This window comes from Mustela nivalis, assembly GCF_964662115.1.
Source record: "Mustela nivalis genome assembly, chromosome: 5".
Lineage (NCBI taxonomy): Eukaryota > Metazoa > Chordata > Mammalia > Carnivora > Mustelidae > Mustela > Mustela nivalis.
The window spans coordinates 88858162-88999253 of NC_139024.1; the positions used below are offsets into that span (position 1 = coordinate 88858162).

At 47.9% G+C, this 141092-nt stretch overlaps 4 protein-coding genes across 14 annotated transcripts; 2 read left to right on the plus strand and 2 right to left on the minus strand.

Moving 5' to 3' along the window:
- The first annotated feature begins 2983 nt into the window (after positions 1-2983).
- On the plus strand, positions 2984-43614 carry TTBK1 (tau tubulin kinase 1). Of its 7 annotated transcripts, none has more exons than XM_082729678.1 (17): positions 2994-3240; positions 6236-6397; positions 10488-10508; positions 11305-11452; positions 11700-11773; positions 11948-12088; positions 12875-12979; positions 13392-13457; positions 13914-14006; positions 14092-14217; positions 15512-15666; positions 16590-16845; positions 17074-17252; positions 19909-20470; positions 25031-25300; positions 37964-39546; positions 40313-43614. In XM_082729678.1, exons 2-17 carry the CDS (start codon positions 6290-6292, stop codon positions 40701-40703), a joined length of 4278 nt encoding a protein of 1425 aa, XP_082585804.1. In that variant the 5' UTR covers positions 2994-3240; positions 6236-6289; the 3' UTR covers positions 40704-43614. The 7 variants fall into 7 exon arrangements, with proteins under 7 accessions (XP_082585805.1, XP_082585804.1, XP_082585799.1 ...); XM_082729673.1 differs by having other exon boundaries at positions 3156-3240; positions 6240-6397; XM_082729675.1 differs by having other exon boundaries at positions 3158-3240; positions 16590-16821.
- Positions 43615-51222: 7608 nt separating this feature from the next.
- Positions 51223-57609, plus strand: SLC22A7 (solute carrier family 22 member 7). 3 transcript variants are annotated; one of them, XM_082733132.1, is made up of 10 exons: positions 51223-51693; positions 52335-52438; positions 52575-52729; positions 52854-53022; positions 53999-54122; positions 54466-54575; positions 55089-55303; positions 55465-55573; positions 56808-57011; positions 57404-57609. In XM_082733132.1, exons 1-10 carry the CDS (start codon positions 51301-51303, stop codon positions 57456-57458), a joined length of 1638 nt encoding a protein of 545 aa, XP_082589258.1. In that variant the 5' UTR covers positions 51223-51300; the 3' UTR covers positions 57459-57609. The 3 variants fall into 3 exon arrangements, with proteins under 3 accessions (XP_082589258.1, XP_082589260.1, XP_082589259.1); XM_082733134.1 differs by lacking the exon at positions 52335-52438 and having other exon boundaries at positions 53999-54058; XM_082733133.1 differs by lacking the exon at positions 52335-52438 and having other exon boundaries at positions 51231-51693.
- A 568-nt stretch (positions 57610-58177) lies between these two features.
- Positions 58178-61096, minus strand: CRIP3 (cysteine rich protein 3). 2 transcript variants are annotated; one of them, XM_082733135.1, is made up of 8 exons: positions 60964-61093; positions 60618-60712; positions 60155-60212; positions 59927-60058; positions 59101-59172; positions 58883-58977; positions 58726-58783; positions 58178-58560 (listed from the first exon to the last, which is right to left on the minus strand). In XM_082733135.1, the coding sequence occupies exons 1-8, from the start codon at positions 61004-61006 to the stop codon at positions 58499-58501; spliced, it is 615 nt and encodes a 204-aa protein (XP_082589261.1). In that variant the 5' UTR covers positions 61007-61093; the 3' UTR covers positions 58178-58498. The 2 variants fall into 2 exon arrangements, with proteins under 2 accessions (XP_082589261.1, XP_082589262.1); XM_082733136.1 differs by lacking the exon at positions 58726-58783 and having other exon boundaries at positions 60964-61096.
- A 20600-nt stretch (positions 61097-81696) lies between these two features.
- On the minus strand, positions 81697-110482 carry ZNF318 (zinc finger protein 318). Of its 2 annotated transcripts, XM_082733137.1 has the most exons (10): positions 109875-110482; positions 106841-106992; positions 100550-101189; positions 98166-99608; positions 96071-96170; positions 93343-93647; positions 88065-88268; positions 87509-87608; positions 86437-86555; positions 81697-86150 (listed from the first exon to the last, which is right to left on the minus strand). In XM_082733137.1, exons 1-10 carry the CDS (start codon positions 110328-110330, stop codon positions 82821-82823), a joined length of 6849 nt encoding a protein of 2282 aa, XP_082589263.1. In that variant the 5' UTR covers positions 110331-110482; the 3' UTR covers positions 81697-82820. The 2 variants fall into 2 exon arrangements, with proteins under 2 accessions (XP_082589263.1, XP_082589264.1); XM_082733138.1 differs by lacking the exon at positions 81697-86150 and having other exon boundaries at positions 86443-86555; positions 87509-87753; positions 87858-88268; positions 109875-110472.
- Positions 110483-141092: the final 30610 nt, after the last annotated feature.

Below are 141092 nucleotides of genomic sequence, written 5' to 3' on the forward strand. Positions count from 1 at the left end.
GAGCTGTGGAAAACTTCAAGTGGATAATTGGAGTCCTGAAGGAAAGGGAAGGCAGAAAAAATATTTGAGAAAATAATGCCTGAAATTTTTCCAAACTTGATGACATATAATTTCACAGCTACAAGAGCTACAAACCCTAAGCACAAGAAACATGGAAAACAACAATAACAGCAACACTACATTCAGGAGCCTGAGTGTCTCAGTGGGTTAAGCCTCTGCCTTTAGCTTAGGTCATGATCTCAGGATCCTGGGATCAAGCCCCACTTGCTCGCTCGCTCAGGCTCTCTGCTCAGCAGGGAGCCTGCTTCTCCCTCTCTCTCTGCCTGCTGCTCTGCCTACTTGTGATCTCTCTGTGTCAGATAAATAAATAAAATCTTAAAAAAAAACAACAACCCAACAACCAACCAACCAAACAAAAACTATGTCAACTCACATCATACCCAAATAGCTTTAAAACTGGGATAGAGAGAAAATCTTTAAAGTAGCCATAGGAGCAATGGATATTACATACAGAGAAACAAAGGTAAGGATAATTGCTGATTTCTCATCAGAAACAATACAAGCTAGAGTGACAATATTATAGTTCTGGGGACAAAATTGTCAACCTAGTATCCCAACTCAGTAATCAGATTAGACTGTGTTCTCCAGTGATTTCCTGTCTGAAGGTCTAGTTCCCCTGACATTGACTCTGAGATGGAGAGGACCATACAAGAAATTGACCGGGAAGTATTCTGAAGATCAACATCAGTAGAGGAGTGAAGAGAGCAGGACAATAGAAGTCCTGGCTGACCATAGCAGGAGTTTTGAAAATGGATGTCCCTTCAGAAGTATCCCGAGATGGGGTGAGGGGGCCAGACCTTTGTCCTCACAGGCTGATGATCATCGGTTGGATATGGAGCGTGCCAGAAAGGGCTCATGATGTTGAGGGGCAGCATTCTTGGCCAGGGGCAATTTCCAGAGAGGGAGTCAGCTCAGAGCACTCAGACTTTAGCACCCAAGGCAGCTAAAGGAATGAGTATCTCAATTCTGGAGGGGGATCTGGATGGCTCGTGACATTTTCCATTACACTTCCAAAAACCAAGTGTAGAAAATCCAGTCTTCTTAGCATGGCTCACAGGGCCCTATGTAATCTTGAGTATGTCTACCCCCAGCTTACCTCATGCCCTCTTCTCAGCTTGGAAGTCTCTCCCACCCTCTGGCCTGACCCCTCTTGTCTGTTGCAAAACTTCTAATCCTTCAACTTACGGTGGAATTCACCTCCTCTGAGTGGTCTTGCTGACTCAGTGGTCCTTCCTCCCGGCATCGTGGTTAGGAGCGTGGACTGTGAAGCCAGAGTTCGAACCCCAGTTCTGCCACTTGCTAGCTGTGTAACCCAAGGCAAATTACTCAACCTTTCTGTACCTCAGTTTCCTCCTCTATAAATTGGGTGTAATATTAGTACTGCTGCATCCTAAGGTTGTTATGAGGATTAAATGAGTTAATAGGTGTAAAGTTAGAATAGTGTCTGGCAAGAATAAATGGTTGCCATTTGTCATTGCTAATGGAGGCCTCTATGTATTTGTGGAAGGCATAAAGGATGAGAGAGACAAAGTGTAAAGTGCGTTCAGAGAATGTTGAGTAATTAAACTGGTCAAAAGGGTGGTAATAGTCTTTATACGGTATTATTACCATGTTGGGAAGAATTTTTAATGTTATAGTAAACAGTGTGCATTTTGGGCGCCTGGGTAGTTCAGTTGGTTAAGCATCTGCCTTCGGTTCAGGTCATGATCCCAGGGTCCTGGTATGGAGTCCTGCATCAGGCTCCCTGCTCAGTGGGCAGTCTGCATCCCCCTCTCCCTCTGCCCCTCCTCCCCACCCCACCCCGACTTGTACTCTCTGCTTTCTCTCATGTTCTCTCAAATACATAAATAAAATCTTTTTTTAAAAAGAGTGCATCTTGGGACACCTGGGTGGCTCACTTGGTTAGGCATCTGTCTTTGGATCAGGTCATGATCTCCAGATTCTGGGATCAAGCCCCATGTCTCCCTCCCTGCTGAGTGGGCAATCAGCCTGTTCCTCTGCCCCTCCCTCTGCTGCCCCTCCCCCATGCTCCTGAGCGCATGCTCTCTCTCTCTCTCTCGCTCGCTCGCTCTAAAATAAATAAATAAATAAATAACATCTTGTAAAAAATAAAAATAAAAAGAGTAAGTACATCTTACTTGTAATCAGTAAGAAACAATGACAAAATTTGCCAATAAATGGAAAGAAGGGCCAAAGACAGGAACAGGTTGAACCAGGAGGTAAGGCCTATGTGTGGGGAGGTGAGTTCTAGGCAAGGGATGTGTGAGAAGAAATAGGGGACGGAGAGACGCCTGGGTGGTCCAGTCGTTAAGCATCAGTCTTGGCTCAGGACATGAACCCCAGGGTCTTGGGATGGAGCCCCACATTGGGCTCCCTGTACTGTGAGAAGCCTGCTTCTTCCTCTCCCACTCCCCCTGCTTGTGTTCCTTCTCTCGCTGTGTCTCTGTCAACTAAATAAACGAAATCTTCAAAAAGACAAAAACAAACAAACAAACAACAACAACAACAACAACAACAACAACAAAACCCTCCTTTCCCCAGGTGAGGGGAAAGGAGTTTACAGGAAAGTAGTATGAGCACATGGAAGGTGCAGTGGGGCAACCATTTCAGGCTGACAGAGACAGGTAAGGAGTGACAGGGACATGTTGGGAAGGAAGAAGATAAGGGATGATCAAGACAGATGAGGTTTGTGGGGACAGATAAGGAGGGATGGGGTCCTGCCGGAGTGAGAGGTGGCGGTCAAGTGAATGGCGAAACCAGCGAGGAGAACCGAAGAGCTGGAGTGGGACCATCTGAAGGAGAACCCTAAGGCTGCAGGAGTGGGGAGAGGAGCGGAGTGAAATGTGATGTCAGAGAAAGGGCGGTGATGTAAGAGCCAGGCGGTGGGGCGGTGATGTCAGGGTTGGTGCTGATGCTGGCGGCGCAGTGCATTGTGGGCAGCTCCCCGCTCCGCCGCTGCCTCCGCCGTCGCCCGAGGAGAATCGGGGCCGGGCCGGGCCGGGCGGGGATGATCCCGGGCGGGAGGCCGCCGCCGCCGCCGCCACCGCCGCCGGAGGGAGCGGGCAGCCCCGCGCCGCACTGAGCCGCCCCCGCCCCCGCCCCGCCCCGGCCCCGGGGGATGCGCCGCCCCGAGCCGCTGCCTCCGCCGCCGCAGCCGCAGCCGCAGCGGGCACAGAGCAGGTGAGGCGGGGCGGGGCCGACGGCGGGCCGGCGGGGTCGGGGCGGGGGCTTCCCTGCGGGCTCCGCGGGCCTCGGGCCCGGCTCGCCTCCCAGCGCAGCCTTCCCCAGCTCCCCCTCCCTGGGCCGTGTCCGCCGGAGCCGGGACGCCCGCCGCTGGCCTACACAGCCTGGGCCGCATCCCGAGGCCTGGAACGGCTCCCTGCCCCCCGCCCCCCCCCCCAGCCCCAGCACACACACTCGCCCTCGCCAGCCAGCCCCCCACGGCCTCTGCCCCTCGCTTCTCACCGCTGCCCCTGTCCCCACGGCTTCACCCTGCTGTCACCCTGACAAGCCTTCCCAGCTGCCTCCATAACCTCTCTCCCTCGTCCTCACTCCCTCTGTCCCTGAGGCCGGTTGCCTTACCTACTTCCTCACCCCTTGAGCAGTGCCCAGAAGCCCCTCCCGGGGACCTGCCACTCCCTCACCTGTCATCAGGATCGCTGCTCATCGCCTGCTTCCCCCTTACCCAACCCCCTCCACGGATCCTGTCACCACCTCCCCCCCTCAATCCCTTCCCTTCGCCTCTGCCTTCTTCCTCGGCTCTTTTCACCTGTTCCCACTACCCCTCACTGGGTTCCTTCACCTCTCCTTACCTGCGCTCCCAGACACCTGGCTCACACCTTGCATAGTTACACATCAACACCTCTACTCACACACCATGATGAGCTCCCTCCCTCCCTGTGTCTCCCTGTCTCCCCATCCCCCCCCCCCCACAACTGGCCCCACACTGTTTGACAGACACTTATAAAAACCTCTTCCACAAACCCCCTCCCATGGCACACCCATACCTCCACATACTCAAAGGGTCCTGAGGAGGCAGTAATGGGACAGCTAAGTTCCTTGTGGTCTGTCGTCCAGCCTAGTCTAAGCTGAGGGCAGTCCTCTGAGGCAGAGAGTGAGGATGGTGGACAGGAAGAGGCTGGGAACCCAGATTTAGCCTTTGGCCACCATTCTCTTTTCCCACCCCACCTGTTCCTTCTAGGCTTGTCCATCTTGAAACTGGTTGCTACATCCCAAATTTCTACACCAACCTATAGAATCTACCATCACAGGACTGGAAGGCCCACCAGGGGTCACCAGCTGCTCCAGGCTCTCTCCCAACTGGTTCAATGTCTTCTTCGGTCTCGTCCTCAACCTGTTTCCACCTTTAGTCCAGAACCCTGCACCCCCTGCCTCTCCCTTTACCCTGCCATTGCCCTCACTGCCCTCTGGATACCTCATGCCCCACATGCCACTTTGGCAGAAGGTGGGCAGCGGCCCATTTGATTGACATCCCCATGGTTCTTAATCTCTGAAGTTGGGTGGCTTGGAGAAAGAGTCAGCTGAGTCACTTGAAGAAAGATAGGACAAGAGCGACAGTGTCCCTCTGTATAAAGACCTCTTCTCCACATGTCCCTCATGGCCCTCTATGACCTGTTGAAGGTGGTTTTTATGCCTTTACTATCCCATACTGCTCCCTGTATGAGGATGACTAGATACGGGAGCCTGGGGGAGATATCCCCACCCCAAGGAAAGACAGGTTTATGGAGTTTTTGCTCCATCCATCCATGCATACCTTGGTCACTATCTTCCTCCCCATCTCCATTCCACCCCACCTCGTCCCCAGCTAGAGCGACTGCTTTCCCACTGTGACTCTCCAGGGTCACTATGAGGGCAGAGTAGTGTGCTTATCCAAAGTGTAGGGGGAAGGGAGAAGAAAGAGAGGAAATGGCCTTAGTTCAAATCCTGCACGGGGTTGACAGAAATCTCAAAAAGCGGCCTGCTGTCTGTACACATGCACATCACAGACAGATACAACAACATGCAAAAGCACCCATGGACAGATGGACAGGAGCAGACACAAAGATACACGGACACACAAAGACATACACATACTCACGGAAGGACACATGTGCAGATACACACACAGACACATACATGTGCACACACATTTGTTTCCCTGGATAACGCTGGTGGGCTTTCCCAAGCCTCTCACTCAGGATACTCTCTTTGACATCCAACTTCTACCTCTGAGGCCTTCCTGTTCCGGAGCAGACAGAAAGGTGTGGTCAGAGCTCTCAGTGCACGCCCACTTCCTCGGCATTCCTCCGGCCTCTCACACCTATCCCATACCCTGTTGTCCCCAAGACCCCCCAGGTCTGTGGTCCCTCTGAAATCCATGTGCTGAGTACATCACCTCTGTTCATCCCATCTTTGCTTCTGAACCCCATCCCATCTTTGCTTCTGGATCACATCTTTGCTTCTGAACCCCATGGCTGTCAGTGAGTTGGACTCACCCCTGAGAATGGTGTGTGCCTCACACAACAGCAGCATCCTCACTTGGCACCATACCCAAGGGGCTGCTGTGCAACTCCTCTCCTTGCTTATCCCACCCCCTGTGGTGTAGGAGCAGGTCTGCATCACTCGGCGGCTCTCCCACGGGTCACCCCTCGGTCAGCAGGACTCCCTATTTTAGTAAGCTTCAGATGCTCAGCTCCATGGACATTTGGTGTCACCTCTGCATAGGAATGTGTGGGTGCGGGGGGGCGGGGCTCCCATCAAGTCACTCAGATGGATCCTTCTCAGCCCAAGTGTCCCCTACATAAGCATGGGGGGGGGTAGCAAGTGTCCTCCACGTTAGCATCTCTCTCTTTGGGAAATGCTGTCTCCCCCCCACCCTCGCCCCCAGCCTGCTCACACAGCATTTTCCTCTCCTTTTTTCAACATTCCTGTTGCTGCGTTTCCCATCCCCAGTTCCTAGTTTGTGTCTCCCTTCCCATGGATAGTATTTCTGTCTTCTCTTGTGACCTCCACCGGGGCGTTTACACAGTGCTTCCCCCAGTAACCCCTGGAGCATCTGCCCAGCGGGCCCCGGGGAGGATGCCTGCCAGGAGAATGGCGCTCCCCTCCTCCGTATCTGCAGGAGGGTCCCGAGTCCTTTGCCTGCCCCACTCACGGCCCCTCCCCACCCCCCCAGGTAGATGGCCCCCCCAGGGCAGGCCCTGCGGACACCCCTCCCTCCGGCTGGCGGATGCAGTGCCTAGCGGCTGCTCTTAAGGACGAAACCAACATGAGTGGGGGAGGGGAGCAGGCCGACATACTGCCGGCCAACTACGTGGTCAAGGATCGCTGGAAGGTGGTGAGTGACCCGGCGGGGCCAAGGGAGGGGTGGGGAGAGGAGGGGAGGAGAAGAGCAGAGAGGACCAGAGACCTGTTAAAACAGTTGCCCCCAACTCCTCTCCCCTAAGAGGGAGGTGCCCCCAAGTTCATCTGCATACTGCTTGAGGTCACTATTTTGGCGTACACTTGTGGACAATCGCTTTCTCCCAGCGCCCTCTCTCACCCCTTTCCCTGCTGGGTCACGTTGCTCGGGCCCAGCCTGGAACAACTCCTGGTTGGACGTCGGAGCGGGAGCTGCAGAGCTCTGTGGGGGAGGCGGGCAGGGTGGGGGAGGGGGCTCTTTCGTTGCCGGACCTTGGAGAAGGGCAGTGAGTGAGCATGTGTCCCTCCGCTTCCGCAGAGGACGGAAAGGCCTGGCTTCGGGGAAAGAGGCCCTGCGGGCTGTTCCCACCGCAGCCGCATCCATCTTCTCCTTCCACCCTCCTCCCTTCACTGGTTCCTGCGGCAGGTGCAAGACGCCGAGACTCCATGTCCCAGCGTGCCTTGCTCGTCCAGCCCAGGACTTCGGGCTATTCGGCCTGCTGGGAGTTGTAGTCCGAGCCTCCTCGGGGTTCAGACCTGGATGGGAGGGGGACCTGTGAGGGGTTGGGGGAAAGGCAGCGTCTGGGGAGTGGGACCTATCGTAAATCAATCCCTGTCCACCCCCTTTTCCTGTCGTCGCTTAAGAGCTCTCTGTTGTCCTCTTATTATTGTGGGGGCAGGATGGTGTAGGGCGGATTGCAGGGTGATGTTGTGTGAGCTTGTGGGGAGCCTGGAGGAGCGGAGGGAGAAGAGAGGAGGCCTACATTGAGGCTCTGTGTGGGTGTGTGGGAGTTGAGGGGAGAGGCTCAGCTCACCTGGGCTGCAAGGTTGAAGAGAGAGTGGGACCTGGGTGCTAGCTGATATCCATGGCAACAACCACCCCTCCAGCAGGTTCCCTAAAGGCCCAGGGATAGGGGCAAAGGTGGCAGTGTTGTCTGAGATGTCTCAGGGACTGGGAGAGGTGGTGGCACTTGGAGGGCCAGAGAGCTGAGGGAAGGGAGGGAAGGAGCCATTTAAGTCCCAGAGAGGACTTCCTGAGAGGGAGAGTGACAGGACAGAAATTGGGGAGGAAGAGCCAGGGCAGTGATCAAGGGAATGAGGACCTGGCAAAATGAGGAGTGTTCCTTCAAAAACACTCTGGGTCCCCTGATGCGAGAGCTTAGTTTCTGACAGATTGGAGGCAGAAGGACATTTGCCCTGAATAGGTGAGAAAGAGATGGTGTTCACACCATACTGAGTTTGGATTAGAACTTTTCACTGCTTTTTGAGGGAGGGGGTGGAAGATGAGTAGAGAGAGAAATGGCGGTGGGGGAGGGGTTGTTGGGGGAAGGGGAAAGTGTTTAATCTCTGCCAGGCTGACATCTCTTAACCATCACTCTCTCCCTGGCCCCTGGAGAAATAGAGAGGGTGGGGTACCAGATGCCTCCCCTCAGCCATCTCCCTGTGAGGGGTGGGGGACAGAGACAGGAGGCAGAGCTCAGGAATGGAAGAGAAAATGAGCTGACCAGGATGAAGGGAGGGGTGGTGGCACTAGGTGGAGTATTTACAAATAAGCATATTTGACCCTTCTTGAGGGGTGCTTCTCAGAATCAGAATAGCAAACACCACCACCACTAATAAAAACAGCATTCGTTTTGAGCACTTCTTGTTTCTAGACACTATGCAAAATGCCTTACCTGCATTATTTCACAAAACAATGGAATAGATATTATTACCCCCTTTTCACAGGTGTGGAAACAGGTACAGAGACTGACTCACCTCCCACGTTCTCCCGACGCCTGGGTGGAACCAGGTCTATCTGACGGCCGGGTCACCGGCCATTAAGCAGTACTGTTTCCCAAGCATTAGCCCACCCAAGAATCAAGAGCACAGAGATGAAGGAGTCTTTGTGACCAGTTCTAGAATAACTTTTTCATTTTACAGAGGAGGAAACGTGGAGGAAAAAACTTAAACTCACTCCAGGTGACCCAGAGCTGAGCCAAGAAACCAGTTTTCCCTTTTCCTAAGTGAATGATGGTCTTGTTGTATCATATTTGCCCTTCAGTAGCCCTCCTTTGACAGGGGAGGGGATCCTGAAAAAAATTAGGAGGGAAGGAATAGGGTCTGACAAAAAGAGGTTGAGAGAACATTCTGGTTACCTGGCTTGGACAGGGCTGCATTATGACTTTCATGGGTCCTGGGCGCTTTTGCCTTCATGGAACCCTTTCTCTCTAATAAAGTACTAAAAGCTATATTTTATGACTGCATTGGTATAAAGAGGAATGGATTAACATTACATATTAAAATGTTTTAACCCAAGAGGTCATTTGTTTTTCTTGTGATTTAAAAATATTGAAACATTTTTATGGCCCCCTAAAAGTATTATGGGCCACTTTGTCTGCTATCCCCGATGGGTGAGTGGTGTCTGTAGGGTCTGGGGAGGAGGGGTGTTAGGTGAGTGGGTGCATGCAGACCCCCAGCTTGCTGCCTCAGGGAGGTTCGGTAGTGGGTGTGGCAGGGTATGGAGGGGGTTAGGGAAGGAGAAACAGCTTCTGTTTGGAAGTGAAGATGGCAGAGAAATACCATTGGCCACCCTCGGAAATTGGGGAGCGGGTATTGGAAATATCTTGGTGCCCTGAGCCCTCCTTACCACCTCTTAGGAGGGTTTCGGAGCTTGGCAGATTCGGACTTGAATCTTAGCACTCACACCGTTAAGCCCTGTGCTGTCACCAGTTGCTGTGAGATCATGGTTAAGAGTGTGGGCTCTGAATTAGAGTGCCTCGGTTTAAGGGAAACTTGGCATTGCTGCTTACTAGCAAGTGTGACCTGGGGCATAGTACTTAATTCCCTGCACCTTAGTTTTCCTTCTGTGCAAAATGGTGACTCTTACGACCTTCCGCACCTGTGTTGTCAGGAACCTTAGGGGAAGAGCTGAGATGATGTCTGTGTGCCTGGAGCACAGAACCCGAGATGGGGCTTTTGTTCTCGCCCTCGCCCCCTTTCTTTTTTGCTGGCACACAACAAACCATAAAGGATTCTAGAAGATACTAGACTCTCCCCTGAGTTTAAACTTCCCCAGAGGGGGACATGCTGCTTCTTCCCTTGAGTCTGCGTCTATCCCCTCCGGATTCTGAAGTTCTTCTAGGAGGGGCACCTGGGTGGTTCTGTTGGTTAAGTGTCTGCCTTTGGCTTAGGTCATGATCCCAGGGCCCTGGCCTCATGCCCACCCCCCAAATCAGGCTCCTTGCTCAGCGGGGGGCCTGCTTCTATCTCTCCAGCTCCCCCAGCTTGTGCTCTCTCCTTTCTCTGTCAAATAAATAAGTCTTTAAAAAGATTTTTTTTAACGAAATTCTTCTAGGAGTCTGACTTAACTTTTGTCTGAAGTACAGAGAGACTCTGGTTTCACACTGTTTTTCCTCCTTTCTCTTTCCCTGTCTCCTTCCTGGGCACAAGAGCCTTCAGGACGCAGCCAGAGGTGCTCTTCTGTCTAAATCTTCCTTTCATCCTGTCTCTTCCTGGAGTGGTGTCAGCTGTCACCCGCTGGGAGCTCCCAGCCCTGGGCTCTGGCCTGCCCCTTCCCCGTCCATCCCCATGCTTCAGCCACCATTAAACATTTAATGGGACCTGAGTGCTGAAGAAGTGCTAAGGGGCGGGCTTAGAGATGCATGGGGCTCAGAGTCCCTTTACAGGCTGGCTGATCAGAGCAGCCTCCACCCAATCGCCAGCATGCCCAGCTGTGCTGGTGAGTTAACAAGCCAACGGGAGGCCAGTGAGCCTTCTGGAAGCTGTTCAGCGAGGGCAGGCCACCTGTGAGGTGAGCCGTACATCTTTTTTAACCAACTGAGTCCCGGCTTAGAACTCAGCATCTTTTCCTTGTCCCTCATCATTGCCAGCAGCACACTCACTCTCCAGGAACCCCGACGCCTCTGACTTGAAATGATTTTAATCCCTCCCCATCACTCAGCTTTGCTCATCTCCCCTGGCTGGCTCTTTCTCCAACTTAGTTCTCCCCTCTGCCTTTTCTCACTGCCTGCCCTGGGACGCTGGAGGAGGAGGGCCTAGAGGGTCAGGTCTGTACTGCCTCGCCCCCTGGGGGGGGGATAGATGGACTCTCCAAACCTGCATTCCCACCAGGGTCCCTGCACGCGCCCCTGGCCCCCAGAGGAGGCTCACCCTGGTTTGGGGCATCTGACTAGGGGTCTAGGAAGTGCCGTGAGCTTCAGCAGCAGGCATGGGCAGTGAATACCCTTTGGTGAGAGTCCTCCCCAAATACCCCCTCCCCCCATCACTCTCTCCCTTTAATAACACCTATCAGGAGACTGCCCACCTGAGGAAGGGCCTGCTTCTCTGGAAGATCCACTTTGAAGCTGGGAGGTTCTGGAAATTCGTTTTCCTTCTGGATGGTGGTGGTTTAATCTAGTCGAGGAGTAGGGGAACGGTGATATTTCTTGTCCTTCCAGAGAAGAAAAGTTTCATGATGGCCCATGATCTCTTTAGAACCCTACAAGGCTCGTCTCCATGTCTGTATGGAGTCAGAGGTCTCATACCCTTTCCTACTTCCCACTCTGACATCGAGCGCTCTGTGTGTGTGTGTGTGTGTGTGCGTGTGCGTGTGCGTGTGTGTGTGTGTGTGTGTGTGCGTGTGTTTGTGCGTGCGCACACGTGCACGCACGCCCATGGGCTGAGCTGTCTCTGGCACTAGGAAAGGAGGTAGGGGCCCTGGCGGGTGGGGCAAGGGAGACAGATACAGGATCCTCCTCTTCAAGGGTAGCCATACCCCCACCAAGGAAGGGCTAGGAATGGATGGGACGCAGAGCCGCTGAGCCTGATCCCTGTGTTTCCTATCCTCTTCTTCCATCTATGTAGCTGAAAAAGATCGGAGGCGGGGGCTTTGGTGAGATCTACGAGGCCATGGACCTGCTGACCAGGGAGAATGTGGCCCTGAAGGTGGAGTCAGCCCAGCAGCCCAAGCAGGTTCTCAAGATGGAGGTGGCTGTGCTCAAAAAGCTCCAAGGTGTGGGTCAAGGGCAGGAGGATGGGCAGAGAGGTGAAGGTTGGGATCTGGGGTCTGGGGCTAAGGGAGAGCTGATGGGGGATGCTGAGACAGGGCGGAGTCTAAGGGCAGTGGTGGGGAGAGGGGCAGGCGGAGGGAGTGGGAGAAGTCATGGGTCCAGGAATCAAGAACTCACTGGAGACCCCTGAGGATTGGAAGGGAGGAAGAAGGGGTGGGAGTTGGGAGACCCCTGTCTGTGCCCCCCCAGGGAAAAGCCACGTGTGCAGGTTCATTGGCTGTGGCCGGAATGAGAAGTTTAATTACGTAGTGATGCAGCTCCAGGTGAGTCAGTCCCCTTGGGGTCCTCCCTCTTCTCCCACAAAAGCTTGGGTTGTGACCATGGGCGTGGGGAGTGGGCACAAACCTTTGGGGATGAGGCTGGGTGGAATGTCAAGTGGTGCCACGGGGAAGGGGGCAGGGCAGCCGAGCCTAGCCAGCCCCCGCCGCCACCCCCAGGGCCGGAACCTGGCCGACCTGCGCCGAAGCCAGCCTCGAGGCACCTTCACGCTGAGCACCACGCTGCGGCTGGGCAAGCAGATCTTGGAGTCCATTGAGGCCATCCACTCCGTGGGCTTCCTGCATCGGGACATCAAGCCGGTGAGGGTTGCCCTCCCTGACCCCTCCTCCAAAGTGCACCCCCACCACTTCTCCTTCTCCAGGTCCCATGGTTTCTCCTCCAGAGCTGTGGTTGGGGCAGGAATAATTTCTTGTACCTGTCCCTTCCTCCTGCTCTCTGCCCCAAGCCCTCCTCCTCCTCTCCCCTGCCTGCCAAGAGCACACACCCCTGCCTTCCCCTGGCCCACTTCTCTCCTCTATTCTTCCCTTCTCCCTTACTCCTGCCCTGAGTAGTCCTTGAACTTTGAAAGGTGCTGGGGCTGGGGAAGCACAGAGGAATCTAGGACGAAAGGGACCAAGGGGCTGGGCTTGGTAAGGAATTCCCAGAAGTTGATTGTGTCTTGGATCCTGGTGTTGGAACAATCTCCAATTCAAATAAGGACTGACAACTGAGGTCCAGAAAGATTGGCTGAATGGCCCAAGGTCACACAGTAAGAACAATGCAGGTCTGCTGCTGCCTCAGAGCAGGACAGGGTCACTAAGCCACTCAGCCTTGCTGGGGCTTCCCAAGGACTGGGGACTGGATGCATACCTCAGTTCAACCCCCAGCTGGGTCATCATGGCTGTGTGATCCTGGAGAAGCCCCATAATCTCTTTGACCTTGGGAATGCTCAGCTCTTAGATAAGGGGGATCCCACCTGTCTCTCAGATGGGATGTGATGACCTGCGGTCCAAGGTGGTGTTTACACTTAACCATGGTTCTTGGCGCCCCTTGAGGTGAGCCGGGTGGGGTTGGAGCCCTGCGGTCACAGCTACTGTCTTCCCCAGTCGAACTTTGCCATGGGCAGGCTGCCCTCCACCTACAGAAAGTGCTACATGTTGGACTTCGGGCTGGCGCGGCAGTACACCAACACCACGGGGGACGTCCGGCCCGTGAGTACCGCCGCTTGCGGGGACCCCCGGCCGCCCCGCCTGTCTCCCTGACCTGGGCACCCTTCACCAATTCTTCCTGCAGCTGCCTAAGCCGAGCCGGCCTGGGATTCAGTAGGAACGGCACCTAGCTCGGTCTACACTCGGCCCGTCCCCCCCACCGCTCCTGGAGCTCTTGTAGTTGCATTAGCCTCACCCTGTGATCTGGCTGCCCACCTGGGTCGGGGACGGACACAGGGGCAGTGAGCAGGGTCAGGAGGTGGGGGTAGCACTGGGGTTGGTGTGTCAGTCTTGGGGGTGGAGGGAGGCAGTCCCGGTTAAAGGAGGCAGAGTTAGGCTCGGTAAGCAGGATGGAGATGCCGCGAAAGTCAGGGGCGGCGGGTGAAGGCCCTGCTGTGTGTTCTCCCTTTTGCAGCCCCGGAATGTGGCTGGGTTTCGAGGGACTGTTCGTTATGCCTCAGTCAATGCCCACAAGAACCGGGTGAGTGGCAGAGCTGGGCCTGAGGAGGTGGGGGCAGTGCGGCCCAGGTCAGGGGCAGAGTGTGCAGCTCAGGAAGAGGGACGGATGGGCAGCCATCGCGGTGGGCACAGCAGTATGGGGCAGGGGCTGGGAGCTGCCACACCAGAGACCACGGCTGGAAGAAGACTCCGCTGCCATTTCCCCGTGACTTCACCTTCATCCTTGTTTTTGGAGATTCCCTCCTCTCTGCTCACACCATCCGCGTGGGGGAAGAAGTATGGATGGAAGTTTTGATGTTAGGATTCTGTGTGTCTTGGAAGGTCAGGGAGAAAGCCATAACCAGGGAGACCTCAGCTCTGCTCACGGGAATTTGGGTGTCTGACCTCCCTGAGGCCAGACCCACCTCAGGAAGGGTCAGTCCCAGGGAAAGACCCGAGAGCTGTGGGTGACTCCCCTCACCGCCCCCCACCCCCCCAGGAGATGGGCCGCCATGATGACCTGTGGTCCCTTTTCTACATGCTGGTGGAGTTTGCCGTGGGTCAGTTGCCCTGGAGGAAGATCAAGGACAAGGTAAGCCCTGTGGGGCTGGGTCTGAGGAGGTGGAGGGGGCGTGGGGGCACAGGGGCTCCGTCACCCTGTGCCCTCTTGCTTCCAGGAGCAGGTAGGGATGATCAAGGAGAAGTATGAGCACCGAATGCTGCTGAAGCACATGCCCTCCGAGTTCCACCTCTTCCTGGACCACATCGCCAGCCTCGACTACTTCACCAAGCCTGATTACCAGGTGGGAGCCTGCCACCTGGCCCCCGCATCCCTGGACGTCTCCATGGGGACGACCATCCCCGGCGGCACCCACACTGCTGGGACCCCACTCCCCTGCTGGCTGAGCCCTGGGCGTCTTCCCCGGTCTTCCAACTGCATGACACTGTACTGTGCTCTTGTAAACGGTATTCATAGCTATGAGTTATCAACAGCTGACCCTCTTCTTGGTACTTTTTATGCATTAACTCATTTAAACTTCAAAACAAGCCTTTGGTGATAATGTGTGTTCCTTATGTGGTTATTCTAACACTCAACAATTAATGAAGCCAAATGCTTTCAAATATTTCACACCAGAATTCTGTGTTGCCCCCATTTCACAGATGAGGAAACTAAGACTGGGTAGCATGGCAGGGTGCAGGGCTGGGCCCAGGCACATCTCCTGACTCCCAAATCAGCTTTTTCCAAGGTGCCACCATCACACCCCTAGGGGACTCACTTAAATCCTGACAGGAGGGGGGGGATGCATTAGCAGTGTGCTGCCCAGGACCCACAATGTGCCAGGCACAAGTCTCCACACCCCAGAGCACAGCGACAGGCACACAGGGGGCCCTCAGTGAAGTGGGTCCTGCCAGCAGAGAGACCCTGCCCTGCATTCTGAAGAGAGCTAAGTCAGAGCTGGAATGGTCTGCGGGCCTCTGATGGGCTACGGGTGTCCACCACATCCTGAGCCTGGAGCCCTTTGGTTGCCACAGATGCCTCACTTGAGTGATAGAAGGCTCTGCCCCCCAGTTCTCCTCCTGGGGCTCCCCAGACCAGAGAGCTGCAAGCAAGTGAGCATACAGTGTGCTATGCTAGGAACAGAGAGCGGTGGATCAGGGAGTATGTGGGCGGGGGAATCAGGGAAGGCTTCGCAGAGGAGAGGACTGGTGGGTTAGGCAGCGCCGCTAGAGGCAGCAGTCTGTGCAGAGCGTGACCCCAGGTGGTGGCTTTGGGAAACTACCGGAGCTCCGGGGCTGCTGAGATGGTGGGAATGGCAGAGCAGGCTGGGTGGGGATGGTAGGCAGGGGACGGATCCCAGAGGGTTTGGTGTCCAGCCAGTGGGGCTCAAACCAAGATGGTGATTTGCATGCTGATTTGCATATTATGTGCATGTTTTCATTTAAAATCAATGTGCCCTTCTCCTTCCAGTGCCCCCTCTCAGCCCATTCCTGTCCTGGAAGGTCCCTCTCTTCCCCCTGCAATCCCAGCAACTGCCCCATTCTCCTGGCTAGCCCCAGGGTCACCTCTCTGTCCTCCCACCACCCCCACCCCTGCAGTTGATCATGTCGGTGTTTGAGAATAGCATGAAGGAACGGGGCATCGCTGAGAATGAGGCCTTTGACTGGGAGAAGGCGGGCACCGATGCCCTCCTGTCCACGAGCACCTCCACTCCACCCCAGCAGAACACCCGGCAGACGGCAGCCATGTTTGGGTGAGTCTCGGGAGGGATGATGGGCCAGTGGGGGGCCAGGACTGTCACCCAGAAAGTCAGCCCTCTCCTCCTCTTCCTACGTGGACACACCTGTCTTTCCTATTCTTGGTGCTCAACCGTGGGGTCCTCGAGCTCCAGGCAGTTCTGCCACCTCTCTGCCTTCAATGGGGGGACACAGCGGGTGTTCTCCTTTGGAGTTTTTGACCTAACTGGGGAGTGGAAAGCCCTGAGGGAAATTACCTGAGCCCCACACTTTGTTTCTGTTGTTCACACACATTCCTTTAGGCAGCATGTCCTGAGCCTGTGTCCAGGGCTGGTGGGGCTCAGAGAAAAGACCTGAAGCCCCTGCCCTCAGAGTGCTCTTGGGTCTGGGGTATTTGTCATGGACCGGTCCGTGATATCCGCGCTGGGTGACCAGCACAAAGACAGAGGCACCTGGGGAGGGGCCAGTGTGAGGCAGGGACCCTTACCCTACCCCGGGGAGGACCCAGGGAAACAGGGCAGGGGCTCCGGGAAAGAGACTCCGAAGGGCCTGATGGCACATCATGGTGCCTTGTTCTGCAAAGATACTGCTCGAGCAGTTCCCAAGTGATTCTTCTCTTTAGACCCCTTCTTGTTCTAAACGAGGCCAGCCAGCGAATTGCACTGGAAATCTGGTGGGGCCGGGAAAGTAACAGTCTCCTAAAGTGATAGGGTGACATGGCGGCCATGTTGGGCAGCCACATCTCCCTGCGGCCCTGTGCCAGCTTGAAAATGGCCCCAGGGCAGGCTTGGTGAACCGGGGATGGTGAGGGGCCCACAGACGTCCCCACTCCTGCCAAGACCTTTCCTGTGCCTGCTCCCTGGGGTGGCAGTGAGTTGCGGGGCCTGTGCTGGGAGGAGAGAGCACCCCTGCCAGCCCCGGCCCCTCCCGGCCTCTCCAGGGTGGTCAACGTGACGCCAGTGCCTGGGGACCTGCTCCGGGAGAACACTGAGGACGTGCTGCAGGGCGAGCACCTGAGCGACCAGGAGAACGCACCTCCAATCTTGCCTGGCCGACCCTCTGAGGGGCTAGGCCCCAGCCCCCACCTGGTCCCCCACTCTGGGGGTCCTGAGGCTGAAGTCTGGGAGGAGACGGATGTCAACCGGAACAAACTCCGGATCAACATCGGCAAAGTAACTGCAGCCAGAGAGAAGGACGTGGGTGGCCTTCCCCCGCTCCCACCCTGGTTCCCAGCCCATGGCTCCCTTCCCCTTCCTCCTATGTGCCCTCTCCCCAGCCATCCGCCCTCGGGCCCTGCTTCCGTGGCCTCGCCCCATGTCAGGATCACCAGCGTCGACCTCCCTCTGTCTCCTTCACCCTGGGAAAAGCACTTGGCCCACAGCCACCCTGTCGGCCCCCGTTCATGGGACTCCCCTCTCCTGCAGACCCCTTGTGTGGTGGAAGAGGAGCAGAGCCGAGGTGTGGGGGTCCCTAGCTCCCCGGTGCGTGCCCCTCCAGACTCACCGACAACCCCAGTCCGTTCTCTTCGCTACCGGAGGGTCAACAGCCCTGAGTCTGAGAGGCTTTCCACAGCCGACGGGCGGGTGGAACTGCATGAGAGAAGGTAGGTCTGGGGCTGGGCGCATGGCCAGGGGTCCCCTGGTCACTTCAGCCTTCACATGGCTGCTCTGAAGGAAAGAGCAGATGCAGCATGGAGGTGGGCAGGGACCCTGGGAGTGTTGAGGGGGTTGTCCTTGGGCCTGGGGTCGACCTTGGTTAGTCAGTGACAAGGCCTGGAGAGGGGGTAGGGGGTTCCGAGGTTCCAGCTCATGTCACGAAGGGATGGAGGGGGGGAGGCGGGTTGTTGGAGGCGTAGGCTGAGTCCCCGAGCCCAGGAGGAGGCAAGGGGTGAGCCGGTAGGTGGGTGTTCTTCTAGAACCTCTCCTTAGAAACTAATTACAGATGCCTTGGAGAAGCTGACTGGGCTCTCTTCAGCTTTGGGGGAGGGGCCTGGGAGGAGAGACCAGGAAATGCTCCGCTCCAAGAGGGGGTGGATCAAGTTTTGGGGGTCAGGGTGCAGGGATCTGAATGTCATAGAGTTATCTGGTTGGTGGGACAGAGAGTTTAGAGCCAAAATGTGAGGGTGGCCCATGGCCATCAGAGACCAGAGTCAGAACCTCCCTGAGGCCTCTGAAAGATGCCCCCACCCTCGTGTGGCTCTGAGTGGGCCTTCACCGCACAACAGGGCTGCAGTCTTCTCTGCACCAGAAAAGGAGCCTTTTTCCCAAGGCCAGGCTCAGGAGGCTGGGTTGCTTCTTCCCATCCATGCCACGTGTCTCCTCTTCCCCACCCATGGCCCCTCCTCTGGATTCTGCTCCAAACTGCACCCTGACTCTGGGGTGGGACACAGTGCCCTTTGCAGTGTGGCAGTGCTCAAGACAGAAGAGGCCTGTGCCAGTCCCTGCGGCAACCCCAGGACAGGGGGACACGGGCCCAGTGCCCAGGTTGCCACCAGCCCTCACACTCACAGTCACACTCACACGGGTTGGCCTCCCTGGGACTGAAGACCACGTCTGCATCCACGGTAGCCCAGCCCAGAGGGTCGAGGAAACAAGGAGAGCCAAGGAACAGCAGTGTGGAGGGGGTGTCAGTGGAGAAGAGAGGTGGGAAGGCCCCAAACAGACAGCCCTGAAGAGCAGACTGGCTTGACCCAGTGTGAACTCTTGTTTCAGGGCTAATGGGAAGAGGAGACGGCTGAAGAGAGACTTTCCGGAAGGGAAGGTTCAGGATCTTGTAGGGCAGGGCCGAGGTTTTGGGTGGGTTCTGGGGCTCTTGGGAGCGGGAAAAAGTATGAAGCCGCTGGGATTGGATGCCCACCTTCCCCCTTTCCTTCACCTCCCTTTCCCCCACCTTCAGCCCCTCTCTTCCTTGGGCGCCCTCTCTCCTTTATGTCCCTCAAAACAAACCATGCGCTCAGGAAAGGAAGCCACATCAGCCATTTTCATGGCAGGCCCTGAATCTCCTCTCTCAGGGATGTGTGTATTTTAAGCCTTATTAAATCAGTAACAATCTCCTGGAGAGGAAGGAGGTAAGTCCCACAGACCAGGGCGGAAGGATGTTGAGAAAACCCCACAGTGGCTCTGAGCTGCACCCGTTTCTGTCACAGGCTCGAGGCTGGGGGAGAATGAAAGTTAGCCCCCTGCCCACAGCCCGAGTGGGAGGATGTGCACAACCCGAGGCAGCTAAGCCTCCCTGGTTCTCAGTGAGGGGGCGTCCTTCCTACAACCAGCAACACCTTCACCTCAGGGCTGGTACCCAGCCCCCTCCCAGGCTGGGAGCCTCTGGAGGTAATGCGAGGTTCCCCGCACAATGGAAGAGATGTCCTTCAGCAGGGTCACTGGCCCAGCAAGAAAAGTCAGGTGGGGCCCAGGCCCTGCCAGGGGAGCTCACAGCCTCTGGGGAAGACCTATATGTAAACACACGTGCTCCATTCTGTGGTGAGAGGAGAATACAGCGCTGGAAGGCAAACTTGCCCGCCCCCAGCAGAGCAGGATGGAAAGGCTCCCCAAGGAGGTGACATCCGTGCGGGTGGGACAGCAAAGGGCGTGCAGAGAGTGACAGGCGCAATGGCACTGAAGTAAGAGCACGTGGGCAGTTCGGGGAAAAGCCAGTGACAGAGATGAGTCTGCCTCAGAGAATGGTGAACCTGGGCCCTGGCCTGGCCACCTGAGTGCCCAACTAAGTAATATGGACTTTGTTCTCCAGGCTGGGAGCCACTGGAGTTTGTTGGGGGTGGTGACACCAGCCAGGCAGGCCTGGAGGGTGGTGGTAGAAGAAGCTAGAAAAATCATCTGCCCCCTCGAGGGCCAGGTGGGTGCGTTTGCCTTGACGGCAGTGGGAGGGAACCTCCAACAGGGTATGAGCACCAGACGGGGAACATAGGGTTGGCTTTCGGGAGGTTAGGTTTCCTGCGTGGTCCAGAAGACAGCGTTCCTTGGGCACGGGAGTGAGGTTTCATTTTCTGCTTGTTTGTATTCCTGGAAGGCAGTAAGCATCCAAATCCATGTGTTGAGTGAATGAATGAATGAATGAATGGGATCTCTATGGGGAGTGAGGTGGGAGGGGGTTGGTAAGCCAGGTGGTGACCAGGCCTGGCCCCGGGTGACAGAGCTGCTCTGGCCAGTGGGTTCCAGGAGGCACGGTCCACCAGGCCACCTTCTCGAGTCCCTTGAAGAGATGGAGAGGCTGGGCACTGAGCCTCACTCGGGGTGGCTTTGCAGGTCACGGATGGATCTGCCTGGCTCCCCCTCGCGCCAGGCCTGCTCCTCGCAGCCGGCCCAGATGCTGTCAGTGGACACGGGCCACCCCGACCGGCAGGCCAGCGGCCGCATGGACGTGTCGGCCTCTGTGGAACAGGAGGCCCTCAGCAACGCCTTCCGCTCTGTGCCACTGGCCGAGGAGGAGGATTTTGACAGCAAGGAGTGGGTCATCATTGACAAGGAGACGGAGCTCAAGGACTTCCCCCCGGGGGCTGAGCCCAGCACGTCGGGTACCACGGACGAGGAGCCTGAGGAGCTGCGGCCACTGCCTGAGGAGGGCGAGGAGCGGCGGCGGCCAGGGACAGAGCCAACCGTCAGGCCCCGGGGCCGAGGTGTGCACACCCTGGCTGAGGAGGACCCTCGGCAGACTCCATTCCAGCCCCCACCACCCCAGCTGAGCCAGGCGGAAGGCCGGTCAGAGACGTCGCAGCCTCCCACGCCCGGCAGCCCTTCCCACTCACCACTGCACTCGGGACCCCGCCCTCGACGGAGAGAGTCGGATCCCACGGGCCCGCAGAGACAGGTAAGGTTGGGTTTGCACCCCACTCCCCGCCCCTGGATGCCCACAGTTTTTGCCTGGAGTGTTCCCTGTGGGCTCCCCATGGGCTCCTTGGGGACTGCTGACTAGCATCCACCAGTTGCAGGCTGTGTGATGAAGGTAGATAGGTTTAAGGGTCCAAAACCATGCTTGGGGGACGGTCAGAGCTTCCCAGAGGAAGTGCCCTCCATGTTCTGAGTTGAGTCTTGCGTGATGAGCAGGTTCAGCCAGGTGACAAAGCAGGAGAAAGGCCTCTGAGGCCAAGGGGACCGTGTGTGCAAAGGCCCGGGGGCGGCAGTCAGAAAGCGCTGCCCTGATGGCATGTTGCAGAACAGGTGAGGCTGCGAGGTAGGTCCCCCAGTCCTGGCCCCGAGGGCCTCAGGGTGAAGCTAAAGGGTTAGGGTTTGATTCTGAAGGCTCGGTGAGCCACCCAAGGCTTTTAAACAGAGGTGTACCATGATCCCCTTGGTGCTCTTGAATGAGCCTTCTGGTTGCTGGGTGAAAACGGATGAAAGGGCCCAGAACTATAAGCAGGAAGGCCCCATGGCAGGTGCCAGCAGGAGAGCAGCCTGGTGGCTTGGACCAGGACCAGGGCTCTGGATGTGGGGCAGGGTGGATGGAACCAAGAGGTGTTGCGGAAAGAACTGAGGGGCTGTGAACTGGTAGAGGGGGGAGGTTCTCGGCTGGTGCCCAGAGTTCTGTGTGGACAGCAGTGCCATCACTGAGTGGTTTTGAAGGGAGCATGACTCCTCAGAGGGTCTAGGGAGAGCCAAGGAGGTGATGCTGGAGGGCTCCAGGGCTGTGCTGTGTTCCAGTCAATCACCCCATGTCAGGGCCCTGTGCCAGGTGGCTCTGGAAAGTGCCAGGGTTCAGGGCCAAGGTCAGATCAATCCACTGCATGCGCCGATTGGGAGGCCTGGCCTGGGAACATGTGGGAGCCTGGGAGAAGGGCAGCCCCAGGCAGGACTGCGTTCAGGGCCCACCCCCTTGTCTAGAAAAGAGGGCCTCTGAGCTGAGATCTTCGGGGCTGTGCATCCTCACTGTGCCTTGGACCCTGGGAATCTGGGGCTCAGAAAGTGGAAACTCTGGGCCCCTACCCAGAGTGCTCCTAGCCAACCTGAGTCGGAGGCCCAGGCAGGGCAGGGTGTGGGCCAGCATGACTGGGTTGGGGACCTTGTTCCCACCAAGGCCAGCACTGGAGAGAGAGCAAGATCTGTCTGGCTCCCCTCTCATTTTCTCCTGCGTTCATTCATCCATTCAGCAGCTATAGTCTTCCTGAGCACCTCGCCTATGCTGGGCACCAGAGGCATCAGAGGTCAAACGCACGCACAGGAAGTTCAGAGTCAAGGAGGGGAGACTGACAGGGGTGGTGTAGGGTAGAGAGTCCAGAATCAAAGTCAGGACGCCGAGGCTCTGGACCCGGGCCCTCTGTTTGTCCCCTCCTGGTGATTGCAGGCCAGGTGGATCTCAGAGAGGGAGGTAAGCTATCTGGGAGGTTTTCTTCACCTTCTAATTCCTCCTGGGTGTGGGGAACAATCCTTGCAGGGGGGAACCGCAGCCAAGCAGGTAAGGGGAGAGAGTTGGGGACGGTGGGCACGGGCCTCTTGTACAGTCTCAGTGTTGGGTTCAGGTCCTGCTGGTGCTGTGGGCCCGCCATGAGCTGTATGTGTCTGGAGGGCGTGTTCGGTGTTTGTGGGCCTCGGTTTCCCCACAGCGCACTGCAGCGAAGTTGGTTAGCCTTCTGCTGCTGTGATTGCATGCGCTTCCGTGTTTGTGTAGCTCAGGAGGGCACATGGCTGTGGGTCTGCGCACACAGCGGCGTGTCTATGCAACATGCCCCGGGTCTGCAGGAGTGCAGAGAACCCCGGAAGCCAGGCTGGGGATGGCAAAGCTTGAAGGGCTGGGAACCATCAGAGCAGTAATTCCACTGACGGCAACCAGAGCTGCACTCTTTCAGTGCCTCCCTAGGGCACTTGTGTCTTCCTTCCAATAGTGATGTGATAAGGCAAACCCGCCCTTTAAAAGATAAGGAAACTGAGGCTGGCAGGATGCTGGGTCACCCGGTGGTGGGTGTGGGGGTTGCTGTAGGCAGAGGTAGAGCTGCGTGAGTGCTGTCTGAAGCTTGTGTGTTTAGGAGAGGAGCAAACCTAGGCCAGAGAGAGCCCGAGTGTGGGGTGGGGGTGGCAGGGGCCCTTGTCAGCAGGTGTGCCTTAGGCACAGCAGTGTGCATGGCAGTCTGTGTGTGTGTGTGTGTGAGCACATGGAGGGGGGCGGGTGACATGGTTTACTGAACATTTCGGTACAGCCCAGTACTGGTGAAGCAGAGACCTTCCTTGTCAAGGGCAGAGGAGGATGGGGGGTGGAGGTGGGGCGGGGACTGGCTTATTTGTTCCTTCTTTCTTTGGTCTGGAGGGAGTCCTGATCTCAGATCTCAGGCTACATAGGGGCTCCCAAGCTTGGCCGGCCTTAGAATCACCGTTTGCGGACTCCCCACCCTGCCACTTTTCTGCAGGGACCCCCTCCTAGATCTTGCTCTCTCTGCCCAGTGTCTGATGTGTGAACTTCCTCATAACAGTGATCCTTAAAGATAAGAGCCCTTGCACTGCTGTTGTCCCCACCCCACCCCCTCCACCCCGCGCCCCCGACCAAGATAATGTGGAGCCAGGCATCTGTTGGTCTTTGGTGTGAATGCCATGATGCCTTCAACTTTTTCTTTACATGCGCCTCACCTTCTCCCCCAGGAAACTGAAGGTGCAGATCAGAAGGGGCTAGAGAGCTAGGCAGAGGGGAAGGCAGCGGACAGAGGGTGTGATTTGGGGGAGGGATGTTTGCCATCCTTTGCCGGCTGTCTCTGGCTGATAACACCGCAGGTCAGCGTTCTCTGAGCAGGTAGACTTCCGCCTGGCAGCCACGAGAGCATTTCTCTGCCACGTGCCAGGCGGTGTGCTGGGGGCAGGGGGACACAGATGAACAAGGCTCCACAGTCCTGCCCTTTTGGAGTTCATGGTCTAGAGAGGTGGGGTGAGGATGCCAAGGTGTGGACGTGAAGGTTTATCGGCAAGGGCCATAAGGTAGATAACAGAGAATGCTTCTTTTCTAGAATGGGGAGCCTGCCTAGGAAGCAGGGTGGTCTCTTGAAGGCGGTACTTCAGCTGGGCGTGGGGGGTAAGTGAAAGGGCAGGAGCATGCTAGGATTGAGTCCCACTCCCCAAGCTGACCAAACTCTGGCTGGGGTGTTATGCTCAAGCCACGCACATGTGCTGTGGGAGGACACTCGTAACCAGCCTTTCTTTTGGACAGAGGGCCTTAGGCCCCTAATCCTCAGCGCAGCTGGGACCAGGATCCTATGCTTGGCTAAAAAGAAGGCGAAGGGAAAGCAGGGTGAGGGCGGTGACAGTCCTATCACAATCTTCTCTCTCCTCCTCTCCATTTGGAGGTCTCACATTGGGTCCCTCTGCCCCCATTTGACATCCACAAGGGAACACTGAGTGTCCTGGGCCCCCTCCTCTTCAGCTCTCTGGCAGCTGGCCCAAGCCATCCTCAGCCCCCCTTCCCCAAAGCTATTTATACTGGCTTCAGTCACAGGAAGAGCTAGGGGTCAGGGTGGGACAGTTCTGGCGACACCCAAGCCACCATTTCCATCTCCACAGGCCTGGAACACACAGGTGGGCTTTCCCTTTTCCCTCTGAGGGTACGAGGGCAGGAGGACACAGACAGGATTCTTCCTGATGTCTGTGTTGTGGCCAAGGCCCTCCCAGCAGCTGCCTTGTGGCTGGGCTGGGAGAGGACAAGGAAAAGCCACTTTGGAGAAATGGTTTCAGTCTGCTCCTCCCTCTCACCCTCTCTATTCCTCTCCTCATTCTTAAGAGTGACGTAAAGGATAATCGGACAAACTCACACGACATAGCATTTACGCCAGGGCAATCCTAAACCTATGGGCTGGGAAACATGGTCAGCTCCATTTTACAGATGAGGAAGCTGAGGCACGAGAAGTGACTTGCTTGTGTTCATGAGATAGTCAGCAGTGGAGCTGGCGTGCAAAAATGAGGAGCTGGAGGCTAGAGTCCTACCGGTCTGCTACATTTTCCTGTGGAGTCCTTGCCATCCCCCCACCCCCACCCCGTGATAGGGGCAGAGGGCGTGCAAGGAATGTTCTTCCGGCCTCCTAAGGAGTCAGGAAAACAGCTGAGGAGAGAGATGGCAGGTAGCAGTAGCAGAAGGGTCTTCCTGTGGGGGAGGATTCCTCAGCCCAGAGGGAACTCTGAACTAGGAAGGCTGCCCTGGGGAGGCACGTGACCAAGGTCTCCGCTAGGAGACCACGGTGTGAGGAGTGGCAAAGAGGAGGAAGACTGGGAAGGGATTTGGCGGCCAGAGTTTAGGTGCTCGGCAGAATGGGGCGGTGTGCACGCCCTCCGCCTGCCCAACCCTCCCCCTGCCCGGGACGCCAGCGCCGCAGGGGCTGTGAGCGGTGGGCGGCCCCCGAGACGGAGCTGTCGAGTCTGTGCCTGACACCTCTTTTCCCTCCACTCTCTTGGTCTCTTTCAGTTGGAGGAGGACAGACTCTCGGGGCACTCCCTCCCGCGGTACAGCCCTCTGCGACGACTGGCGTCCTCCGTGTTCTCCTCCTCCACGCTGGAGACCGAGCATTACCCTCACCCTGGCGGCGGCGGCTCCTCCGGTTCCCTCATTCAGCGCAGCCGCTCGGCGGAGAGCAGCCCCGTGCGGGCGCCCCACCGGCGCCACGCGCCCCTCGCCGCCGGCAACCACAGACTCGTGCCCTCGGTGCTCCGCATCTCGCGGTCCCAGCTGCAGCAGGTGTGGGCCCGCTTCACCCACAAGACCTAGGCTGGGCTCCCCCCCCTCCTGGAGGGGGCAGGTGGGGGGGGTGGGGAGCAGGCAGAGACCATGGTTCCTTCCCAGGACGCAATAATCACACACTCACACACCCCATCCCACCCCATCATGCAATACAGCCCCCTGTAATGTTGGCCCAAGGTACTGTAGTGACCAACACCCCCTCCCCCACGTCTCCCTTTGCTTGGTGCCAGCCAAATGGTGCAGGGGGAGGTGGGGCTGTCGGTGCAGCTTCAGGAACAGGACAGAGACACTGGGCTGGAGCCACCAGTGGGGTCCAGAGTCCGGTGGAAAGCAAGGTATCAAGGAGACGAGGCATGCTGGGTCAGAGTCAGTCTGGCGTGGAGGTGATTCTGTTTAATCTGTGATTTCCTGGCATTAGGGTCTGGTTTGCCCCCAAGGGGGGTGGCAGAAGACGGACACCCTCCTGGGGTGTGTCTGTCTGTCTGCATGGGGCAAGGCATGTGCCCTGTGTATGAGACGTGGGCCTAGTCAGCCAGGTTTGGGGTTTGGTAGGAAGGGCCTCCACAGTCAGGATGTGGGGGGCAGCCCTGTGGCCCAATGGGCCTACCACATGCCATTGTCACAGAGGACAGAGCTCCTGCCTCCCTCATCTGACCCAGGAGGCCTGGCTGGAGCTCAGTCCACTCTAGGCTGCCCTTTACCCAAGGGATATATGCCATCAGCCCCTGATGGATTTGGTGGTTTAGCCCAGCCCCTTAGGATCTGAGGATGGATGACTGGGGGCTTGGCATCTGCCTTTCAGAGGAAGCTGGCGCCTTGGGGTGAGGGCACCCATCCTAGAAGCACTGGCAGAGAAGCTAGGTTATTAAGGGTGAGGTAGCCCCTGTGAGTTCAGGACAAATCCCAGGCAGCAGCAGCCCCACCAGTGTCCCTCTCAACGAGTGACTCCTTCCTGTAGGTGCTCAGCCGAGCCAGTCCCCAGGGGCCTTGGTGAAGACAGAGAACAGGGTAGGCAGATCTGCCGGGGATATGTAGATGCAGGGGGCAGGGTGGGTCAGGATGCCAGATCACTATGTCCTTTCTGATCATTTCTCAGCCCCCAACCTGTCACTGCAGGGACCTCTAAGGTTCCTTTTCCTCATTCCTGCCCCTGTCAGCCAGCACCTCTGTTTCCCTAGGCAATGGAGTAGTGGTGAAGAGGGGTGCCAGGAAGGGTAGTGCCTATACAGAAAGGGAAGGAAAGGTTGAGACCTGAAGGTTTGCAAAATATTTATTGCAGTGAGACCGTATCTGTGTATATGCTTGTGTGCATGCATGAATACTTGTGAGTATGAGTGTTCTTATACATGAGCATATGTGCATGAGGCAGGCCTGCCATGGATAGATGCTCAGGCTGTGCACTGCACAATTCCAGGGAGTACCGTTTACATTTGACTACAGTGTGAATGACACCACTGAATTTGCAGTGCCGCAGTCCTATGTATATGGGTGTGTGTGAAGGTGTACTTGTGTGTGTCAGGGAGTCAGAAAAATATTTGTGCAGTCCTTGGTAGTTTCCTATGTACCTACTCTCATCTTGGCTCCTCTCTCTCCTACATTTTCCCTTTGACTCTTCCTTCCCAACTCAACTCCCTTCAACTCCCCAGCTATCTCTGGTTGGAGTAGAGGCCTCAGGATCCTTGCCCCAGCTTGGGGATGTCAGAGGAAGGTGGGCAGTGCTGTTTGGCTAAAATGTCCTCATGGCTGGTTGGCGCTGTGTATAGCTCACTCACATGAGCTATGCCCACACTCATTACATTCTTTTCTTCAAAATCTGTTCTTTTTGGAGGATGTCTAGGCCAAGAGCACCATCCTCATCTAGGAATGAAAGCCAGATTCGAGCCCTAGTACTGGTGCCCCACCCCCACCTTATCCTAGCTGCTTACTTCTGAATGTCCCCAAGGTCAAGCCTCTGTTGCTCTCCAGTCTGTCTTGGGTGGTGCTGTATCCGGCTCTGGCAGAGGGTAGAGGAGAGGTCAGGGTAGACCCTTTAAAAAGAAAGGACAGAAAACACAAAGCACAAAGGTTAGGGGGTGGGATGAACAGTAACCCCACTCCCGCCTTCCACATTCCGCCACTGCCCCCTTGGCTACTCCCTTCCTCTTTGGCCTTCTTTCCATCCACCCCAGCGAGTGGCAGGCGGTGAAGTGAAGGGGAGTCTGTCCACCAGCAGCTCCAAAAGTCAGCAGCTATGGGGTGGGGGTGAGGGCCCATGCTATCTGGGGTTAGATGAGACCAAGCACTCAGTTATCCGGCATTCCGTTCCAGAGGGTTCCACTACCTGAGCACGGCTCCCACTCAGTGACCAGAACCCTGAGGTACTCTAAGATCCCAAAGTGCCTTGTGACTTATCAAAGATGATGGCACTAGCTTCAGCCTCATTTTAGCATTTAGTACATATTTCTGTTTCCAAAGCCATTGGAGGTGGGGAATCCTGTTAAGAATTCCAAAGGCGGCTGAATTTTCACACAGACACAGACATAGACACAGGCACACACACATCCCAAAACTGGTACCTGTGGGAGAGGGTGTGTCCTTTAAAGTAAGATCATGATTCAAATATTTTGTCCTTTGAGGGACATCCTTTTGCATACCTTCGTTGGTAGTGGGAGAGCATCTTGTTGGCCATAAAGCTCTAAGCCAACAAGAGAGCATCTTGATAACATGATTATCCTTTGAGGGTGGCTCGGATTTCTGGAATTAGCGCAGTGAATTGGGTCAAGTTCACGTGCAGCCCGGCAGAGCCATGCATGGTTTGGACTTGAGTTCCTTGTTTCTAGGGCCCAGGCTGGGTAGGGAAGTTGTGAGTCTGCAGTGTTCTCAGGCTCTTTTTCTCCAGAAGGGTTTCCCAAGGAGGAGGTCAGAATGTTTCAAGAAATGATTTCCTGCTGGGGAAAAATACACGACCTTCTCAGAGTCAGCTGTGAAAAGAGGTAGCACTCTTTGCTGTTCTTGGAAATGGTGTTTTTGTACTTTATAGTCACACTCTGCGTATAGTGGTGGCTTCCAATTATTAATTTTTTATTTTATTAAACAGTCACTGGCAGCAGTGCTTATTACGTGCCAGGCAGTGATCTAAGCACTTTACAAAATTAACTCATTTAATCCTCATAATACTTTATGAGGTTGATCCCAGTATTATTTGCATTTAATGGATTAATCAGATTATTTAACTTACAAAAACATAAAAACACCCGCCAATGCCGGATAATTGAGGTCTTGTTGGATAAAAGTTTTAGAGTGTTTTTCTGTGTAGCGATCTATTTACTGTCCTTCCTGCTTGGCCCCTCCTCACTCTATATAAAAGGAAGGGGTTGTCTCCAAGCCAGACTCTCCTTCCTTCTCCATTTCCACCTGATGGTGTCCCCGGGGGTGTGGGGGGTGTGGGATGGCGTAGGGCAGAGGGGGTCACTCCAGAGTACGAGGGTGGGTTGAAAAGAGCCACCCTATCTCTCCAGAGACCCGCCCTCTCCATCCCACACCCCAAGCAGCTCTGGAGATTCAGTGGGTAGGGTAAGAGCTACAGTGAGAAGGCAGTGCTCAGAACCATGACCTTGAGGTACTGGGGTGGGGGGTCCTGGGCTTCAGGCTCACAGATAGGGCAGGTACTGGCATTGGTGAGCCAAGGGTCACCAACTCACACCTCAACAGGGGCTAAGCCGTGTCAAACAGTGGCAGGTTTGGGGACTGTGGTATGTGGGAGATGCACTCCCCCTGGTGTGAGCTCAGCCAACTGTTACCACTATCTTCCAATTTTTATGTGAAATCTCCCGATTTTTAATTATTGGCATCAAATTTTTAAAAAACACAACTTTTTAAAGAAAAATCACTGTGAGCCAAACAAAACTGGTTTAAGGGCAGAGACTCTGAACTCAGTTTGCAATCTCTGTGAGCCTGAGGACTCCCCACTCCCTTCTGTCCAAGGCTGCGGCACTTCAAGGAGGATGGAGTTCTTCCTGGGACCTCAAGTCAGGTGGGCTTCTTCGAGGAGGCAGCTCACAGCCAGTGGAGATGTGTGGTGTTGGTGTATGCTGTGTGTTTATGTCGGTGACCTCGTGGTTTGTGTGCCTGAATGCGTGTGGGCCAGTGGACTTGTTTGTGGTAAATGGGGTCCTCATGGTAGGACCAGTATTTTCTCTGACGGCACAGGACCCTGGGTCAGTGAAAAATGCTCTAGTGAATTCTCAGTAATGAATAGACATCCCTACGCACTCAAGGCAGCTTGGGTCACAGCAATAACCACTCAACACTCATCCCAACGACTAGCATCCTGAACCCATCAATCTCCCTCTGCATTTCCAGTTTTAGGGAAAATGGGCACAGCCTTGCCCAGCACATGGGGGAATGATGGCACCTTTGAGCCATGCTGGCATATTCATCCTTGCTTCCCCAGCCAAGAGGGGTGGGCAGACCCCTTCAATCCCAGGAAAGTAGGGGTCCTCTCTGAAGAGGGTCCCAGGACCCTCCTTTTCTCTCCTCTGCCCTGCCTAAGTTCCTTTTTCTGGGGAGGGGTGGTGCTGTCTGCCCAGGCAGTGGTGGGGGGAGCTTGGGCCACTGGATGCCCGGGGAGCTATGGCAAATGCGTCTGTACTGAGTGTCCGGGGAGACCATGCTTAGGAGTGTGTAGGGACCTCTGGCTGTGGGAGGATGGAATATTCTCTGCTGTCTTTGGGTTGCTTTGGTACCTGAGGAAGGAAGCATGATCCCTAATGAAGGCCTGAATGTCACCCCACCCTACCCCAAACCCCACTGAGATTCCAACCCAAAGGGCAGGAATCAGCCCACCCCAGAGGCAGTCCTTGATAACAAGGAGTGTGGCAAATCACTCTCCTTAAGTTGGGGGGCATGTCCCCAAAGCTTGCATTATTCCCATTAGAGCCAGAGGTGCCCCCTAGGACTAGTGGGTCAGTCTCTGAAAATTTTAAAGCATCCTTCTCCCTAAGGGAGAGGCTCCCAGCCTGAGGACCACATCCCTCAAATATCCCCAATGGTTCCCCTATAGCACCCAGTGGGCTCCCCAGCTCAGGGCGCCCCGGAGCCTGAGTGGGCCCCTTCCCCCAAGTAAAGAGTTGAGAAGCAGTGGGGGAGGAGGAGCAATGAAGCCCAAAGGCCTGTGGGAACTTTTCTAGACCCTCCTTCCATTTGGCTCCGCCGTCAGTCCCACCACTTTATCTTCCCTTCTACCTGCACAGTCTTTGCGGGTGCAGGGGGGTGGGGTTCACCTTGCCACGACTAACTGGCCCTCACACATACACACGCACACGCACACGCACACTCCATAGCTGCGCGCACTTTTCATCCACTCTCCGGACAGCAAATTAGCAGCCCCCGGCTGGGAGAGCACAAAGGCCGCGTTTCTGGGCACCTCTCGCAGGTTTCTAACTCTACTGTAACAGGACCCCAACCACCACTTCCCGCCTCCGGGACCCGCCCCCACACTCCTGCCCCCGCGGCCCGCGCGCCACGAATGTACGGTCGGTCGTCTTAACTAGCTGCTACGCGCGCGACCAGGGTACCGGCCGGCCTCCAAGCCCCGCCCCCGCCGAGCCCCGCCCCTGCGCGCGCCCCAGCCGAGCTGCCTGCTGCTAAAGTCCCCGGTTCCCGGGTGAGCGAGCCCCCTTGCCACCCCGCCCTCGCGCCAACTTTGTGTTTGCTTTTCCCCTCCCCGGGTTCGCGGCCGCTGGGCTCCCCGACCCCGGGGCGCGGGCTCGCCCCTCAGTGCTTTCAGGGCCGGGGTGCAGACGAGGGGCTGGGCGGGGGAGCTGGCCAGTTCTCCGGGCTCGAAGGGCCCCCGTCACCCCACCCTTATCCCTGTTACCTCGCCGCCCACAGCCTCCCCCTGCTCCCATAATTGGCCTTGCAATTGGATGCCAAAGAGCCCAGAGTTGAGGGGGAGCCAAGCTTTGAGCCTAGGTCTCTCAGAGCCACCCAACACTCCCTTTTTGCCCACGCCTCTTCGTCTGTCTCTCCTGCCCGACCCCACTCCACGACTGAGGGCCCTGGGGGTCCCCAAACACGCCCCCACTTCCAGCTCTTCTCCCTCCCCACCCCCGAAAATAAAACTCAGGGACCAACATCTGCTTCCTTTGCACTTGCTCCGTCGACACCCCCCCCCCCCACTGGAGGGGCTTCCGTGGGGGAGCAGGCGGGGTTGGGGGCCCTAATGTCTGACAGTATTTCGCAAGGAGAGGGCTGGCCCCTGCCCCCTGAGAGGTAGGACTGGTGAGAAGGAGGGAAGCTCAGCCCCGGGCCCAGCTGAGCCTCTTCTAGGGACCCCAGGATCCCCTCCCAGCATGGGGAGACGCTTCCTAATCATGGTGGGGAGGGGAGCGAGGGATGGGAAGGGGATGGGGAGAGGACCCTTCCCGAAGTCCCGAATTCCAGCCAGTTTATTCCTAAGTCTCCCCCTCCCATCATGCCCCCCCCCCTTTTTGTACTGCAATAATACTGTATTATAAGCTTGCACTATTCCCCAACCCGGCCAGCGTAAGCATGCACGAAAAACTCAAACACACACACACACACACACACACACACACACACACACACACACACACACGGGACGCTTTTTTTTTTTTTTTTTTCTTCTTCTTCCTCTCCGGGGTGCGTCCTCAGTGTACATAGCGGCGTCGGGGGTGGGGAAGCCTGGGCCCGGGTGGAAAAGCATGCACTGAGCCCCCACCCCTAGACTGCGAGTACTGTACAAATCCAACACTTGAAACCGACACGCACACGCGCGGCGCCGCCACGGGGGGTGGGACACGGACACGCACCCATGCGCACACGGCCGCGCACGGGCGGGGGTGGGGGTCGCCCCGCCGTCTCGCGTCGTCGTTGTGCGAGGGATCTTGTGCCTTTTTTAGTCCCTGTATGTTAATGCAGACAATCCGGAGAGCTTGTGTACTACCAAATCCTGATTAAAGACGCCTTCCAGGAACCTGCGACTCGCCTTCTTTCTTTTCATCCTTCTCCTTCCTAACCCACCACCCAACGGGCAGAGGCCAGGGGCTAGTCTTGCTGATTCTGGGATCTGGTTGGGGGGAGGGGGGCAAATTCCAGATAAATGGATCCAGCCCCACAGCCCCTAAGACAAGGATGGGGAGGGGAAGGGGGAATCCTGAGAGGTCTCCTGGGAGGTGGACTCCAGGAGCCCTTGCCCTGCTGGCAGTCTCCTTTCATCCGCAGGAAGGTGATAGGGATGGACCCTGGTCTCTGGGGTTGGACTCCTAATTGCCAACTTGCTGGAGGATGGATGGGAAGTAGAGGGGTGGGTACCTAGATCTGTTCTCTGTGGATCAATCTCTGTGTGTGTGTGTGTGTGTGTGTGTGTGTGTGTGTGTAAGGAGGAAACCAGAGAGCCCTGTGAAGGGACTCTGGGAGTCTTTCCCTGCCCCTCTGCTCTGATGGGGGAACTGAGACAGCTCTGTCGTGGGGGAGAATGATCTGTCCAGGGGAGTCAGTGAGAGAGTGGATTGTGCAGAGCCTGGGGGTGGGGTGCTCTCACCGGGCCACACTTTACTCCTTGGGGCCTAAAGCAAGTATGGGGGCAGAAGAAGGGCAAGCTACGGCTGCATTTCTTGAGCTAGAATGTTCCCACGCTGTCAGCTCGGGTCATCTTAGCCCTTCCACCCAGATGACTGTCAATGGCCAGTGTGCCAATGTGGGTGGCACCCCTGGGTGTGGGTGGAAGAGCAGGGGGAGGGCTGGAGGGCTCCTGGCTTGGCAGATGTGGTTTGAGTCGGCAGACCCAGACAGACAGGTGAGAAATCTGGGGAAGCTGGTGGTGGGCAAAGGGAACCACACTGCCAATGTCTCTGTTTTTCAGGTGGGGAAATTATGGCAATTGGGGGCTCCTTTGGGGAAGAGAGATGGGAAGGGTGCCAGGGGTGGCTGCTGAGGGAGAAGGAAGGGAAGCACTGCCGTGAGAGGCTTGCTGGGGAGGGGGAAAGGGTCATGGTCCATCCTCTGGTTTTGGTCACTCAACAGTCCCCCTTCTTTGACCTTGGGACTGTGGGCTGAAGTGCAGTGTGCTGTGTCTGGGCTTGGCCAGGGTCCAAACAGGAGAGCTGCCCTCTGTACTCTGTCTGGGGAATGGGGGTATGTGGACAAACCCACCCCTGGGGGTGTCGCTAGTGTCAGGCAATTCAAGGCTGAGGAGAGACCAGTTTTGGTGGCAGGAAAATATCAGAGGCAGGTCCATCCACCTCCCTCCACTTTTCCTGCTGACTGGAGTTAAACATGGACTTGGCTGGGCTATGAAGTTGGTGAAGCCGAAGTCTTTGGGTCTGGACTCCCTGGAGGCAAGGGGAGGGCTAGGGCTTTCATTCTTTCTGAGGGTCTCAGCTCCGGCAGCCTGCCTCCCCTCCTCCATGACTCACCCTTACCGCATCCGCCATTCCCTCAGAACCACCAGGGAGCTTTAAAAGATTTCTGGGCCTCATCTTGGACCTGAATCTGGGGGCAAGGGGAGTGGGACTCAGGGCTCTGTAGGTTTTAAAAGCTCCCCTAGATAGTGCTGTACCAAGCCAAGCTGGAGAACCACAAATATAATTGGAATCATAAAGGGTCGCTGCTCTGGAGAGGGAGTAGGAAGACATGAGTTCCCCTAGGCCCTGATTTTCCCTTGCTGAAATGCAGTAGGCTTGTTGCCCCCTGAACTGGAATGGGAGAGTGTCACTGGTATCCCCCTCCCATGGTATCTGCCAGACTTCTGGACCAAGCACACAGAGGCTGGCTAAGGATCGAGGCTGAATGAATGAGCACAGGATAGCATGGGCAAATGCATGAATAGTCACTGGGCATGGGCATTCAGGAGAGGCTGGGGAGGGGTGAAGGAGGACTTCCCCCTCTCTGAGGAGGGCGGAACTGAGCCCAGGTCTGCCCTCCCCAACAAGGAGCCACATGGGGAGGTGTGGAGAGAGCCTGAATTGGGAAACACAGCAGGTCCAGATGCCAGCTGGCCGGTGGGCTTGTCAGTGATCCTTAGGGCAAAGCTGTCCCCACTCTGAGATTCATGGCTCTTCCTGCTAAAGGGCACAGGATACCAGGTTTCCCTGCATGGGAGGGTGAGAGGCCAGTGAGGCAATGGAAAGAGTTTGGGGTTCTGAGCCACCTCGGTTGATGTGCTTTGTGAAGTGGGTGTGCCAGTGGCTCTCTCTAGGCCTGTGTCCTATTCTGACCTTGTCACTGAAGCCTGATTTCAGTTCTTATTGCCCCTCCTTCCCGTGAAGTGGAAGGGGAGGGCTTTGAGATGGAAGGGAGAAGGTTCGAGCTATGATGATCTAACGCAGACACTGTGAGTGGAGGGTCTGTCCTACAGATGGGATTTTCTAAAGAGATCCAGGGCCTGGCCAGAAGGTTGCTCAAAGTGTCAGAGACGGGACAGAGAAAACAGGCAGAGACGTTGGGTGGGACGCATCTGGTGTTGGGTGGGTGAGTTCTGAGCTAGACAGGAGGGAGACATGATCAGAGCTGTGTCTCTCTATAGGTCCTTGGCACCTACACCACAGTCACGACACACCCAGGATCTCACAGCACCCCTCCACCTCTGCCCAGTCATCTTTAGCCTTACTGTTGGTAACTGAGCATGGCAGAGGGCTGCAGCACATGGCCTACCACAGAAACAGGGCTCAGTGTTTGTTGAATGAATGAATGAATGAATGAATGAATAATGGGAATGGTGTAGAAAAAGAAAACAATTGCCAGGGACTTTCAGCCTGGTTGTGAAGAAGACTAAGCTCTAAGGAAGTCCCCTGCCTGGCTCAGACAGGGTGGGCAAGTGTCCTGCCTGGGGTCTGATGCTACCCCTTCTTGCACCTCCCTCCCCACCATTATCAGTCCTCATAGATGGTCTGACCATGAGAAAGATTATGGCAGTTGAGGAAGGGAGAAGTCACAGCCTTGGGCAGAGCCTCAGCTTGGGGGATTCTCACCTTCCCCTCCACCTGCCTTCTGGCTGCCTGCTAGTTGGCCTCAGCTGGGAGAGCCCCTCCTTTTGTCACCACTCTCTCTCCCATGGGTGTGGCATCGGGGCATTGCTGGGGTTGGAGAGGGAGACAGTGATCTCCAGACCAGGGAGCAGGGCAGAGGGCAGGAGGCAGGCTGGGAGGGAGCTGACATTTATTGAGTATCTGAGTATTGAGCTATATGCCAGACCCATTGCTTATCTCACCTCATTTATGATCACAATCTCTCTGGAGTGTGCATAATCCCAATTTCACCCCCCCCCTTTTTTGGTCAAATGTAGTTTAAAAAAATTAAATTAAATTAACTAACATATAGTTTATTTTTGGTTTCAGACGTAGAGGTTAGTGATTCATCAGTCTTATGGAACTCCCAGTGCTCATTCCATCCCATGCCCTCCTTAATGCCCATCGCCCAGTTACCCCATCCTCCACCCCCCTTCCTTCCAGCAACCCTCAGTTTGTTTCCCATGATTGAGTCTCTTATGGTTGGTTTGTCTCCCTCTCTGATTTCGTCTTATTTTATCTTTCTCTCCCTTCTCCTATGATCCTCTGTTTTGTTTCTTAAGTTCCGCATAGCAGTGAGATCATGTGATAGTTGTCTTTCTCAAATTGACTAATTTCACTTCGCCTAACACCCTCGAGTTCCATCCACCTCATTGCAAACCCATATTATTTCCTAATAGAGAGACGGTGCACTCTGTGAAAACAAGGGCCACATCTGTCTCTTCAGTATGTGATCCACGGATTCACGGCCTCTACCATCTTGGCCAGGACAATAGGCATTCCAGGACTTTTTCTAGAAAGAAAGGCCAGGTCAGGCCCTCAAGGGGCGCAGTGAAGTGTCTCTATCGGGGTGTGAGAAAACAAGTAGAAAGGGGGGTGATGATGCCTGCTTGGTGGGTGGACAGGAAGGTTTTCTTAAAGATTGGTTGAGCTCAGTCCTGAAGGAAGGACAGGGATTTGTCATGTGAGTAGAGGGAATGACAGGATCCCCAGGCAGCGGGACCACCAGTGGGAAAGACAGCGGTGTGAGAAGCGACTAGCACTTAGGGAACTGCTGGCTGCATCAGCAGGCAAGCGCACAGGGCAAGGATCCCAGGGTGCAGCGCCAGGTGAGCTCAGAGCAGAAGGGGAGGAGCCAGGTCATGGGGGCGGGGCAGCATTGCCAAGTGCCCAGCCTAGAATTGGAACTGTCCCCTGAGGACTGTGGGGGCTATTGTAGGTTTCTGCAAGTTGGAAGCAGAGAGATAGGGTCAGATTTCAGTTTCAGGAAGATCCCTCTAGCAGCTGTAGGGAGAATGGTTAGGTGGGCGGGAGAGAACAAGCCAGTGGTTGGGGACCCCCCCCCCCCGCCCCCTGGCCCGAGAGGGCTGTGCCCTTACAGCTGAGGCAGCAGGTGCAGAGGTTGAAGAATATTTAGCAGGACTCCCTGCAAGTCTGGATGGCACCTGGAGGTGTTGGAGGTGTCCGATCTCTGGGGCTTCTGATCTGGAGGGGCTGTGTTTAGGAAGACAGGGCACAGCATGTTCAAAAAGGCTGACAAAGCACTGGACGCTGTCAGTCCCATCCCCATCTGAAACGAAGCTATGTCAGCCCCTGGTGGGGCCTGGTGCACTAGGGGTGCTGGAAATGCGTGTTTGAGTGTGCGTGTGCGTGTGTTGACTTGGTCAGAGCTGGAGAAGATGTAAGGGCTGAGGTCCTGACAGGGTGATCAGGCCTTTCTAGTCTGAAAGGATCCTTAGCCTGGAAGACTAAGGGGAGATGTGGCAGAAGCCCAGAAAACCAAGAACATAGGCCATCACATTGCCAAGGGCTCTGCCCAAAGCTTCAAAAGGGAAAACTAAATCAAGTGGAAAGAAACTTGCCTTTTGTAAGCTAGCTGCAAATTCCCGGAGGAACTGTGGACTCAACACACAGCTGGGGAGGGCTGGAGAATTCCTGAGCAGGCCAGGAAAGGGCAGGAGGAAAGAGGGCACTGGAGCTCCAAGGGCACCCAACCTGCATTTTGGGGTGTGGAGGACAGCTGAACTTTGCCCTGCTCCTGCACAGGCTCTGATGGCCCTGGCCGCCAACTCCTTGGCTGCAGAGAAACCCTGTCCTGTAAGGAGGCAGCAAGGGTTGACCCAGACGCTTGCCACTCCTCTCCGGACCTGGTTTCGTCCTCTGTCAAAGGGAGATCCACACCCTCACTCCTCAGCAAGAGCGGCCCCAGCCCACGGGCAGCCAGCTGGACGTGTCTGAGCCGGGCACCCTGTCCTCTGTGCTCAAGTCTGAGCCTTGCCTTGCCGCTGTCTTTGTCTTCTATTGATTGAACTAAAGCTGGCTCTGGGTTTCAGAGGCAGGGAGGAGAGTGAAGGAGGTGGGAGACGGGAGACAGAGGAACTGCCAGCTTTGGGGCCAGGGGCCTCAGGAGGAGCTGGAGCGTGCACACAGTCCTTCCTCAGAGACTTTCTGAGCACTCACTAGGTGCCAGGGACCCTTCTAGGCCTTGGGGGACAGAGCAATGAACAAGACGGGCCCAGTGCTCAGAAAGGAGCACACTTTCTGGCGCATGCACCTGGGCATGTGGGCCTCCCAGCTTGTGGGTGCAGTGCTGGTGTCATCGGGCCCTTCAGGGCAGGTGACATCAGCGGATCCCTGTGTGTGCCCCTTGCAGGTGTTCTCCGTGGCGCCCCCGTTTGAGGTCAATGGTCTCCCTCGAGCTGTGCCTCTGAGCCTGCCCTACCAGGACTTCAAGAAAGATCTCTCTGATTACCGAGAACGCGCTCGGTTGCTCAACAGGGTCCGGAGGGTGGGCTTCTCCCACATGCTGCTCACCACCCCCCAGGTACCACTGGCTTCTGTTCAGCCTCAAGCTAATGGGAAGGACGAAGAGGAAGAGGAGGAGGAAGAAGAGGAGGAAGAGGAAGAAGAGGAGGAGGAAGATGAAGAGGAGGAGGAGGAAGACGAGGAGGAGGAGGAGGAAGATGAGGAGGAGGAGGAGGAAGACGAGGAGGAGGAGGAAGCAGTGGCTCTAGGGGAGGTGCTGGGGCCTCGAAGTGGCTCTAGCAGTGAGGGGAGTGAAAGGAGCACGGACCGGAGTCAGGAGGGTGCCCCATCCACGCTGCTGGCTGACGACCAGAAGGAGTCCAGGGGCCGGGCCTCCATGGCTGACGGGGACCTGGAGCCCGAGGAGGGCTCCAAAACGCTGGTGCTCGTCTCCCCTGGTGACATGAAGAAGTCGCCCGTCACTGCCGACCTGGCCCCTGACCCTGACCTGGGCACTCTGGCTGCCCTCACTCCTCAGCAAGAGCGGCCCCAGCCCACGGGCAGCCAGCTGGACGTGTCTGAGCCGGGCACCCTGTCCTCTGTGCTCAAGTCTGAGCCCAAGCCCCCTGGACCTGGGACGGGGCCGGGGGCCGGGGCAGTGACCACAGGGGCGGGAGGGGTGGCCGTCACCTCCTCACCCTTCACCAAAGTTGAGAGGACCTTTGTGCACATTGCGGAGAAAACCCACCTCAACGTCATGTCTTCCGGCGGACAAGTGTCCCGGTCTGAGGAGCTGGGCGCTGGGGGTGAACTGGGCCTGGAGGCGCCCTCTGATGGGAGGGCTGTGGAGGAGGGGGCCTCCCTGCCCCTAGAGAATGGCATTGCCCAATCAGGGCTGGAGAGCGGTGCTCTGGCTGGCCCTCCCAGGGACACCCCCCCGGAGGTGGCCACAGACTCACTGCCCAATGGCCCAGCCCTTGCCAACGGGCCGACTCCAGTGTCCCCGCTGGAGCCAGGCCCCGAGAAACTGGCCACCATCTCCCCCAGCCGCCATGCCATGGCAGGCGCTCGCCCCAGGAGCCGGATCCCCGTCCTGCTGTCTGAGGAGGACACAGGCTCGGAGCCCTCAGGCTCCCTGTCGGCCAAAGAGCGGTGGGGCAAGAGGGTCCGGCCACAGCAGGACCTGGCGCGGCTGGTGATGGAAAAGAGGCAGGGCCGCCTGCTCTTGCGGCTGGCCTCCGGGGCCTCGTCCTCCTCCAGTGAGGAGCAGCGCCGGGCTTCAGAGACGCTCTCCGGCACTGGCTCAGAGGAGGACACACCTGCCTCGGAGCCTGCTGCCCCCAGGAAGGCTGGGCGGGTAGCCGCCACCCGGAGCCGGATTCCCCGCCCCATCAGCATCCGCATGCCCACGCCTGCTGCAGCCCAGCAGCCTTCTGCTGCCAGCAGACCCCATGGCGCTGGCCCCGCCTCCGACACAGCCATCACCAGCAGGTGAGAAATCACAGCTGGCCCTACGGTGGCCAGAGGGTGACCGCAGAAGGCCTCCAACCTCAGGAGCTTCCCCAGAGGCAAGGTCAGAGCCTAGCAAGAATGCGGAGAAGGACGCTTCCTGTTCTCCACCTCCACAACTAAGTGTCTCCTCCCTCTCAGGTTCCAGCCCTGTCACTGGGCTCAAGGGAGTGGCTACAGTGAACATGTCTAGAGGGGTCGTCAGGGACGCCAAGCTTGAGGAAGGTGAATGGGGGCCAGTGGGGCTCACACACATCCTCTGGTGTGCCAGGAGGCATTTGAAGCCAAAGGTTAAAGACCAGAAGTAGTTGGGAGAAAACATTATTCATACCGTTGTAAACACGGGTAGGTGGTAGAGTAGAATGTAAAATCCATGAGAATTTTAAAGATGAAACAGAGGCCAGGTAGCAGTCCCAGGAGCCTGTGGCCCCTAGAGGTCCTGCCCAGGAGGACGGAGCACCAGCCCTAGTTTATCTACCTGTGCCTGGTCTCCACAGCCTCACCCAGGTCTAAAGCCGCAGGGCTACAGGGCTCAGTGCTCAGCGACTTAAAAAAAAAAAAAAAAAAAAAAAGATTTTATTTCTTTATTTTGACAGAGACAGAGCACAAGTAGGCAGAGCAGCAAGCAGAGGGAGAAGGAGAAGCAGGCTCCCCGCTGAGTGTTCAGCGATTCTGAAAATGTCTCTCCCTTTTTTTTCTTTGCCCTTCTCTTTTCTCTTGCCTTCTGCCCCCTCCCCTCGTCCCGCAGGCTCCAGTTGCAGAAGCCTCCAGGGTCGGCCGTCGCTGCTGATCTCCGCCCCAAACAGTCCCCCGGCCGGGGCCCGGGGCCCGGGAGAACCCCAGCCGGCACCAGGCCCCCTGTCCCGCGCAGTCCAGGCCCCTCCGCCTCTGCCGTGCCGCGCCACCCCAGCGCGTCCCCCCGGAGCCAGTCCCTGTCCCGCAAGGAGAGCTCCTCCCCCTCGCACCAGGCCCGGCCCACTGGGCCCCCGCCTCGGGGCGCCCCGCAGGCCCGGGCCCAGCCTGATGGCACCCCCTCCCCGGGGGGGTCCAAGAAAGGACCCAGAGGGAAACTCCAGACTCAGCGCGCAGCAACCAAAGGCCGGGCGGGGGTCGCGGAGGGCCGGGCCGGGGCCAGATAATGACGCGCGCGGCTCTCCGCGGCCCCCCACCCTCACCCCGGCCCCCCACCCGCAGCCGGCCACACTGAAACAGCTCCCAGCACAGCCTTACGCGCCTGACGCGCGCCACCCGCGGCCCCAGCTTCCCGCCTGCACCCGCGAGGACGCGCGCCAGCACTCGCCGCGCCCGCCCCCCGGCCGGGCCGGAGGGGGGCGCCGCGCCGCGGGGGGAGGGCCCGCCCCCCCGTCCTCTGACCCATCTCCGTGACCCCTGCCCTCCCCCTGCCGCCCTTCGGGTGGGGCAGGCTCACCCTTGGCCCCGGGGAAGGCTCAGCCACTTTTTCACCGAGGACTCCAGTAATGGGGACGCCCTCCCCCACCCCTTCGCCCACCTGCCAGGCCTCTGCTGCTCTCCGTGCTCCTCCAGGGACCTCTGCTTACACCTCCTGCGGCGCCTTCCCCTCTTCCCGGCCTTCTTCCAGCCCAAGCCCACCTGCACGGAAAGGCAGCCTCAAATTCCGGAAGTGGAAGTTCCAGCCAACCCCACAATCTCCTGGGAGCTGTGGTGGTCCCCTTAGCTACCGGCCTGGAGTTGGGGAGCTGGGACCTAGGGACCACTGGTCTACTCAGGTGTGAGAGGGCAGGTCTAACCAGCCCAAATTCAGCTCCATCCTGGACATCCCTGGGGGAGGTAGTGGGCAGGTGATTGGGGGGCTGCTCTCCTGCACCCCCAGGGTGCAAAGTTCTCCTCCCCATAAATTTGGGTGGGTCCTCAGTGGGAACCGTAGAGTGTGTGTGGGGGCTGCCTTCCTGGTCACATGTTTCCCAATGGGAAGTTGTGGGGGGGTTTAAAAAAGGTTTCACCCTCTCCCTTGGCCTCCTGATCTAGTGCTCAGGACCCCTCACCATCAGGAATTCCTTCTTGCCATCTAACCTCAACCCTGCCTGCTGCAGTTTCAGCCAACCTCCCTGTCTCTTGAGTTCAGTGGAGGTGGAGGCTGGTTTTCATCTTCTCTGCACTGGCTATTTAGAGATTCAGGGACTCAGTTCTGGCCGGGTCACACTTTCTGTCCTCCTGGGGATGGGGAGGGGGCTGGATCAGACCATCATCTTCCCCAGTGGGCAGAGAAAGCAGAAACAGGCAGGTAGACAGCTGGCCCCTGGACTCAAGGTGGAAAGGCCTTTCTAACTTCCAGATTGTGTGCTTGTGTGATGGGTCCGGCCCAAGTCCCGTTCTCCCCCAGCTAACCCTTCAGACTGTCCCTTCTTGTACTAACCCCAGCCCATGCATCTGAGCTGTCCCTGCAGAGGGTGAGGGCTGTGGTGCTCCATGAATGGATATGGGGCTTCCTTCTGGGTCTGGCTCCTGCATAGCTCATCCCACCTCATCACGAGCCTCAACTGCCTCCGTCGGGCCAAGCAGCACCCTGGCTATAGAAGGGACAGCCAAACTGTCTATCTGGGATAGGTCCCCTGCAGGCCTCCTCAGTCCTCAACACCCTCAGCCTCTGTCCCCTGGCCTGGCCCCTCTGTTCTTCTCTGGGTCCCAGAAGCAAGGCAAGGCAACCAGGGGAAGAGGAAGAAAGACCCTGACATGCCTCAGCTGTCTGGCAGCATCCAGCCACCATCACTTAGAAGGACGCCCTTGAGGAAGTTGGCTCTGGAAGCAGTGTGGTGGTTGCCGAAGCCTCTCTTGGAGAGTCAGCAGGCTTGGGCAGCTCTTCCCACACCAAGGTGGTGGCTTCTCTGCAAACGAGGCCAGGGGAGGACTCCAGGTTGGACAAGGTCCATCTCATGCTGACGCAGAAGCTCCCAGAACACTCAGGAAACCTCTCCGGACAGAGCCCTCTTTGTCAACCCGAGACCCTCCCAAGGCCTCTACTGCCCTCTGGGTCCAGCAAAGGGGGTGGAAGAGGGGCCACTCCCTCCCACCTAGAGCTTCTCTGAATGACAATCAGCTCGTGCCAGGTGGGGACCAGGGCATGACCCCCAGTGCCCAGGTCCTGGGCCTGCTCCTTGCCACCAACCGAACCGTGAATGTAGGGCCCCCAGCTTCAACCCTGCCCCAGGACCAACAACACCCTGATTTGGTGTTGGGAGGAAAAGGGGGCGGTCTGAGAGAGCCCCAGACCCATCTCACCCCCAGCTTCACCCAGCACTGGAGCTGGGCAGAGACGCAAAACCCTGTCTGCTCTTGGGATTCCAGATCTCCCTAGGGCTCCCATCGATCCTCGGGCCTCTGCGTCATTGAATGTCACCGAGGGAAGGAGGGGAAGGGGCGACTGCGGAGGGGACCAGGGGACTGTCTCTGCTCCTCTCCCCAGGAAGGATCCAGGGCAGAGGAAACCACACCTCCCCGTGTCCCCACCCCCAGCAGCAGCCTCTTTCCCCTCGAGCACCCATCCCCTCCACCAAGCTGTCCTGGTCCTGAACCCCTTCCCTGTAAAAGAGTGTCACACCCCACCCCCACCATCACCTCACCCCTCTAGCACTTCCCCATTGCCACAACCTGTGTCATTGGCTCAGATGCAGGTCTGCTCACCCCAGAACATGCCTCCCCTCCCAAGCCACACTGTGTACGAAGCAGGTGCAGGAGAAGGGCCGTGCCCCAGGCACATGGACTCCCCCTTTCCCAGCCCCTTACTGGGGCCTGGCTCAGTCTTCTCAGCTCTGGGGATCAGCCCTGGTGGGCATGGAGTTGGGGGGGGGGGCAGGGAGATGCCCTCCCCCTCCCCCAGGGAAGCCACTGAAGAATGTTTACACGCCAAACAGAATGTAACACCCTTCCCCACCTCTTCCCAGTCACTGCATGGCCTCTGCCCGCCCTGCACCAGCCCACCCCCACCCCGACACCCTGGAAGCCGCTGTCATGATTAGATCGGGTCTTGGAAGGGAAGTAGCCATCACACCATTAAAAAGCCTGTGGACCTTTTGTTTTGTTGGCCTGGACTCTTCTTTCTTTGGGGAGGAGGGCAAAGCCCAGGACCTGGGGCTAGGGGTGGGCAGTGGTGAAGAGTGCAGGTTGGTGGACAAGTGGGAAGCAGATTGTCTCTACAGAGCTGGAAACAGAAGCTGAGGACAGGACAGATACAGGGTCACACTGGGCCGCCCTCTGTCTCTGACTGCAGAGCCTGCCACGCTCAGCTCCCCTGGCTCTCTCTCCAAGGGCGTGAGACTGAGTCCCGCTTTGTGCCAGCCAGCTGAGAGGGAGGGAGGAGGAATTTTCATTGCCCCGAAGTTAACAGACACAAGGGAGTGTTTGGAAAACCACAAAGCTAAGCAGCTCCCAGGCAAAGAGAAACCATGGCCATTATTCTAGCGACATCCGTAGAAATTATAAATGAATGTTGCCTGTGAACTAGCATCTCCATTTCTAGACACGCATCCTGTAGAGGGTGGGTAGACTTGCCAAATTCCATGTGTGCAAAGTTACTCACCGCAGTATACTGCACGGAAGGAACTCCACAAAGCCTCAGCCGCGATCTCATACTCAAAATGTCTGGAAATGGGAGCTTTCTCGTTAAAATGGCACAGACTCATCTGCTATCTTGATCTTGGTGTCGTGGTATCAGGCCCTATGTTGGGCGTGAAGCCTTCTTCTTCTTCTTTTTTTTTTTTTTAACTTGTTTTAAACATTTCTTTTTTTTTTTTAATTAATTTTTTATTTTTTATAAACATACATTTTTATCCCCAGGGGTACAGGTCTGTGAATCACCAGGTTTACACACTTCACAGCACTCACCAAAGCACATACCCTCCCCAATGTCCATAATCCCACCCCCTTCTCCTAAACCCCCTCCCCCCAGCAACCCTCAGTTTGTTTTGTGAGATTAAGAGTCACTTATGTTTTGTCTCCCTCCCAATCCCGTGAAGCCTTCTTTTAAAAACGTTCAGAAGCAGTCTAAACGTCCCCTGATTGGGGCTGATCCGTACAGTGTGGCCTCCGGTACGGTGGTACTGTGAGGCTCCACGGTGAAGGGGATGTATGTGTTTTGTACACACTTAAGGACTGGCCTCCGAGAATGAGAGTACATGGGAGAGCGGAGTGTATGCTGTGCAGCTATTTTCACGAGTGAGAGGAGTCTGGTTCGCTTCAGGGAGAGGGGCTGGGGTGGAGGATGGGAGGCTTTCCTGCAGGGTACTTGCTGTACCTTTTGCCTTTTGGACCCTATTTCAGTGGGTGTGAAATTTTCACCAAGGCCATACACAGATAGTTTCCATCCCAGGACACACTCCTGGCTGTGCCTGGGGTCCGAGGGAAAGGGGCCTAGCTCAGAAGTTCTGCTTTCCCTCCAAGAAAACCACGCACATGTAGCTCTAGCTCTGACGTTCCAGAACATGTGTAACTGTCTCCTGTTCTTGCCCTTGCCCCCTGGGGTTCCATTGCTTCTGACACACGTGCCGGGGGCTCTAGGTCCTAATTTGCCAGACTTCAGAGGGATTGCCACATGCTTTCAGCTTCCTTCTTGCTTAAAAATGTCAAAAGCAGAGGCCCCTGGGTGGCTCAGTCAATTAAGTGGTTGACTCTTGGTTTCCATGCAGCTGATGAGCTCAGGGCCTTGATCTCAGGGTTTTGGGATCAAGCTCCAAGTCAGACTCTGTGCTCGTGGGGGGGGGGGTCTGCTTAAGACTCTCTCTCCCTCTACCCCTCTTACCCCCCCACCACATGTTCATGGGCTTTCTCTCTCTCTCAAGCAAATAAATAAATCTTTAAAAAATATAGTCAAGGGGCACCTGGGTGGCTCAGTCATTGTTAAGCATCTGCCTTCAGCTCAGGTTTTGATCCCAGGGTCCTGGAATTGAGCCCTGCCTCAGGCTCCCTGCTTGGTGGGAGCCTGCTTCTCCCTCTCCATCTGCCTGCTGCTCCCCTTGCCTGTGCTCTCTGTCAAGTGAATGAATAAAATCTTAAAAAAAAAAAAAGAAAGAAAGTAAAAAACAGATCATATTTAGAGTATAAAGGCAAATGTAAACAGATATAAAATAAAATAGTAAAGTCCCCCCATCCATGAATCTGATCATCTAGAGGTAACTCCTATGAATGGCTTCTTCTTTCTCTTTTTTTAAGATTTTATTTTGTTTTATTTTGAGAATTGTTTATTTATTTGAGAGAGAGACAGAGAGTGCTCTCGAGCGTGTGTGCAAGTGGAAGGAGGGACAGAGGGAGAGAATCCTCAAGTGGGTGCCCTGCTGATTATGGAACTGGGGTGGGGAATAGGGAACTCAACATGGGGCTCAGTTGATCCCAGCAACACAGAGATCATGACTGGGATGGAAACCGAGCATTGGATGTCCAAGTGACTGAGTCACCCACACGCCCCTGAAAGATTTTATTTTTTAAGTAATCTCTATACCCAACGTGGGGCTCCAACTCAGAATCCCAAGATCGAGTCACGTGCTCTTCCAACTGAGCCAGCCAGCCAGCCGCCTCAATGACTTCTTTCTTATGTTTATAATACCTCTCTCCCAGGGCGCCTGGGTGGCTCAGTCAGTTAAGCGTCTGCCTTCAGCTCTGGTCATGATCTCGGGGTCCTGGAATTGAGCTCCACATTGGACTTCCTGCTCAGCAGGTAACCTGCTTTTCCCTTTCCCTCTGCCTGCCACTGCCCCTGCTTGTGCGTGCTCTCTCTCTCTGTCAAATAAATAATACAATCTTGAAAAAATAATCATAGCTCTCTCCCTCCCTCTTGCCCTGTCCTCCCCATAAATAGAAGAGCATGTTACACTTGCTATTCTGAAACATAATTTTGAGGCCCAACAATATGTCCTAAAATACAGTTTGTGGTATATTCATAGAGTTGTGCAACCATCACCGCAATCAATTTTAGAACCCCCCAAAGAAACGCCTTATCCATTAGCAGTCAACCCTAATCCTAGGCAGCCACGAATCTACTTTCTGTTTCTGTACATATTTGTCTTTTTGGACATTTCATATACTATGTGAAATGGATTTCATAAAATATATGAGCCTGCCTGATGCTCCATGGGTGAGGACCTGCCCAGGTCCTGGCCAACCTTCTCTCTACTTCCCGAGAAAGAGAGTTCTCTTTTCTGTCCTATGGCCCAGAGAGCTCTAAGGACAGGGACCCAGAGAAATAAGTGACTTCATCAAGGTTTCTGATTCAGGGGCCAGAGAGGAGCCACAAGATCAAGGACATTGGAGGGGACTTTGTTAGTAGAGAGAGACCCTTGGGGATTACTCTGGAGAAGAGAGACAGGGTGGGAGTGTGGAGACTGTGCCTCTAATCTTCAGACACAGGGGCCTGCTGAGATTTTCCCTCTGGCTAATCAGGAGTCGAAGCCAGAATAAGAGCTGAGACTAACCCAAGATAGAAGAATGGTCAGGATGATCTTCTAAGTCCCTAGCAGATCATGGTGATGAGGTGATGGGGGAGGGGAGGCCGCATGGTCATGGGAAAGTGGCCATAGGTCAGAGGGACACATGATACAAGCCCATTTTCACCAACTCCAGGTGGCAACTTCTGCATTTCTTCTCATCCATGTACCCTTAAACCCAAAGTGACATGATATACCGCCACCATCAACATTCGCTAGCTGTATGTCGATTACCCAACTCTAACTCTATTACTGGCACCATCATTACTCAAATCACAGGTCCTCTTCTCCCAAACTAGGCTCCATTACCACCACCACCACCACCATCAACACTACTAGCCTCTGATAACATAATGTTTAACAAGAGAGAGAAGGTTCTTGCTCTCAAGGAACTTACACATCTTCGTCCACTGGTAGAACATGGTGGTCCATCACCACTACCACCGTCATTATCATCTACCACATGATCGTTGTCACCACCATTGCCTTATAACCAGATCACTATTACCACTATCCTAGACCCATACCCCTTATCCCTACTCCAGTCACTCCCATTACCATCCGTTTATCATCAGTATTCTCATTTGATCACAATTACATCATCCCATCACCATACTTTTCACTACAACCGATATCATCAGTTGGAATTAATTCCACCATCATTGCCACCATCATCATTGCAGGAAATAAGTACATGGGTTGTAGCAATAGTTAATGGTCAGTGAAGTCCCAGCTAAGATGGGGAGGTCATATGAGGTCACTCAATGTAGAGAGGGACAAAAGGGTAAGAAGTCCTGAAGTGTAAGTGATTCCTTCCATATTGGAAGCAATCCCATATAGGGAAAGTTTATCCTAAGAACTTATTCTTCCTCAAACCCTCCAACAGTTTTAGCAATAATTTCAACTAAGGAGTTGCTATTTTTTTCCAGTGCACAAGTCTCTCCTTCTCCTGTAGTGGGGTATAAATGAATGCTTCCCCCAGCTTGGCCTCTGAGCTCAGGTTTGGATGCTCAGGTTTGGATTCCCAGGTTGGAGAGGAATGAGGATGGTTAAATATTTAATCAAAATCAGCTCTTAACTGGTGATTTAGAGCTGATCTTCCCTCTGGTTAGACCCTAGGTTTCAAACCTTGTCTGCCTAGTTCTATCATCTGTCTCCAGATATCACGGCCACTGTCATCCCTACTCCTTGATGACATGAGAGAAGAGAGAGGCCATATAGGCTGGGGACCTATACCTATAGCCAGGAGTACAGTTAATACCAAATCATTCTCTGCAGATAGGGGCTAAGATTCAGATCTGAGTTTCTTAGGAGTCAATGCATAAGGGGAGAGGTAACCACCATCTGACTATCAGCTCTTTCTTTCTTTTTTTAATTAAAGATTTTATTTATTTATTTGACAGACAGAGATCACAAGCAGGCAGAGAGGCAAGCAGAGAGAGAGAGGAAGAAGTGGGCTCCCTGCTGAGCAGAGAGCCCGATGCAGGGCTCGATCCCAGGGCCCTGAGATCATGACCTGAGCTGAAGGCAGAGGCTTTATGTTAAGGTGGGAGAGACATGTGGTGGTGGCAGGAGGAAGGCACCACAGCCAATGCCCAGACTTGGCCTCATTGGCGGATTCCCCTGTCTGTGAAAACTTCAGAGTGAGCTACTGGATGGGCCACAGAGGTAAGATGTCAGCAAAAGTTAGTTCTCCAAGATGCGAAGGGTTGTGGTATTTTATTTGTTTGCTTGTTCATATTTATTTATTAGTTTTTTAAGTGGGCTCCATGCCTAGCATGGGGCTTGAACTCCAGACCCTAAGATCAAGAGTTGCATGTTCTACCAAAAGAGCCAACCAGGTGCCCTGGTATTTTATATTCCTACATAAATAATATGATTATATAGTATTCAATGAGGGAGGAACACTGTGGGAGGAGTCGGCAGGGCTGGTGTGTTTGGGGACATGGAGGGACAGGGGATGTCAGGGAAGGGCCAGGAGGAAATAGAGAGAGGCGCCGAGCTTGGGGGGAATCGTGTGGGCTGAGGGAAGGAGCTGGACTTTCACCCTTCAGCAGTGGGAGGGCTTTGCCCTGAGCCACTGCCATGTCAGCTTTGTGTTTTAAAAATGTCCTCTGTGGGCACCTGGGTGGCTCAGTGGGTTAAGCCTCTGCTTTGGGCTCAAGTCATGATCTCAGGGTCCTGGGATGGAGCCCCACATTGGGCTCTCTGCTCAGCAGGGAGCCTGCTTCCCCCGCCCCTGCCTGCCTCTCTGCCTACTTGTGATCCCTCTCGCTCTTGTCAAATAAATAAATAAATCTTAAAAAAAAAAAAAAAAAAAGTCCTCTGTGGCAGGTGTGTGGCGAATGGGCTGACAGGAGTGAGACCGGAGGCTAGGAGGTGTGTTCACCTGGTTCTGATCCTCCTGCTAGACGGCGTGCTCACCGAGGGCAGGAGCTGCCTCTGGGCCATCTGGGCACTCTGCAGAACGCTTGTATCATCTTTCTGTTATCACTTGTCACTGCCCTTGCCCCAAGTTATTAGCACCACCCTTACCACACACCATGTCACTGACTAAGTTTCCTTCCAGAGCCATCTCAGGGAACCCAGCAGCTTAGGTCAAAGGCCTGGGCCAGAAGCAGGGGTCCTGGTCCTCTCTCCAGTTATGCTGCTGAGTCCCAGAGTGGCCCTAGTCAGCACAACCCCTCCGCCCCATTTCCTTAGCTATTCAAAGTGAGGGTTAGATTAGACTTGTGGTTTTTAAACTGTTTTTAGGTTTACAAGTCAATTTGCTTAGAAACCTGCAGTCCTTGGGACCCGTGGGCGGCCTGGTCGATTGGGCGTCTGCTTTTGATTCAGGTCATGACCCCAGGGTCCTGGGATCGATTCCCCACAGCAGGCTCCTTGCTCAGTGGGGAGTCGGCTTCTTCCTCTGCCTCTGCCCCTCCCCGTGCTTGTGCTCTCGCTTGCTCTCTCTCTGACAAATAAATAAATACAAATCTTAAAAAAGAAAAAGAAATCTGGAGCTTTTGGAAAAATCTGATGACCTCCCATCTCTGCCAACCCAGAGTTTGGAGAAGCGGATCAGAATGAAGCCGGTAGTGCTGGTCTGTGCTGTGCTTTTGCTGCAGAGGTCGTGAACGAGAACTGAATGTGGGAGGCTAGACAGATCCTGAGTCTTAGGCATTGCTGATGGGCATGGCAGGACCTTGGCAAGCCCTCTCTTTCCTTACCTAGCCAATCCCCAAAGGGGAAGCTCTGAAAATAGGGGTAGGGGGCAGGCAGGAGGCACTGCGTGTATGGCAAGTGGGAGAGTGATGGGTCTGGGGTCCCCAGAGTGGCCAGGCTGCCCCGTCAGTTCCAGGTGGGGGTCTAAGGGTTTACAGAAGGTTTGTGGCTCAGCAAAAAGAACTCTTCACCTGGTTACGGCCTGGCCCTCAGTCTTTTTATTTCTTTCTTTCTTTTCTCCTTCCTTTTTAAAATTTATTTGAGAGAGAGCATAAGCAGGGGGGCAGCAGGCAGAGGGAGAGGAAGAAGCAAGCAGGCTCCGCACTGAGCTGGGAGTCCAAGTCAGAGCCCAATCCCAGGGTCCTGGATCATGCATGGCCCAAGCTGAAGGCAGCCTCCCTCCCTCCTTTTAAAAAAGATTTATTTATTTATTTGAGATATATAGAGAGAGGGAGTGAGCAAGGGGAGTGGCAGAGGGAGAGAAGCAGACTCCCCGCTGAACAACCGATGAGATCATGACCTGAGCCGGATGCTTTACCAGTTGAACCACACAGGTAGCCCCTGGCCCTCAGTCTTGAATTTGGGGGCCCAGCAGAGCTGTGGCTTCATTAGGTGAGGCTGACCTAAATCTCCCATGGAACAAAGGGCATCCCAGGAGAGTTGTTACCATGCCCTGGAGGACTCCTCCTCTTAGGGACTCTTGGAGCTCTGTCGATCAAGGGGTCAGGGGCTCACTTCCTACACATCCCAGCTACCCCATCATGGCAACCCGAGGCTAGCCCACTTGGTCCCTGAGCACCGATGTGTAAGTCCCAGAGCCACAGAGTCAGTGACCTCCCAATGGATGGCAGCCCCTCCCCCAGGCTGTGGGCCGAACCGGCCAGGATCCCTGAAGACCTGGTGACCAGGGAGGGCCCAGTGCTGGCCCAGCCCCTGGGCTGGATTCCAACTGTAGGCTCTGCTCTTCAGATGAACTGGTCCCGCCTCCAGAGTCCAAGGGTCCAAGTGGTGGGTGGGCCAGGCTGTCCTGAGCACTACAGAGGAAAGTGGCACTGATAACCGTTGGTGGGTGGGCGCCATGAGATTCGAGGAGCTGCTAGAGCAGGTGGGCGGCTTTGGGCCCTTCCAGCTGTGCAATGTGGCCCTGCTGGCCCTTCCCCGAGTGCTGCTGCCCATGCACTTCCTCCTGCCTGTCTTCCTGGCGGCCGTACCTGCCCACCGCTGTGCGCTGCCTGGTGCCCCCGCCAACTTCAGCCACCAGGACGCGTGGCTGGAGGCCCACCTGCCCCGGGAGCCTGACGGCACCCTCAGCTCCTGCCTCTACTTCACCCACTCCCAGGCCCTCCCCAACACCACGTTTTGGGGAGCGGATCAGAGCCCTGGGCAGCTGGAGGGTGAGCCCTCCACAGCACCCTGCCCTCAGGGCTGGGACTACGACCGCTCCGAGTTCTCCTCCACCATTGCAACCGAGGTACTCGTGTGTGAGACTGGGGGACACGAGAGTGGGATGGGCCTGCCACTGCCTTGGGTGATTACTGTGTGGGCAGGAGACGCATTCCCTTACTTTTTAGAGTCTCAGTTTACCTATCTGTAGATGGGATCTATGAATTTAAAGCAGTGAGCTTCGTTCCTGGCCTGTAGTAAGTAGCCCTTATGGGGAGCTGCTAGTGTCAGCTGGGAGGTGATTAAGGCAGGGAAGGGCTAAGACGGCTCCAGGGAGCTGGGAGAGAGAGTTGGGAAAGGCGTTTCTACAGTAGGAGGTGAAGAAACAATACAGGCCTCCTTCTTTCTCTTCTTCTTTTTGGTCCCAGGTCTGGGATTTATATAATCCATCTAGAGGTGAACACAGACGGGGGCGTTCTGTCTGGAGAGGAGCAGACCTGTTGTCAAAGAGAAGGCCCTCCATGGGAAGAAACTGACGCTGCAGGATTGGGGGGTGCAAAGTCTCTTACCCCTCAAGTTGGGTGAATAGTTGAGGGTTTCTTATCTGACATGGAGGCGCCAGGATGGGACTGTTGACCTTGGAAGGCCCCAGAGTCTAGAGAGGAAGGGTCGGTGCTAGCTGGAGAGGGCCTGTACCCATGGGAGGCCCTTCCCTGTTTGTCCCTGCAGTGGGACCTCGTGTGCGAGCAGAAAGGCCTGAACAAAGCCACTTCCACTTTCTTTTTTGCTGGTGTGCTGGTGGGGGCTGTGGCCTTCGGATACCTGTCTGACAGGTGGGGTGGAGTGGGGGGTGGGCAGGGGAGCGGGTGGGGAGCCCTCTCCCACTAGCTGGGGTTATGGGCCTGGTCTACCTCTGTCGTGAGACCTCCCCTCTTCAGGGGGAGCTGACGCCGCGTGACCCCTGTGCAGGTTCGGGAGACGCCGTCTGCTGCTGGTGGCCTATGTGAGTTCCCTGGTGCTAGGCCTGGCGTCTGCAGCCTCGGTGAGCTACATCATGTTTGTCATCACCCGCACCCTCACTGGCACAGCTCTGGCTGGCTTCACCATCATCGTGATGCCACTGGGTAAGGCAGGCAAAGGACGGGCAGGGCCTAGGAGATTGGAGGGAGACAGTTGTCAAGGGTGAGACTAAACCCATCTGGTCCTTGCTAATTTTCTTCCTGTCTTTGGCCCCTGCCCTGGGCCCAGAAATGGAATGGCTGGACGTGGGGCACCGCACCGTGGCAGGTGTCCTAAGCGGCACCTTCTGGACAGTGGGTGTGATGCTCTTGGCGCTGGTCGGATACCTGATACGGGACTGGCGATGGCTTCTGCTGGCTGTCACTCTGCCTTGTGCCCCAGGCATCCTCAGCCTCTGGTGAGGACTGTGGGCAGCTTGGGAGTGGGAGATAGAGATAGAATTACTATTATTATTTTTTAAAGATTTTATTTATTTATTTGAGAGAGAGAGAGAGACAGAGTGAGCGAGCATGAGAGGGGAGGTCAGGGTGAGAAGCAGAATCCCCATGGAGCTGGGAGCCTGATGCGGGACTCGATCCCAGGACTCTGGGATCATGACCTGAGCCTAAGGCAGTTGCTTAACCAACTGAGCCACCCAGGCGCCCCCCGAGATAGAACTAATCAGAGGCTGAGCTTCGAATACAGAATGACTGAGAGATGAAGAGAAAGTCAGTGACCGAGAAATGGAAAAAGAGAGAAAGAGAAACCGACCAGTACAAAGAAGATGGCACTGGACATGAGAAGCAGAGAAACACAGGGCAACATATAGAGAGATGGTGGAGAGACAGAAACAGAATCAGTGAGAGAAAGTGTCAGAGGCCAGACCTGAAAGGCAGATTCAGAGGGACAGATAGAGATGGTTGGAGGAGTGACAAGAGAGACAGGGCCAGAGAGATAGGGCCAGCACAGGGATAGGGAGTCCAAGTAGGAGGGCAGGAAGCCAGGCAGGGTGGCCATTTCATTGCCTCCCCAAAATGAACTGGCTTTTGATGCCCCTTGGGGATTTCTGTGTGTCTCTCTCTCCTTCACCCTATCACCTGTGGGCGGCTGATGCTGGGGGTTGTGGTCTCAGGAATGAAACCAATCCAGCTGGAGAGAAGGGAATCCTAGGCTGTAGCGGATCCAGGCCTGGGCAAGGAAGTGTGGGAGAAGGTGGCTTTTAAGTTGGGCCTTAAAGGATGAATTAAAGCCCATCAGGTGAGGAGGGTTTGGGCCATGTTGAGAGACTGCATGGGCAAGAGTCCGGAGGTTGACAGGCTGTGGTATGTGCAGGAGGGAGATGTGGCTGTGGGTGCTGACTTTGCCTGAAGGGCCTCCTGCTGTCTGTCCCCCAGGTGGGTGCCCGAGTCTGCACGCTGGCTTCTGACCCAGGGCCGTGTGGAGGAGGCCCACAGGTACTTGCTCCGCTGTGCCAGGCTCAATGGGCAGCTCGTGGGTGAAGACGGCCTGAGCCGGGAGGTGAGGGAGAATGTGTGTGTGTGAGTGCACGCACGTGCATGAGAGGGATGTGCATGTGTGTGTGTGTGAGGCCTATGTCGAGCGCCCCCTTCCTGGGGCCCAGTGTGTGTGTGCAGGAAAAGTTTCTGGCCTCCAGTGGAGAGTTCCAAACTCTCCAAAATGTCCTGCCTGGCTCCGGTGGGCCACATCCTTGACTCAGGGCCCACCCTACTCAGCTTGCAAGTGCATCTCCACCCCCGCTGCTGAAGAAGGAAGAGTAGAGACCCAGGAAGATCAATGTGCCTAGCTAAGCCATGTGCCTAAGCCAACTCTGATGTCACAAACTCTCCTTCTCTCCCACCAGGCCCTGAACAAAGTGGCCACTCGGGAGCGAGTAGTTCAAAGACCCTCCTACTTAGACCTGTTCCGGACACCACGGCTCCGATACATCTCACTGTGCTGCATGGTGATGTGGTAAGGAGGGAGCCTGGCCTGGGCCTGGCAGGGTGGGCATAGGTGGACAGAGGGGCGGCAGACTCCGGGATGGTGGTGAGTGTAAGAGGAAGATGGACAAGTGAACTGTGACTGTGCGGAGCAGGACCACCAGCCCCTGCGGGCATGGGGTTCTGGAAAGTCACAAGATGGAGCAGTCATCAGAAGCGGGGCTCAGATGCAGGCTCTGACACTTTCTTGCTCGGAGACCTTGGACAGGTCACAACACCGGGCCTCAGAGCCCCTTCTGCAAAACAGGACACTGTTAGTTCCTACCTCAAGGCTTGCTGTGAAGATTAGGTAAAGACGCTTTGGCCATTGGCACATGTTGCACACTCCCAGGGGGTTATGGGGACAGGGAAGGTGGTGGGCAGTAGGCTCTGGAGGTGGGGGAGATGGTCCTTCTAAAAAGCCAAGGTTTCCTAAAAAGAGAAGACAAGGAGTCGGGCGTGAAAAGGAGGATGGCACCCTGAGTGGCATCCTGACCCCTTTCAGGTTTGGAGTGAATTTCTCCTATTATGGCCTGAGCCTGGACCTGTCGGGGCTGGGGCTGAACGTGTACCAAACGCAGCTGCTGTTCGGGGCTGTTGAGGTGCCCTCCAAGCTGCTGGTCTACCTGTTGGTGCGCCACGTGGGACGCCGTCTCACGCAAGCAGGAATGCTCCTGGGCACGGCCCTTGCTTTGGGTATCAGTCTGCTGGTGCCCTCTGGTGAGCCCCACCCACTGCCCGGAGGCCCCGCCTCCTGCCCAAGAAGGCCCGCCCTTTCCCAGAAGCTTCTGCTCAAAGTCCAGCACTCGGGGAACCTCCCATCGCGGGAACTCTGGGTCTCCCGCAAGGCCCGCTCACTACCCGAACCCTTTTTCCTCCAGAGATGGGCGCATGGAGCATCGCCCTGGCTGTGATAGGGAAAGGTTTTTCTGAAGGTGCCTTCACCACTGCCTACCTGTTCACGTCGGAGTTGTACCCTACTGTGCTCAGGTGAGGGGAGCCTGGGTTCCAGGCAACCCACCTGGGGGAGGGCTTGTAGTCACATCTTTTTACCAGCGACCCCTCCCCCCTCAACACACACACTCACACTGACACCCAGAGGGCTTGTAGTCACATCTTTTTACCAACACCACACACACTGCAGCCCAGTTCCTCCTACCCGTTCCTTAAACCGAACGCAGAATACAAGAGCTAATCAGAGCTGTCTGTGCTTGCTTAAATCTGGTAGAAGGCAGAGCATTTTATTGTTACTAAGTGACCCTGAGCGAGGTCACACTTCTCTAGGCCTCTTTAAAAGAAAAGTCAGGGGCACCTGGGTGGCTCAGTGGGTTGGGCCGCTGCCTTCGGCTCGGGTCATGATCTCAGGGTCCTGGGATCGAGTCCCGCATCGGGCTCTCTGCTCAGCAGGGGGCCTGCTTCCCTTCCTCTCTCTCTGCCTGCCTCTCTGCCTACTTGTGACCTCTCTCTGTCAAATAAATAAATAAAATCTTAAAAAAAAAAAAAAGAAAAAGAAAAGTCACAAAAAGCACTATCTGCCCTTCCCTTCCCATTCACTATAGCCCCAGGCAGTGCTTCCTAGGGGTTGTCTCCAGACTTAAGACCTGCCCACCCCCCCTTTTTTTTTTTTACCTTTTTAAAGACTGTATTCACTTGAGAGAGAGAAGAGAGAGAGAGAACATGAAGTGGGGAGAGGGGCAAACAGGGAGAGGGAAAGGGAGAGAATCTCAAGCAGACTCCCACCGAGCTGAGGCGGGGCTTCATCCCTCGACCCCCAGATCATGACCTGAACCAAAATCCAGAGTGGCCATGCCCAACCAATTTAGCCATCCAGGCACTCCCTGGTATCCTTTCAACTAGCTATTGGCAGGTAGGGACTGGGTAAATTTAGAAAGCCTTGTTCCTCCTTGTTCCCAGGGTCTCTGGGAACTGGGACCTTCTTCCTTCCACACTACACTTTCCCTACCCCCTTTCTGATGACTTTTATTTTCCTTCAGCAGTACCTGATTGATTCTGTCAGAATGGGGGTCCCATCCTCTGGTGAATACTGGCTTGGGGTCCCTGGCCTGGGGACAGATGGGAAGACCACCTGGAAGAAGTCTCAGCTTTCTTAGCCATCTAGGGAGAAGGGGACTCAGCATATGCCAGCCCAGGATGGGAGCCCTCCTAGGCATGACCCTAAGTAGATGTGAACACCCACCCGTTCCCCCATCCTCTCTCCAAACAGACAGACAGGGATGGGGCTGACTTCACTGGTGGGCCGGCTGGGGGGCTCTCTGGCCCCACTGGCAGCTTTGCTGGATGGAGTATGGCTGCCACTGCCCAAGCTCGCTTATGGGGGGATCGCCCTGCTGGCTGCCTGTACTGCCCTCCTGCTACCAGAGACGAGGCAAGCACAGCTGCCAGAGACCATCCAGGACGTGGAGAGGAGGTGTGCACAGAATGACTGTTTGTGTGAGCACATGCATGTGGGAATGAGTGCTCAAGTACCTGACGCCTTAGGTAGGATGCAGAGAGGACGTGTCTGCATGTTGTGTATCTGGTGTGCATGGGCATATGACTTGAGGTATGTAAAAGTACACGAGTCCATATGTGTGTGTACACGGATATCCAAGATTGTCCAGGAAGAGGTGGATGTGTGCACACTCAGGTATGCCTGTCCATCAGGGATGTGTGCAAGCATGTGTGGGAGTCACCTGAGGGAGTACCCATGTTTTTATACTAGCAGATGGGGGGAGGTGTAGGCCAGCCCTGATGGGGCAGGCTCGGGTGGGAGGCCCAGGGCCTAAACCCCACCACTGCTCATGACTCCTTCCTCCACAGTGCCCCATCCAGCCTTCAGGAGGAAGAGATGCCCATGAAGCAGGTCCAGGACTGAGTGGTATCGGGGCAGGCTCTCCACAGAAGTTCTGCAGCAGGGGCTGGAAGACCAGAAGGGCAGGCCCTGTGGCTGGGGCTGGGGCCATCAAGCCCCATCCCCAGGGCTGGGGTGGCCAACAGTGTCCCCTCTCTGTGCTCACCCAGCCTCCAGCAGCTGGGTGACTTCCTAGAATGCAGTCGGTGGCTAAATAATTCTGGTACCCTTGTCATGGCTGGGGGTAGTTCTAGAAACGAAGGTGCCCCAAAGGTTTGGGGCAGCACGGACGAGCCCTGGATGGGAAGCCAGTCTGCCCCTGCGATCTGATCCCAACTTTGCCACTGATTTGCTGTGTGACCTTCGGCATGTGGCTTTCCCTCTCAAGGCTTCAGTCTGTTCATCTCTTGAATGGATAATGAAGGCTTTTAGTAGACCTCACCACAGGATCTATCTTTTGTCAGGCTCAAATGAGATGCCGAATAACGTGCTTCCTCTAGAGATGGTGCTGAAGAAGGGACTGCCCTATGATGACTTCTGGCACCAATAGGCTTGTGGGCATGCTGTCCACTGTGTGGTACTGGGAGCTTCCCGGGTCGAGGATAACCAAGAGAACAGAGCTTTGTGCCCATAATTGGCCCTATACCTCCCAGGCACTTTGCAGGGTGATGCATCCCCCACCCTACACCTCCCATCTTCCATCCCATTGTTTAGACCTCATGCCCAAAGAAGAGTTGAAGGCATGGGAGCCAACGTTTTATTGGAGAAGCCAGAATAAACACGTTTCTTAAGTACCTTGAAATTACAGAATTTGCTAGGGAAAGGGACTGGGAAGGCCGGGAGGACACCCTTTAAAATGTGGTGGTCTGTGTCCTCCTGGCCACAAGGGAACGAGAAGTGAGGCATCAGCAAGGTCTAGGCTCCCTGGTCTACCATGGAGCCTAGGCCCAGGCCACTGGAAGACCATATTCCCCACCGTGGGACTGAAGAATTCTGTAGCTCCCACTCAACCATGGAGGGGATGGTATGTGGCCTGAGTTAGAGTGACCTCTCCTGTGAGCGTCTCATTTGGATTTTATCTCCACGGGGTCATAGATGTAGCAGCCCACATCACCAATGTTCACACCTGAGGGAGAGAGCCCCGTCACCAAGGGCCTTGGGGGTGGGGGTTGTTGGGCCGAGGGATGAAGGGGATTGGGAGGGGCCTGGGTGTGTTTGACTACAGGGGAAGTTGTCCACACATCCCCACATGCCATACTTTAGGCCCGCTGTCTGGGGTGGGGCTGCCCACCTTTGGGGCCAAACAGGTAGCCGTAGCAGGGGATGTGGCAGTAGGGGACGCCGTCATGCTGGGACATAGAGAGAAAAGAGAGCCATCTCAGCTTGGCTCTCTTCCCATCTCCAGCCTACCTCCTCCCGACATAAGTACCCATCCCTGCCCCGTTCACCTCAGCATGGCTCCCAGCAGTCAGGGTCTTCCGGCAGCGCTGGCACCTCAGACAGGGTCGGTGCCAGTTTCTACCCAAAGACATCACCTTCTCAGCTGGTGGTGGAGAGAACTGGTAATTCTAGGGCAGGGCAATGAGACCTACCTGCTTTGCACCACCTCCCTACACTTTGATGCCCATCCTCTTCCCTCCTCCCCAAGCTTTCCATTGTTACTTACCAAAATAGACAGGTTCCTCGCAGCCTGGGCACAGTGAAGTCTCCCCAGTGAATGTCTTCATGTGGGGAGGGCCTTTAAGGGGAAGAGGCCCTGGCTAGGGCTGAGGTGGGGGCCAGGCCTAAGCAGGGCCCATCAGCACCGGCCTGCACATGGCTTCTTCCAAAAGCCATGCTCATCCCGGAGCACTCCACCCAGCTCACCATGGATCTGCTTTCTTGGGCAGAGCTGAGTCTCCTATGACCCCCACCTTCTGTCCCCAACCTTTCTGCAGAAGGGACCCCCTGCTTCCTTCTCCTCCCAGGGGTTCAGGTGCCCACTAGCTCAACCCTGGTCAGCAACTCTATCCTCAGGAAACCTGAGCTGATACAGGAGAAGGCCAGGGCATGGGTGTCAGGTGTTGGGGAGCATAGCGTCATTGCCCACTCTAGGGGATGGGGGGAAGGTACAGGGAGAGGAAAGAAGTGGAAGAATAAGAGGGGCTGACCCTGTCTCAATGACCTCTCACTCCTAGGTCATTCTTTCCATGGCCTTGGCTTGGGAGAGGCCTGAATTCTAGGCCAGCTTTGCCTGACTCGCTGTGTGACTGCACAATGCCACTTGCTCTCTCCAAACCTTGGTTTCCTCACCTGTAAAATGCAGGTGATAATGCCATCTACTCAATTTACCTCTTAACTCAGCAGCTCACATCAGAGAACCCCCCAAAAAGGGCCACGAGTAAGAGAAGACTTTGCCACAAACGAAGTTATAGGAATGTGAAGCAGAGGACTAGGTGGGAGACCTGTTCCAGCCTGGGGATGAGGAGTAGCTGGGGCCCAACTTCACTTACTTTTCTTGCCCTGGGGGAGGCCAGTCCTGGGCCTGGGGGGGCTGAAACTGCTGGGGCTGAGGGGAGTGGTGCTGGCTGGGGTGGGAGTGGGAGGGTTGTAGAGGTAGGAGCCCACACCACCAATGTTCACCCCTGTAGAGAAAATAGTGGCTGTCAGGCTTGAACCTCCAGTTCCAGGCCACAAAGAGGGTCCTGCTGTCCCCTGGCCTCTTCTAGGCTGGTACTTACCCCTGGGTCCGAAGAGAGCCCCATAGCATGGCTTGTGGCAATATGGCCTCCCGTTGTGCTAGGCACAAGCAGAGGAAAGAGGGCTGCTCAGGACTAAAGGCCTGGGGTAGGGTGGGTGGGTGGGCCTTCTCTAAGGACAGACTGCCAGGGGTGTCTGTCCATTAGCCTGGGCTTGTGGCGCCGGGAGAGGTGTAGGGTGAGCATGTCAGAATTGCCACCGTGGTCAGGAGAATGAGCAAGAGCATGTCAGAAAACCGTGGCTTCCTTCCCCTCCCCACCAAAAGGAATGGGGTCCACCAGCACAACTCAGGTATCCCAAATCCTGGCTGGTGTGGGGCCCTCCGAGTAGGTGGTCTTGGTATTTGCTGAGGTTGCCTTTAGTGAGCCTCCTGAGTCGAAACTGGGGGCTGGTGCTTAGGGGACAGTGACAGATACAGGGCTGTGCGCCCTGGCCAGGCCTCACCTCTGCATGCCCTCCTGGGGACAGGACGCTGTGGCAGCGCTCACATTTCAGGCAGAAGCGGTGCCAGTTCTTGCCCAGGGAGCTCACCTTCTCCGCTGTGGGGGACAAGGTGGAACCGGGATGTGGGGAGATAGGCCACGCAGCGGGGGGCCCCCTTTTCCCTCCTTAGCCCCGCCCGCCTGCTTCCTAGACACTGTGGGGAGTGTCCGGGGAAGTTCAGGTCGAACCCGCCCGAGTGCCCTGCGCCCCAGAAGTGGAAAGAGGGTCTGAGGCCACGCTGTTGTAAGCTCCTCCAGCGCCCCGGCTCACACTCGCCCCATCTCCCCCTCCTCAGCCCGGGCCTCACCGAAGAAAACGGGTTGCTGGCAACGCGGGCAGGTCCAGCTCATGGCTCCGCTCAGCGCAGCCTGCGCCTCACACAGTAGGCACTACGGTGGGGGGCTTCGGCCCCGCCCCCTCCGCCGGCCCCGCCCATGGCTCCGCTGGGAGCCTCATTGGGCTGAAACAGTAGCTCCTCGCCGCCTATTGGCTGTCAGAAATTTAGACCAATTCCACCAGGGAGACGCCGGCGATTTCGCAGTTCCAAAAGCTAAAGCCTCCGACCCGTGGTGGGGACAGTGGGACTTGTAGCCAGACGGGAAAGGAAGAGAGCAGTGAAGTCGCCGGGGCCGGGGGGGCGGGGGGGTGCACTAGTTTCTGTCTTCGAACAAACGGGAAAACTGTCCAGAGGGCGGACTTCATGAAAACACTGTAATTTCCTCAAAGCTAAGGGTCAGCCTTCTTTGAAATGGTTTAACTCCGCCTTGACCGTCTCAGGAGGTTAAGAGCGTTGGAATCTGGAGCGCATCTCTGCCACTTACTCTCTGGCTTCAGGCAAATTTCCTCCGCATCCATTTTATTTGTACAATGAGTATGATGATTAATCTTTACCTCATAGGATTGTTGTGGGAATGAAGCTAGTACGTGTAAAGAGCTCAGTGCTTGGCACATAGCTGCTCTAAAAGCGATAGCTATCTTTAAGATGGATCCCATAATAAACTCAAAAGACTCTTCGGTAGCCTCAAAGTGTGGTCTGGATACAATGGTTTTCTTGTGAAATTACAAAGCGTATTAAATTTAAATATATAACTCAGACACAATTACATATTCCTAATTTAGTTTCAAGGTTTTAATATTTGTTACAAATAGCCCAAGAGTACTTCAAAGGACACTTCAAGAAAACCCACAGAGAAAGGAAGAAAATATTTGCAAACATAGTATCTGATAAGGATCTAGTAATAAGAATAAAGGACTCTTACACGTCAACAAAGACAACCCAATTTAAAAACAGGCAAAGAATTTGAATAGACATTTTTCTTTTTTCTTTTTTTAAAGATTTTATTTATTTATTTGACAGACAAAGATCACAAGCACGGAGAGAGGCAGGCAGACAGAGAGGGAAGCAGGCTTCCTGCTGAGCAGAGAGCCCAATGCGGGGCTCGATTCCAGGACCCTGAGATCATGACCCAAGCCAAAGGCAGAGGCTTAACCCACTGAGCCACCCAGGCGCCCCTGAATAGACATTTTTCTAAAGAAGATATACACATGGCCAACAAGCACATGAAAAGGTGCTCAACATCATTAGTCATTTAGGGAAAAGGAAAATCAGGATCACAATGAGATACCATTTTGGAAGTATTAGAATGGCTATAATAAAAAAAGAAGAGTAGTAACAAGTATTAGGATGTGTCAAAATTGGATTCCTCATATGCTGTTGATGAGAATGTAAAATAGTGCAGCCCTTTGAAAAACATCCTGGTAATTCCTCAAAAGGTTAAAAAGAGTTATGGTATGATCCAGCAATTGCAATCCTGGGTATATACCCAAGAGAAATGAAAGCATATGTCCACATGAAAACTTGCACATGAATGTTCAAAGTACTGCTATTCAAAACAGCTGAAAGTCCATCAGCTAATAAACAGATGAGCAACGTGGCTTATCTGTGCTAGAACAGGACTCAGCCATAAAAATGGAGTACTGATGCACACTACAACCTGAATGAGCCATAAAAATATGCTAAATGAAAGAAGCCAGACATACAACACCATATACTGTAGGATTCCATTTATATGAAATGTCCAGAAAAGGGAAATCCATAAAGACAGAAAAGTGGATTAGTCATTCCTAGGGGTGTGGAGGAGGGGAAACTGGGCATATCTGCTGAGGGGGTATTAGATAGATCTCTTTGTGAGGAGATGAGAATGGTCTGGAATGAGTGATGATGGACAACCTCATGAATATACTAAAAATTAATGAATTGTATATCTTAGAAGGGTGAATTTTATATGTGAATAATTCCTCAATAATAATAATAATAATAATAATGGCCAAAGATAATTTATTTTAAAAAGGCAGCTCAGGAAATAAGGGGCAGGGAAGAGAGCTAATTACTGTGTGCCAGTGCCGGAGCAGAGAAAACAATCCCTTGATGAAGTATTAAGTGGTGAAATGAAGAATTTTCTGGGGTAAATTCCTTTGTTTTGTCATATCAGCCCAGAAACAGCTCAAGGGGGTGTGGGTGCTGAGCTTAGCCTTCAGCTGCAGTACTGTGTCCTGCTGGGTGAAAGGGGTCCTGCCTGTGTCTCAGGAGTTCGAGAGCCTCTCTGGACTTTGGTTCCCTCCCTGGGCAATTGGATAGGAATGGTGACTATGAATTTCCACTCAACATTCCTGTTTCATCAGTTGTCTCCATCCATACTTCCTTCTTATAACACTTGTTTTATCCTCCTTGTTGACCTCTAAAGGTAGAAGCCTACATACTATGAAACGAACTTGTCTATATTTTCTCATTATCTGTTTCTCGTTTGGGGAACTTAGTTTTATACCTATTTCTTGATGGGCTTCTTTAACAAACTTGAAAAGCATCAGTCTCAGTCTCCACCAATATTTTACTTTTGTGTTTCTGCCTCTCTCGTTCATTTCTTCTTCCAGAAGGCAGCTTGAAGTTCACTGTTTTTTGCTCTCTACGGCTGTCACAGAGAAGCTCTTATTCAGGAGGTTGGGAGAACTTCATTGTAGTCATTCATAGACCCTGTATTTGTCCTTTAGAAAGGTTAGCTTCGGGGGCACCTGGGTGGCTCAGTGGGTTAAGCCGCTGCCTTCGGCTCGGGTCGTGATCTCAGGGTCCTGGGATCGAGTCCCACATCGCAGAGAGCCTGCTTCTCTCTGTCTCTGCCTACTTGTGATCTCTGTCTGTCAAATGAATAAATAAAAAAATCTTTAACAACAACAAAAAAAAGAGTCTGAACCTTGGTTCATTCCACTGTTTAGAAAGGTTAGCTTCATTGGCCCACAGAACTATTCTTAGAATTTCTGGGGCATATCAAATAATCTTTCGCTGAGGATCTGCAGCTCTTTCTGTGTTGGGTCACCTTGGACACATACTCAGCCCCATAGAGAGGTCATCTTTACCAGAGCATCCAGCACGGGATCCCACATAAAGAAACAGGTGTCGGAGTGTGAGCACCATGTTGCCTTCACACAACTTGCCCTGAGTCAGTGGGGCAAGTGCTTTACTGCTCCTGTTTTCTGGGGCCTTCCTGCATTGCATGGCTGTGACAAACACAGTAATCCTTGTCACTTCTCTTTCAGTGCTTAGGAAAGGCTAGTTGAGGCTCCTCCTTTCCAAATACTGGTCATCCAGGTGCAAGTACAGCAAATCACAGTATTCCACTCTTCCTTGACTGGCTTCTATTATTCTGTATCTAAAAGAGGCTTTGGGGGACGACTGGGTGGCTCAGTTGGTTAAGCAGCTGCCTTCGGCTCAGGTCATGATCCCAGCGTCCTGGGATCGAGTCCCACATCGGGCTCCTTGCCCTCCGCAGGGAGCCTGCTTCTCCCTCTGACTCTGCTTTCCACTCTGTCTGCCTATGCTCGCTCTCGCTCACTCTCTCTCTGACAAATAAATAAATAAAATCTTAAAAAAAAAAATAAAAGAGGCTTTGTAAAGATTGCTAACAGGGAAAATGAACACTTGTTGTAGGAATGCACTTGTAGTTACTGATGGTGGCTGTTCTGAACACTTTGTGTGAGTAAAGCCTCTAACATGATAGTTTAATGAATACCACAAATGGTTAAGTTCAGTAGAGTGTATGTAGCACCCAATCAGCTGTCAGAGTGGAGTTTGTGTCCTCTGAGAGGCAGATCCCTCTTTCATAAAGGTGATTGATCCCTTGGTGCCCCTCAAATACCCCCTAATTTTTCCTGCACAGACCTGTCACAGTATCTGTATAGTTGTGTTACACTTATTTGTCAGGCTTTCTTCAACCAACATGACTGATTCTTATCTGTGTACCTATAGCACCAAGTACAGTGGGGGTGCTCAGTATGATAGTTATTTTTTAAAGACTTTTATTTTTGGAGCACCTGGGTGTCTCAGTGGGTTAAAGCCTCTGCCTTCAGCTCAGGTCATGATCCTAGGGTCCTGGGATGGAGCCCCGCATTGGGCTTTCTGCTCAGCATGGAGCCTGCTTCCCCCTCTCTCTCTGCCTGCCTTTCTGCCTACTTATGATCTCTGTTAAATAAATAAAATCTTAAAAAAAAAATAAAGACTTTTATTTTTAGGTAATTTATATGCCCAACATGGGGCTCAAACTCACAACCCTGAGATCAAGAGTCACGTGCTCCACTGACTGAGCCAGCTGGGTGCCCCTATTTTTATTATTATTGAAATCCATCCCTAACACTTTTTACTTCATGTTTTTAGGCTCTATTGTTAGGTACATTTGTTTTCAGACTGTTCGTAGTTTTCGATGAAGTGACCCCTATTGTTATGAAGCTGAAGAAACAAGCTTTCCAACAAGATGAGTGGTGGTGAAGATAATGGCCCCAAACACCTGAGGGCTGTCACATGGATGAGGCATTAGGGCACTACTGAGACCCCTGGAGAGAGGTCACAAAGAAGCAGATTGGGATTCTGTCCAAGGAAAGAATGTTCTTACAGAGCCCAAACACAGGGTGGCTGCTTCAGATAGTAGGAGCTTCCTATCTCTGGATGTCATAAATAACACTGGAGAACAAACCAACCGATCACTAGTGTTGCCAAAGGGATGCAAGCATCATACACAGACAGATCTTTGAGTTTTCCTCACAGTTTGGCAGTATATGATTCTGTGATTCTATTACCAAAGAAGAGTTTCAAATTTGTGTTAGCAAGAGAGCACTGTTAAAACAGTGACAGCTAGGGGCGCCTGGGTAGCTCAGTGGGTTGAGCCTCTGCCTTCTGCTCAGGTCATGGTCTCAGGGTCCTGGAATCGAGCCCCGCATCTGGCTCTCTGCTCAGCAGAGCTTCCTTTCCCCCTCCGCCTGCCTCTCTACCTACTTGTGATCTCTGTTAGATAATAAAATCTTAAAAACAAAACGGTGACAGCTGCCATCCATGGAGCACCAGTCACAGGCCCTGTACTTGTTATTTATGATCAACACCCAGGTGAGGGGTTTAAATGCTACATTATTGGGGCGCCTGGGTAGCTCAGTTGGTTAAATGTCTGCTTTGGCTCAGGTCATGATACCGGCTCAGCAGGGGAGTCTGCTTTTCCCTCTCTCTCTGCCCCTGCTTGTGTGCTCTCTCTCACTTGCTTGCTCTCTCTCAAATAATAAATAAATAAATGAAAAATGCTACATCATCAATTGTACATAAAAGCAAACTGGCGTGGAGAGGTTAAGAGATTTGTTCAAGTCATACAGACTCAGGATTCTCAAGTTCATACTCTTTCCACTCCCTGTTCCTAAGCATGGTTTCTGCTAAGCTGCCCATGTGTTTGAGTCTGAAAGGATACTATCCTTGTCTACACAGCACCTCTGTGCCCAAAGGTAAGAGGACCTCTCCAGGCAAATAATGAATGGGTTGCAAGAGATGGGAATGTCATTAAAGCTTTTCCATGGCTTCTCAGTGCCCTCAAGGTAAAGTTTTTAACTTGGCTCTAAGTACCTCACCTTTCCAGTTCTAGCCATTCCCCCTGTTTGTTCCCTCCAACCACTAAATGAGCTTCTTAAACCTGCCAAATCCTTTTCTGCCTCAGGACCTTTGCAAATGCTATCTGCCTTCTGGGAACTTGCTTCCTGAATATCTTCACCTCACTAATTCCTGCCTAACATCAGGTCCCCCTCACCCACTCAATATCAGGCTATTGGGCCCAGGCATTCTCTCCCATAGCATCCTGTGCTGGAGGGCCAAGGGGGCACAATCAATGACAACTGTTTTTTCCCTACTTGACAGCTCAACCGAACAAGGGAAAAAAGGCAAATGGAAACTCATGATAAAGGCTACATTTGTAGCTTAGTGGGAGAATAAAAGAGGTCTGCCAACTTCCTGCCCTACCTGCTCCTACCCAGGTAGATAAAACCTGGGCTTTATCTACCCCATTAGTCTGTGAGCTCCATGAGGGCAGGGACCAGGAATGCTTTGCCAAACACATGTATATGCTTCCAATGTCTTGCTTAATCTCTGATACATAGTGCTCAAGAAATACTTGGTGAAAGAATGTTAAATGTTATACACAAGTCTCCCTCAAATGTCAGTAGATGAGGGCTAGTGAGGAGATGTGGAGTTAGGAGGGGGCTGGAAGGAGTTGAGAGTATCATTACAACAAAAGCCCTGGAGTAAGGGAAACTTAGGTGCCTGGGAGTAAGAACACAGGAGTTCGTTTCTTCATACCCATGAGGATCAGCATGTATGAGGCAAACCAGAATATGACTTAAAGTGATCCTGATTATAAATACTAGATAATAAAAAGAGTACTGAAAATCTGCTTTGGCAGCAAACCAGTTCCACTAATTGCAGTCATTCACAAGCACTTTCCTAATTAAAGTTAATTAGCATGTGGCACAATTCTGTCTATCATTAAATATACGGCAAGTGAGAGAATGTGGGAAGGTGTTATGTAAACTGTAAAGCACCTTACAAATATGACCGCTATAATATGTCAGGTTAGCACTGAGTTTTGATTACAACTATAAAGTCCACTTATTTTTAACTTTGTAGACTTGTTCAAGTATACGGGCATATGCTTAAACTTTTAAGGCATTATCAAAAACTTTGTTCCTTAATGGCTCTTGAAAGATTTCACTAAGTTCTGGTGTGTTAATGAAAAGTTAGTCTTACCTCTTGATCACTGTGTCACTTAACCTTTACTACCCATAACCTGTGTGCCTTCTCACTCCATCTTCTGAGTATCTCCTCTAACTAGAAAGCTTTACTTTCTACTGCTTATGTTACTGAAAATAAAAATAGAAACACACACAAGACAAAAACAGACTGAAATGTTTTCTTAAAACCACACTAGCAAGTCTGTTTGACTTTTTCCCCAGTTTTCCAGGATCTGCTTGCTGCCGTTACATGACCCTGCTGAGAGCATTCTGTGTATAGCTACTTGTGGTTAGTTAGCTGCTTGGGGTTATTGACTGGGCTATATTTTGTGACTGAGTGGCATCAGCTGGGCTAATTCAGAATCAAGACTGCAGGAAATGACAGTCTGATCCCTCACCGTGGTTGCCTTCAACTCACCTCCTGAAGAAATTAACAATAGCTTTAAATAGTGGTTTTCCATACAAAGATGGGCTTGGTTTCTCAAATATCACTTGGAAATGTGCATTTTATCTAAAAATATATGAAAATAACTATATCCAGATAATTTGCAGCACGAAAAATGTATCCATATGCTGCTGGAAACTGAGAAGAAAACAGGAGGAGTGAAACCTGGTGGTCAGCTTGCTTATAGATCTGACAGATGGTGACAATACTCCATGATGTGAACTGTCAGCAACTTCCTCATCCCATTTTTTATAATACAAAAGAATAGTCCTTCCAGGTCATGAAACTATGTTAAGGAAAACTAAAACAGTTTAATTTTATGATTCAGAAAAATGCAAAAGCTTACCTTTTTATAGAGGAGTTTCTGAAACTCAAAATCACAGAACCAGGAGTCAAGTTCCAGGCTTTTCCCAACTCCAAAACGACTGGGCTTTTTCTCTTCTCTGGAGCTTTTGGAAGAGGCAGAACTATAATATCTTTACTCATAATCTCTTACTACCACCCCACCACGACCACCAAAAACAGTATCAATTACCAGTATCTTGTGGAGACAAGAATTTGTGCATTCATCTTGTGATAAAAAGCCATGAAGAGGAAGGCTATAAAAACCAAGGCGGCACTGAATCTTTGCAGCTCTATAGGGGACATTTTGTTTTTTACTTGGAAGCATTTCCTTTGAAGAACCTCATCTTCCCCCATTACAGATTGTTCAGTAGGGTAGATCTTGTTCTTCCCTGATGAGCTTCTGACCAGGGCCTGGTCTGAGTACTTTATCCACCTGGCCACAGGAATTGCTGAGGGATAGAAGTGTGGCTCAAGTCACACTCATCCTTTTCCCTGAGACTTTTCCGTAAGACTTTTTGGTGTTATCAGGAAAGATACTCTCTCATTTCCTAGACAGAAACCTTGTAAGGACCATAGCAGGTTCAAGACTTCAGGGGCTATTTTGCCCCTGAGTGAAGAGAAAATGAGGCCAAGCAAAGCTGAGAGAAATAGGAAGGGAGGGTCCTAATGACATCTCTGACCTCCAGGATCTAACTCTGCCCCAGTTTCTCGGTATCAAGCAATAAATTATCCCCTATCCATTGTTTCTTAAGCTTGAGTTGATTTCCGTTATGACCAAGAGTCCTAATTAATACAGTGTGCATCTTTATACAGTTCTTGTGCTTCTTCTTGTATTTAAGAATTACATCATGGTGTATAAAGTTCTGACACTGTAAATTGCTTCAAATATATATTTTCTTAATGCATGATTTTTAGGATAACCATGTAAGAAAAAAAACTAGAAAATGATATGTAAAAAAAATTGGATAGACAAGTTATCCAATTAAACAACAGGCAAAGAATTTGGATAGTTTTCAAATGGCCAATAAGCACATGAAAAACATGCTTGACATCATTAGTCATTAAAGAAATATAAATCAAAACCAGAAGAACATACTATACTATTTTACATCCACTAAGATGGCTATAATAAAAAAAAAAAAAAAAAGAGAAAATAACAAGCGTTGCAAAAGATATGGAGAAAACGAAACCCTCATATTTCTGGTGGGAGGATAAAGTGATGCAACTTCTGTGGAAAACAGTTTGACAGTTCCTCAAAAAGTTAAATATATTGTGATTTCACAGAAATGGCAGAGTTACAAGAATCAGTCCTCCACTAAAGCTATCATTAAGCTGGCAAAAACAGATAGAAGGAACTTTTTCAGAACTCTGGAATCTAATAAAACTTAGAGTGGGGAGTCCAACCAGTGGTGTGCTTAATAAAAAATTAGCTGTTAAATGTTATGGCATTTTTGTTTACCTGTCTACCATCCCTCATTCCCCAGTTTGGTGGTGCCTGTGGGACAGTAGTCCACATTCCTGGTGTGGCTTGCTACTGCCAGGGGAGGAGAGATGCACCCTATTTGCAAAAGACTGTGGCTGTCAATTGTGCCCTGTCTGGTGCCCTGAGGGATGCATGCTGAGTCTGACTTTTTTTTTTTTTTTCCCTCCCTAGTCTGGAGAGCTTTCCAAATAGCATCTGTTCAAAGTACTTAAAGACCTGTGCTACTGGTGACTGCTTAGAGCAAGAGACAGAGAACTGAAAAAGCAGCAGATGAATCTAAAAGCCTGGGAAGTAGAAGACTGAGGAGGAAGCTACATGGGGAAATAAGGACTCTGAAGGGCTACTGTGTGATTGGGGAACTCCATCAAACAAAGTGCATGCCCAGGGACAGATGCATGTTCAGAAAAGACCTGAGAATATCCTAGGCTTGCACCTTGAGCTGATCTTTGGGTTCCATGCAATCAGGAGGTGAAGGCTAAGGCAGAGTTTCAGGCAAATTGGCTTAGCATTGAAGAAGTGCCCCAGCTCAGAGCCAAGCTACAAAAGCCTGGAGAGGTACTTGAGGTGTTTTTAGTCCAGCCCCTTAAGGAAACCTCTGTCAGGTCACTGACTGACTGCTGAAATAGTGGAACAGACTTTCAGTGATCACGCACAACAAGAAATGCAGTCTTAACAAAAATAGTTTAGGAAAATCAATGCACAAATGGATGACAATAGTCTTCAATAATCAGGGTATCTGATTCCCAGACTGACACAGTTTAATATTCAAAATGTTCATTTTTAAACAAAAAAAAAAAATCACAAGATATATAAAGAATAAAGAAAGTATGGTTCATTCACAGAAAAAACAGAGAAGTTTACAGAAATCATCACCAAGGAAACCCAAACACTGGACTTACCAGGCAAATATTTTATTTTTTTAAAATATTTTTTATTTTAAGTAATCTCTATACCCAACATGGGGTTCAAACTCACAGCCCCAAGATCAAGAATTGCATGTTCTAACCACTAAGCCAGCCAGGCACCCCATTTGGCAAATACTTTATTTTATTTTATTTTTATTATTTTAAGTATTTTATTTATTTATTTGACAGACAGAGGTCACAAGTAGGCAGAGAGAGAGTGAGGAAGGGAAGCAGGCTCCCTGCTGAGCAGAAAGCCCCATGTGGGGCTTGATCCCAGGACCCTGGGATCATGATCCGAGCTGAAGGCAGAGGCTTTAACCCACTGAGTCACCCAGGCAACTCCTTGGCAAATATTTTAAATCAAATGTCTTAAATGTGCTCAAAGAGCTAAAGAAAATAATAGACAAAAAAACCTAAAGGAAACTAGGAGAATGAAGAAATGAACAAATAAAGAATATCCATAAAGATATATACATTATTTATTATTATATTTATATACATTTATTATTATAATATCACATAAGAACTAAATGAAAATTCTCCAGAATAGGTCATATGTTAGTCCACAAAACTCAATACATTTAAAAAGATTTAAATCATACAAAGTATCTTCTCCAACCACAGTAAAGTTAAAAATCAACAAGAGAAGGAAAACTTGAAAATTCACAAAATGTGGAAATTAAACAACACACTCTTAAGTAACCAAAGGGTCAAAGAAGAACTCACAAGAAAATGATAAAATACTTTGAGATGGATGAAAATGAAAACACAACATATCAAAACACATTGGATGCAGTGAAAACAGTGCTAAGAGGGAAATTACAGCTAGGAACATTTTAAAAAAGAAGATTTCAAATCAATAACCTAACTTTATACCTTGAGGAACTAGAAAAAAAAAAGAGCTAACTAAACTAAAAAATAGTAGGAGGAAAGAAATCATAAAGATTACAGCAGGGATGAATGAAGCAGGAAAAAAGAACAACAGAATCAAAGCAACCAAGCGTTGATACTTTGAAGAGACAAAATTGGCAAAGCTTTATCTGAATTAAAAAAAAAAGCTTTAGCTAAATTTACTTAGAAAAAAAAAAAAGAGAAGATGCAAGTAACTAAAATCAGAAATGAAAGTAGGGTATTACTACTGACCTTACGAAATAAAAAAGCATTATAAGATAATACTATGAACAGCTGTATGATTAAGTAGGAACCAGACAAGGATGTCACTTTTACTGCTGCTTTTAAACATTGTACTGGAGGTTCTAGCTAAAGTAATTAGGGAAGAAAAAGAAATAAAAGGTATCCAAATTGGGAAGGAGGAAGTAAAACTATCTCTATTCTCAAATGACATGATCTTATGATATACACTATACATACATTATATATTATATTATATTACATTATATTAAAGAATCCACATACACACACAAAACTAGAAGAAATGAACAAGTTCAGCAAAGTTTCATGGTATAAGATCAACACATTAAAGAACATTGTGTTTCTGTACACCTGCAATAAATAGTCCAAAAGGAAATTAAGAAACAACTCCATTTACAATAGTATACAAAAGAATAAATACGTAAGAATAAATTTAGCACATGGAAGACATACACAAAAACTATAAAATACTGCTGAAAGATATTAAAGACCTAATAAACAAAAAGGTATCCCATCTATGTTCATGGATTGGAAGATCTAATATTGTCAAAATGGTAATGCTATCCAAAGTGATCTATAGATCTAAAACAATCCCTATCAAATTTCCAATGACCCTTTTTGCAGAAATGAAAAGCCAATCTTCAAATTCATATGAAATCGAAAGGTGGTCCGAGCAGCAAAATAATTTTTTTTTTTTAAGATTTTATTTATTTATTTGACAGACAGGGATTGCAAGTAGGCAGAGAGGCAGGCAAAGAGGGGTGGGGGGGAAGCAGGCTCCCTGCTGAGCAGAGAGCCCAATGTGGGGCTCTATCCCAGGACCCTGGGATCATGACTTGAGCTGAAGGCAGAGGCTTTAACGCACTGAGCCACCCAGGCGCCCCTGTGAACAGCAAAATAATCTTAAAGAACAAAGTTGGAGGTCTTATACTTCTCAATTTCAAAACTTGCTACAGAATTACAGTGAACAAAAGAGAGTACTGGCATCAAGATGACATATAAACCAATGGAATAGAATTGAGACTCCAGAAATAAATCTATACATCTATAGCCAATCAATTTCCAACAAGAATGCCTAGACCAGATGGTGGGTATTATAGAGGGCACGGATTGCATGGAGCACTGGGTGTGGTGAAAAAATAATGAATACTGTTTTTCTGAAAATAAATAAATTGATAGCTGTAAAAAAAAAAAAAGAATGCCTAGACCATTCAAAGTAGAAAAAATAATCTTTTTAACAATATGCTGGAACAACAGTACTTCCACATACAAAAGAATGCAGTTGGACCCTACCTCACACTATATACAAAAATTAACTCAAAACAGATCAACAACCTAAACATAAGTGCTAAAACTAAAAAATTCTTAGGAGAAAACATAGGGGTAAATCTTTGTGGTCTTGAACTTGGCAATAAATTCTTAAATATTATGCTGGAACCACAAGTAATAAAAGAGAAAATGGATAAACTAGATTTGATCAAAATTAAAATCTTTTGTGCATTAACAGGTATTATGAAGAATGTGAAAAGACAACATATAGCATGGGAGAAAATACCTGCAAATCATATATCTGATAAAGGTCTAGTATCCAGAATATATACAGAATCCTTACAATTCTAGAACAAAGAGACAAACAACCTAATTTAAAAAATGGGCAAAGGACTTGAGTAGGCATTTCTCTAAGGAAGGTATTTAAAGGCCAAAAAACACATGAAAAGATGCTAAATATCATTAGTTATCAAGGAAAGGTAAACTAAACCACAATGAAACACTAGGATGACTATAATATATATAAAAAAGAAATTAACAAGTGTTATTAATATGGAGAAATTAGAACCACTGTACATTCCTGAAAGGGATGTAAAATGATTCAGGTGCTGTGGTAAAGTTTGGCAGTTTCTCAAAAAGTTAAACAAAATAATCAAATGACTCAGCAATTCCACTTCTAGTTATATTCTGAAAAGAAGTGAAAACAGGTACTCAAATACGTACTTATCCATGGGAAAACAAGTACTCAAACATTTACTTATTCAGGAATGTTCACAGCAGTACTACCCACAATAGCTAAAAGGTGGAAATAACCCAAATGTCCATCAGTGAATGAATGGATAAACAAATTATGGTATACACATACAAAGCAATATTATTCAGCCATAAAAGATAATGAGCTACTGATACATGCTAACCTCAAAAACATTATGCTAAATGAAAGAAGCCAGACAGAGTAGGTCATATATCCTATGACTCCATTTTTGTGAAATAACCAGCATACATACATCATAGTGACAGAAAGCAGATTGGCAATTGCCAGGGGCTGCAGGGAGGTAGGAATGAGAACTAACTGCTTAATAGACACAAGGTTTTATTTTGGGGTGATGAAACAGTTTTGGAACTAGACAGAGGTGATGGTTATACAACACTGTGAATGGACTAAATGCCACTTGTTTATTTTAAAGTGGTTATTTAGTTATGTGAATTTCACCTCCATGAAACAAATAAACAAACACAAGACCTGAGACATCAGTCAGAACAGTGGTTACATTTCAGAAAAGTAGTGACTGGAAGAGGACATGAGAGGGCTTCTGGGATGTTGGTCATATTTTATTTTTTGATTTGGATGTTGGTTACCCAGTTGTGGTCATTATCTTAAAATTTTGGGGCTTAACAATTGTGATGTGTGTACTTTTTTTTATTTTAAGATTTTACTTATTTGACAGAGAGAGATCACAAGTAGGCAGAGAGGTAAACAGAGAGAGAGAGAGAGAGAGAGAGAGAGAGAGGGGAGGAAGCAGGCTCCCTGCCTAGCAGAGAGCCCGATGTGGGACTCGATCCCAGGACTCTGAGATCATGACCTGAGCCGAAGGCAGAGGGTTAACCCCCTGAGCCACCCAGGCAGCCCCATTTACTTTTGTTTTTTATGTGCATCTTGTACTTTAATATAAAACTTAAAAAAAAATTTAGAGTTACCATGACCCAGGATATACCCAAGAGAACTGAAAAACATGTCCAAACAAACACTTGTATACAAATGTTCACTTTCATAGCAGCATTATTCATAATAGCCCCAAAGTGGAAATAACTCAAAATCCCATCAACTAGTAGAGACACAAAATGTGGTATATTCATGCAGAATATTATTCAACTATAAAATATAGTGAAGTACTGACACATAGTACAACATGATGAATGAACCTTGAAAACATGTTAAATGAAAGAAGCCAGACACAAAAGAGCACACACTGTATGACTCCCTTTACACGAATTGCCCAGAACAGGTAAATCCACGGAGATGGAAAGCAGATTGGTGACTGCCAACAGCTTTGGGGCAGGGAAGAATGGGAGTGTCTGTTCATGGGTATGTTTCTTTAGGAGGGGTGGTAGATACGTTCTGGAATTGGATAGTGGTGATAGCTGCATGACTTTTTTTTAAGATTTTATTTATTTGACAGAATGAGAGAGAGAGAGAGTGTGTGTGTGTGTGTGTGTGTGTGTGTGTGTGTTAGTGAATGTACAAGCAGGGGGAATGGCAGGGAGATGGAGAAGCAGGCTCCCACAGAGTAGGAAGCCTGATGTAGGGCTTCATCCCAAGACCCTGGGATCATGTCCCGAGCTGAAGGTGGATGCTTAACTGACTGAGCCACCCAGGCACCCCATAGTTGCATAATCTTGAAGATACTATAAACCACTGGATTTTATACTTTTTTTAAAAAAAGATTTTATTTACTTGAGAGAGTGAGTGAGAGAAAGAGAGCAGGAGCAGAGGAGGGGCAGAGGGAGGAGAAGCATGCTCCCCACTGAGCAGGAAGCCGCATGTGGGACTCTATCCCAGAAAGCTGGGATCATGACCTGAGCTGAAGACAGATGCTTAATTGACTGAGCCACCCAGACACCCTGGATTTGACACTGTAAAATGGTGAATTTTACGTTACAAGAGATTTAATGTTATATGAAATACATTTCAATAAAAAAGATCTTAAATATTTTCACAATGTATGTGAACCCTAGCATATTAAAGAAAAGAAGTTCAAAGGGAAAATATTACTCTAGAAGTGTTCCCTTCCCCTGCCCATCCTTCAGATCAGCACCTCTTAGAGGTGGACCTCAGATACCATTGGAGAATGGAGGTAGATCAGTTGCAGTTAGGAATAAAAACTGTGACCAAGAGCCCTGATTGTCCCTGAACAGAGGAATGTGGTAGCTGATGCGAAACAGATCTTGGGCTGGAGCAAGGGAAAGAAAGTTAAAAGTGGTGGTGACAAAGTGTTGGCAGCCCTGGCACCAGAGCATTTCCATTGCTTCATCCACAGGGTGGATGCCTTAGGAATGAGTAGTTCTTAACTGATTTCAGCCTCAATAGCCAGAGACCCTGAGATATTTTGTACCCCTTACTCCTTACTTCTTACGCTTTCGATGGCTCTGGTTGGATATTACACAGTTCTTTATACTTCTAGTGTTATGAGTATTCCCCAAACTATAGATTTTGGGGATTCCCCAAACTACACAAACTATAGATTTATTTGGGTAGTAAACTAGACCTCTAGGATTCTAAAAATGCCGGAACAAAAGTAGACTAACAATTTTAAGGGTAAATCTGGATCAGAGGCAGCTCAGATTTAAATGAGTCTCAGAATTTAAAGGACTTTGAGGTCAGCTAAATTTTATTTGCTTTTGGTTCTCATCTTCCACAGACCCGAAGTGCAAAAAAGAGAAAATGAATTACCTACTGGCATTTTAGATGGAGAGGAAGGGGTTTCCTTGGTAGTCTGAAATGATGCTTGCCTGCTTCTGTGTGCCAGAATTTTCAGTGTGTATAGGAGAGATAGTGAGACTGAATGGAAACTAGTTGACAGCTGTCCTGAAGTCTAAAATCCCAGGATTTTTCAAATACCACCTTTGTGATTTTCTCCCCATCCTCCCACCTCTTTTGTCTATACATACCCCACTCCTCTAAGGATATACCCAATTTCTACCTTGATTCTTAAATGGACCAGTAATGAAGCTGAAATAGTAGATGTTCTACTTGCTAGGCACACTGGGACCCAGGCTCCAGGAGGGAGGAGAAGATCTGAAAGTCACAGCTTTAACGTAAGTATCAGGGCACAAAATGAGAGATGGAAGTTAGGAGATAAACTGAGATGAGTGGCAAGTTTAAAATATGTATCTCTATGCCTCTTATCTTATTCCTCTTTGATAATGATACAGACATACATACACAACATATTTGCTCACCCAACTCACCATTTCCTGGCAGCTGAGGGCCTTCTCCACAACCCATGCCTGTCCCAGCAGTCATACCTACCTTCTGGAAGTCAGACCCTAGAGGTGACTGCCTACTGACCCCAAGGGTGCTCATCATTTCTTTGGTCTCTGTGACTTCTATCCCTGCCTCTCTGAGGCAAAGATGTCTTTTGGAGTTCTTCTTTCTAGAATTCTGGACTTTGGCAACTGCTCCTGAAAAGAAAGGAAGAGAGGTGGGCAAGAGTGAGTAAATGTCTTCATAGTCAACCTCATATAGGTAGGCTATAGGAGAGCTGGGTAGTTTACCAGGGACAGAACATCAGAGAGGATATGAAAGAAATAATACCTCAATATGCTTTTTTACCTCTTTGCAATCTTTCTCTGTACTATCATGTAACTGCCTCTACTTTCACCCTGCTTACTCACTTCCCTTAAACATGCTCATTTCCATTGCTTTCTACAAAATATTTCTTCTGCTGATCCTCCACAAGTGGAATGAACAAAAGCCTGTAAAGTGATTAATCTATATATCTAGATACAAATTATCTTCTATTCTCTTCCATGCAACAAAGACTTTGTGATATATTTTTGTGTACCTGCATTACAGGTAAAGCTCTGTAAAGACAGGCAGTTTGATTTATAGAATTTCATGTCCAAATGCTTGTACACTTGGAAATGCATAACCAGCCAAACAGAAGTAGGAGCAAGAGAAAGAGAAGAGGAAGAGGAAAAAAAGAAAGGACTAATATTCTTCAAGAATGGAGACTGAATGAATGTTGCCCAGCCTTGAAGGGAATAGAGGAATTTAGGGAGTCTTGTGGGAAAAGCAGCAGGAAACTATTTGTAATGATAGAAAACTATTGAGAGGAACGACGACAGGGATGAACTGAGTAGGAGACACATACTTTAAAAACAAAACAAAATACTGTTTTTTAATACATAAAAGTACATAAAAGGAAAAAAATTAACCCTGGTTTATAATTCCACAGCATCAAATAGCTCTTACTGACATAAAATTACATATTTTACATGTGTGTACCTATTTTATATGTGCATGAAATATTTGTATTTTATATAAAATGCATTTTATGGTCATGATGGTGAAACAAAAAATAAAGAATAAAAAAAGAAAGCGTTCCTTCTCCTTCTACCAATGAAAACTTTTTTGCTGTTGTTGTTTCCTCCCAGAAATGAAACTGGTAGCTTGATTTTGGGTTCTGGTTCTGATGAGGTGACAAGAGGATGTTGGGCCAAATCAGAGATCGGGGATTTGACTGACTGATTTCAACATGCCTATGAAATATGGCTGGAAGGAGAAAGTTATCCATCTGAATATCAAAGTACCCAAAGCCTTTGACTGCTAACACTACAGTCAATTTACCCCCATTCCCAACCTCAGTTTTTCTTTCAGGAGCTTCAGGGGCAATGTGTCCCCCTCCTGGTCTGACACCATTATTCCAGAATGCTGCTGAAATGAAGGCCACTGACAGCCTCAATATGCATTCATTGCCACAGACAGTGCTTTGTATACAAAGATCCAGGACAGAGAAGCAGGGTAGCTGGTTTCTGGAGTGCTAAGTACCCAACAAATACAAAAGCAGTTTGTAGCTTTCTTTCACCCACTTATAAATTGCTCAATATTTACAATCAGTTAATAAAAAATAGCTACTATTACCACATTGATTCTTTTAACAAATTTTTATTGAGTACTGTGTGTGTGTCAGGCAACTGTGTACTGGGAATACAATGGAAAAAAAGTAAGCAAAGGCAGACTTCCTGCTTAGGAGAGTTTATAAACACATAAATGTAAAATTAAAACCACACTGCTACAGTGAAAACATACACAGCCCTTTGAAAGTATATAAGGGTTATGGGCTAATCATCATGGCAGTGGTTTTTTTTTTAATGATAGATTTTCATTATCAGTTCAACTGCGTGGCTTATATCAATGAACACTGTGAGTGTATACATAATTTTTTTGGTTAAAAATTATAAATAATAAAAATTATCATAAAATTCAACTCTATAAAGAAATGTGTTCACAATCACACTCTTTTCATCTGTCCATGTTCTCACAAAACTGTTAATAGCTTATTTATTTTTATTAATTAACTATTTAATTAATTATCTAAGCAATAAATTGCTTGCCCCAGGGTTGGTAGGTTTGTTTTGTTAATGTGAGACCCAAGGTTTAGGAAAATACATTAAGTAAGCTCTAGGCCCAACATGGGGCTTGAACTCATGATCCTGATATCAAGAGTCATATGCTCTACCAACTGAGCCAGCCAGGCACCCTAGGAATACAATTTTAAAAACCCATCTCACTTTCTTTGTAGGCTAACTCCTCTCTGAACCTGTCTCCACCTTCTTCTTTAAAAAAAAAAAATACACTTAATGTCCCTGTTGGATGCCTGTATCTCTATGTCCAACCCTCCCTGTCCAACACCTTACCATTCTTCTTTAGTCCCTGAACCTGGCAGCCTGATAAATGAACATATGGCCTGGCATGCTTTGATACCAAAGCATTTAGCTAACTTTTTGACTTTTACATTTTTTTTTAGAGATGGAACTTTATTAGGTACAATGGGAATACTTACCTGAAAGGTTTAAGTCTTATATGCCCTGAAGCTAGCTGTAAATAGGAGAAAGATGGTTCATGAAGCAAGAGGTCTCCATTCACAAAGCCAAGGGGATATCTGGGGGATTACATTCACAACTTAAGTAAAATTAGGTGTTTGCCCAAATTTAAACCTAACTGCTGATGATGTATTCTCACAGTCGAGGGAGTCTAATAAAAACTTTCTGGTGTCTGCAGAATTTTAAAGTAGTTATAGATGATACCATAAACGACATGTAACGATTAGGGCCCTCTCCTTGCATGTGCCTTTGTCTCCAAAGGTGAACATTTATTCAGTGCTGTCATAGTACTGAATAAAAAGAAGTAGGTCCTACCTTTAGGTTCTGGCAACTGGGTTAGAGTTCTGTCTTTCCTTTCACAGGGCTTCTCTGGATGGGCTACAAAACTAGACCCCAATGATCAAAGAGGAATCACACTTCTGGCCTAGACTAAAGGCTCTCCCTTTGCTAGTTCAAGGCAGATATGAAGACTGACATTGCTTCTTACAAGGAGGCATTCATTATTCTGGAAAAAGACTGAAGTTATCAAAAGAATACAACAGTAACAGCTCAAAGTACTCCAGTCCCAGTTACTTGAATTAGTTCTGTACGTCGTAGATTTTGCCTCTCTTCTCTTCCCTACTTTATGCTTCCCAATGAGTCCCCCTCCTAATCTAAAGAATAGGGTTTTGATTTACCCCTCCCCAGTCTAATCCCACCCATTTCTCCCCAAAGGGAGATGAATTTACTAAGTGAAGAGGCCAGAAAATCAGTAACAACTGGCATTTTAACTTATACGTTCTCTGAATTCCTATAGATAGGCTGGTAGGACAGGGAGGGAGTAGGTCTCCAGAAAAACGAATATATTTCTGAAGCTCATCTGGGTTTACGTTTGTCTAAAGGGTACCTTCTGAGTCACTCTATGGTTTCTGGGCCAGGAAAGTACCTAAATAGCAAGCCTAGGAGGGCTACTCAGGATGGCATGACCCTGGACATATTTGGGGCTGAGATAGAAGACAATGATCCTCATTTTAAAGGAGGAAAAAAAAATCCCTGTGGAACAGTGAGGTGAAGTAACTTGTCCAAAATCACAGCAAGGCAAATGGCTGAGGGACAATCACGGACTGGACTCTCTCGAATATGTGCTCTTTCCACAACATGATGAACAGCAGAGGCCAGGACATCTTCTAAATAGACATTAGTCAAGAAAAACTAAATAGCCTCCCCAGAGTCAACATAGGATTCTGCATCTCTGTATACAAGTTAACAGGGAAAAAAGCATTCTGAGGGGAAAAGATCAACTTTGCATTATTTTTGAGTGGGTAGAAGACTCTGGATTCCTCTGTTGAGCCAGGTTATAAATTTCTGACAACAAGGATGTCAAAAGGAAACTGGGACAGAGATTAGGAAATCTGAGGACTAACCTCTCTGGTCCCTAAGAATGCCCTCAGCAAGAACACGAATGTTCTTGGGGGGAGTTCAGCTTCCAAAGTAGCATAGGGGAGAGCTAACATAAGGGTATATGAAAAGCTTCACAATAGGGAGATGCCAAAACCAGACCAATGTTGCCTACTCACTACCCATCCAAGGCAGCACTGAGGCACAGATTACATAATTTCCCAATCTCACATGAAGAAAACAGCCCCAACAGGTGGGGAAAAAGAAACTAGGAGGGAGGAGATAGACAACAGGATAGCAGGAGTTCGCTTTTCTAGTTTTCCTGTGGAGTTCAAATGTGTGTGGTTCAAAACAAAAATCAAGAAAGAAACATGAGGTTAATGCATTTATTCCAAGTAATTAACACATTAAAAATAAAATTAAACTTGTCCAAGCCAACTCAGAAATTCTTTAATCTTTTAAACAAAATGTACAACCCAAAACATCACACTATGGTGGAAATAACTTGGGAAAGGGAGAGGTAGAGGAAGGAATACATATGAATTGAGGAATAGAGAATGAGTCCAATCCCAAAACAAGTTTCAGCTCTTCTACCTCTTCAGAACAGAAATGGCTGCTAAACAATTTAACACAAAGTGTTACTGGATCACAATATAATGAACAAAAGGCCATTTCAAAAATAAAAGTGACCCAAAAAGCATATCTGCACCTGGCAGATTCAGCCATGAATCAGCCTTACCGATTTGTCGTCTTCCAAAAGTGAACCTGCTAGATTTTCTTCCACGTTTATTGAGGCCATTTCCAAACAGGTTTGTGGGTTAGCAGGACCATCTCAAGCAAAGGCAACAGAATAAAGGAAGTATGGGGTTGACATGGCACAAGGAAGTAAACAGTAAACAAAAGAGCTACTCACGCTGCATTTCAAACAATGTTAAGGCAGGCCCATCCAAATGGAAGCCTAAGAGATGAACAATCCTTCCTTCATTAGTAGTTTTCCACTTCAGCAGGCTTTCTGGTGTTTCTCCCAGTGATCCATCAGCTGCCCAGGAAATTGGGTAGGAATACAACATAGCAATTGCAGAAGTCAGCTCTGTCTCCCTCCTCCCCCATATTCCAGAAATGGCAGAGTCAAAGCCAAAATACAATCAAAGCACACTGTGTGGTGAGCCAGACAGACATTTGATTTTAATGACAAAGTAGGAGAAAGTAAATTGGCAAAATAATAATAATAATAATAATAATAATAATAACAACAGAAAATACTTTTTTACAGATATGTATAGAAGTTATGATTGATTCATCTGATATCTTAAGGAAAAAAAAAACAACAGAAAAGAGGTAAATTTTTTGGCTTCCATGAACATTTACTGTAAGATGCTGACTGCATCTCTTGGTGTAGATTCCAGATGAGACAGCCAACTAGTCCTGGATCATCTGGGCACCTGATATCTAGAAGCCAATTTGATTCATCCGCAAAAAGCTCTCGATGTGTATTCTTAGTCATGAACAGTGGATGCTGTTTGGTCCTGGGTGGCAGCAACTGGAGCTTCTTGTGCGGGTAATTCCTGAGGGACCATATTGCCTCCAACTACTTGCTCCCTTGTAGGGGACCCTGAAGCCAGAGATTTTACCAAATTCAAGGGATGGTCACTGTCCTCATCCGCTTGAGGAATTGTTAGATGTGTTATGGACACTTTCGGTATTTCTAGCTGTAGTGGACCCATCTCCAGGGAACTACACGCAGGAGTGTCACCTGGCTCAGACAGAGGAGAACATAACTTCTCTTTTTGAACTCCGGGTGTCCGTGTAACAAATTCAACAAGGTCTGGAAGGCAAGGAGACGGCCCAAGGCCTGCAGGATTAATTGGTTCTGATTCCAATCTGAGAGAATCTTGTTTCTTTAATTGAGAAGTTTCTTCTACTTCCTCAGGCATCATTCCTCCTGCTAACAGGTCAAGTGCTTGGTGTGTTCCCTCTAGGCTCCCTAAGCCAAGGTCAACATTTTCTATAGGAAGTCCAGTTTTCAAAATGTTAGGAGTGATCCTTCCACTTCTGGGATTAGATGAGTTTTGTTCACCCTCTGCTCCAAAGCTAAGCACCAGGGTTTTGGGAGAATCTAATGGAAACTCAGAGAAGGATGGGACTGGTTCCAAGTCACTGAGAGTAGAGGGATTACATCCTATAGGTGACATAGAATTTTCTTCACGTAGTTTCTGAGACAGGGCAGTTGGGGATCTATGTGCTTGGTCTACCTGAGGATTGCAGAAATCAACACTTATATTCCCCAGGTTCCCCAGGGCAGCAAGCTCTTCTACTTTTAACTCTGTAACTTCAAAGTCTTCTAAGGCCTTGCTTCCTCTTGTCACAGTCAATTCTGGATGGACATCTTGTAGCTCCAGGGCTTCTGTTTCTGGTTTCTCTGGGCTCTCCCAGGTCTCTGACTTCTTATTTTCATCCCAAACAGCCATTTCATAAATCCTTTTACCTTGAATGTCTTTTGATCTTTCTCTCTTGAGTTTGAGGCTTCTGTAACTAGTTCTGGAAGCTGATTCTGCAGCTGAATTTTCTTGCCACTCTTCACTATCAGTTGAAACTCCTTGCTTCTGTGCACTATCTGTTAAACACATATCTGATCTGGCTGGGGACTGGAGAAGCAATTCTGGGGCAGAAATCTTCACATGTACATCTTGTGGGTTCTGGAGTAAAGATCTAGCTTCTGATGGAAATGAGTCTATTTTTGCCTTTGTGGAAGAAAGGGCCTGTGCACTCAAGTCGATCACTACTTTACCTTGAGTTTCACTTCTTGTCATCAATTTCTTGGACTGTTCAGGCTTTTTGTCAGTCATTTGTAACTTGGGCTGTTCTATTTCACCCACCCATGCACATCTGTTCCCACGGTTCAAATTAGAATCCTCTATGCTATTGGGCCCAACACAGATACCTGTTCCCTCTTCTACCATCACCTCAGAAAGTTTTGGTCTCTTTTCTTGTAGTCCAGTATTTCCCTCTCCCTCACTTTCCCCACAACCTTTAGATTTGTGGAGCTCTTGGCTTTCCTCATCCTGGTTACCAGATTCCATAAGGTGGGTTTCTACCAACTTCTGAGATTCCAGGATCTGACAGTGTGTATCTGACAATTGAGGGCGTGGCTCTACACCTGGTGGCCCTGGCTCTCCCAGGTCAAGTTCGATTTTTCCGCCTGGAGATATATCCCTATTAGCATCACTCTGGAAGGAGCTACAAGTCCACATGGCCAAAGTGTCTGTCTTTGGGGTAACAGTTTCATAAGGCCTGCTTTGGCACAACCTCGTCAGAGGTTGTAGGAAGCCATAGCTACTGCCTCTGCTCTTTGAGTCTGTGCGTTCTACCACTGACCATTTCCCTAGAGACACCAGAGGTTTTGGAACGGGCTTTTCAGGGTTGCTGACTAAAGGAGCAGAGATCAAATTTCTATCTGGAGGCAACTCCTCTTGGGATGTACTGTTGTTCAAAGTAGAAGTGGAAGAGGTATCTGAACTTTCCACTTTAGAAAGATGGCTGTTTTCCCCATTGGCCAATAGACCACCACTCAGCTTAGTCTCAGGTGTCCCCTTTCCACCACTACTGTAGAATATATCATACAGGTCCTTAGCATTGGCTGTGGCTAAGCATGAATTTCGCTTTTCCAATTTTTTGGCTTGTTCACTGAATACACTTGAGAGGGGAGGTGGAGGACGCACTAACACAGAGAAAAAGGTCTGGTCCCTGTCACTCTCACTCACCCCAGGAGCCGTCTCATCAGAAGGGATGGCAGCTGGCTGTGCTGAGGCCATGATGGCTATTGGCAACACAGGATTCAAAATGTTAGGACCCAGGAAGCTGGGGCTGAGAGTGTGAGATACAGGTGGGTTTGATTTGACTGGTGCCAAGATGGCATTTGTTTGAGTAGGAGATGGGGAAGCTAGATGAGGTATAACTGGGGGTGGCGGAGGTGGTGGTGGAGGGGGTGGTGGAGGAGGTGGCAGCATTTGTTCAGGTATATGGGATGACTCATTCTTTTCAGCCAGTACCATTTTTTCCTCTGGAGACCCTTTCAGAATCACCTCTTCCCCTCCAAATGCTTTGGAGATGATGTCAGGAGGCAAGAGGAGATCAGCTGAAGACTCTTTAACCACTGGCAGAGGCTTAGCAGTAGTTCCAGAAGACTTGATGGATAGAAAGGTGTTAAGAGGCGCTGGCTTGCTCACTGTGGCTGAACCTGACTTGCGGAGTACTGTAGATGGGATGGGCAGGTTGGGTCGGATCTTAGTCTGGGTTGAAGTTGTAACAACAGGCATCCACGGGCTAGTGTGTGCGACAACCGTTTTCCCAGAGAGCTTGATTTTGATGGGCTTTGCCTTCCCAGCCTCGGCTTTGCCATCCTCTTTGTCCTTACTGTTTTCCATAACCTCTTCCTTGTGAATACTTGTGGCCACTGAACCTTTTTCCTCCTCTTTCTCTGCCTTCTTCCAGCTGAATTTCCCAAAAGAGGAAGATGTTGGTGATTCTTTCTTTACCTCTTCCTTTAACTGGAGTTTGATGCTAGCTTTCCTTTTACTTTCAGCCTTTTCAGGGGAGTTCCCACCCTCAGAGAGTTGGTCCTCTAGTTCCTCAGAGACTTTGTCATCCTCTTTTACTTCCTTCATGACCTTTGCCTTTTTTTCTTTCTTCTCTTCCTTTGTTTTCTCACTAAGTTTACGCTTTAGTTCACTCTGTCGTCGCCGTTCTGTCTCCAGGACCACAGCTAAGCCAGCTTGGCGGTCCAGATTCCGCCGCTCCTCATACAATGGGTTTTCAACCACATATTTCTGGGAAGAGAAAAGATAGAAGCTCAACAACTGGTCAAAATATAGTTAGAAGGAAATATTGGCTCTGTTACTGTTGGAATTCAACTGGTAGAAACTCCTGAAGAAGAGTCATCTTCAAGGATACAGATGGCTCTACCAAGTCAGCATCTCTTAATAGGATTGAAGAAAACTTCCTAGTAATTACATGGAATTTAAAGTATTAATGACTTCCTGACTCTGAAGTCTGACAAAGTCAAAAGGATTACTGTAGAAAGTGGGAAACTCCACAACTACTACAAAGACCAACCTTATATTTCTCATTGTGCTGGTGACCCTTCACATGTTGCTCTCCAGAAATTGGATCCCCCAAAAATTCCTCACAGAGCTGGCAGTAATATCCAGTGATGGGAATCAGAAACTCAGAACCTGGAAGAAGTAGAAGTCAAGAAAATAAGTCATTTTCACCCAGGATGTCATTAAAGGAAATCCCACTTCCCCTTTGTAATAAAAAAGTTAATGGTATATAGGACCTTACCCATTTTCAAGTCAGAAGTACCATTTAGATGAATCCAAATGGCACAGTCTTTCCAATTTAAAGTTTGAACTCAGGACCTGTGGCCCTTCTTCCTCTTGGAAACACTAATTAGTTAATTCAGGGTTTTCTGTTTCAAACTCCTTTCTGTTGTTGATGCCCCTCAAACTCCAGCTACCACTAAGCATTGTAGGAAATTTAAAAACTATACTCTCAAACAGCTCAGTACCATTTGTATGAGGATCTCTCATGCTGGTATGAATTACTCAGGAATCTACCTTCTGTAGATGAGCACTACTTATGAAGGTAAGAATCTGAGAAGTATAAAGACAAAGAAACTTTCTACTTTTCAACCTACCCCCAATAACAACTATTCAAAAATATTTTATAGTTCTCAGTTGAAAAAGCAGTTAAACTACTATACCTTTTTACTGTGCTTTTACCTGAATTTCAAATAAGTAAGATTTTGGTACATAAGTCAGTGAAAAAAAAGTTATATGTGCATTAAAAAAAATTTTTTTTTTTTAAATGTAGGCTCCACGCCCAGTATGGAGCTTGAACTCATGACCCCAAAATCAAGAGTTGCATGCTCTGCTGGGCCAGCCAGGAACCCCTCAGTTATATTTTAAAGTAGGTATGTATATGTTTAACATTTGATAGAATTTTGGCCATATGGGTAGAGATCATTTTTGTTGTATAGATCTCTTTATTTCCTCAGGCTCGGGCACACTATTTTGCACATAGAAGGAATCCTTACATCTTTGCTGCTTCCTAGCACCTTAATTCAGGGACATCTCTTATTTGGCTAAATGTAAGAAAACCAGAGAGGAGGCAGGGGGGAACATACCTTTTGCAGGAACAGTTATCTTGTCAGTACGCTTTACAGCATCTTGCTTGGCCTCACTCTGGGTCTTTGAAGCCCAAGGTCTGTTGTAGGGATCCAGTGTCTATTTGCAAGAGGCAGAGGTGCTCACACAACAGCACTAAAATTCAATGACCCACTTTTCTCTTTTTCTCCCCCACACCAGGGGGACCAGAAACCCCCAGCTACCCACCCCCACCCTCTCTGCCAACTGTTTAAACGGAAATCACCTGTGGAAAAGGTAAACACATGTTAGAGCAAGTACTAGCAATGGATAAAATGAAACAAATAATCAGGTACTCAAGGAATCAAAAGAGGCAGAAGCCTCACTTACACTTGTCATGTTGTTTAGTTATAGGCAGGTCCCCTGGACTGAGCCCTGGGGATGATGTCTCCTTTGATGGTATCTCTTGGCTCTTCAGATTGGGGCTCCTGCCCATATGAGAATGTTTCATTTTCCAGCTTTGTAATGCAGATGGGGGTGCAGAAGTTTGAAGGGAAGGAGGGCAAGAGTGGATATAATAGCGGGCAAGATACCTACCTGTGTGTGCTTCTTATTGTGCATATGAGTGAAGAAGTCAAACATGGTTCCACAGATCGTGTTGCAGTCTTTGCACCAGTGATTGCCAGCATCATAATACTCATAGGCAGCAATAGGCTGATCAGACTGCTTAGCAGCTGGCTGGGGGCTCTCGGCAGGCTTGGGGCTCTTAGTATGGGAATTCTCACTGTTTACCTTTGATTCCTAGAGGGAAAACACCTGCACTCAGAAGGAATTCTAGATCTGTCTTTTCTTAGAAAAAGCAGGTAGCTTACCACATTAATTGATACAGGGCCACATGACCATATTTCCAGTGCCTAAAGCTATATAAACTGGGGAAAAACTCATGAAGAAATCTGTCTACAAGGCTCAAACAGAACTAGACTCCATAGTGCTACCTTATCATGGAGAATACATCATAATGGCAATATATTTACTTATATATCTTAAAACAGAAAAATGCTCAAGATTATGAGTATAATGGCGGCCTCTGGAGGGGGAAGCTGAGAACAAGGATGGACAGGAGTTTTTTTACTATACACCCTTTGGTAGATGTTGAATGTGTACCCTATGCAATTAAATATATTAGTTAAATTTAGAAATCATAACGACACCCAAGAAGCAAAGACAAGACAATATGGAAGAGGTAACTGACAGGTTAAGCAATTACAGAAAACATGTAATAGTGAACCCACTTATCATAGACACATCCTGGTATACAAAACTGGAGAGAAAGGCTGGTGTTGTGCATAGATAAAACAGACAGGTATCTATGTGGGATGACTTTAAAGAATCTGGGTAAAATATTTGCAGCTGCCTAAAATACCAACCATCATTAGAATTTAACACCTTTGAGTTAACAAGAATCCTCTTTTAAAATATATCAACTAAAAAAAAACCCGTATCAACTCCTCATATTAAGTTATTAACAAAAAATACTTTAATATGAATTCATGTGTCAGCAAGTTGGGAACAAGGTATTTAGGAAGTGAGAATTTTGGTACTGTTGAGGAGGGAGGCACAGAAAACAAATAATTTGGAACAGAGGAAGGTAAGTATGAGTGAAGAGAAAAGATAAGAGAACTGGGCACATGGGCTAGTGGGAAGAGGAAGACAGGCTGGAGAAAGATATAATTTAACTTCAAAGATATCTTTCCTTACTAGGGTCTTGTTTAAAAGTCACTAAAGATATCACACCCAGCAGAAAAGGGATGGGCACATGTATACACTGTGGGCAAGTATTAACTGGCACCACATTTCTGCAATATAATCTAGGAATACATACTACACACCTCAAAATTCTTTATGCCCTGACCTAGCAATTCCACTCCTTGACATTTATCTGAAGTAAATTATTATGTCAAAGAGGAGATGATCTGACTGGTTAAATAAATGTTGGTATTTGTGTGACAAAAAACAAGGTCATTAAAAATGATGTCACACATTGGGGAGGGTATGTGCTTTGGTGAGTGCTGTGAAGTGTGTAAACCTGGCAATTCAAAGACCTGTATCCCTGGGGATAAAAATACATGTTTATTAAAAAAAAAAAAAATGATGTCACAGAAATCTATTAACATGGTAAAATGTTCATGATATACTGAAAAAAGCAAATAACTAAATACATTTGAAAAATCAATAAAGATATGTAAATAGGCATAGAATATCAAGTGTCACCTTATCCAAATAACTTTCTGTAACTACTCTATATCCCTTACCCCATTTTCTTTTTTTAGACACTTGTCATTACCTAACCTGTACTTGTTTATTATTTATTTTCTCCCACATTTCACAAGAGTTAGAACGTCTGTTCTAACTATACTTCCCCACTTCTATACTTTTAAACTTCCCCACCATCTAAAATAGTGCCTGTCACTTTTTTAGAGATCAATAAATATTTGTTTAATATAAAATCTTCTATTTAATAAACAAAACATGAGTAGTTGGAATAATATATACCAAGATATTAATGACAGTAGTCTACAGATAGATGAATTGTGGAATTGTGTATATGTGTGTTTATTTTTATGAAATGAATAGAAAAAGAAAGAAAACCTTAAACTACTGATGCATTTTAAAGAGAGGCAAAGAAAGAAGATATACCAACCAGGTAGGAAAGAGGCTGAAGACACAACATTCCTTACTATTAAAATGAATACTGAATTGTAACATATCCATGTTGGCCTCAGAGAATGTGAAGCCTCATTCAAATCAAGGTGATTGGTCATTATGGGGCTGGTGCACAAATGGACCCCAAACAACGTATAAGTCAACTATAAAGGGCCAGAACTTTCAAGCTCTTTTCCATCAAAGGCCCTGAACTCAGTGCCCTGGTATAAACAAGAGTATAGTCCTACCAGATTGAAAAAGAGAACTCTCTCAGGAAAAATGGAAAAATTAGAGCTTTGTTGATAGGGAATACAGAATATCCTCTTCTCTATCTCCCCAACATTAAGTGAGCATCTACTATGTAATAAACAAAGTGGATGCCACTGGAAACAAAGATAAATGAGTTCTATCCTTTTATTATCAGGGAGTTCTTACTTAGTGGAAGAGATGGGCATGAGAAGAGACATAATCTTAATCAAGTTTTTTTTTAAGATTTTATTTGACAGAAAGCGCAAAAGAGATAGAGAAAGCACACACAAGCAGGGGTAGCAGCAGAGGGAGAGGGAGAAACAGACATCCCTCTGAGCATGAAGCCCAATGTAGGGGCTCGATCCAAGGACCCTGAGATCATGACCTGCCTGAGCTGAAGGCAGACACTTAACTGACTGAGCCACCCAGGCCACCCCCATAATCAAGTTTTAAATAAGACAGAATGAAATAAATCTTATAAAGAAACCATAATATATTACCGGAGGGCTGACTATATATGAATATATTCTTTAATATATTAAAGAAGGGCCGATTAATTGGGGTAGAATTCAGGAATTTTTCATGGAGTAGGATGGTATTCAAATTGGGCCTTAGGGGTGAGTAAGGCTGGAAGAAAGATAATGATAAGAGGATTATTAATGAAAAATCAGAGAGGCATAATAGCAAATTGCACATTTGGAAAAGTGCAAGCATTCTGAGGTGACAGGAGAATAAGAGGTAGTGCAATATTTCTTAAAAACTACTCATTTACTATGAGCCAGGTACTGAGCTATGATTTGAGGACAATATTGGAGAATGAGATGGATATTTTCCTTAACCATTTGAACCTTAAAATCCAACTGAGGGAACCATGTAATTACAGAATTACAACCGTCAGAAATGCTAAGAAGGTAAATGACACATTATTACGAGAGTGTCTATCAGGCAAATATAACAGGCTGGGAAATCAAGGAAGAGAGGCAGGGTAGTAATCTAAGCTACCCTCTGAAGGATGAACATAAGTTAGGAGAGAAGACAGATCTGCACAGTAACCAGAAAGAAAGAAGATCTATAGACATTAGAGAGGGTAATGTATCTGAGGAATGAAAAAGCCAGTAATCGGGATGCCTGGGTGGCTTAGTTGGTTGAGCGCCTCCCTCCAGCTCTGGTCATGATCTCAGGGTCCTGGTATCATGTCCTGTCCCCCAGCTTCTCCCTCTGCTGCCACTCCCCCTGCTTGTGCTTGCATGCCCTAACAAATTTAAAAACTTAAAAAAAAAAAAAAAAAAGGCCAGTAATGAGGGGTGCCTGGCCAGCTATGATGATAGAGCATGCAACTCTTTTTTTTTTTTTTTTTAAAGATTTTATTTATTTATTTGACAGAGAGAGATCACAAGTAGGCAGAGAGGCAGGCAGGCAGGGAGGGGTGCGGCGGGGGTCAGGGGAGCAGGCTCCCTGCTGTGCAGAGCTCCTGATGTGGGGCATGACCCCAGGACCCTGGGATCATGACCTGAGCTGAAGGCAGACACTTAACGACTGAGCCACCCAGGTGCCCCTAGAGATTACTTAAAAAGAAAAAAAAGAAAGGAAGAAGAAAAGGCCAATAATGAAATTATAATGAGCAAGGGGGAAAAGAAGCATGAAATGAGGCTGAAGAGGCAGGTAAGGGAGTACTGCAATCACTGGCTATATGTGGAGAAAGGATTAAGAGTGTAGTCATACAAGCAGGAATCGTAGGTGGCTTGAACTTAGAGGGCAATAAAGATGGTGAGACGGATGAAACCAAGATTTATGTCAGAGGGAGAACTGAAAGAATCCGTCATTGATTCAGTATGGAGCAGTTAGGGAGAGGGAAGCACTGATAAAGCTTTTCAGGTTTTTGGCATGAAAACTGTTGGGACAGTGGGGCCACTGAGATGGAAAACACTGACGGCAGGAAAGAGGGAGGATGCGCACATCATTAATTTAGATTAGGATATGTTGATTTTATTTTTTTAAAAAGGCTGTACTTATTTATTTGAGAGAGGGAGAGACAGGTAGAGAGGGAACACAAATGTGGAGTAGGAGAGGGAGAAGCAGGCTCCCCTCTGAGCAGGGAGATCGATGCAGGGCTCGATTCCAGGATCCTGAGATTATAACCTGAGCCAAAGGCAGATGCTCAACCCACTGAGCCACCCAGAGGGCCCAGGCTATGATGATTTTAAAGTGTCTATAAAACAATGAAATGGAAATGGTGAATAAAATGTTGGACACTCAAATTTGGACCTCGCCAGACTCATTTGAGCTAGAATATAAAACCGGAAGTAGTCAGTATGGTATTTTAGCATAGACCTGGATGAAATGACCTAGGGAGAGAGCATAATTCTGGAGAACTGGTTTAAGACTAAGTCCTGCAGAACTAAAATTTTTAAAGATTAGGTATAAGACAACAGGCGGTAAAGGAGACTAAGTAGCAGCAGCCAGCATACTAGGAGGGAAAGAAATGTGAGAGAAGCCAAGAGAAGAAAGCACTTTTAGGAAACAGTGGTTTCCTGTATCAAATACTGATTTGAGAACTTAAATGTATTCACTGGCCATGCAGCATGGCGGTGTCCCTGTTGCTAACTGTGAATGCACAAAATGGTATACAGAAGCTACAAGAAGATAAGAAAACCATGCTGGTGTGGGTTAAGGAGTAAAGGCTAGAACAAAAACATGGGAAGGCTTGAATGCTAAGGATTTGTGATTCTACTCTGGGGACAATGGGAACTACTAAAATTCTGAAGTAGAGTCCTATGATCTGATCTGTGCTTTACAAAAATAACTCTAACATGAGTTAAGAACAGGTTGGAAAAGGAATCTAAGGAAATGCTTAGTTAGAAGGCTTCTTTAGGAGTCCATGGAAATAAAAGATGTAATAGAAACGGAAAAGCTGAGTTGTTACCTTGCTGGTGGAAGAGGAATTTGAGGATGAGGACACTTTTTCTGGGCTCCTAGATTTTTCCGCTTTTCCAGGCTTCTCTGTAGTCTCTTTACAGTCATTTGAAGACTTTTGGGATTTATCCAAAATGTTAATTCCCAAGATCTGAGCCACTTTGTCCAGTTCAGACTGCTTCTTTTCAGCCTCTTCTGCCTCTTGTCGAAGTTCTGCAATGTCCTTCATAATGTTATCTTGAAGCCGACTCACCTCCACCAGGAGCGGGTCTTTGTGGCCATCCTTCTCCCTTCGTTTCTTGCGTAGCATTTCCCCTGAGTAGTCAAATGTCAGAAGAAACAAACACAAGGAAAGTAAATTAAGACAAGTCATTTTTCTGTTGTAAGTAGTAACCTCCCAAGAGTTTATGGTGACAAAATCTTTGCCGTTAAAATATTCCTTCCTAAAAGCAAGAGAGACTCTCCTTCCACATGGGCTAGTTTAGGTGAAGTTTCTTTTCTCCTATTTTTTCTTTTTAAATTTTATTTATGAGAGAGAGTGAGCATGAGCAGTGGGAGGGGCAGAGGGAGAGAGAGAAGCAGACTCTCCTCTGAGGAGGGAGCCTGACTTGGGGCTCCACCCCAGGATCCCAGGATCATGACTTAAGCCAAAGGCAGACATTTAACCAAGTGAGCTAGTCAGGCACCCCTAGGTCAAGTTTTTATGGAGGTAAAGGATAAGTGACTACATTATTTCTTATGTAGGAGTTATTAGCTAAGGATATACAGGCAGGCTTCAAGAACTCCCATGAATCCCCAAAATGGTATATCAAAGTTTGTATGCATTTGTCCTTAGGTTGTTAACTATGAATCCAGGGATACCTGGGTGAGTTAGCTGGTTAAGTCTCTGGCTCTTGGTTTCAGTTGGGTCATGATCTCAGAGTCCTGGGATCAAGCCTTGCATCAGGCTTCCTGCTCAGTCTGCGGTCTGCTTCAATACCTCTCTCCCACTTCCCTTGCCCCTTCCTGGCATGCTCTCACTTCCTCTAAAATAAATAAATCACTCTTAAAAAAAAACCCCAAAACCCAAACTATGAATCCAGTGGCAGTCTTCTTCAGAAAACCAAAGTATTATTCAGAGGCTAAAAAACATTCAGTCACATCTTTGACTTTAGGTGATTTAAGGACCCTTCACCAGTACTTGCATTGAGTGTTGGGTTTTGCCTCAGGTTTACCTCATGTTATCTCCTATTCCAAACTGCAGGTCCTCATGAAATAATCCTCACCAGATCACTAACTAAATTTCTCATCCCAAAACAGTCTAAACCTACATAGAAGAAACTGTATCTTCTCCCTCTGTTCTGCAATGCTATCAAGCTGTAATATTTAGAAGCCTTGTTATGTTCTTTCCTCAGTGTGTATGTGAATTTCTAAAAGAACAGATGAAGAGATGGAGTCAAAGAGGCATCATGGAACATCTTTTTGTGCCGAAGCAAGTACTCAGAAATGATGCGGACATATCAAAGGACACAGAAGTCAACTCAAAGGGGCTCCCATTGGCCAAAGCTGGGGCAATTTGGGAATGAAAATGAACAACAGTAAATTATTATAACTTGTTGAATGAAGAGTCCATGCATTCACACCAACATAAATGGATCAATGAATGGGAGAAGAGGGATGGGCAGGAAGCTCTTCATCAGAGAGAAAACCAACCCATGAAAGTAGAAGGAAATGATGAAATTAGAAAATCACTATTTAACAACCATCACAATAACTGATTTAGGCACGAATCACCAAAGAATGCTAAAACTATTAAGAGGAAATTTAAGGAGTAACTGAATATTTATTCCTATAAATATCTCTCCCATAAGTTACTTACTAATTATAGAGGATAAAATAATAATTTTCCACTGAAGACACCTTTGAAGACACCACCTTAACCAAATGATCAAAGTTGACCTCACCAGTAATGGGACTGAAATCAACACCTGATACGAACACAGCATCACTTCTGTGATGTTCCTGTCAAAAACGCATAACCTAAATTTAATCATAAGGAAACATCACGCAAACCAAAATTAAAGGACATTCTACAAATATGTGACTTTTCTTCTACAATGTCAATGTCATGAAACAAAGATTGAGGAACTGTTACAGAAAAAGGAGAGTAAAAGAACATGACAACTGAATGCTGTGCATAATCTTGCATTTTCTTTTGCTTTAGGGCATTATTAGGGGAACCAGTGAAATAGAAGTAAGATCAATAGACTAGTATTACATTCTGGTTAATTTCCTAATTTAGGAAAGTGTACTATGGTTATGCAAGTGAATTCTTTGTTGTTAGGAGTATGTTCACTTCATCTTCACCATGAAGTATTTAGGAGTAAAGGAGTATCGTATGTAAACTTATTCTTAAGGAATTCAGGAAAAATCACACACACACACACACACACACACACACACACACCCCAAACACACAAAGACTGAAAGGAAAAAAGGGATGGAGCTTTTGGTATGGTAAAATATGGCATATTGGCATGGTAACTATGGTAAATATGCTGATAATCATAGAGACTACCTGAGAATTCTTTACACTATTATTGTAACATTTTATTGCAACTTCTCTGTAAGTCCAATTAAGTCAAAATTTTTTAAAAATTAAGGCTTCAGGTCACTGAACCTGAGAGTCCTCACAGCTCAACTGGGTTTCCTACTCAAGTTACTCCAAAAAGGCAGTCATGCATAGGAGTGTCTGATACCTTGTTGTTTATGAAGCCGCTCCAATTCAGTCCTGAGGTAGTACATCTTCTTTTGGCGAGCTTCCCGGTCACTCTTTAGCTTTTCCCTCTCTTCAATAACCTGCAAAATATAAAATCCTTCAGCCTCCAACATCCTCCCTTTTCTATTGCTCTCTTCCATCAGTCTTTATGCTAGATGGTATCAGAATCCAAGGATCCAAATGTCTGCACACAAAAGTTCTGACTTTATATCAAAGGTGATATTTCATTCTGACCCAAATTCCAGAATAAAATTATCATCTTCAGAGCTACATTGCCCAGAAAGGGTTATTTTTATGCACAAAGCACTATATATATTTTTTCCTGGGGTGGGGGTGGGTCAGATGGAGAGGTGGAGACAGAGAATCTCAAGCGGGCTCCACAGCATAGATCCCAGCAAGGGGCTCAATCCCATCACCTGAGATCATGACCTGGCCCAAAACCAAGAGTCAGATGCTCAACTGGCTGAGCCATCTAGGTGCTCCAGGAAATGCTATACTATTGATAGTAACCTAAAGCTACTGACAGCAACTATTCGACAGGGGTTCTGAGCTCAAAGGGAACCATCAAGAAGGGAGCTAATAAGTGTTACAGGGGATACACTGTGTTAGGTGCATTACATATACCTTCTTTAATCCTCATGACATTATCTGTTTTACAGTAAGAAAACTGAGGTTGTGAAAGATTAAGTAGCATACCCAAGGTCATACAGTAAGAAAACCTAAAATCCACAGCACCTGAGTGGCTCAGTTGTCCAAGTGTCTGCCTTCTGCTAAGGTCATGATCCTAGGGTCCTGGAATTGAGTCCCACATCGGGCTTCCTGCTCAGCGGGGAGTTTGCTTCTCCCTCTGCCTCTGCCCCTCCTCCCTGCTTGTGGTCTTTCTCTCAAATAAGTAATTTTTAGAGAAAATGTAAAATCTAGGTATATAAATCAAATCAAGTCAAATCAAATCCGGGTACATATAGCCAAATGCCCACAATGTTTCAACTGTATTACTACTACCTGATGGAAAAAGCAAATACAGATTGTCTATAATGGATTAGTGTGGAAAACACATGTATTATCAGCCCTGACTTAGTGCTAGGTTCTTGAAGGAGTAGTAAAAGGAAAGCATTCAGTCTACAAAGTGTCTGTGCAGTCTCGGGTTTTGTCTGTATTGAACCTATCCTTCTCTTTCTGGAGTTTAGAGTATTAAGAATTAATTTCTGTCTTCCCAAGAATTAGTTACATTTCCTTTAAACCAGAAAAAAAATGACTGGCCCTTCATTTTTTTCCCTTTCTTTTTTTTTCCTCCTCATGTTTTCATTACTTTACTAGCAAAACAAATTTATACATATTACATTAAAAATGTTCCTAAACAAAATGAGTTATTAGTTACTAAGGGAATGCATTAATTTTTCCATTTGAATTTCTGCTATTCTGTATTCCTCATCCCTATGTAATTTTTACCTACTGTTTTCAAACACCTAGAATTGTTACATCATTACCCCAGCCACTGCTCCCTTCCTATACCTGAGAACACAATGAACTTTGTAGTATAAAGACCATTTTTTTTTTTAAAAGTGTCATTAAAAAAGTGGTGTTATTCCTGGACTCTAAAACAAATCAGAACAAGCAAAACTTATTTCTTGGGTTTAATTACCAAGCAACAGCCAGGTATTAGCTTTTAACCTGCATAATCACTATAGGAAAAAGATCCAAAACTCATTAAGGTGAAAACAGGTTTACTGATTCTGCTTCACCCAATCCAATTTTGGTTCCTCGCTCCCTGACGAGGTCATATTGAAAACTTCAAGGCTCTCAAGTCCTACCCATAGGGTTCTAAGGCCAGTAATTTTGATAGAGACACTTACAAAAGAAAAAAAAAGGAAGTCAAGAAAATTACAGTGGGACCTAGGGCCAGAATTCAGTTTAGTCCTAATAAGAAAAAGGGGCGGGGAGGTTGTATATGCATTACTTAGAGTGAGGACAGCAGCTTCCAAAAACTTCAAGGACCTTACTCCCTCTAAAAGACAAATACCAATTTACATTAAAATAGGAAGGCCCAGGTACAGGTTGCCAAAGCTAATATTCACCTTCTGTTTCTGGGAAGCACGGTTCTTCTCATCAGAGATCTTCTCCGGATTGTATCTTATGAGTGATGGGATGGACACCTGGACAGGCACTTGAGCAGTAGGAATTGAGCTTAGCACTGACTCCTCCTGTTTGGGCTCATCAGGAGTCACAGTGGGGATCACACGGAGATTGGGACGGCTACGAGTAGCTTGTTTGGTAACAGGTATTACCCTGTGTGGTTCAGGTAGAGAATGGTTGGATGGTTGAGAAGCAGGGTACATGGGCCACCTAGAGGCTGCATATGCCATGTAATGCCTATAGGCATCGAAGGAAGCAGGGGGAATGGCAGGTCCCTGGTAGTTTGGAGGTATCCGAGCTGCAGCAAACTGAGATGCCCTTGGCATATGAAACTGAGATAATGAAGCAGGATGTGGAAGTCTAATTGGGGCAGACGGGGCTGATGGTAACATGCATCTGACGGCCACAGATGACTGAAAACCACTGCCAACTACCTCTGGCCCTGCAATATGACCCACTGAATGGTCAGACTTTAGAAACGGGGGGCTATTTTTTGTGAGCAGGTAAGGATCTACAGGGGAGACTGGATGTGGATGGGACACTTCTGGGGAGTGGGTATTGCTATGGTGTGCCTCTCTGCTCTCCAGTCTGTGAGGATCTGAGGAGTGCCGATCAGCTGAGAAACGGTGGTCAACTGAGGGACAGTGGTCTGCTGAAAAGTGCTGGTCAACTGATGAACGGCGATCGGCTGAGGAACGTGATGGTTTCTTGCCATGAAGTCGTTCCTGGGTGCGGGCAGCCAGTTTACTAATCTCTGCTACCCCAATATCCAGCCCTATGGTCTTAAGCAAGTCATGAATCTTGGCATATTCTGGATTGGTCTCTTCTATTGATTCTAGTTTTACAGCTGGAGCTGAAGAGGGCAGGGAGCTTGCCTTCTGTCTCAAGACTTCACTCTCAGAGCCCCCAAGGGGCTTTGGTGGAGATTCGGCCTTTAAATCCTCTTCTTCATCCCCATAGAGAAATTTCTCCTCATCCTCGATATCAGGGAAACTACGGCGCCTTTTTTCCTGTGTACTGGTAGAGTCTGCCAACATGCTTAAAATGCGGGAAAAACCACTGCCATCCTGGCTAGCCCTCTCATGGGGCAGCAAGAAATCTGTGTGTCGCTCAGGCCCCTCAGCCTTCATATTCAATTTCTCCTTGTGGCACAGAAAACTTCCAAACTTTTCTCTGAGAGGACTGTTGTCTTTGGGTATCCCAGGGAGAGGACCCCATTGGTAAAGGTTGCCCTGAGGTTCCTTTAGGGTAGTCTCTACCATAGCCCCCTTGTTTTCAATCTCGGAGGCATAAGCAGCAATAGCACCACTTAGTGGAAGAGATGGGTGACCAGAGTAGACAGGGTGATCCTGGCTGGAGCTGGTACTGCTGGAAAAACTCTCAAGCTGCAAAGACAAGCGTTAAGTGATTTAGCCTCGATGCAGAATCTCAGAAAACTAATAATTGAAATACATACTTAAATACTTTGTTCTTCTTGAATTAATAGGGGAACGAGGTATAGTATGCTTAGGCAGGTTCAAGATTTGGGTTTCCATCTCTCCAGATGCTTCTGCTGAAGCAAGGTAGACTAGCATGACTTCTCACTTTTGCCCATTTGTTGTAACCCTTATCAAAGAATATGATTCATATTCATATTTCCTCAAAGAGGAAAAAAAGGCATATAAAAATGGAGCTGCTTTGGTTCAAGTGGGATCTGGAAACTGTGAAACCCTAACTGATCAGCCTTCCCTTCCTTCCTTATGCCCCCTTAGGTACTTCTTCAGAAACCTCTAACTCCTAAGAGAATAGCTAAAAACTAGTGCTCATGCCTGATCATCATTTCACAGATGAAAAAAAAATAACAAGGCCCAGAATGGTGAGGTGACTTGCCTAAAAATCGCACAGCAAGTTGGCAGCTGTGGGACCAGAATCAGAATCTCCTGATTTCTGGTCTAGTGTCCTACCACTCATAAATTCTGTCTTCTCTCTAAAGAGAAACGAGGAAAATTCAGATCATCTCCTATCTTTGGCCTTTAAACTTAATTTCGAAGATAACCACATTCCAAGATTCCTACATGGCTATCCAATTTAGAGAAAAAACTTACAATAAATACCCAAAAATGTTTATTTAGAAAGCCTAACATATGACAATAGAAGCCCTCTACTGATGCACTGGTAGGCCTACAGTTTCCTTTGGAGAATCCTGGAAGATACAGCTCATAAGCCTAACAAGGTTGTTCCAGGATATATTACAAAGATATCATTAGAAACATATACCCCTGAGAAAGTAACCAAGTTTTAAGATATTAGAGGAACTAGCAAGAGACCCTAGAAATGCAGCAGAGACCTGAATGGAAGGCTCCATGTCCACCTCAATCCGTTTCTTCAGAATTGACTTCTTGGGCATCACAGATACTTCCTCAGGCCGATGTAAAGAATATCCCGGCTCCGATGCTGTCAGGACACCTGATAGTCCAGGAATTGGACAGCTATTGTCACCACCATCAACTCCAACCAGCTCCTGACTCAAGCTCCTACTTCGTTCCTCCTCTTCCTCTCGTTTTCGCCTGGCAAGGTCCAGCTCTCGAAACTCAGGATCTAGAAACCTAGGGCTTGGGCTTCGTCTACGCTGTCGATAGTTGCGGGTCCCTGATGTAAAACCTGAGTGATCACCTCCCATGCTGTGTATCTTCTCTGTGTCATCATAACGGGGCCGTTTGGCCTCCCGACTCCTTTCCTCGGGTCTTATGGAGTAGGAGCCTTTGAGTTTATCTCTATTCCTTTCTGTTCCCCGCAACAGCTCATCATGACAACCGATATGGGGACTATAATCAGAACGATGCAGGAAAGTTTCTCTTGTCCGGTAGTCCTCATCAAGTTGTCCTAAGAATGGACTAAGAGGTCCCTCCTCCCGAGAAATATATCGTTCAAGACCTCGAGAGCACTGGGAACTTCGAGTGAAGACAGAATCATCAGTCAGGTCATCCCTGAGGAAAGAGACAAACGTCACTGAATACAATGGACTTGGAAACAGTGAGACCAGGTAAGACTAAGAGCCTGACATTCAAGCAAGGGGCTACAGAATACTCAAGACAAAACACAATAATCATGAAGCCCAAGAACAAACCCATGGAACATTTCTTCTACCTTTCTCCAGGACACAAGCAGCTTTAGCCTCTAACCAAGGGGAGATAGTACTAGTCTGTCTGGACAGAGCTCGTAGGCTAATCTCTTTGAGTAGACTTTGGAGATGCAGACTATCACACTAGGGTTTGGGAGATCTGAAAATACCACTACCAGATTACAAAAAGCCTGGGATTACACAACTCCACACTAGCTTAAATTCTAGCTCTTTATTACCAAAAGTGTGGTGTGAATGAGCAGCATCTGTATTACCCAGGAACTTTTTAGAAATGTGAACTTTCAGGCTCCATCCAGGCCTACTGAACCAGAATCTGCATTTTAATAGGATCTTCAGGTTATAGGTATGCACTTTAAAATCTGAGGAACACCAGGCTAGATCAATGATTTTCAAGCTATGTTCTACAGAGATTCTAAAGACTGCTCAGGAGGTGCCTAAAAGAAAGACATGTTAAGAAAGCACACCCTGGCAGCACCTGGGTGGCTCAGTCAGTTAAGTGTGTGACTTCAGCTCAGGGTTCTGGGATACAGCCCTACATTGGGCCCCATGCTCAGAGGGGGGTCTGCTTCTCACCCTTGCCCTCTTCCCCTCCCCTTGCTTGTGCTCACTCTAATAAATAAATAAAATCTTAAAAAAAAAAAAAAAAAAAAAGAAAGAAAAAAAGCAAAGCCTGCATGGCTCTGGGTCTTCCACCTCACTGAAACTGTACTAGCTCTAATTTTATCTGTTTATGACATAAAATTCTATATATCATTTGGAAAAGAAGTGTTTCACTGTAGGGAAAATTTTTTAAACTACTGAGCTACCTAACTGGCTTTATTTTCTCACAAGTTTTAGAAGGTTCTCCAATGCTTTGTTTTGCTAGTTCACATATTAAAAGCCATAAAATTCCTTCACAGCCTGTTTAATTCCCTCTTTTCTACTTTGCTTGGATATCCTCAGGCACCCTGCTAGTCCTGGGTCTGGAAAAAGTATGTGATTGTTTGGCTCACCATATATTTTTATTTCATAAAAATAATACAGTCTTGGACCTTTGTGGCATGAAGATAAAAATATAGGCTGGAATACCCATCTGTTCAGAGCTCTGTACTACACACAATAGTCCTAATCTTTTTGGGTACTGTAGTCAAAGAGCTTCTACTTCCCCCCCAAACAAGCTCTGATTTAATCACAGGTGGAAATAAAGATCCTCCAGCACTCTGAGCATACAACTTTTAAATAATCTGAATGAAAAATTTACAGGTCACTCACATTCCATTCACACTGGTGTTTTCTACAGTTTCCAGTACCTACCTTTATTTTTTGAAAGTTTCTAAGAATTAGCTTTTCTTTCATTTTGTTTGATATTTTAGTTGCTTTCTCTGGGACTGAGTTAGCAGAACATCAAAGAATGGCCTTTTCTTATTCACCAGTCCTGTCTTTGCTTTAGACCTGGGTAATAGCTATAAATAACCTTATGAAAGACTACTGAAGATAAACTTTATCACGTCCACTAAAAGAATGCCACACATGGGAATCCATGTTCCTATAACTCACCTGCTCCCCAAGAATCAGGAGAATTTTGAGCTTTCAATATAGCATAAAATAGGGAAAAAAATGGGATTGAACAAAGGACGAATTCTGAAATCAAACCAGAGTAAAACATTTTGCTCTATAGGTTTGTTGGCCATGAACATACCTATTTCCAGGGAAGAATGTCCATGAGTTGCTCCACTGCTACCATCTACCATAGAAAACTCTGACTGTATTAGTTTAGGGGGGAAAGATACAGGCTCCACAGGTAATGGCAAATTCATCCATACTTCCATGTTCAGCTCCACACTAAAACTATTACATATTACACCAAATGACATACCAGCTCAAGATCTAATCCACCCCTATATATCAAGAAGTCAGAAATAATGAGATGACTCCTCCCAGAGTCTCAGTCCAGACTTGTAATCTCCAGCAAAAGGAGGCAAACAAAAACAAAAACAAAAAAAACCCCAAAACAAAACAAAACAAAAAACCCACAATGAAAAAATGCACATTAACAGTTTAAAGAATGAGCCATCATGTAAATACAGGGCAGAAATTAAGTTGCTTATTAGAAGTCCATGTCCTCCTTTTCCAGGTCTCCCAAAGGATAAGAGAAAGCATTAGCTGCAGTAAAAGTAAGCCCTAAAAAGGTAACCATACCCTGTAGCTCAGAATAGTCCAGGGACCCACTATCTCTGAAAGCTTTAGTTAAATCCAACTCTTTTCTAAAATAAGGTCTATCTATTTAAAAAATTGACTGTTGGATGTAGGTGATGAGTACATGAGGGCTCACTGTCCTATTCTACTTTTTTTTTTTTAAGATTTAATTAGCATTATTAAGCTATTCATGAATTGGGCAGCATCTCATATAGCAAGTAGAGGGGAGCTCCCTCTCTGTACTTTTCTACTTATGAATTGCACTGTATCAGTCAAAAGAAATATAACATATATCCACATAAAAGTTTATACACTGATTGTTCATAGCTGCATTATTCACAACAGCCAAATCATGGAAACAACCCAAATTTATCTATCCATTCATCACTGATTAATGGATAAACAAAACACCCACAGGCAGGCAGTAAAAAGGAAAGAAGTACTATTATATGCTACTACATGAGTGAGTCTTGAAAAATATTATGCTGGGGCACCTGGTGGTTCAGTGGGTTAAAGCCTTTGTCTTCAGCTCAGATCATGATCCCAGGGTTCTGGGATTGAGCCCTGCATCAGGATCTCTGCTCAGCAGGGAGTCTGCTTCCTCCTCTCTCTCTGCCTGTCTTTCTGCCTACTTGTGATCTCACTCTCTGTCAAATAAATAAATAAAATCTTAAAAAAAAAAAAAGAAAAATATTATGCTAAGTGAAAGAGGCAAGTCACATACGAAATGTCCAGAATTGGCAAATCTATAGAGGCAGAAAGTAGATTAGTGATAAGCTAGGGCAGGTGGTAGGGTTAACTAATAAATAGCTAAGAGTAGAGGTAAAAAAACTATTCTAAAACTGATCACAGTAGTGAATTCACAACTCTAAGAATATACTAAAAGTCACTGAACTGTACAACTTTACATGGGCATATTTTATGGTATGTGAATTATGGCTCAATAAAGCTATTAAAAATATATATATGATAAAAACAGGAAAAAGATCCTCCAGAGCCCAAACACCCCATTCTTTTCCTCTGCTGATTCCCCAAAATGCTGGAAGAAAACTGTGTGCTTCTGTCTTTTCCCTATGGCAAACTGGAGGGAAAAAATCCTGCTCCTTCAACCTATGTTAGGGCAAGAAGGGTTAAGAATTCCATGAATGGAACACACAATGTGTGTGCAGAGTACTTTGATAACATGGGACACTGACCTCACATCCACAAATCTTCAAAAGCTGACTGTTTTCATACAACCTGTTCATGTTCCCTTTCCAGAGTAAGTTACATTAATACACACAGGGATGCCAAGGTGAGAACGCAGACAACTCTGGCAATTTGGCTGTAATCCAAACTGGATATAAAGTTTAATATATTCAGTAAGGGAAGAGAAAGAATACCAGAGTCCCAGGAAAATGTTTGTTTATTTTTAAAGATTTTGTTTTGGATGCCTGGGTGACTCAGTCGGTTAAGCATCTGCCTTTGGCTCAGGTCATGATCCCACTGTCCTTGGAATGGAGTCCCGCATCGGGATCCTTGCTCAGTAGGGAGATTGCCTCTGCCTCTGCCTGCTGCTTTCCCTGCTTATGCTTGCTCTCTTGTTCTTTCTCTGACAAATAAATAAATAAAATCTTAAAAAAAAAAACACCAAAACTTTAAAGATTTTATTTTTGGGTAATCTCTACATTCCACATTGGGCTTGAACTTACAACCTCAAGAACAAGAGTTGAATGCCTGACTGAGCCAGCCAGGTGTGCCCAGGAAAAAATGTAAAACACCTACATACAAAGTATAAAAATGGCCTGGACCTAGAAATGGTCAGGCTGAAGACTAGACACACTGTCAGGAGATATCCTGAGAATGCCAATGGTCCTATGACCCGATTTTAATAGACCGTAATTATCCACACAAACCATACTGAGCAAAAGTACACAGAACAAACATCAAAATAATGGACTGGTACCTCCTTCTATTCTTCTTCCTTAAATAATCTTTACATCCAACATGGGGCTCAAACTCATAACCATGAGATCAAGAGATGTATGCTCTACCAACTGCCCCAGCCACGTGCCCCACTGGTAGCTCCTTTTAGAACCTTCATCTCATTTTCTCTAAAATAGACTTGTCTCTCTGAAACACATGATTCTGAAAAGAAAACTAGGGTCCCAAACTCCCTAAAAGGAAAATTTTAATTTTTACACCTTAAAAAAAGACAACTAGCTCTCTGAAGCACACGTGCATAACGAAGCTTATAGAAAGGGGAGGTGACAGCCTAGAACTGACAAGAGGAAATGCTAAAGTTACCTCAAAACCTTAACAAGGAAGGAAGAGAGTCACACCATGCACCACCTACTCAATCATCTCCCAAAACAGAAAGTCAGAAGGGCAAGGGCTTTTGCCTCAATGAAGGGACACAGTTACATACCTTGAAGCCCTATCTTCAGAAGCTTATGTTGTATGACCTAGAACTGTCCTGCCTTGCTTTGCCACATCAAATTGCCACTATGGCTTTGAAGAAAATATTACCAAAGGGTAGCACTGGTATTCAGACTTCCTGCCCAGTTGTCCCCCACCTGTCTGCCTATGCTCATTGTACCACTGCATGAACAGTCTCAGTTTGAAAGACTATCACATTGATTTGTTGCTACTGCTCATCATTATGAAAACTCCCAGTATACTGGGCAGAGACTGTAAGAGACATGGCTCTCAGCAATCAGAAAGAGAGCTTTCCCTGTACTCCCATTCTTATTTATTTACTTTCCTGTGGTGAGACATACCTAATGCGATTACTTCCCATATACAGTTAAGTTCCTAATACCTGGGACCTATTACACTTTGTGGAGTGTGTTTGTCCTTCCTCAGCATTCCAACAATTGTAAAGTAGTAACTGAAATTAAATATTTTTAAAGACCTTTAACTTTCCATTAATGCTCACATATTTAGATACATACATTAGACATAAATTTATCTAAGCCCTTCCCTGATCAAGCTGAAAAACAATACCACTAAAAGATTTCCTATTTTGTCCAGAACTTTCCTTTGTAGAAAGGATTCTAGTTCCAGTATCTTAGAATCCTTATCATCTCAACTGTTTTTAATCTGGGGAACTCTGCTTATGTCCCTTTAGCTTTCCAGATGGACTAGGATGACATTCTGAAGTCTTCTACATAACTCTTTCAGCAACAGAGTCTACATCAATATACTATCCCCACTCAGAAAGCCTTTTCCAATGCAGTACTTTGTACTGGATATAGGACATAACTTCAGTGATGGCACCACTCTTTCATATACATCATGCAGAAAAGAGCAACTTTTCTACCTTCCTCACATGAAGCCTACCTGTCCACGTCTTCCAGATTATTCACTGGTGACCCCAGTCGATCACTAAGCCGCCGCCGTTCTGGTATGCCAACACAGAAATGGTCATTGCCAACAGTGATCCTTAAGCTCTGTTCCAAAGAAGAGTCAGAACGCAGACCAGGAGAGCGCCTCTACAAAAGTAAAAGATAATGTAATAGTCCATAGGATCAAGACATCCCTATACCCAAAAATGTACTCCTCCTTAGTTATAAAGTAGCCCAACACGGAGAGAAATGGCTATGGTAAGATCTTATCCCCAGAATAAAGCACATTTAAAAATTTTTTTTTTTTTTTAAGATTTTTAAAATTTGACATAGAGACACAGCAAGAGAGGGAACACAAGCAGGAGGAATGGGGAAAGGGATAAGAAGCTTCCTGCTGAGCAGGGAGTTCTATGTGGGACTTGATCCCAGGACCTTGAAATCATGACCCGAGCTTTAAGGCAGATGCTTAAAAACTGAGCCACCCAGGTGCCCCAACAAATCATTTTCGTAGATGAAAGGCCACACTTCCAACCCTCCCCACCAGTGCCCTTTCATTCTTTCATTTACTAGTACTGGGCATGGGACGAGAAGAGTAAATTAAGTCTCTCCTCAGAATCTCTACATACACTCACTCTTCATTACAGTGAAGCAAGCAAGCAAAAAACTTTTTTTTTTTTTTAAGTACTTCTGATAGCGGAAAGTGCTAGAAAATTATTAAAACATGATAACATGAAAGAGATTAGGGAAAAGGAGCTACTTCAGAGAGAATGGTTAAAGGTGGCTTTCCTGAGGTGATACTATTTAACTTTACACTTGAATGATGAGATGTCAGCCCTGCAAACAAATGGAAGGATGTTTCAGGCAAAAAGAAAAAGCTCTGTAATACGCTTAGTGTGTTCTGGGTAACAGAAAGGCAGCTAGTGTGACTGCAGCAAAGTGACAGAAGACAGGCAGAAGCCAGTTAGGAAATTTGAATTTTATTCTTAGTGCAGTAAGAAGCCACAGAAAGATTTCCAGCACAAGAGTGATATGATCTGACTACATTCTTCCTCTAGATGCTTGCATTGCTCATCCTCTCATCTCCTTCAGGTCTTTGTTAAAGTCACCTTCCCAGACCTTCCCTGGCTACCCTATTAAAAAGTATTAACTCCTTTCTCTGTTCTTGTTTGTTCTTCGTACTTAGTTCTATTTAACATGCCAAAATAATTGACTTCTCCATCTTATTTATTATCTGACTCCCTCTGGTAGAATATAAGCTCTATGAGGGCAGGGGTTTTTGACTGTTCATGTTGTAACCCCAGTGCCCCAAACAGTGCCTAATAAATGCTAGATGCTTAATTAATACTTCTCAAATGTATATAATGACAATTTAAAAAATGATTTTGATTGATGGGTGCAGAATAAACTGGGTGGTAACAAGAATATAATGGATCCTAACAGATGGGAAGTAATAGGACTTAGAATAGAGAGATGGTAGGAGGACAGTTTGGGGAATGTATCCTGGAGTGAGAGCTGACAAATTAGATGAAGTGACTGACAGCCTGCACTTGGAAAAGGGAGACAATCACTGTTTCTGGCTGAGCAACGGATGAGGTCTTTTACTGAGACAGAAAAGCCTAAAGCACTGGAGAAAAAAGAGGTTATGGAAAGTAGTAGTCAACTTTCTTTGCTTCCTCTGTAGAAATGCTTGATTCCTCAGACTATACCTGCTCAGCTATGAAAATCTCAGCATAGTGACAAGTCAATCCACCTATGAGCAGAGTACTTAGAGTACTCTCCAATATTTTTAGAAATCCCACCTCACCCAAGAAAACAGAAACTCTGTCATTGGGTTTTTAAAAAAAGATTGGTGAACTGAAAATAAAAACAAATTCCAAAACACCAGCCCCAGGCCAGAGGTGGTTATAGGTTAATATTACATCTATTTTTTTTTTTTTTAAGATTTTATTTTGGGGGAGCACCTGGACGGCTCAGTTGATGGAGCACGGCACTCTTGATCTCATGGTCATGAGTTCAAGACCCACACTAGGCATGGAGCCTACTTCTAAGAAAGGCAGGCGGGAAGAAAGAAACACAGAAAGAGGGAGAGAAACACAGAAAGATTTCATGTTTTAAGTAATCTCTCCACACAACCTGGAGCTTGAACTCACAACCCTGAGATCTAAAGTCACACAGTCTACCAACTTAAGCTGGACAGCCCCCCCCCCTAAACTTCTTAACCTCATGTTCTGTTCCTTGAGCAGGAGAACAAAACCGTGAAAATCACGGGTGCCAGGAACCAGGTAGATATGGATTGAATCACAGCTACACCACTTCTTAGCCATGTGACAGTAAGTTGCTCAAACCTCTCTGAATACCTCAGCTAGTCAATAACGCGATTTTCACTGCCTCGGCTCACAAGGCTGTGACTGTTCAAAGAGAATGTGTAAAGTGAAGGGCTAGGCATAATCCTGCCACATAACTCAGTAAGTGGTGGCATTTATTACAATGACTGTGGACGCACAGTTCATTTCGGAGAAGCACCTCCAGTTTGCTAAGAGTTTACACTTGAGGGGACTATGCTGATGGGGTTTAGGCAACCCTAACTGGCCACAAAGACATTCCAGCTTCTTTTCCAAAACCTCTGGAGCAGCTCAGGTCTAAGGGGATACCAAACCACTGAACTCTGAGGAAACTGCACAAGTACCAGGCACACGGTTTGGAGGGCATTCCCCTCGCCCTGGCAAACTTTTCCGCATCTCACCTAGAGTGAGAGAAACAGCCTATTCCAGAAACGGTGCACTGCCTCCCGACCAGGCGCCCGTTTGGGTCCCGAGCCCGTTATTGTGCAAAAAGGGGTCCCGGGGCTGACAGGGAATCTCCAGGTTCGGGTGTCGCTGAGGGAGCCCGTGGGGGGATGGAGGGCCCTCGATCCTGGGACTCTGGCCTGGAGGCCTCGGGGCGCCTGTGCTGCGGGCGTTTCTGGAGGCGGGAAGCCCGGGTGAGGGGACTAGGGTAAAGAGGGAGTCTCGGTCGAGGGGTGGGATTACCCGGCTGCCGCTGTCGCCTGGATGGTCTCCGCGGCCGTCCCGGGCGAAGTCGGCGCGGGACTCCCCCCGGCTGCTGCCTCGGAAACCGGCCGAGCCCGGCGGGAAGAGTCGTCGGCCCCGCGGCGGCGATGGGGAGCCACGACGGGCCCGCGGCGGGGAGGGAGAAACGCGACGACCCCGCGGCGGGGAAGGCGAGGCCCGGCGGCCGCGGGGCGGGGACGGAGAGCCGCGGCGACCCCGCGGCGGGGACGGAGAGGCCCGGCGGCCGCGGTGCCCTGAAGGCGAGCGGGGCCGCCGAGCAGCGTTCCGCGACGAGGAGGAGCCGGAGGGCGGCGGCGAGGTGCGGCGAGCCGGGCCTGAGGAGGAGCCGGAGCTGCGGCCGGTGCGCGGGCCGCCCCCGCCGCTCTCTTTAGGCCGGTGCGAAGAGACGGAGGAGCGGGCGCCGCTGCGGTACATGGCTCCGGCAGCAGCGGCCACGGCAGCAGCTCCGACCCTGGGGCCCCCTGGACGCGGGGCCCCAATGCGCCGCTGCAGCTGCAGCCTCGGCCGCCACGGCCGCCACGCGCCGCCCCCGCAGCCGGAGCCGCCCCCTCCCCTCGGCCCCGCGCCGCCCCTGGGGCCCGGCCGAGCGCGCGGCCGCGGCTGGCGGTTGGACGCGCGAGCACGCGTCCGACACACCCCCCCGCCCTCCGGGGCTCCCCGCTCCTCCACTCAGGGAACGGCCACAGAAGCCAGAAGTGGGGAGGAGCGCAGAAGCCTGAGCGAGGCAGGCCAAGGGGAGGGGAAGCGGAGCGCGCGACCTGCGTCCGGCACGCTCCGCCCCAAGCCGGCAAGATGGCGGCGGGAAGGCCGCCCACTTCCCCTCCCCCGGTGGCCACGTGACCTGGAGGGCCTCCGCGCGGGTAGGCCCTGGCGGAAGAGACGGGGTTAGCGGGAGCTAAACAGGGTTTTCCAGGGGTGCTCGAAGCCTGGGGACTTCGCGGGAGCATCTTCGCCCTGTTCCCTAAACCTGCTAATTTACGTGGGGACAATAAGTCGTTATAAGTTATGGGATACAAATAACCCCCAAAACATTAGGTATGGCGCAGGTACAGCAAGAATGACCACCAACGCCCCGGGCCCCACAGGAGCCTCAGCCATCATTTTATTTTCCATTTCTCCTGAATTCTGGCGACTCAAAGTGAGGACAGGATAATGCAGAATGGGGATGGATTGAGGGGCGAAGAGTCAAACCCAGAGCAGACATCAGAGTAAATTGTTGGCTCTCTCAACCGGAATACTTCTGGTCGTGGGGAAAGTCACTCACTGCCAAAGGGTCTGTAGCATGACCCTTTGTGAGCGATTCGGAACCTCCAGTCTATGACCAGAATTTCCCTGGACGCCTGGCTGTAGTAGTCCCCAGTTTTAGCCTGCAAAAGTCAAGAAAAAGTCAACACATAAAAGAAGAAAAACAGTGGTCAAAAACATGAAAAAAAAGTTGACCCTAATCAAACTCTTCCAAACAAAACAGTGGCTTGATGATTTTCATCTCTCCACTAGAAACACAAAATTTGAAATTGGTAAGAAAATCAAGTTTCTAATTCCAAAGCAAAGGCAGAACAAAATTTTTTAACCACAAAATTTCCATTTTCTAATTTATGTTTCTTTTCTTTTTAAAATTTCTATTTATTTGAGAGAGAGAGAGAGAGAGAGAAAGGGAGAGTGTGAGAGGGGAGGTCAGAGGGAGCAGCAGCCTCCCAGTGGAGCTGGGAGCCCCGTGCAGGACTTGATCCTGGAACTCTGGGCTCATGACCTGAGCTGAAGGCAGTTGCCCAATCAACTGAGCCACCCAGGCGCCCCATAATTTATGTTTCCATATTAAATCTAAAATATATCCAATATTACATGTTTGTATAATGACATTTGCTTATAACATAGCTCAGTAACAACAAAGTACATTAAAAAAAATATTTTACCTGTTTATCTGCCAGAGAGAGAGAGAGAGAAAAAGCACAAGTGGGGGAGCAGCAGGCAGACAGAGACGCTGACTCCCTGCTGAGCAAGAAGACAGAGGCAGGACTGTATCCTAGGAGGGGAAGATCATGACCTGATCCAAAGGCAGACAACTAACTGACCCATCCAGGCACCCCCAGCATTTGCATTTTTGATCCTTGACTTTTGGGTTTCACGTCTTAAGGCTTCATCATGTCAAGATTATCAATATATTCCATGTATATTTTAACACTTAAATGATTTTGTTTTCCCAGGTTAGTTTATCTGGAATTTTATGTATGAATGAATCCTTACATAATCATTCTATTAAGTTAAAATCTAAAATCACTTTTCATGGATGGATAGTCAACTTTGTTCAAACATGAATTGGTATTACCAGTATAGTGTATACTGCAACAGTGAGGGAATGAAAGAAACCTGGCAAATGCTCATCATTCACATCTCAGTCCACTTCTGTTGTTTTCTTTTAGTTGTGTAATTTAACAGTAAAGAGATTTCGTTGGGGTGCCCGGGTGGTTCACTGGGTTAAGCCTCTGCCTTCTGCTCAGGTCATGATCTCAAGGTCCTGGAATCGAGCCCTGCATCGGGCTCTCTACTCAGTGGGGAGCCTGCTTCTCCCTCTCTGTGTTTGCCTGCTTTTCTGCCTACTTGTGATCTCTGTCAAATAAATAAATAAAATCTTAAAAAAAAAAAAGATTTTGTTAATGGGATTTCTTTGTGAAAAAATAAAATACCAGTATCAATGATGGACATCACCGAAAAAGTGATGGCTCTTAACCAGAACGTATGAGTTGTATGTAAGGTTTCTGTATAGTTTAGAACATATTTCATAATGTGTCCTATGCAACAGAGACCTCCACTCGGCACACCAGCTAAGTAACGTAAAAGGCCTGTCAGAGTGAAATGGGGAAGACTCCTGGTCAAACCATCACCTATGACCCATTTTTTCAAACAATGAACTTTCTAACCGCCTGCTTCCAAACAACAGGCAGCCCATGGAACACATCGTAAGGATGGAGGACTGCTTCTATGAGGAAAGCTCCCTGAGGTATAAGTCACATGATAGTTGCTTCAGTTGTCAAAAACTTCTTACTGGGCCTGCGCAAATGTCCACAGGTGACCTTTTGACATGGAAGAGACTGAAATCTCCGCCCTCTGATCATGTCAATACACCATCTCTGAACAGGCATGACGATGCACTGCGCCTGTGTAGATCAACAATTCCTTGACCTTTCATCACCCTTTCTAACTTCCAATCCCATTCACCCATGTTCTCCCTAAAATCCCATAAATGCTCAAGACTTCTTCGCAGAGGAAGGGAGCTTTGAGACTGGTTCTCCCGTCTTCATGCTTGGCTGCCTTGCAAATAAATTCCTTTCTCTGCCATCTACCTGCAAGTCTCAGTGATTGGCTTGCTGTACATGGGGCAAAATGAACCTGGTTAGGTAACTGTTGGGTCCGCGGCTCTGGGAATGCAGGTGGAACAATAAAATGGCCGACCTCTTCCCTTATGACTCTCCCGCCAGAAGGACATATGCTGAGGACACGTCACCGTAAGTAAACCGATACCTATGAAAGGAACAGCAACGTCAGGACTCCCCCTACCCTCCAACCACCAAATACCTTACCATATATAGTTGTGAACCGATGCCCCGAATACCTTACTTTATATGGCTGTGAACCTATGCCTTGTCTTAACCCAAATAACAGACCCACTTGACCCCTTCCCGGGCACCACTTCCCCAACTCTCTTCTCCTGAGTCGCGGAACCTCGCCCAAGGGCACCTTTAATAAACCTTGCCTTGGGGACGCCTGGGTGGCTCAGTTGGTTAAGCAGCTGCCTTCGGCTCGGGTCATGATCCCGGCGTCCTGGGATCGAGTCCCACATCGGGCTCCTTGCTCGGCAGGGAGCCTGCTTCTCCCTCTGCCTCTGCCTGCCATTCTGTCTGCCTGTGCTTACTTGCTTTCCCTCACCCTCTCTCTGACAAATAAATAAAATATTTAAAAAAAAAAAATAAACCTTGCCTTGTGCCTACCTTGCCTGGTGTGGTGTATATCTCACCTGTAAAACCTTACAGTAACAACTAAAGGGTGACAGTGTATGTAAGCTGAGCTGCCATATAAAATAGTCTAGGAGTGCCTGTGTAGTGCAGTTGGGGCATCTGACTTTTGGGTTTTAGGTCAGGACGGTGAAATCCAGTCCAGCCTGGGGCTCTCTGCTCAGAGCAGAATCTGCCTGAGACTCCTTCTCCCTCTCCCTCTGCCCCTCCCGCTGCTTGCTTGCTCTCTCTCTCTCTCTCTCAAATAAATAAATAAATAAATCTGAAATAATAAAATAGTCTGGATGAGATGATTTTAGTCATCTCTGGCTTAGTGAGATCAGGAGATCTGGGAATCTGACAGACCTTAGCCGGGAACATTGACATCTGTGTTTCCTCTCATTTGGGGCACAAAGAAGGCTACTCCATTCCCTCTATCAGAAAGGGGTCAATGTGACTATTTCTATCCACTACAGACTGTGAATGGAAGCACTTCCAGGCCCAATCAGGAAAGAACAGTTATAAGACTTCCATGTTCTCTCCTCCCTTGCTGGGACAACTAAGGAAGCCACATGTTCCAGATGGTACAGCTTGTCAATTTGAGTCCCTGAGTGACTGAGTAGAGCAGTCACTACACGCTACCCTGAATAGAACATATACCATGAGCATGAAATAAAGCTTTGTTGTGTAAAACATTGAGATTTTGACGGATAATTTCCTACCATAGTAAAACCTCCCAAATGGGACTATTATGAAGGTGTTTTTTGGTGGTTTTGTTTTTTTCTTATTTGTATTTTCTGACTTTTGGGTTATTTATTGAACTTATATAAAATAAAAAACCCATTAAATTATTTTGAGGAAAAAATAATTTAAAATATGGGGGCACCTGGCTGGCTCATGCTACTCTTGATCACACTTCATGAGTTCATGTTGTGGAGGCTGAGAAAAATTAAGGCCATCCCACCTGAGGTTTAGCCTTAGCATAAGTATAGCCATCTTAGCTTCGGCAGCCATCTCAGGCCCCTGTGACAAAGGGCTGAACTTTCCCCTACTTTACTTTAGTTCCAGGGACCCCCACCCTGCTTTAGTTCCAAGAAAGTACCCCACCCTGCAACACCCCGGGAACAGCCAATCAGCTTACTGCAGAAAAGTCTGAACTTCTCCTCCTCCCTCTGCCCAGCCTCTTGTAATGACCCATAAAAACCCCTGCCTTAACTAGTGTCGGGGTCCAAGTCCTTACTCTGCTGCATCAGGTATACTTGGGCCCAAGCTTAAGCATGTCACCTCAGGGTCCAAGTCCCTACTCCGCTGTGTCAGGTATACTTGGGCCCAAGCTTGAGCTTGTCAAATAAACCTTGCTGTGTGACTTGCATTATCGAGAGTGTTCTCTGTCTAATTGAGGGGTGGTCGACTCCATACCCTAACAATGTCCCATGTTGGGTGTAGAGATTACTTACAAAATAAAATTTAAAAATATAAAAAATCTGCCAGAAGGGTATACCCTATCTTTATTAGCTTATATGTGAATTTTGGTTACCCATGCTGAAGAAAATGTTAATAGGTATTTACAGATACTTGGAGTCCATACATTTAAAAATTTTTTAAAAATTTATTTATTTTTTAGTAATCTCTATATCCAATGTGGGGCTCAAATTCATAACCCCGAGATCAAGAGCTGCATGTTCGGGACACCTGCGTGGCTCAGTTGGTTCAATGTCTGCCTTCGGCTCTGGTCGTGATCCCAGGGTTAGGCTTCCTACTCAGTGGGAAGTCTGCTTCTCTCTTTTCCTCTGCCTGCTGCTCCCCTTGCCTGTGCTCTCTCTCTGTCCTCTCTCTTTCGAATAAGTAAATAAACTCTTAACAAAAAAACCTTTCCTCTTCAATCCTTCTGTAATACGGAATAATGATTTTTATCAAGGGATTTGGCCTCCATCTGATAAAATTGGAAAACTTTCCTGCATCCCCTTCACATCTGCCTTCTGCATAGTTCTTTCCATGCCCTGCACGAAACCTCTTGCAGATCCCTTCACTTGTTAAGTATTTTTCAGTCCCAAGAGTAGTCTTACCGCAGTAGTGAAAATACCTTGTCCATGGTAACAAGTACAACTCTAAACTTCATTCAAGCTAAAGGTTCTCTCCTTCCCCAGCTCTTGCCTGCTACGGATGTGAAACTTACTGTGCTGAAGGGAGGTGTGCCAGGCTTCTCCACATCCCAGCCTTTACTCCTCAGTGTATATTTGTCCTCTCTCACTGGCCAGCTGCTATTTCTGAACTGCCCTCCCCCAGCATTTGGTGCAGGAAAAGAAGGGATTAAGGGAAAGGGCAGTCTTTCCTGGGTGATGCAGGATACTCTCATCTTCAAAAGTTGGTTCCCTGTGGGCATGAAGGATACACAAATGTTGACTCTTTTGCTCCTATGTCACATTTGTGGGCTTTTTTATGACTCTTCTGCTGGGACCTAGATAATGTCTCTTCTCTAGCTGACTGTCTATTACTTTTCTACCTCTAGCCCCTGGTCTTGTAGAGTTATCCCACATAAAACTCATTCTGCTGGAGTCCCTTTCCTCTCCAGGCATACATCGTGGGAAGGCTTGATTGATCAATTAATCAATTTTAAGTTTTTATTCCACTTAGTTAACATACAGTGTGATATTAGTTTCAGGTGTACAATTTAGTGCTTCAGCATTTACACACAACACCTGGTGCTCATCACAATACATGCCCCCCTTAATCCTCACCACCTACTTCCCTCATTCCCCCCACCCACCTTCCCTCTGGTAACCATCAGTTTGTTGTCTATAGTTAAGAGTCTGTTTCTTGGTTTGCCTCTCTCTCTTCTTTCCCGCTTTGCTTGTGTGTGTGTGTGTGTGTTTAAGATTTCTCTTATTTATCTGAGAGAGAGAGCAAGAGAGAGCACAAGTGGAAGGGAGGGGCAGAGGGAAAGGGAGAAGCAGACTCCCTGCTGAGCAGGAGCCCAAGGTGGGGCTCAATCCCAGTACCCTGGGATCACTACACGAGCCAAAGGCAGATGCTTAACTGAATGAGCCATCCAGGTGCCCGGTTGTTTTGTTTCTTAAATTCCACATATGAGTAAGATCATATGGTTGTCCTTCTCTGACTGATTTTGCTTGGCATAATACTCTCTAACTCCATCCACGTTGTTGCAAATGGCAAGATTTCCTTCTTTTTTTATGGCTGAGTAATATTCCATTGTATATATTTATATTCACACCACATCTTCTTTACCCATTCATCAGTCGATGGACATTTGGGCTGTTTCCATAATTTGGCTACTGTTGCTAATGTTGCTATAAACATTGGGGTGCATGTATCCCTTTGAATTAGCGTTTTTGTATTCTTTGAGTAAATACCTAGTAGTGCAATTGCTGGGTCATAGGGTAGCTCTATTTTTAACTTTCTGAGGAAACTCTGTACTCTTTTCCACAGTGGCTACATCAGTTTGCATTCCCACTAACAGTTCAAGAGGGTTCTCCTTTCTCCACATCCTTACTAACACCTGTTGTTTCTCATGTGGTTGACTTTAGCCATCCTGACAGGATCCTTTTAAAATGATTCTAGGTTGATTTCCTTCTAGGTGCACTTGGCCCACAAGACAACTTTTGCATCTTTGCCCTGCTGACAAGGGCAGTACAGCTCATTCTTCATGCCACACACCTTACTTGCCATCCCAGGAAAGCCAGTCAGCCTGCATCCTGCTTTCACACTTCATCAGGTTGGAGTTAGGATATCAGTCCCTATGGACTGCCAACCCCATTCCAGGAAATATAAGACAAACATCCTGAGAGGTGCCAATGGAGGCTTCTAACTCACCTGGCTTTAGGTAAAGGGAACAACCCTAATCCCTACAGAAGAGAAACTTCAAAACATACACAACTCTCCAACACAATTCTCATTCTCTTATACAAACTATAGAACATTAGTAAAGCTGGCACACTTGGTAACAATCTCTTCCCATCTCCCTTTGAGGTGGGGGTGAGCAGTACCTGGCATCTGTTGTGTTTCTTTCTGCTTTTGAGGCCTTTGCTGAAACTCCAAAGACAACAGGAAGAATCTAATTAACATCCTGTCACAATTGTTGTCTGTCATCAATTCAAGAAACTCTTACTAGACACTTTTTTTTTCTCAACTAGGCTCTAAGCCCAGTGTGGAGCCCAATGTGGGATTTGAACTCATGACCCCGAGATCAAGAATTGAGCCAGACCAAGATTTGGATGCTTAACCAAGTGAGCCACCCAGGTGCTCCTCTAACTTTACTCCTGATGAAAATGATGAGATGGGTTTACACACACACACACACACACACACACACACACAGTAGCAGACAAATAGCAATGACAGAAAAAATTTGAAAAGGGAAGGGGCACCTGGTTGGTTCATTCAATTAAGTGTCCAACTTAAGTGTTCAACTTGGTTTCCATTCAGGTCAGGGTTCACGATTATGAGATCGAGTCCCCCATGAGGTTCTGTGTTCAGTGTGGAGTCTGCTTAAGATTCTTTTTCTCTCTGTCAAAAAAAAAAAAAAAAGACTCTCTCTCTCCCTCTGCCCCTCTCCCCCACTCTCTCTTAAATAAATAAATAAATAATTTTTCAAAACTTGAAAAAGAAAAGAGACCTAGGCTTTAAAACAAGATAAATCTGCCCTATGAGCCACTATGATTATATATCTTTCCCACAGACCCCCTAGGCATTGAGATAAGTCTAGAAATAAGGGTAGCAGTCAGAGATTTCACTCCCGTGTATGGAGATATAAGTGCCTCCTGGGAGGTGGAGGACCTGGGACTTGTTTTCAGCTTGAAGCCAAGGACAGTCCCACCCTGACATGCAAGCTGAACGCAACTATTGTCCATTTTCTGCTTGGGTTTATAACTTTATTGGAAGCTGTGTGCAAAGTGGGTGCAAGGACAAATGTTGACAGTCCTTAGTTGAGAACTGAGCCTAGGTTGTCATTGCTCAGTGAATGGAACGGCAGGATCTTGGTATCACTACTTTCTATATATTAGCAATAGCTAATTAGAAAATACGATTTTGTGTTAAACATGGTGAATTCAATCCATGCATTGTCACTGTTAGGTCCCTAAACTCTTCTAAAATGACAGTAAAGGGTTTCACTTGTCTGATTTTTAAGGCATACCCTCATACATGCCACCTGTAAGTGTGAGGGAGATAATGCCTGGTGGGGTGGAATTTTGATCAGTGAAAGACAATGAGTAATTTTCTTCCACTTCTCCCATTACCTCACTTCTCCCAGGATGGTCTTGAGAAGCAATTTGTTTATTGAGGACACAGTCCCCAGATCCAGCAATCACTTTGATTTAGTGGCCGAGTTGGTGAAACCATCTTCCTGTTGGTTCTCCTTTCTTTCCTGCGTCACTCTCCTTGTCCCTCACACCTGCTCCCTGGACCCTAATAATACAGTGAGGCTCTGGTTTCTAGGGAACCAGGCTAACACAACTGACAAGGAAAATATTGATATATTTGACTTCATTGCCATTAAGATTTCCTGCTTCTCAAAAGATGCCTTTAAGAGAATGGAGTCAGAAAAGATATGCTGCACATAAAAAGGACTCATAGCCACACTATATAAACAACAATTGTAATATAAGGAAAAGACAGATACTTTGATCAAAGTATGGACAAAATACTTGAGTAACTGATCAAAAGTGGAAATCCAAATGGCGAGTGAACATGAAAAAGCTCACAAATAATCACAAGAATGCAAAGTAAATCATAATAAAATACCACTTTACACTTACTAACAGAGCTAAATACCAGATGTTGGGGAGCATGTGGAACAAGTGACATTCACATATGCTGCAGATGGAAGTGTAAGTTGGCACAGCCACTTTGGAAAACAGTTTGGCATTGTCTACTAAAGTTGAAAATGACTATACAATCTTTTCCCTAAGCATATATCCTAAGAAATGCATATGCAGGTCTGTACTGGGAGATGTATACAAGAATGGTCACATAATGGGGCACCTGGGTGGCTCAGTGGGATAAGCCTCTGCCTTCTGCTCAGGTCATGGTCCCAGGGTCCTGGGATCGAGCCCCACATCGGGCTCTCTGCTCAGTGGGAGCCTGCTTTCCCTCCCCTCCCCGACTCTCTCTCCTGCCTGCCTCTCTACTACTTGTGATCTCTGTCTTTCAAATAAATAAACAAAAATCTTAAAAAAAAAAAAAAAGAATGCTCACATAAGGGGCATCTGGGGGGCTCAGTCAGTTGAGTGTCCGACTCTAGATTTTGGCTCAGGTCATGATCTCAGAGTTGTGGGATTGGGTGCCATGCTCAGTGGGGAATCTGCTTGGGATTTTCTCTCTCCCTCTCCCTCTGCCTCTGCCCCTGCACACTGCTTGCACATTCTCTCACTCTCTCTCAAATAAATAAATAAATAAATCTTAAAAAATGCTCACAGAAACTTTATTTGTAATAGACAAACAGTCCACATAGTCTTCAACAGTAAAATAAACAGTAAAATGTTTATAGTATGGCATACTGTACAGAGTTGAAAATTAACAAACTGCTTAATTCAATAACATAAATAAATCTAAAGAACATAACACTGAGCCAAAGAAAATAGTTACAAAACTACTACATACTGCATGATTGCATTTATAAAACATTTTTAAACTGGCAAAACCCAACTGTAGTGACTAGGAGTACATTCTTAGGTGGTACATTATAAAGAAAAGCAACCTGAAAACCATAAAAATAAGCATGGTGATCATCCTAAGTGTGGTGGGGGAGTGGTGTGATTCAGGAGAATGGGGAGGGGTTTCTGGGGTGTTCACATTGTTCCATATCTTTACTTGGGTGATTTTCCACAGATAACAGCTTTTTCATAACTTAGTAAAATGCACATTTATGTTTTAAGCATGTTTATGTACAGTATGAAAAATTTTAAAATATAAAAGGGTTAAATTTTTATAACATAAGGGAAGCCTATGAAATTTGAAATCCAGGTGGCATTATTTGTGTGCTAGCAAGCAATTTATGTTCCTAAGATATGGCAGCCAGCCCCCAAAATGTCCCCTATGATCTGTCTCTTGATATTCACACCCTTGTATAGTCCCTTCCTATATGGTAGCAGGGTTGGTCTGTGTGACCAATAGAAAAGACTGCTTATATGAGAAAGAAAAAGACTGTTTATAAAATAATTTTTCAAAGACTTTATTTGCCAGAGAAAGAGAGGTAGAGAGAAGGGAGCACACAAGAAGTGGGAGCAGCAGGCAGAGGGAGAAGCAGGCTCTCTGCTGAGCAAGGAGCCCAATCTGGGACTCGATCCCAGGACTCTGAGATCATGACCTGAGCTGAAGGCAGACATTTAACCAGTTGAGTCATCCAGGCACCCCTGCTTACAAAATAATTTAAAAAATTACACGAACAGGGGTACCTGGCCAGCTCAATCTGTAAACCAGATTGTGAGCTCGAGACCCATGTTGGGGATATATGTGTATATATATATACACACATATATATATAGCAAGTCATTTCTAAAAAGATTTTTATTTTTATTTATTTACTTGAGAGACAGAGACAGACAGAGATAGCAAGAGAGAGAGCATGCTCTTCCAGCTGAGCCAGTCAGGTGCCCCTAAAGTTAACTTTTAATAATGTTAAGGAAACTGTAGTATTAGTAGTATCCTTAAAGGAAAAATCATGAAGGTGCAATTCAAATACATAAGGATTGGGGGGGTGCCTTGGTGGCTCAGTCGGTTGAGCGTCTGCCTTCTGCTCAGGTCATGATCTCAGGGTCCTGGGATCAAGCCCCTGTTTGTCTCCCCACTCAGCAGAGAGTCTGCTTCTCCCACTCCCTCTCCCTCTGCCCCTTCCCCCAACTCATGCTGTCTCCCTCTCAAATAAATAAATAAATAAATAAAATCTTAAAAAAACCCAAACAAACCAAACAGGGGTGCCTGGGTGCCTCAGTGGGATAAAGCCTCTGCCTTCGGCTCAGGTCATGATTCAGGGTCCTGGGATCAAGCCCCATATCGGGCTCTCTGCTCAGTGAGCAGCCTGCTTCCTCCTCCTCTCTCTCTCTCTCTGTCTGCCTCTCTGCCTACTTGTGATCTCTGTCAAATAAATAAAATAAAATCTTAAAAAAAAAACAAACAAGGATTGGGAAATACCAATCTGTAGTCATTGTGCTAGACTGAGTGAATAAAATGGTGAGCAAAATCTCATGGACAAAAAAATAATTAAAAAAAAGAATATACAAATAAATTATTTTAATACTAGTTGGATTTATCAAAGTCATTGAAAGCAAGGTGACCATACAAAAATCAGTTGTATTTCTATATACCTATGAAAATAAAATAAAATTGGAAAACAGCCCCATTTACAATAATATCAAAAAAATGCTAAATACTTCAGAATAAATCTAATAAATGAAGTATAAAATCTCTAAATAGAAAACTACAAAACATCAACAAAACTAATTAACGAAGATCTAAGTAACTGGAGGGATATACCATACTCATGGACTGAAAGACTCAATATTGTAAAAATGTTAATTTTCCCCGAAATTGATCTATAGAGTCAATGTAATCCTAATGTGTTTTTTGATAGAAATCAACAACTTGATTCTAAAATTTGTATGGAAATGCAAAAGTCTAAGAATAGCAAAAGCACTCTGTGAGAAGAATGCTACCAGATACTAAGTTTTATTGGAAATCTACGGGGGCACCAGAATGGCTGTCAGTAGAGCATGTGGGGTTGTGAGTTTGAGCCCTACATTGAATGTGGAGAATTACTAAAAGAGAGAAAGAGAGAGAGAAAAAAAGAAAGAGAAAGATTTATTAGAAAACTATAAAGTAAAACTGTGTGATATTGGCACAATGAGACAAACAGACCAATGAGTACAATTCAGAGTCCAGGAACAATTCTATGCTTGATTTAAGACAAAAGTGGCACTGCAGTGCACAGGGGAACAGAAGATATTTTCAATGAATGATGTGGGGTTTACTGGGCATATAACTACAGGGAAAAAAAATGAATCTTGACCTTTACCTAGTACCATACACGAAAATTAATTCCAGATTGATAATCTATCTGCATATAAATTTTAGACTGTGAAAGATAAAACAATTAAGTTTCTGGAAGCTAACATAAGAGACAGTCTTCATACTTTCAATAAGAAAGATTTCTTAAATAGGACACAAAAACACTAACTGTAAATGAAAGAACTGGTAAATAAGACTATATTAGTTAGAAATTTTGGGGGCACCTGGATGGCCCAGTTGGTTAAGTGGCTGACTCTTGATTTTGGCTCAGGTCATGATCTCAGGATCCTGGAATTGAGACCCATGTTGGGCTCCCCACTCAGGATTCTCTCTCTCTCTCTCTCCCCCTCTGCCCCTCCCCAACTCTCTAAAATAAAGGAGTACATATTATATTCAAGATTAGAAACTGATCTATCAAAAGACACCATTAAGGAGGTGAAAACACAAGTCATGGAACAAGGGATGATATTTGCAAAACATTTAACCAACAAAGTGCTTGCACTAGAATATATAACTTGTACATCAATAAGAAAAATATAGGCAATCCAATTAAAAATGGGCAAAGGACTTGAACAGTCATTTAACAAAAGCAGCTATCCAATGACTATTAAATATGTGAAAAGTTATGGGATGCCTGGGTGGCTTAGTCAGTTAAGTGCTTAACTCTTGATTTGGGTTTGGGTCATGATCTCAGGGTTATGAGATTAAGGCCATGTCTGGCTCTGTACTGGGCAAGGAGCCCACTTAAGATTCTCCCTCTGCTCCTCCCCACCTTCTCCCTCTTTTAAAAAAAATAAAAGCAAAAAGGTCCTAAACCACCTTTGTTATCACAGAAATGGAAAAAGATACACTACACTAAACATTTACTAGAATAATTAAAAGACAAGGTGCCTGGGTTGAGTTTCTGACTTGACTTTGGCTTGGGTCATGATCTCAGGTTGTGAGACGGAGCCCGAAGTTGGGCTCCGCATTGGGCATGGAGCCTACATGGTGTTCTCTCTCCCTCTCCCTCTGCCTCTCCTCTCTACCCTACCCCCACCCCCCACTCTCCCCACCTCTGCACACACACACACATACACACACACACACACACACACACACACACACTTTCTTTCTGAAGGAGAAAGGGGGAAAAAAGAATAATTAAAAGATAATAATACCAAGTGTAAACAAGGGCATAGACCCATGAGAACCCTCATATAGAGCTAGAGGGCATATAAATTGGTACAACCACTTTGGAAAACTATTTGGCAGTATTCACTGAAGTTGAACATATACTATGACCCAGCCTTTCTGAGATATATGCCCATCAAAAATAAGCACATATGTTCATCAAAAAGACAGGTACAGAAAAAGTTCTGGAAATGGATGGTGGTGATAGTTGCACAACAATGTGAGTATATTTAATGCCTCTGAACCCTACACTTAAAAATGGTTAAAAGGCTGGGTGCCGGGGCGCCTGGGTGGCTCAGTGGGTTTAAAGCCTCTGCCTTCGGCTCAGGTCATGATCCCAGGGTCCTGGGATCAAGCCCCATATCGGGCTCTCTGCTCAGCAGGGAGCCTGCTTTCTCCCCTCTCTCTCTGCCTGCCTCTCTGCCTACTTGTGATCTCTGTCTGTCAAATAAATAAATAAAGTTTAAAAAAAAACTAAAAAAAAAAAAAGGCTGGGTGCCTTGGTGGCTCAGTGGGTTAAGCATCTGCCTTCGGCTCAGGTTACAATCTTGGGGTCCTGGGATCAAACCCCACATTGGGCTTCTACTTGGCAAGAAGGCTGCTTCTCCCTCTCCCACTGTTACTTGTGGTTTTTCTCTTGCTGTGTCTCTCTCTGTCAAATGAGTAAATAAAAGCTTTTAAAAAATGGTTAAAAGGCTAAATATTCTGTTTTTTCCCCACAATAAAAATGACATACAAAGACATTCTTGAGGTGCCTGTGTGGCTCAGTGGGTTAAGCCTCTGCCTTCAGCTCAGGTCATGATCTCAGGGTCCTGGGATGAAGCCCCGCGTCGGGCTGTTTGTTCAGCAGGGAGCCTGCTTCCTCCTCTCTCTCTGCCTGCTTCTCTGCCTACTTGTGATCTCTCTCTCTGTCAAATAAATAAATAAAATCTTAAAAAATTGGTTGTGGGGTGCCTGGGTGGCTTAGTCATTCAACATCTGCCTTTGGCTTGGGGCATGATCCCAGAGTTCTGGGATTGACTCCCACATCCTGCTGAGCAGGAAGCCTGCTTCTACCTTTCTTACACCCTCTGCTTGTGTTCCCTCTCTCACTGTCACTCTTTGTCAAATAAATAAATAAAATATTTAAAAAATGGGTTAATTTGGGGGCATCTGGGTGACTCAGTTGGCTAAGCGTCTGCCTTCAGCTCAGGTCATGATCTCGGGATCTGGGGATCAAACCCTGTGTTGGGCTCCCCGCTCAATGGGGAGTATGCTTCTACCTCTCCCTCTGCCCCTCTACCCCACTCATGCTCTGTTTCTATCTAAATGAATAAAATCTTAAAAAAAAATTAAATAAAATGGTTAATTTTTTGGTTATGTCAATTTTACTTCAATTTAAAAAGAAAAAAGATGGGGCGCCTGGGTGGCTCAGTGGGTTAAGCCTCTGCCTTTAGCTCAGGTCATGTTCTCAGGATCCTGGGATCAAGCATCGGGCTCTCTGCTCAGCCGGGAGCCTGATTCCGCCCCCCCCCCTCTCTGCCTGCCTCTCTGCCTACTTGTGATCTCTGTCTGTCAAATAAATAAATAAAATCTTTAAAAAAAAAAAAGAAAAAAAGATGATCAAGAAAAAAAGGCAAATATTCAAGGACAAAGGAAGTAAGAGGAATGATGAGAACAGACAAGAGATGCTGACAAAATTCAGGAAAACAGAAAGCAAATGGTGATGCTTAACTGACTCAGCAAAGCAGAAACAGGCATGCAGGGAGGTAGCCAAAAAGAGACCAGATGATTCATACACAGAACTCTGATGAGCTCAGAGACCCCAGGTACCTCTGACAGTGGGGCTGGAGGTGGTGTTGAAAGAGTAGAATTGGGTTTTAAGTTGGTATAAGGAGTAGTTGGACCCCTTGAACTCTTCCTCTAGCCCATGTAACCAGACGACTGCCCCATTCCTTCCCCAACAGATGGGAGGTTATTTCTAGAGCAGTCTCCACAGCAGAGCATGGTGATGAGATATCATACTAAAAAACAGGACAACAGTCTGGCAAGACTGTCCAATCCTTTTTTTAACCTGCTTCTAGAATACAGGCAGGCAACCCTATATTCCTAGCCAGGAGACTGAAAGGACTCTCCCTTGAAGAAACAGAATCACCCTCCAGAGAAAAGGTCTATAGACACCAACATTTGGGGAACTCTGCAATGATGCCCACTTGCCCACAAGCCCAAACCATGCACCTAGAGCTACTCAGCTTCCTAGTGCCTCTTTCTTAAATACAAGTAACAGCCCAGGATCACCAGCTGAGAACTTCCTGTAACCCGAATATCAGACATTTTTAAAATGGTTGGGGGTGGGTGGTCACCTAGCTTGTTCAATCAGAAGAGTGTGCAACTCTTGATCTTGGGGTTCATGAGTTTGAGCCTCATATTGGGTGTTGAGATTACTTAAATAAATAAATAAATACTTAAAAAGAAAAATAAAGGAAAAAGAAACTCAGAGAAACAAAGAAAGCCAAAATAACATTAAAACCAATAGTATTAATATTCTCAGGGTACCTGGGTGGCTCAGTCCATGAAACATCTACCTTCAGCTTAGGTCATAACCCCAGGGTCCTGGGATTGAGCCCCTCATCAGGCTCCCCGCTCAGTGGGGAGTCTGTTTCTCCTTCTTCCTCTGCTGCTCCCCCTGCTTGTGCTCTGTTTATCTCTCTCTCAAATAAGTAAATAAAATCTTTAAAAAATAAAAAATGAAAGTAAAAATATCTTCAAAAAGACATGAGATGGTATTTTGACCATGAAACATGAGAAATAGGCTATAAAAATGAAATCAGAAGGGTTGTTTGGAAATTAGAACTATAATGGGCAATGGGGTGCCTGGGTGGCTCAGTTGGTTGAGCTTCTGAATCTTGGTTTTGCTCAGGTCATAATCTCAAGGTTGTGAATGAGATTGAGCCTCACACTGTGCTATGCTCAGCAGAGACTTTGTTTGAAGATTCTCTTCCTCTACTCTTCTCCCCACTCATGTGCACTCTCTTTCTCTCTCTGAAAAAGAAATAAAATAAACCATTAAAGAAAAACATAATGGGAAAAATAAAAATTTTAATTGAAGAGTAGAACTTAAGGAAGACTCTTAGAGAGTGAACAAATGCCAAAGAGACGGACATTGGGGAAAAAGAAAACTTTAAATGATTAGATGATCAGTTCAGGAAATCTTATATCTGACCAATAGGAATTCCAGAGACATGAGAGATAGATGGCGGGGGTGGGTGGGGGGAGAAATTATCAAAGAAATAAAATGATACATAAAAATTCCTGGAACTGAAGGATAAGTCTTCAAATTGGAAGGCCCTCTGAGTTCCCAATACATACAATGAATGAAAAAGACCCAGAAGTTTCAGAACACTGAAAACAAAAAGAATATCCTACAATCTTTCAGAGACAAAGAGAGGCCATGTACAGAGGGTTAAGGATCAGCGTGGGATTGGCTTCTCAGAGGGTACAATGCAGCAAAAATATTTTCAACTTAGACCTGATACCCAGCTAAACTATCCATGGCAGCTTTGTGAAGATGGCCCCCAATGATCTATAATTCTCAGTAATTATACCCTTGCATAGTCCCTTCCAACACTGAATGCAGGTTAGTCTATGACTCACATTTACCGATAGAGTGGGGTGGAAATGACACTGGGCCAGTTCCGTTCCTGGTCTTTAAATGGACTGGAAGTTTCCACTTCCTCCCTTTGGGAAAGCTTTTGCTTTGAGGAGCCTGAGGTGCTGTGTGGAAAGTCCAGCACTCTGATGGAGAGCCAAAGGGAGTGGCTTCTCTGAGACTACAGAGAGAATGAGAGAGAGAGAGAGAGAGAGAGAGAGAGAGAGAAAGAGAAAGAAGAGACAGATTATAAGGAATTGGCTCACATAGTTGTGGCGGTGCAGAAGTCCCAAGATCTGTAGTCAGCAAGCTAGAGATCTAGGACAGGGTATGGTATATAGTTCTAGTCCAAAAGCCAGTTTGAGTCAGTTGAGTCTGAAGGTAGGAAAAAACTGATGTCACACCTCAAAGAGTCATACAGTTGTTCCCTCTAACTTGCAGGAGGGACAGCCTTTTTGTCCTATTCAGGCCTTTGACTGATTAGATAAGGCCCACTCACATTAGGGAGTGCAATCTGTTTTACTCAGTCTACTGATTCAAATGTTATCTCATCCCAAAACACCCTTATAGACATGGCCATAATAATTTTTATATGAATACCTGGGTACTTCATGACCCAGTCAATTTGGCACATAAAATTAATTGTCACAGACATTTTGTCATTAGTCAAAGTTTATCTGTCAGTCATTCTCTTCCCTTAGAATGATTTCTTTCCCAAGGATGGTCCCTAGACTAGTTTATCAGGTCCTTGCCACTGGTTCATCAGACCCATGGCTAGAGTGAATTTCCGAAGCAGACATAAGTTGGATCTCCTTTGGATTATTAGTTGTTGTGAGCTAAGTTCTGAGGAATCAAACAAAACCACAAAACCCTATGAACTTCTCAAAGATAGGGACCATGTTTTACTCATCATTGTGAACCAAAACCTAACAGTGTTCCTGGCAGCTATTATCATTATAGTTTTAAACAATTCAGGGATATTTAAATTTTTTTTCTTTTTGCAAGTAACAGCACCAACTTGAGCTAGTTTAAAATAAAAATGGAATCAATTAGATGGTGTGATGGTTAATTTGATGTGTCAACCTGGCTCAGCCATTGTGCCCAGATATTTAGACAAACAATATTCTGGAGGCCTTTGTACAAGTGGTTTTTTTTTTTTTTCAGATGAGATTTACATTTTAAATTTGTGAATTTTGAGTAAAACAGATTAATTCCATAATGTAGGTGGGCCACATGCAATCAGTCAAAGGATTTAGTAGAACAGAAGTGATAGTCCCAAGCAAGAAGAAATTCTGCCAGGAGACAGCAGAAGTGCATCTCTTCCCTGGGTCTTCCCTTCTGGCTTACCCAGCAGACTTTGGACTTGCCAAGCCATCACAACTGCATGAGCCAATTCCTTAAAATAAATCTCTATATATATCCACATCCTGTTGGTTCTGCTTCTCTGTAGAATCCTGACTAATACAGAAGGTTATTAGGTTATTGTGTGTAGTATGAAATATATTTGGCCTTTCCCCCCAGTTTCTAGCACCAAGTCCCTAAAAACCTTGGAATTTCCTGATAGGAATGTCTTTGTTTATTCTTAAGGATCCCCTAATAAGTACACTTGAGTTTATGATAACAAGGTGACTTAGGGTGAGAACTCAGATACCCTTAAAATAGGGTTGAACAAGTGATTAGAAAGTCGGAAACTTTCAGCCCCACCCATCGACCTCCAGAAAGGGAAAGGAGAAGGGTTGCAGATTAAATCCTAGATTTTTAAAATCTTTAAAGATTTTACTTATTTGGATGCCTGGGTGAGCTCAGTCAGTTAAGGGTCTACATTTGACTCAAGTGGTGATCCCAGGACCCTGGGATTGAGTTCTAAATGGGGCTCACTGCTCCCCCTAGAGTCTGCTTCTCCCTCTACCCCTCCCCCCTGCTCATGACCAATTGCTCTCTCTCTCAGATAAATAAAATCTTTAAAAAAAAGAGAGAGAGAGATTTTATGTATTCATTGTAGCTGGGGCTCAGGGGTGCAAGAGCACCCGGCTCTGGGGGTCCCAAACTGACCAGTTTCCACCACTCACTGTGACAAAATCCAAATACAGGGAGACAAGTGGTGATGAAACAAGAAAAAAACATATTTCAGTGAGGCCACCACCGGGAAGACCATGGACTAGCATCTCAGAGACTATCTTCAGAGTGCCAAAAATATTTCCAGGAAAATGTGGGACAAAGGTCAGTGAGTACCAGCATGTGGGCAGGAAAGGGCAGGTTAGTCACTGTCTTGGAGTCAGTCGTGCAGCATCTCACTGGATTGGAGCAGTCCTTATTGCATCAGGGGTTGCTTTGCCTCCAGAAGATGTCACATGCGGGTATTTGTAGTCCTCTTGAGATACAATAAAAAATACATATGTCAAGAGGTGGTGCATCCTCGAGTCCAAATGTCACAAACAAGAGTTCTGTGTAGGGAGAACTCTTTGAAGTCTGGGCTGGCCAAAGGCTATACTCCTTTGTCTTGAGAAAAGGTTACATTGCAATGTTCTTGGTGATTCTCTGGCCACCCAAGAGACAATCCCCCCCCCATCCCCCCACCAATGCTGGATTTTTAGAAAGGAGCAGGCAAAGACGAATTTGGAAAGCCCGCTTGGCATCAGCCTGGTGAGAGCCTTGCATTGCAGAGTAAGGAGTCTAGAATTTTCCTTGTCAGTAGTGGGGAAGACTTTGGAGGCTTCTGCATGACAAAATAATGTGATCTTACCATTCCTTTCTTTCAAGAAGAGGAAACTGATAGGTGTGGAGAGAGGAGGGATAAGGCAGGCTGGGAAGCTGTGTCAATCAGGGTTTTTAGGTATAAGTAAGACATCTCAACTCTCGGGGTACCTGGGTGGCTCAGTGGTTTAAGCATCTGCCTTTGGATCAGGTCATGATCTCAGGGTCCTGGGATCAAGCCCCACTTTGGGCTCTCTGCTCAGTGGGGAGCCTCTTTGCCTGCCTCTCCGCCTACTTGTGATTTCTCTCTCTGTCAAATAAATAAAATAAAATCTTAAAAAAAAAAAAAAGACATCTCAACTCTGACTAACTTAAGTTGAAAATAAAATAAAACTCTGCCTGCTGCTCCCACTGCTTGTACTCGTGGGTGTGTGCACTCCCTTTCTCTCTCTCTGACAAATTAAAAAAATTTTTACTTTATTATTTTACTTATTTATTTTAAAGATTTTATTTATTTATTTGACAGATAGAGATCACAAGTAGGCAGAGAGGCAGGCAGAGAGAGAGGAGGGGAAGCAGGCTCCCTGCTGAGCAGAGAGCCCGATGTGGGGCTCGATCCTAGGACCCTGGGATCATGACCTGAGTTGAATGAAGGCAGAGGCTTTAACCCACTGAGCCACCCAGGCACCCCTATTTTATTTATTTTTAATCCTTAAAAAAAAAAAAGATTTATTTGAGAGCGAGAGTGAGAGAGCACGTGTGTGCACCCGAGCACAAGCTGGGGGAGGGACAGAGGACCAAGCAGACTCCCCACTGAGCAGGAAGCCCTACACAGGGCTCAATCCCAGGACCCCAAGACCATGTCCTGAGCTGAAGTCGGATGCTTAACTGACTGAACCACCCAGGTACCCCTAGATATTCTTTAAACAAATGAAATCATTCACTTCCTCCTCCCAAAAAGACCACCTCAGGTTTCAACAGTTGCTGCAACCTGTGCCAAGTCTAGTGTCTGCTGATGCCCGCTTCCCTCCTATTTTTGCCCAGGTTCATCTTGCTGTCTCTGTAGACTAACCTGTAAAGTTATCAATCAATTATGGCATTCATGTTTTTCAAAAAGTGGGAAAAGAGCGGCACTTGGCTGGCTCAGTCTGAAGAGCATGTGATTCTTAAATCTTGGGGTCATGGGTTCGAGCCCCATGCTGGGCACAGATATGATGAAAACAAGTAAACTACTTTAAAAAGTGGGAAAAGAATTCAGGAAAGAGAGAAATCAGTTTAGATAGATGAGAACATATTTAGGAGAAATTGAGGAAGGAAATAGGGGTAGAAACTACAGTTCTCATTTCCACAACAAATGGTGTAAGGCTGTGGGTATTTATGACCTCTGCCCTCTCTAATTGGTCCGTGTTCTCTATGCCTTTAGGCAAGACTTCAGATGATCCTGCTTATATAAGAGGCTGAAGGAGTCCTTCATTAACTTCTAGTCCTGAGCATGGCTGTGTAAGGATGTACCCCTGGAGGCCCTCTGGGTCCCATCCATATGCTTCTTGACCCCATCATGTAGTCATGAACTTATTTCACCTTGAAAATTAGGACTAATGATTCTAGTCAATGGTGGAACTTTTATTTTTTCCTGTTGACCCACTGAGGAGTCCAAAATGACCAAGTGATGATCTGGCCCTCTCTTATTGTGCCAATTCAGTCAAACCTTTCTTACTAGCCGAGCACAGAGTCGATGATGTGGAAGGCAGAATAATGGTCCCCAAAGATGGCCATGCCTAAATTCCTAAAACTTGTGAATGCGTTAGGTTGCATGGCATGAAGAATTAAGGCTGCAGATGGCTTTAAGATTATGAATCAGTTGACCCTGAGATGGGGAGAGTGTCCTAGATTATCCAGGTGGGCCCAATGTACTCCCAAGTGTTTACCTCACAAATGAAAGGGAGGCAGGAGATTCAATGCCACTGATGAAGCATGAAAAAGACTTGACCAGCCATTACTGGCTTTAAAAATGGAAGGGGGTCACTTCCATAATTTGGCTATTGTAAATAATGCTGCTATGAATGTGTGCATGTGACTCCTTGAATTAGTGTTTTTGTATTTTGGGGGTAAATACCCAGTAGTGTGATTGCTGTACCATAAGGTAGTTCTATTTTTAACTTTTTGAAAAACTCCATACTGTTTTCCACAGTGGCTGCACCAGTTTGCATCCCCACCAACAGTGCAAGAGCGTTCCTTTTTCTCTGCATCCTTGCCAACACTCGTCGTTTCTTGTCTTTTTTATTTTGGCCATTCTGACAGGTGTGAGGGGATATCTCGTTGTGGTTTTGATTTGCATTCCCGTGATGATGAGTGATGTTGAGCATCTTTTCATGTGTCTTTCGGAGATCTGTAGGTCTTCTTTGGAGAAATATCTGTTCATATCTTCTGCCCATTTTTTTCTTTTTCTTTTTTTTTTAATTTTAAAAAATTTTTTGATTTTTTATTTATTTGACAGAGATCACAAGTAGGCAGAGAGGCAGGCAGAGAGAGAAGAGGAAGCAGGCTTCCCGCGGAGCAGAGAGCCCAATGTGGGCCTCAATCCCAAGACTCTGGGATCATGACCTGACCCAAAGGCAGAGGCTTTAACCCACTCAGCCATGCAGGCACCCCATCTTCTGCCCATTTTTAATTGGATTATTTGTTTGGGGGGTGTTGAGTTGTAGAAGGTTTTTTTTTTTTTTTTAAGATTTTATTTATTGATTTGACAGAGAGAGAGACAGGGAGGGAAAACAAGCAGGGGAGTGGGAGAGGGAGAAGCAGGCTTCCGCCGAGCAGGGAGCCAGACGCAGGGCTTGATCTCAGGGGATTGATCTCAGGACCTTGGGATCATGACCTGAGGTGAAGGCAGATGCTTAACGCACTGAGCCACCCAGGCACCCCAAGGGATTCTGTCAATCTTGGACTTGCATGAGACTTGAATTTAAAACAACTCACTGGGGTGCTCAGGTCATGATCTCAGGGTCCTGGGATGGAGCCCCTATCAGATTTTCTGCTCAGCGGAGAGCCTGTTTCCCCCTCTCTGCCTGCCTCTGCCTACTTGTGATCTCTGTCAAATAAATAAATAAAATCTTAAAAAAAAAACTAACAAGAAAATAAAACTGAACTCACTGAGTTAAGAGCAGAGAAGGCAGAGTGCAAGGTATCTACTTTGCTGCTGTGGCTCACAGCATAGAAACTGGTTCTGTGGTTACAAGTTCATTAATCTGATAGTTTACTGTGGTGGCAGCCATCTTAAAAAAAGATTTATTTATTTTTAATCTTTTTAAAGATTTTAAATCCTTTTTAAAGATTTTATTTATTTTTAAATCTTTTTTTAATTAAGATCTTATCTTACTTATTTGTCAGAGAGAAGGAGAGAGAGAAAGAGTGCACAAGCAGGGAGAGCAGCAGAGGGAGAAGCAGGCTCCTGGCTGAGCAGGGAGCTCCATGTGTGACTCAGTCCCAGGACCCTGGGATCATGACCTGAGCTGAAGGCAGATGCTTAGCCCACTGAGCCACCCAGGCATCTCTCCAAACTTCCTTTTAATATTACTTCTAATTCCCCATCTAGCTAAACCATTAGCCTCTGTCCAAGAATCAGTGTAGATTTTTACCTCAGGCCCTCTCTCCTTTTGGGAAAACTACATATATGCATTATTTCTTGAAGTCCTGCCTACCACCAATGTCCTTCAGGGCCACCCTTGATTTGGGGCCATAATAGTGTAGCAGTCCATTTCTTTCTAATGCCTGCATATCAGGTAAAGGCGGCTACAAACTAATGTTGAGGTCTTTCCACCACAGCTGTCAGGGCACAGCTCATCAGGTCACAGTGATGGAAGCAGCAAGGCCCCAGAAGTAGGGGTATGGGTGCTGTGAGCTGCTGGTGTCTCCAGGATTGGCTCAAACATCACCTTGTACAGATCATTTCTATTTGATGACACCCAGCTTCATGTTCAGGTGGATGACAGAGATCGCGATGAGCAGCTTGAGGTCCACGGTAATTCTGTGTCCATGGCCCAGCAGCAAGTTGAAAGCGGATTCTCAAAGAGAGAATATTTCCTTGACAAAGGTCATGGTCAAAGACCTCTGCTGTCATTCTCCTGTCAGAACCTGCCACAGGCTACACACAGGACTTCTGCCACAGACACTATGCACATCAAGGGGATCATAAGGACCATGTTGCACTGCTGACTCGACCACCTGGAGAAGCTTCCCTTCCTCAGAGCCTCACTCAAAACGTGGCTTCGTTTTAGGGGAACAGGTAAGGAGATCAGAATTGTATACCTATATATGATAAACACTGTCTCTAAACTCACCTGAGTGTGGTCTCTTTGTTTCTTCATTTAGTGGCAGATAGCATAGGTAAAGCCATTTGTCCTTCATTTTGGAGGGGACAGCTGTGTGCAAAATCACGAACACCTCAATGAAGTGAGAGCCCTTTGTACTTTAGTCTCCCAGTCCTTCGGTATATACCTCTTTCCTAAAGCACGTAAGGCACTTGCTATTTTATTTTATTTTTATGTTATGTTATTTTTTTATTATTTTATTCTATTTTATTTTATTATTTTATTTTGAGAGAGAAGGCATGCATGAGTAGGGGGAGGGTTGGAGGGAGAAGCAGGCTCCCTGCTGAGCAGGGAAGCCTGACAGGCCTGATCCCAGGACCCCAAGATCATGCCCTGATCTGAAGGCAGATGCTTCACCGACTGAGCCACCCAGGTGCCCCTGGTACTTGCCATTTTATATGCTGCGTGTCTGATGCCATCTATTCTTTGGCTCACTTCTGTCTGAACTGGCTACAAATCAGGGGTCTATGACTCCCTTCTCAGGTTTGGTAATTTGCTGGAATAGCTCATGGAGCTCAGAGAAACACTTTATTTACTATTACTAGTTTATTATAAAGGATACAGATGACCAACCAGAGGGAAGAAACCATAGGATGAGATCCAGAAGGATCCTGAGCACATTGTGCTAGGTTTCTGGTACATGGATGTGTTCACCAACCCGGAAGCTCTCTAAACCTTGGGGTTCAGGGATTTCGATGGAGATTTTATCACATGGGCATTGATTACGAACTCAGCCTCTCCAGAGGATGGAGTTTGGGGCTAAAAGTTCCAAATTTTAAATCATGGCTTAGCCTTGATTTAGCCCCTAGACAGGATCCCACCAAGATTGAGCTCATTAGGACCAAAGGCATTCTAATCACTCAGGATATTCCAAGGGATTTCAGAACTCTGTATAATATGCTCCCATCATCCCATTAGTCAGGAAATTATATGGGTTTTAGGAGATCTTTGTTAGGAATGAGGGCAGAGATCAAGTATATATTTCTTATTATGTCACATCCAGCAAGAAGTCTTGTGGGATGGGTAAGATGGTCAAAATCCCTATGTACTAAATTGTATTTATGTAACCAAGACATGATATGATAAATGTATATGGCTATGTATTACATCTGTTTTCTGTAATGAAGCCCAAGAGAAAGACTTCACCACCACAATATCTTCTTTGGGCCCCTCCTTTCTCAGTAACACTCTCCCCAAGAAGATGAAGCCACCATTCTGACTTCAGTACCTTGACTGGTTTGTGCTATGGCTGAACTTCATATACCAACAGTGGTGAGCATTGCAGCTGCTTCCCATCCTTCCTCGCCAGATCGTGGTATTGTCAGTTTTTTCTTTTCAGTGCTAGCCTTTCTAGTAGATGTAGTGTTGTTCTGTTTTCTTAGATTCTGTATTTGTCTCTTTGGCATCCATTAATTATAGGGCCAAATTAACAGCCCAAATTGTTAGTATCTCCCGTGTAATCCAGCTTTTGTGAGCATGTAAAAGTCATATTACAAACCTCGCAACAAATCCCACGTCCATCCCTTCAACCCCCTGTTTATCTAACCCTCATACCAAGTCAGTATTTCCTCTGCCGAAATCAACCAGGGATAGGTACCAGATTAACTAGAACGACTCCTGTAGCTGACATCATTCAAACGAACCAATCCTAAATTGCTTGCCTTGCCTTTCTTTCAAAGACCTCCTAAAGGCTGTGACCTATGCTTTTCCCTCACTCCTGCTTTCCCTGATGACCAAACCTGATGCTTCCCCAGGTGACCTACGTGGCATATGTACCCCCTCTCTCCTGGAAACTCTAAGGAATACAAATCTTCTTTCAAAGGCATTAGCCTCTCCATGTCATCACTCAATCAATCACCTCTGTGAATCCTGTGGACATAACTGATATGAGTACTATATCATTGTTGGTTTAATTTCCTTGTCCCTAAAGACAAATAAGATGGTACATCTTTTCAAGTGTTTACTGGCCATTCAAATATCCCCTTGTGATTGCCTGCTTAATTCCCCTGCCTACTTTTCCATTGGCTTGTCTTTTTCTTATCCATTATTTTTAAAGATTTATTTTAGGGAAAGAGAGAGAGAGAGAGAGCAAGAGAGCACAAGCCGGAGGAGGGGCAGGGCGGGGAGAGAGAGAGACAAAATCCTCAAACAGATTTCCCACTGAGCGCAGAGCCCCACATGGGGCTTCATCCCAGGACGCTGAGATAATGACTTGAGCCAAAATGAAGAGCCAGCCGCCTAACCAACTTAGCCACCCAGGTGTGCTCTTTTTTCTTATTGTAGAGAGCAAAATGGAGTCTCTCATGTCAGGCAGGAGCCTGGGTCAAGCAATGATACAAGCAGTTAAGGCACTGCAGCGAGGAGATATTGTGGGGACCAATGTCAGCTGACATTCCAGAACTGAGAATGAGCAGAACCAGAGGAGGTCTGCGGGGACCTGACACCGATTAAATCCCTTTAAAAAAAAGGAAGGATTTTGTCAGCAAACTGTCAGACCCTTCAGACATGACCCCTCTATGACTACTTAAAAAAGGTTAACTGCCGGGGCACCTGGGTTGCTCAGTGGGTTAAACCTCTGCCTTCGGCTCAGGTCATGATCTCACCGTCCTGGGATTGAGCTCCACATTGGGCTCTGCTCAGTGGGGAGCCTGCTTCCCCTTCTCTCTGCCTGCTGCTCTGTCTGCTTGTGATCTCTCTGTCAAATAAATGAATAAAATCTTAAAAAAAAAAAAAAAGGGTTAACTGCCACAGAAGGCTCTGCCGGATGGATCTCCGAACAGAACCAAATTCCTTCCCTGCTTGAACATTGGAAGCAGTAAGGGCCGATGGCTGAGCGAACCAGACTGAGGCCTTATCTCAACTGCACACCCACAGACTGACTTCGCGTTTGTTCCCTTCACTTCCCGCGCCCTGCTGTTATCTTGTTTGTTGTGTGGCTTGTCTCCTGTCCTGCTTTGTGTGCTGTGTAGGAAGCCAAGTTAAATCACGTAGTGAAATGTCCTTAAGTTTGGGAGCCTGAACCTGCTTCATAGTTGTGATTTAACTTTGTTTTATGATTGAATAAAGCTGACATTGTGGAAAGCCACAATTCGCCTGTGCGCCCTTACTAATTTTTAAGAATTCTTCATATATTCTGCTGAGTGCTTTGTCAGCTATATGTGTCACATGTAGTTTCTTCCATACAGTGGCTTGCCTTCTTACTTTCTTTTTTCTGCCTTCTTACTTTCTTGATGGCATCTTTGAGCTCCCTGCTCAGTGGGGAGCCTGCTTCTTCCTCTTCACCTAAGTTCTCTTTTGCTCTCACTCTCCCACAAGTAAATAAATAAAATCTTTATTAAAAAAAAAAATTCCTGGGGCGCCTGGGTGGCTCAGTGGGTTAAGCCGCTGCCTTCAGCTCAGGTCATGATCTCAGGGTCCTGGGATTGAGTCCCGCATCGGGCTCTCTGCTCAGCAGGGAGCCTGCTTCCTTCTCTCTCTCTCTCTGCCTGCCTCTCCAGTGTACTTGTGATTTCTGTCAAATAAATAAATAAAATCTTTAAAAAAAAATTTCTTGAGTCAGGGAAGAAAAGGGAAGTCAGAGGCAAGGCAAAGAACTTGCACTTTGAGAGATTTATTTATTTTTTTTTACGATTTTATATATTTATGAGGGAGAGAGAGACAGAACATGAGAGGGGAGAGGGTCAGAGGGAGAAACAGACTCCGCTCTGAACTGAGAGCCTGATACAGGACTCAATCCCTGGAGTCTGGGATCATAACCTGAGCTGAAGACAGTCACTTAACCAACTGAGCCACCCAGGCACCCAACTTTGAGGGATTTAAGAAGTGGGTGACTTGCATCTCTATTCACCTCCCTCCCTTGCCATGCATAGAATTGTAGACCTGGTAATGTGCCCTAACTAGGCAAAGAAGGCATAAAATAGCCTCCAAAATTTCCTGAGATCTCAGTGTTTCATAGTATTTCAGCTTGAACCAAGATGGTTCAAGGACCTGGGTGAGACTCAGAGAGATTCTTAGAGCCAACTGGAGCCCGTATGAGACAGTTAACCAGTGGAGGTACTGTTAAGTCATAACTGGATGAAGAAATTAGACCAACACTTCATCACATGCAGACTTCAAAGACAGTAGCAACAAGATTCCAAGTGATTAGAAAGACAGAAAGGAAAACTACTTCAGAAACCAGGGGCAACAGACATCCAGTGAGAGCAAATCTAAGACTCTCTCTCCATTTACCAGGAGGTAATCACTCATTTCACCCTCCAGGAGACCTATCAGAAAGAAGAGTAGGAGGAGACAATCTCAAGACTTCAGAATTTGCCTGAAGGAGTTGTTTGGCCACCAAGAGTCTGTTGAAACCAAAAGACACAGAGATTCTATTAATTGGCAAGTTTAAGGCACCAACCTGCTAGTGGTATTGGGGTTGTGAAGATTTGATCACTTATAGAAAATGAACTATGTTTACTTCTCTGTGTGATTGTGTAATTTTGTAACCACACATTATTTAAGTATAAACTTTTAAGTATATACTTAAGTATTTAAGTATAAAATTAATATAAACTAATGCTTTCCTGCCTCTGGAGGGCGCTTCTTTCACAATTATTCTCATTCTTTGATATTAATTTACAAGAGAACAGATGTAATCTTCTTGTGAAAATAAAAAAACCTAGCAGAGTTAGGAATTTTTATGTTTTGCATTATGCTAATCATCCTTTTCTGATTTGAGGAGACAGTATTTATACTTAGAATATTCACAGTGTTTAGGAACTTAAAAATACCAATTAGCACAATATTACTAGGGTAATAAATCAAACATACAAATGTGTAAGAAAACTAATCTGAACTATAGGTTTATTTATTTATTTATTTTTGAAAAGATTTTATTTATTTATTTGACAGAGATCACAAGTAGGCAGAGAGGCAGACAGAGAGGAGGAAGCAGGCTCCCTGCTGAGCAGAGAGCCTGATGCAGGGCTCTATCCCAGGACCCTGAGATCATGACCTGAGCAGAAGGCAGAGGCTTTAACCCACTGAGCCACCCAGGTGCCCCTATAGGTTTATTTTTAAAGTGATTTTCCCAGGACAAAAGTCTTATATGATTCCTTTATTCAAATTACACTTCTAAGGGGATATTTAAATTAAGAGAGAACATAGCAAGTTGGTAATAGTTATAGTCACCAAGTCTCCAATTGGCATGAATGGAAATGGAAAACAAGACTGACATTTTTTTAGAAAAAGATTTTCTTTATTTATTTGACAAGAGAGTGAGAACAGAAGCAGGAGTGGCAGACAGAGGGAGAGGGAAAAGCAGGCTCCTCATTGGGCAAGAGGCTCCATCCCAGGACCCAAGGATCATGACCTGAGCTGAAGGCAGACACTTAACTGATTGAGCCACCCAGGCACTCCAAGTCTGACTATTTTAACAAAAGTATCTGTGAAAGAAATGAAGATGTCCCCTCTTCCTTGCAGCAGCAGAGGGAGCAACAGCATTCTGCATTATCAAACTAGTTCAAAGAATCTGATTTAACCACAAGTTAAATCGAGAACATTTATAAAAATGTCAGTCTTAGGGCTCCTTGGGCAGCTCAGTCAGTTAAGTGTCTGCTTTCAGCTCAAGTCATGACCCTGAAATCATGGGTTCGAGCCCCGCATTGAGCTCCCTGCTCAAGCAGGAGCCTGCTTCTCCCTCTGCGCCATGATCTTGCTCTCTATCTCAAATGAATAAATAAAATCTTAAAAAAAAAAAACTGTGAGACTTCCTTTTATTATTATTATTTTTAAAGATTTTATTCATTTACTTGAAAGAGAGTGAGCGGGCAAGCGAGAGAACTGCAGAGAGGGAGAGAGGTAGGCTCTCTGTTGAGCAGGGAGCACAACGTGGGGCTCAATCCCAGGATCCTGAGATCGTGGCCTGAGCTGAAGGCAAACACTTAACTGGCTGAGAAACCCAGGTGCCCTGAGAGTTGCTTTTATTTCATTTTCATTTTTTTAAAGATTTATTTATTTATTTGAGAGAGAATGAGAGAGAGCGAGCATAAGAGTGGGGGAAGGTCAGAGGGATAAGCAGACTCCCCGCTGAGCAGGGGGTCCCGATGTGTGGCTCCATCCTGGAACTCCAGTCTCATGACCTGAGCCAAAGGCCATTGCTTAACCACCTGAGCCACCCAGGTGCCCCAAGATTTGCTTTTAACGGCCAGGATCTGGCATTTCATTAGTTAGCATTGAAAGCGAAATTCAGTCCTTTAAATCTTGACTTAACAGACTAAAGAAACAGAAAGATTTTCTTTAATAAGAAACACATAGCGGGCGC

Bases quoted from the DNA above. Each gene is read 5' to 3' on its own strand.
- SLC22A7 (XM_082733132.1), top strand. From the start codon at position 51,301: ATGAGATTCGAGGAGCTGCTAGAGCAGGTGGGCGGCTTTGGGCCCTTC. The intron at 53,023-53,998 runs GTGAGGACTGTG...TCTGTCCCCCAG, and splicing joins CCAGGCATCCTCAGCCTCTG to GTGGGTGCCCGAGTCTGCAC. The intron at 55,304-55,464 runs GTGAGCCCCACC...TTTTTCCTCCAG, and splicing joins CAGTCTGCTGGTGCCCTCTG to AGATGGGCGCATGGAGCATC.
- CRIP3 (XM_082733135.1), bottom strand. From the start codon at position 61,006: ATGAGCTGGACCTGCCCGCGTTGCCAGCAACCCGTTTTCTTCG. The intron at 60,059-60,154 runs GTAAGTACCAGC...TTTTCTCTACAG, and splicing joins GGCTCTCTTCGGACCCAGGG to GGGTGAACATTGGTGGTGTG. The intron at 58,784-58,882 runs GTGAACGGGGCA...TCTATGTCCCAG, and splicing joins CTGCTGGGAGCCATGCTGAG to CATGACGGCGTCCCCTACTG.
- ZNF318 (XM_082733137.1), bottom strand. From the start codon at position 110,330: ATGTACCGCAGCGGCGCCCGCTCCTCCGTCTCTTCGCACCGGCCTAAA. The intron at 101,190-106,840 runs GTAGGCTTCATG...CTCTTTCCTCAG, and splicing joins AATCTGGAAGACGTGGACAG to GGATGACCTGACTGATGATT. The intron at 88,269-93,342 runs GTAACAACTCAG...TTTTCCCTCTAG, and splicing joins ATTCCTCTTCCACCAGCAAG to GAATCAAAGGTAAACAGTGA.
- TTBK1 (XM_082729678.1), top strand. From the start codon at position 6,290: ATGCAGTGCCTAGCGGCTGCTCTTAAGGACGAAACCAACATGAGTGGG. The intron at 12,089-12,874 runs GTGAGGGTTGCC...TGTCTTCCCCAG, and splicing joins TGCATCGGGACATCAAGCCG to TCGAACTTTGCCATGGGCAG. The intron at 20,471-25,030 runs GTAAGGTTGGGT...GGTCTCTTTCAG, and splicing joins CCACGGGCCCGCAGAGACAG to TTGGAGGAGGACAGACTCTC.